Source organism: Peromyscus leucopus, chromosome 5 (assembly GCF_004664715.2).
Source record: "Peromyscus leucopus breed LL Stock chromosome 5, UCI_PerLeu_2.1, whole genome shotgun sequence".
Taxonomy (NCBI): Eukaryota; Metazoa; Chordata; class Mammalia; order Rodentia; family Cricetidae; genus Peromyscus; species Peromyscus leucopus.
Genome location: NC_051067.1, coordinates 22913365 through 23057543, shown reverse-complemented (window position 1 = coordinate 23057543; position 144179 = coordinate 22913365). Strand labels below are relative to the sequence as shown.

Sequence of the window (144179 nt, the reverse complement as noted above, 5' to 3'; positions counted from 1 at the left end):
AAAGACTTGGAAGGAAGTTCAAAGCCACGCTCACATCCCTTGCTCACCTCCTCTTCACCACGGCAAATGCAGGAACTACTGGATGACATAAGCACTAGGCAGAGCTACGAAATGATAACTAAGGAAAGATTATCTCTTCCATCCTGCAGACGGAGAAACTGGCTAAAACAACTAACTAAAAATAAAACAGTACAATGGGAACAAGGCAGCTACTAGAAGCCATGCGCTGGGCAGCTAAACAATGGTGTCTTATTACCAAGACTTTATTAGGAATAGACAGGCCTGGCAATCAATTCTTAAGTTCTTTTGGATTATTATGTAAGGTGTCTGTTTGCAGCAGCATTGGATGTTAGACTGGAGAGTTTTTAGGCTGGAAGCTAGTCATTGGCATTTGTTGTAGAAACCATGAATGTCACCCCCACCCCAAAATCCACCATTCTTTGCGGTGATTATGGATGTGTAAGAAAAGGAACACCAGAATTTGTTTTCAAAATCCTTGGAGTATTTAGTCACAAAACAAGAAATTCTTCTCTACCTTCAATAGAGTGATTTTTGTGATTTCTAGAAGTTGCCATAACTAATTTATGGCATAATTGGGAAGGCAGGCATGGAGCATTTTGATAGGGAGGAAGACACTCTGCACGGCTCGGAAAAAGCTGCTCTTCCCACCAGCCCTGACCTGACTGAAGCAGGTCACCTTGGCCTCCTGTGAGAGGAATGGGTCTGAGGCTGAGAACCGGTGATTCAAAGCAGTCAGCTCATCTACAGTGCCCAGAAGTTACCTTGTGGGTCCTCTAGCTCCTCAGCAGACTTTTCAGTGCATGACAGTTTTTCAATCGGTTTAATTATGCTTTCTTCTAAAAGAAGGTGGGTGAGAGAAAGAGCCGCAGGAGAGTGTTAAAGGAGAGCAGAGGGAAAATGGGTTAGATGGTTAGTGGAAAGATCCAGAAAGAGCTCTACAATGAGAAATGTCTCCACGTGCTGCGACAGCTTCCCTGTGCTGCTGCTGACTGTTAATTACAACATCAAAATCATGGCACCATCATTTGAACCGATCTCTATAACTCACAGCCTCTAGAAATATCCTCTGGAAATAGCTGAGATGAAATAATTGGATGACAGAGGTGTAGTCTGGTGCTCCAGCCTTGTTAAATGGACAAGCTGAGTTCTTAGAGGGTCTGAAGAACTTGTCAGAAGTCTGTAAACTAAAGTTCCTCCCAAACTGGAAACCCAAACCACACTTATGGCAAGGAGTCTACCATGCGGGTGGACTGACTAGAACTTCTAGATTGTGGAGAGTTAGAATGTTACAATCCAGAGCCAATGATCTTTGTCTTTTTTTAGTCCATTTAAAAGCCATTTATTGCTCACCCCCAGTGTCTGACCTAACATCCTTTGAACTTAACAAAACCTATAAAATGTATTCTTCCCAGATCACAGGTGTCTACCAACCCCAAAGCTAAGATGTCATCGATAGCATGTGAGACTTACTGCAGAGTTCTGTCCCCCGCCTCAACTGCCGCCACACAGACAGACAGACAGACTGACACAGACAGACAGACTGACACAGACAGACAGACAGACACACACACACACACACACACACACACACACACACACACACACACACGCTGTTCCCATCAATGTATTTGGCAAATGCCTTGACTTATGAATTTCTTCTATAACTGATAAAATCTCATGTAACACTTTTAGGTTGGAACATGTTACCCAAGGCAACCTGAATTTGTTTTCCAGCCATGGTTACTCCTATGTGGCTCAAGAATAAACTAACTCTTCCTTCATTTGAAGTGAGAGCAGAGTTTTATGTGAACAAGTCCAGGGTGTTGATGTGACATCAGAGTGTTACTAGACAGTTCATGTGCTGTAACCACCATCATCAAACTTTTCTGACCTGTTGTGGTAGTTTGAATGTAATTGGCCTCCATCATCACATAGGGAATTGCACTATCGGAGATGTGGCTTTGTTGAAATAGGCCTGGCCTTGTTGGAGGAAGTGTGTCACTGTGTGCGTGTAGGGGGACTTTGAGGTCTCCAATGGTCAAGCTACTCCCAGTGTCACAGTCTACTTCCTGTTGCCTGCATATCAAGATGTAACCAGCACCATGTCTGTCTGTACACCGCCATGCTCAGCACCTTGATGATAACGGACTGAACGTCTGAAGACGTAAGCCACCACAATGAAATGTTTTTGCTTTATAAGAGTTGCCATGGTCACGGTGTCTCTTCACAGCAATAGAAACCCTACTATTCACATTTTTAAGAACTCAATACTTCAACACTTTTCAGTTGATATCTAAAATTTTTCATCATCATCATGGACATTATAAAACCAATTTTATCTCTCTTTTAAATGAAATCTAAATGTCATAATGAGTAAAAGTCCATCAACACTGATGGAAAAGCCCATGAGCTAGCACCTTTTCATGGGTGAAAATTTCACATTCATCTCTTACCCCTAAATCATACTTTAGCTTCCAGATTTATCCAAATAGAACTTTCAGCTTAAAAGTATAAACCCATCACTCAAAAACTGTGTATGTTAGAAAAAAAATGTAGATATCTGTAACCATAGTAAATACATTTTCTATATTGTTAAATTATAATGGTTCATTGCATACAACTAATAAAAAAGATAAATATTATACATTTTGATTACTAGGCATGGGAGGTAAATATTGTTGGGAGCACAGTTTAATGAGTTGCGCTCTTTTAAGTTGTCTGTGTTCCAGGAAGTGAGTGAGTGTTAGAGGAGCAGGTGAAGCTCAACCCTAGCTCTTTTCTCTTGTCTTGATTTTCACTTTTACAGACAGAAGCCTGGGGAAACCTTGTTGATGGGAAGACTTTGCTGAGAATCATTTTGTTACTCTTCTCTGCACTGGAGATTTATAGACCATAATTTGTAGTGCTTTATGACAATGGTTTCTAATTCATCGTCAGCAAACAGTTCAATGATGTTCTCTTTTAATTTTCTAAATGCTAAAGACTAGAAACCCCTAGACTTTGGAGGAGAAGGTAATGTGTTCTCTGTGTAGCCCAGGATGGCCTCAAACTCTAGATCTTCCCAGCAGCCATCCAGCTTTCATAAGGATTAGCTCCCCATTCATGAGGGTTACCTCCTTTTTCAACATATCCAACTGTCCCTTTGACTGGGACCTTGAACAGTTTTATTCAACTTAGCCAAGGAGAAGTCTTTTCCATTTGTGAAGTGGGGGAACTAACATGTGGCTGCGGAGCCACTTAGGAAGGACCCTGGATGAGGGGCTGACAAACTGAAAACCATCGGTGCTCAAGAATGATTTGAATAATTTTGCGTACCCTGTTATCCCCTAGGGTCACACAATCTCCACTGGACAAAAATGCCTGTGGTATAGTTACAACCAAACATCGGACATTGATAGGTTGCATGTATCTGTTACCTGCATTATTCCTCTTGAAAGCAAGATCCGCCCCCATGGATCCCAATGACTTGGGAAACAGTTGATTGTTCCAAGCATGTGAGTTTATATCCTTGCCACTGGCTACCAAAGACACATTCTTGGGGTTCACACCTAAAAAGAACAAAGCAGTCATTTTCAAGGTTAGAATGTAAATGTGAACTCAAAGGAAGATATGTTTAAACACAGTCTAGACATCCTGGGGATGGGAGGCTAGGGATAAATGTAGGTTAAAGCATAGCCAATGTTTGCTTCTTTTAGTGAACTCTATCAGGGTCCTGAGCCCTGAGCACAAACCTAGAATACTGACAGCATATACTTCACCACCTGTAATATACATAGCAATAAACACTTGACACTCCTGTGAAATACCTCATAAATAACAAGGAGGAACATTTTCCTGCAAAACCATGATCTCTCTTACTTGCTTCAAATGCATATTGGGCCAGACCCTGGGGAAACAGTTGGCATAGCAGGGAAGAAATTTGTGCCCTGGGACTCAGGGAAGCCCAAGAAGTTCTTACTACAGGACATAGCAAAGACCTACAGCGCATCTCCTGGGGTTGAAAGGGTGTTGAAGATGCACTTGGGAAGAGGATGGTTTTTGTTTTTTGGCTTTTTGAGACAGGATTTCTCTGTGTAGCCCTGGCTGTCCTGAAACTCATTCTGTAGACCAGGCTGGCCTCAAACTCACAGAGATCCGCCTGCCTCTGCCTCCCGAGTGCTGGGATTAAAGGTGTGCGCCACTACCAACCAGCTGCAAAGGATGGGTTTTATTATGTTTTTCTGACGTGTGAAATGTCAGTTCCGTCTTGGGCTTTGTGCTATCGGTCAAAGGGAGTCTCTTCAACATGTTTCTAAAAGGTCTGAGCACATCCTAAGTCTGTTTGCTTTTGACTGATTATTACTCAGCTAAACTGGAATGTGGACACTTTACAGGGTCTAAGCCTGTGGGTTACAAGCCCTTTCTAGCTAATGCTGATGTCATCACTGATGGAGTTAGAACTGTTCCCTGGTAGGCGGAGCTTCCCCACTCACACCCTGACTTCCTATGGAAGACTTCCTGTGGATGAGACATAAATAGTGTTTCTTCTGAAACCAGAACTACGGAGCTTGAAGAGCACGTGATTGGTTCTCGGAGGAAGCACTAGTTGAGTAAATAGCTTCCCTTTCTTACAGGACTAACCCCTGTGGATTCAGCTTCTGACAGAACACTTACAAATGGAGCTTCCGTGGGCAGTTACCTGACGAAGAAGATGCAGTACGTGAAAGGGGAGGGACAGGGCTGACAGGAGGAGTCAGGAGCAAGGAAAGGTTAGGAAGGAGCAAGTCTGAGCAAGGCTAGCCGTGGACATGTATGAAGTGTCATATTTTTATACAAACTAAAAAAAAAATGAGATTAAAAAGGAAGGTGCAATAAAATACATTTTTTTTTTGTATTAAAAAGTTTACTCAGCCAGGCATGGTGGTGGCACACGCCTTTAATCCCAGCACTCAGGAGGCAGAAGCAGGCTGGTCTCTGTGAGTTTGAGGCCAGCCTGGTCTATAGAATGAGTTCCAAGACAGCCAGGACTACACAGAGAAACCCTGTCTCAAAAGAAAAAAAAAAAGTTTACTCAAAAGGAAGTGTGGTCCTGGGGAGGTGGCTTAGTGGGTAAACACTCTCTGTACAAGCTGGAGGACCTGGATTTGGGTCCCCAGCACCAAGGTAAAAAGCTGGTTGCGGTGGTGCACACTTGTAATCCTAGCACTAAAAGGTGGGCTTAGGAAGGTTCCAGAGCCTTGCTAGCTAGACAGTCTAGACAACCTGTGAGCTCAGGTTCAGTACCTCCAAAAGTAAGATAGTGAGAGAAGACACCCGATGTTGACCTCTGGCCTTCACATGCGCATACAGAGGTACATGCACCTGCACAAGCATGGACATATACCACACATCCTCACACAAGGAAATGTGAGTGGGGGAGATTAGAAATCTCTTTCAGTGAACATAGTGTTCATAAACATTGTTCAATGAAGAATGGCTTATGAATATTCAAATTCTTTTGTTAATGCAGCATGGCAATAATCTTAAATGGGTACATTTTTGCTCTGAAAACATTCTATTTATAAAAGTGAGCATAGTGGCACATGGCTTTAACCCAGAATTCGGGAGGCAGAGGCAGGTAGAACTCTTATGAGTTCGAGGCCAGCCTGGTCTACAGATCGAGTTCCAGGACAACCAGGGCTGTTACACTGAGAAACCCTGTCTTGAGAAACAAAAACAAAACAAAACAAAAACAAAAAACCCAAAACCAAAACAAAGAAAAACAACCTTTATATAAATTTCTGTGCATTCCAATAATTAAAATCATTTGAACAAAAAAAATGGCACTCTAATTAAACTGTATTTTACAGCCTGTAGGATGTCTTGAACCATGTAGAATTTTACTCTAGATTTCAGGGGGAAAAAAAAAACAAACAAAAACGTGGTTTTTTTTGTTTGTTTTTGTTTTTGTTTTACATTTCCTTTTATTTTTGTTACAACTACCTGTAACTCTACCTCCAGGAGTGATCAGTGGGAGAGAGACAGTTCTACAGAACAGGATTTCAAAGGTGCTATGGAATGAGTCGTTCCAGTGTCCAGCAGTGGTGACACAGGCTCCTGAAGCGAGTCTTAGCTTTAGGGTGACACCAGAGGGCACCACTGAGACTGAGAAAGCATTAGTGTTTTTACTACATACTTTATCTGTGGTCACCTTTCAGCAATTAGAGCCTAAGGCTTACAGGGTGAGAGGTCAGATGACTTCGGTCCCATTATGAGCAGGTACACACCGACCCTCAAGGCCTCACTCCAAGTGCACACGCTGGTCGGTAGCTGGTCACACCTACAACACTCACATCTCTCTCCTGAAGGCCAGTGCTACAGATCCATCACTCCTCCAATGAGGTCAGGCTTTCCGGCAACCATAGGGGACAACTGACTCCTATAATCCTGAGGGTTGATCTAAGGCAGCGGTTCTCAATCTTCCTAATGCTGTGACCCTTTAATACAGTTCCTCATGTTGTGGTGACCCCAACCATAAAATTATTTCCGCTCCTACTTCATAACTAATTTTGCTATTGTTATAAATCATAATGTAAAGATCTGATATATAACCCCAAAGGGGTCAAGACCCACATGTTTGAGAACCACTGATCTAAGACTTTTCATGTACTTGGCTTTAGAGTTAAAAAGTAGGCCCTCAATGTATTATTCTTTTTTAGTTATTAAGATATTCAATTATAAAAATAATTATGGAAGTTGGACAAAGTGGCGCATGCCTTTAATCTTAGCACTCAGGAGGCAGAGGCAGGTGGATCTCTGGGTTCGAGGCTGGCTTGGTGTACAGAGTGAGGTCCAGGACAGCCAGAGCTGTAACACAGAGAAACCCTGTCTCGAAAAACCAACCAAACAAAAACTATGAGTCAACATAGGCACCAACAATGGTCTTCTCTCCTGTCCCTTGTCTGTTAATTCAGAGTCACTGGTTCAGACCAGATAATCATAAATGGTTGTCCAAATGCCTGAACTTAACCCAGTCTCATCAAGCCTGAGGGGAGATCTCAGGACAGAGTCCAGCCTGTTCCAGGCTCAAGTTTAGTTATAAACAACCCTTCATCATTGAGTCCAATTCTCAGGTCTCGTTTACAGCTATACTTCCCATCTGAAGTAACTTGTGGCATCTGTTAGGTCTTTCATCACAAAAAGGAAGTGATAGGACATATTGGACGGCTTGACCTATATTCCTAAAAGCCATATTGGGAAGTGGAACATGAAAATGGGGGTGCTTTGAGCTCCTAATCCTTTGCCAGTGACTAACGGTAGGTCATTCCTACCATCAGAGACCACTAAACTTTAAATGTCCCTTATACTGTTTTTCTTCCTTTTGGTTTTTCAGGAGTTTCACTGTACTGTAGCCCTGGCTGTCCTGGAGCTCAGCCTGTAGACCAGGCACCCACCTGCCTCTGCCTCCCAAATGCTGGGGTTAAAGGCATGTGACAGCACCTCCTTACTTTGTATTTTTTTTTCAACAGGGAGTAGTCCCCCTAAATCTGTTCTGGGATGCCTGCTGCATCCATGCTTCTGCTGTTAGCTTGGAATGCTCACGGTTTCAGCACCGAGCTTTACAAGGTTGCTAGCACCCAAGGATTCTAGGAGGTGTGCTCCTCTCTAAGGCAAACCCCCTGAGTGCTTGCTCTTGATTCCTCTCACTTCCTGAAGGGCTGCATCCCCCCATTCATCCCCTCCTCTCCTGAATCATCAGCTTCTACCATCCGCAAGGGACCACTTCCTCCCACTTGTAAACCTGCTCTTCCCTGCTGTCCCTTATCTGCCCCCAGGCTTACCCATCAGCAAAGCCCATCGGTCACCACCACATCTGCATCGTACCCACTTCCACCTCTGCTGCCCCTCCTGTGGACACATGCGACGCCATCTTGACTGTCTCTTAATCTACTTGAGCCTCTAGCCTGTTCTTCCCAGCAGCCAGAAGCAGCTTGTAAACACACACAGCATGTTGTTTAGGACACAAGATTTTTTAAATTTATGTTTTGTAAAAACTTGCGATGAGGGTGTCTAATTACTTTAATAAAATTGAACACGTACTAAATAAATGGACAGCATTGGTCCGAGCAGCTTTGGGGAAGCAGGCGAATCGTTTGGTGTTCTGCATTTTCTTTTTCTTTTTTTCTTTGATGGTGCTGGGGATAGAAAGCGGGCCTGTGCGTGTTAGGTGAGCGTACTGCCACTGAGCTATTTCCCAGCGCTCGGCTCTGTATTTTTTGAACAGACTTACTTCCATTAGTCACAGAGACAAGAAGCTCATGGCAAGAGGCACAGCTGCTCAGGAGTCCCGGGACTCTGCTCTCTCCTCTGGCGCCCCCTTCCAGAGACACCAAGGCACTTTACCCTATCAAGACTGACTAACATTAAACATTTTTGTTGTTTTGAACCAGGGTATCAGATAGATCCGGTTGGCCTGGAATCCCTAATCCTCCTAATCCTCCAGCACCTCTGAGTGCTGGGATTAAGTGGTTAACTATTAAGTGGTAAATTTTCTCTACTTACCTGGAAGGTATCTTGATTGTTTCAAATAGTACTGCTTGGCTGTTGAAGCAGTTGACAAGTCTGTATCGGACTTTAAGGAAACAGCTGCATGTAAACTCCTGTTTTCCCCCTTGTTGTGGGTGGAGTCTGACGGTCCTGACTCTGGAAACCTTGAAAGTCAACACAAAGCACCAGTCAGAGTATGAAAATCAGTAGTTCTCTCCCCCATCTCCTTCAGTGACTCAAATGAGTTGATGCAAAGCACGAGGCCGTCTGCTGTCGGGATTGCTGAATGCCAACTCCCTCCATATCTCTGCCAGCACAGGGGCCATTTCCGACATTGAACAAGATGCGGTAGAACCTCTATAGCAGTTTATGGGTATGTAATCTAGTTGAACTCTTCTGGAATTGCTTCAGTCATAATGTTAGAAGACCACACGGCAGCCATGGCCATCTCTACCCGCCACTAAAGTCATGTCTATCTAGGAAGGTTGTTTTGGGTAGGACACTGGCCGCCCACTCTGGAGGAGCTCTAGACACAGTAGCATCTTTGACTGGGGATGGGTCACCACATCTGGCTTCTTTCCCTCTTATTCCCCTGTAGTTTTACTACCTACGGAAGTTCTCCCCATGCTTTATCCTCCACTCACCTCTCCCAGGGGACGGTACTAGGTTCTCATACATACAAGGCAAACACTCTACACTGAGCTGCACTCCCAACCCCTTTCTCATTTGGAGACCAGATGCCCCTGAGTTGCCCAGGTTAGCTCTGAATTTGTGGTTCTTATCCTCTATAGTAGCTGGAATTACAGTGTGTGCTACATGGAGGCTTGCCGTGTGTGTGTGTGTGTGTGTGTGTGTGTGTGTGTGTGTGTGTGTGTGTGTGCTGTTATTTTAAGATGTGGCTTTTTAAACTCACTATGTGGGTAAGTGGCCTTGAAGTTCTGATCCCAGATCCCCATGTCACTGGTCCCAAGTGCTGGAATAACAGGTATGTGTCATCAAGCCTGTTTTGGTTTGGTTTTATTGTTGTTGTTATTATTTTGACCTGTTTTTATGGGGTGGGCTTTTTGTTGTTGCTTCGTTTATTTTTTGAGACCAAGTATCAACTATATAATCCAGGCTGGCCTTGAACCTTTGTATCTTTCTTCCTCAGACTCCAGAGTAGCCGGGACTACAGGCGTCAGCCAGTGAAATTAGCCCTCCCTAATCAGAGCCGAGTAATGCAGGAAGGATGACCTAACTCCTGACGACAAGGACCTGCTGAACTTCCGGGAAAGGTTCAGAAATGATTTTCCAATGTTTTAACAGGAAGCGATCTAATAAATAACCCTTAACATCATCAGAGAAAATTGTGTATGTGGTGCTCTGCATTCTGTACACAGAAATGTGAACTTTAGGTGGGAATAAAGACATTCACAATTCCCTGGAGTAAGCTGGGTGTGGCTAGCTTGTACCTGTGGTCCGAGGTACTCAGGAGACAGGGTGGGGACCACTCCAGTCTACAAGTGTGAGACCTGGCCTGGGCAACATAGCTAGACTGTCTCAAAAACAAAACGAAACAAAAATAAAAAACTGTAGAGCAAAATAAAAGCTGAATAAGAACTTTGCCCTACACACACATGAACACACCGATAATTCATTACTGTGAAAAGTCAAGATTCTCACCTTTCTGGATGTATGAATTAAGATTTCTGGGGTTTGTAGAAGAAAGTATTAATCTTTGTTGTCATATTTAATGGGTGAAATAAAGGTGATGCGTGGTAAGGTACATTTCCCTGGAGAATGTGCAATCTTACCGAAATGGAGACTCTTTCTTCTTCTTTTCCTTGAAGGCACCCATGCTCGGCTTCTTGGAATGGGAAGCTCCCAAGTCGCAGTCCTCAAAGTCATCACAGCTGTCCCCGGACTTGAAGACAGTCTGGCCCCAGCGTCTCCGGGCTCCTTTATGGCTCAGTGTGTTGATCGGCTTCTGTGGTGAAAACAAGTCAGCCGTGAAGTCCTAGATTATCTAAGATTTGCACAAGCCAATAGACAGCAAGGTTCTCGATTCTCAACTCTTCTTCCCATTCACAATTAGGTGCCACTTAATGAAAGGACATGTCCTGAGAAATGCTTCCATGGGTGACTGTCATCATGTGGACGTCACAGAATGTACTTACAGAAACTTAGATGCTCCAGCCCCCCAGTGACGCTTTCTGTTATTGGCAACAAATGTGTTTCCCATGCTATTATACTGAATACAGCTGATAACTGTGGGGGACCGTTACTACTTGTGTATCCAAGCACATGAAAATGTAGACAAGGTACTGTAAAGAGGCGGTGGTAGAACACACTTGTAGCATGCCCAATGGCCCAGATCCAACCCAGCTACCTAGTACCACACCCCACCACCCCCCAAATAGAGAAAAAGGGCACCAGGCACCTGAAGCAGCTAGCTGCATCCAGTCAGGAGCAGAAAGAGAATAAATACATGTCCACCTACAGGCTGCTCGGCTTGCTTTCTCTGTTTCATTACAGTACAGGTACTGTGGAATGTTCTGTATGTCCTGTGGGAGCCCGTTCTCGGGTTCCTCGTGGCTTTACCCAGCAGGTCCGCATAGAGGATGATTAGGACCATGGGCCTGAGTGCAGGTGTCTGAGATGGTCTGCACTTGGCTGTGCTGGGGGATGGTCTGTATGTCAAGTTGCTCTGATTGGCCAATAAATAAAACCTGATTGGCCGTGGCTAGGCAGGAAGTATAGGCGGGACTAACAGAGAGGAGAAATAAAAGAACAGGGAGGCAGAAGGACACACTGCCAGCCACCATCCTGACAAGCAGCATGAAAAGATGCCGGTAAGCCACGAGCCATGTGGCAGGGTATAGATTTGTGGAAATGGATTAATTTAAGTTATAAGAACAGTTAGGCCGGGCAGTGGTGGCGCACGCCTTTAATCCCAGCACTTGGGAGGCAGAGGCAGGCGGATCTTTGTGAGTTCGAGGCTAGCCTGGTCTATCCAGGAAAGGCGCAAAGCTACACAGAGAAACCCTGTCTTGAAAAACCAAAAAAAAAAAAAAAAAAAAAAAAAAAAACAGCAAGAAGCCTGCCACGGCCATACAGTTTGTAAGCAAAATAAGTCTCTGTGTTTACTTGGTTGGGTCTGAGTGGCTGTGGGACTGGCAGGTGATAAAGATTTGTCCTGACTGTGGGCAAGGCAGGAAAACTCTAGCTACATACAGGACTCTAAGGAATAGTACCACCCAGTTTCAGGCTGGCTCTTCCCGCATTGATGGACATAATCAAGATAATTCCCCAGACATACTCGAAGGCCAACCTGATCGACCTGATCGAGGCAGTCCCTCAAAGGAGACCCTCACCCCAGGTGACTCTAGAATGTGTCACACTGACAATTCAGACCAACCATCACTGGGTACTAAAGTCTGAGGTTCTGGGTTGACCTCTTATAGACAGAATCTAAAAAACTGAGACGTGGCTGAGAGCCTTTCTGCCCTTCTCCTTAAGAGGAAATAGCCTTGTGGAGTAGACTGTGGTTGTCAAGTCCCTGTGTCTTTCAGCTGGGGTGGCCTGGAATGTAAAGTCACTTGTTGAAAACCCTGACAACCCGAGTTCCATTCCAGGGACTCCAGGATGGAAAGACAGAACAGATTCCTGCGGGTTACCCTGGAAACACGAGTGCCCCTCCCCAAGAAATAAGTACATGTATTAAAAATTTTAAATTTAAGTCTAACTGTCTTTGAATAGTGTTCCTGCTAACAGGAACAAGAACTGAGGAAGAAGTTGTGGCCCAGGACAGACAGTGAGCTGCTTCCCATAAACTGATCAAAAAGTGGTCTGCGGCATGTGATGGAAAAACACACACACAGTTCAAAATAAGGAGCGGAGCAGGGAAGGAAGGCTGGCTGTGCCGTGGGCAGGGGGAGCTGGAAGAAAGGCTCAGAAGTGCAGGAGCTGGTGACATCTGGATGGGATGGCAGGAAATGATGGCTGCCAACCTCTGCACCGTCATTTACTTAGCCAGAAAGAACACTTTCCAAAACAAACAGGGTTAAAAGATCCAAAGCTCTGGATGCACAGAATCAACACAGCTGAGCTTGGACTGTCCTCCGCTGGACTGCCTTTTAGTGTGAAGCGGAATGCCGATTCTGCCGAGCCATGTCGGGAAATACAGAGTGATCCTGCACATTTGGGAAGACCGGAAGGGGGCAGACATAAGTAATCTGCCCCCTTTAAAAGAGAAAGTAAAATTTGGCAATCCGTGTCAATACTTTGTTTTGGAATGAGGGCAACAATTCTAGGAAATCGGTGGGTCACACAAGCCACCATTTTTCATAGAGCTGTGACTCCATCCGATGTGGTGGGAAGTACATGTGAGCACTGGTCCAAATGGTGTCATGGGTTGTCACAATCCCCTCAACAATGGAACAATCAGAGGCCAGTGAATGTGGATCAGTACGTAGTTTAATAATTTAACCAGTGATCAGCAGATCGATGCCTACCTAGAAGGTTCTTGTTGCTGCCCAAGAGCATCCTGCTTTTCTGTTCATCATGTGGATACAGGAGAAGAAAGAGACAACTAAATAAACCCACAGATGTCAGGACTGTTAAACCCAGGAGAGACAATCAGCATGCAAGAATAGCAAGTTTGGGAGGTAACTGAGAATATGCAAGTTGAAGTACAGAATATGTGATCTGCAGAAACATTTAGTAACAAAACAGACGTGGAAATTCTCATGGATAGAACATTTCCTCCCAGGTCTGGAATATGTTAGCTATATAATGATGAAGGGCTAGTTATTAGGTTCTATAACTTGGTGAGTAAGCCAAGTAAGGGTCTGAACACAGTGTACAGTTCTTAGAAACTGCTTAGTAAATATGAGCTTCCTTTTCTTTGCTCTCAGTGTGCACCAGCATCCGATGGCCTTCTGAAGGGGGAAAGGAAACGCAGCCCTCCATGGCCTGAGTGACCCTTCCTTCGGTTTTGGAAGGTTGGAAGACACCCCTCCTGCTTTACCCCTCCTGGTACGTCTGTCTGCCTCCAGCTCAGGCAGCTTCCTTCTGAGTGGCCAGCAGAGTGAGGAGGGGCCTGGAGGCCTGTCAGAACAGGAGTCACGGGGGAGATGGGGATGTTTCACCCAGAGGACAGAGGATACAAGGGCTGTTTTCAAATACCTGCAAGACTGCCTCTCTGGAAGAACGATACCTTCTATTATATGGCATAGAGAACCACACTTTCCCTATTACACACCACAAAGAAGCACAGTCCCCCTTCTAGTACATGCCACATAGAACCACATTCTCTCTATTACATGCTACAGAGAACCACAGTCTCCACAGAGAACCACATTCTCTAATGTTCAGAGCTGGATGGAGAAGAGTCTGGACCCTGGAGGTTGTTCACTTATTCAGTAAATATTTATTAAAAATCCTCTCCATGGTAGGCACCTTCTAAATTCTGGAGTTATGTTGATAAACAAATCAGACATTTTTCTGATGTCACAGAGCTTACACTCCAGTAGAAGGGGAAATGCTATACAACAACACTAGAAACAGAAATTAGCAGTGTGTTAGGATGGGTTTGGTTAGTGGGAGATGGGAGAGTCCATATAAAGATGGTGAGAGTTAGGGGTGGACCAGGAATTAGATACAGTGTTTGAAAAGATCTGTGTGGGAAGAAGTCCAATGGCAATAGTCAGCCCTGAAAACAAACATATGGGTACAGACTGCACAGGCTGTATTTATATATTTGGGAATACACACACACACACACACACACACACACACACACACACGCCAATAATGAAAAAGAGGCCATGATTTTTTTTTTTTTTTTGGTTTTTCGAGACAGGGTTTCTCTGTGTAGCTTTGCGCCTTTCCTGGAACTCACTTGGTAGCCCAGGCTGGCCTCGAACTCACAGAGATCCGCCTGGCTCTGCCTCCCGAGTGCTGGGATTAAAGGCGTGCGCCACCACCGCCCGGCAAGAGGCCATGATTTTAAAAGATACTAAGAAGGGTACAAGAAGGTTTGGAGGGAGGGAAGGAAGGAGAAAATAATGTAATCATATTATAATCTCAAAAATTTAAAAATATATTAAAACTATATTTTTTAAAACCTTTCAGTCTGTTTGTGTTCATTATCAGTGAAAAACAGTATGAAGTCCTTGGGAAAATCCTTAATATTTAAGATCAGTGCCCTAGAGTGTCCAGTTCCTTCTAGGAATTCTTAAAAGATGCCCGCAACATGTGAATATTATTCCTTTATTCTGGAAACTTCTCATCGTCATCTTAAAATATTACCTTACCTCTTGCCAAACCTCAACCAAGAAAATCAAGGGCTTCGACCTGGAACAAGTGCCATACACACTCCACAGTTAGAATTGTGCCAACAGTCTAATGTGTGGTTCTTGGCCACTTCCTACTCAAACTGTAGGCCATGCCATCTAAGGCATCCTTCCTGGCTACTTACTCACCGTTTGCATGGTTTTGACAATACTTGGAAACATCACTGGTGGTGGTTTCTGGTGACCCTGCTGCTTTGGAGGTGGCTGGATGGCTGTGTTTTGTGGTGGCTGAATGGTCTGCAGTGGCTGGTGGCCCTGTTTTGGCTGGGGCTGCCCGGCAGGCTGATCAAGTATGTTTGGCAAAGGCTGAGGATCCCGTTCAGAGAAAGATGGCTTTCGTTCCAGTGGCTGTAACTGCTTGTTTAAAGTTTGCTTTGCATCCAGATGGTGTGCGGAAGGGCCCAATACCTGACCGACTTGAAAATATGGGTGCTTCAATGCCTGGAAAAGCATGATAATATCATGTGAAATGTCATATCTAATCAATGTTTCCAAGTTTAAATCATGTGTATCCTTAATGTAGGGCACACTGCTCATTATTAACAATTATTTTCTTGGTGGGAGTTCTGGGTATTGACCCTGTGGTCTTCTACATGCTAACCATGAACTCTGCACTAATGAGGCCCAAGTAAGTAGGATCTGTGTAGGAAATACAAGGTTGGGAAATGCTGAGAGCCCTGTAGCCAAAAGACAAACTTCCCAGGAGAAAGTGCCTTCCAGAACTGAAGCATACTGCTAAATCCACAGGTGCACATTCCTTGTATTTTATCTCATCTTTTTAAATAAACTATAGGCAAGGCGAACACATTGAGAACTTTTCTCTAGCCAAATTATAAACAACCGAATGCAGGTTCTCAGGATTGACCTCAGGACCTCAGGAAGTACCCGAACCTGCTGACCCATCTAGCTGGCCCCTCTTTCTTGCTTTCATAGCCACACTTTTCTCATCATGGTATCAAGTATTTACACATGTTTTCTGTTGGTTTTAATGACTTGGTTTTTAAGTAGATATGCACAATCTCTGGTGACTTCTTCCTATGCCAGGACCATTGCTGGGGTGATTATCTCACAGGGCTGTTGTTGGAGGTTTTTGCTCTTTTGGGGGCCTGCCACACAACTCCCAAATAAATTCACACACGGAGGCTTATTCTTAATTATGAATGCCCAGCCAGCTTTCCTTACCTTTAAATTATCCCGTCTACCTTTTGCCCCTGGGCTTTCCCCTTCTCTTACTTCTGTAAATCTTACTCTTACTCTGTGACTTGCTCTGTAGCTAGGTGGCTGGCCGGGCCCTGGAGTCCTCCTCTTTCTCTCCTCCCAATTTTCTCCTTCTAGCTATTCTCTCTGCCTGCCAGCCCCACCTATCCTTTCTCCTGCCTTGTTATTGGCTAGTTCTTTATCAGACCATAAGTGTTTTGCACAGGCACAGTAACACAGCTTCACAGAGTTAAACAAATGCAACATAAACAGAAGCACCACCCCTTAGAACAATATTCTACTACACAGGGCAACCGCACTCCAGCCACGATTCTCTAATTACCTGTCTGTGCTCAGCTATGCCTGGATTAATCTTGCTCTTTGGTTGTTGTAGCTAGTCTTTAGGAAACACATTAAGTTCATTTTTTAAAAAAATGAGGGAGGGGTAATTTTCACATGGAATTTATGCTAAATTTAAAGAATATAATAAAATTCATCATCTTTTTTTTTTTTGGTTGTTGTTAAGCCTTTGGCAAATAAAGGGATGGCATTTTAAAGATCAGGAGAATTGTGCCACAAAGTGCCACAATGCTACCCTCTTGTGGGAGTCAAAAGCTAAACCCCAATACTGCAGTCTGCAGTCTTTTTTTTTTTTTTTTTTCAAGACAGGGTTTCTCTGTGTAGCCTGTCCTGGAACTCACTTTGTAGACCAGGCTGGCCTTGAACTCACAGAGATTCACCTGCCTCTGCCTCCTGAGTGCTAGGATTAAAGGTACATGCCACCACCACTCGGCCACGTCTCATTTCTTGATACACACCGTGAACAAGAATCCTGCCCCTCAACCAAAGAAGTCTACTGTGTGCTGCTGAGAACAGGAATCTGCCTGACTCGAAGGTCACACCAGACTTATCATTAGTGCTGGCCTCCTTTCTGGCTCATTGGGACCACATGACACCATCATGCTGTGGCTCCATTTACAATACTCTCCAAACTTCCCATGGCTCACTATTGCTTTGTTGCATATAGTGGGTGTCTTGGGTTTCAGTGATTATTGATCTTGGTAAAACATGGGTCAAGAGTCGATGCCTCTGTAAAATTGCAAATGTGATTGCAAATGTAAAATTGTAAAACTCCACAAATTTAGAGGTTGGAGAGATGGCTTAGCAGCTAAGAGCACTTACTGCTTTTGTAGAAGACGTGGGTTTGGTTCCCAGCCCCCGTTGTGGAATATAATATCACTTTAACTATGTAAAGGTGTTTTATATTTGTTTATGTTTTTGGAATATCACTTTAACTATGTAAAGGTGTGTTGCATTTGTTTATGCTGCATTTGTTTAACTATGTAAAAGTGTGTTGCTGTTTTACATTGCCTGCCTAAGGCACTTTATTGGTCTAATAAAAAGCTGAATGACCAATAGGCAGTAGAGGGATAGGCGGGGCTGGCAGGCAGAGGGAATAAGTAGGAGGAGGAATCTAGGAGAGAGAGAGAGAGAGAGAGAGAGAGAGAGAGAGAGAGAGAGAGAGAAAGAAAGAAAGAAAGAAAGAAAGAAAGAAAGAAAGAAAGAAAGAAAGAAAGAAAGAAGGAAAGAAGGAAAACAAGGGAGAAAGAGAGGGAGACACCCAGGGCCAGACATGGAAGAAGCAGGAGAAGTAGGACATACAGAATGAAAGGTAAAAAGCCCTGAGGCAAAATGTAGATGAAGAGAAACAGGTTAAAATAAGTTATAAGAGCTAGTGAGACAAGCATAAGATAAGGCCAAGCATTCAGAACTAATAATAAGTTTCGTTTCCATGTCATGATTTGGGAGCTGGTTGGTGGCCCAAGGAAAAGCCTGCTACAAGCCCCTACATGGTGGCTCATAACCACTTATAGCCCCAGTTCCAGGGGATCCAGTGCTCTCTTCTGGCCTCTGTGGGCTCCTGTACATATGTGGTGCACATCCATATACTGAGGCACACACATATACACATACACATGAAACAAATACTTTTTAAAAACCCTCTCAAGTTTAAAAAGCTGTCCCCGGGAACTCCTCACCTGGCTTGCAGTTGGTCGTTTCTTTGGATCCCAGCTCAACATTTCTGTCATAAGCTGAATAGCCTCGGTACTGGCATTGGGAATGAGAGTTTTCAGGTTTATAGGAATGCACTGAGGAAAGCGGAAATTCATGGAGGAGGCAAGCTGGTATCCTTCTGGCCAATCACTCTGTTTAAGGATATATGCAAAGAGAAAATTGATTTTTGTAATTGATATAAAAACACAGGAGTGACATAGAAACCGCTCATGTGGGAAAACTTCAACTCTGAGTCAGATAAATAAATGTGCAAATAAAATACTAGACTCTACGCCTTATGAAAAGAACATGGAACTGAAAGGGGGTAAAAATGAAAGAGTACATCTACAGATTTCCAAATATCAAACAAACTCTTTCTGGTTTTTAGTCTCTGTGACAACTTAGTGACTGAATAAATAAGGACATAAGCGTTATAAAGAGGCTGCATCCTATGAAGATCCCTACACATCAGAGCAAGTCCACTATTAAAGCACTTGTAGCTGGAAAATGGTCATCAGCTTTATGCCTTAGCATCTACATTTATCTGTCAACTGAGAGGCCAGTGCTGGCTTCATTAGGCTATAATTCCATGTTATGTTTATTAATTCCATCTTAGAGAGTAAGGTCTACCCCAAAGGCAATAGCCATGGAGAGGTACTCAGAATTCAGTAGACCTAAAACCATAGCAGAAATAGAAATGGAAACCAGAAAAAAGGCTAAGAGAAAATAAGGTCTAGGGTCCCAAGGGTTAATGAATGAGTGATGGGCATTCACAGAACAGGCAGGACAGTCTCAGTGGCCTATCCTGGAGTCAGGATCATCAGTCCAAACTTAAGCTCTAGGCAGACTCTCCCCCTACATTTCTTAGGGAAAAGCAAACACCTTTTCTCCCTTCAAATCTGGTGGGATTCTGACTTCTTGCATTCCTTATTGCTCCCATTTAAAAAAATGTGTGTAAGACAGCCATTAACATATAAAGCTATTTGAAACTGAAAACATCGCACACCTCTGCTAAAGTGAAAAGTAGTCAGAAGTCATAAAATGAAAAAGCAAAGTGGCAAGGAGGGGTACTCAAAGGTCATGACAACTCAGAGACTAGAGTACTTACTTTCTTAGGAGTCCCTAACACTTGGCAAATTTTAAAGATTTCATCAACCTCACTTGTCCCTGGGAAAAGTGGTCTAAAGGTATAGAGCTCGGCCATTATACTTCCCACAGCCCACACATCAATGGGAGAGCTGTACACCGACGATCTTAGTAAAACTTCAGGAGCACGATACCTGTGGAAACAGAAAACAACATGGAAAAGGCTGTTTCCAGGGTAATGTCACAGGTAGATGGACAGCAGGAGTCAACTGTTTGCTCAGAGGTTCCATCAAGGCCCAAGGACAAAGTGCCTTCTGTCTACCAGGGACTTGGTGTGACACCTACTTCCTGACCACAGTTATTGGGGCTGGCTACAAATGTAGAGGAAATGTCCATGTGGCTTGACATTGTGCTTTTCATATCCATTGAACCACATCCATTGTGGTTTTCATATGGATAATCCGGAAGGTAAGTACTTTCTGAATTATTCATAAAGAACCATGAACAAAACCACATACAGGTGTTCATGTACTGACATGAAGGTTAGGAAAGTAAAGGTAGAAGAGTTGTCCTTGAATAGTGGATCTCTTTTCCTTTTTTAAAAAATATGATTGAAAATGCTCATACTATCATTTGCTTCCTTATGCAGATAACACTATTTTTAATTTACAAGAGCAAAGGCAAGTGGCAACGCCCTGCAACACCTCCTCAACCCTCGATGATCTCCTCCTACACAACAGCTGTCTTCCTGAGTCTGGCTTCTATCACTTAACGCGATGATCTCCAGCTCAATCCATTTTCCTAAATGTGACATAATTTCATTCTTTTTAATAGGTGCCTACAACTCCACGGTGTATATATAGTTTATTTCTCCATTCACTAACTTTTCAAATGTATCCTGACACTACCTGGGACACTGGTGTATTCTGGTCTGCCCTATATCAGCAATGATGACCCCTTGTGGTAGAAAGCAAATGCCAATGAGCATTTGCATTTGCGTCTCTTGATAGAAGAGTAGCAGTTTTTCACTAAAGATACACTTCATTTGTTTTTGGAGACTGTTGTTGATGGGAGAGTTCCTTCAAAATAATTTCTTCAGAAAGCATGTATTCCTCACTACAAGGTTACTGCCACAAAGTACCACAACATAAATGACTGAAAACACCAAGTTTATTCTCTTAACACCTCCAGAGCAACAATTCTAATGTCAAGATGTGGCATGGCTGTGACCTCAGAAGGGTCTAGGGCAAAGCCAATTCCAGGCTGTGATGAAGACATCTTACTCCTATCTGACTTTGGTTTAACTTAATTACGTCTACAAAGACTTAATTTCCAAGTGGGGTCATATACATGGGATTAGAGGTTCAAAATATCTTTTAGAGGAAACACAACTTAACCTATAACATCAAACAATGAAATTGCTGTAGGTTCATACGATGTAATAATCCTCGCAGACAGAACATTCAGGCACCACTTAGTGCTTAGTTCCTGTGTGCCATGATGTCACCAGCTGACATTCCAAAGACTTGTGGCATGGTGGCTGGCATTCCCTATGCCTGCTAGAGGGTAGCAGTATCAAGCACTTCTGCCCACACCCCAACCAGAGGAGCAAGCGGAGGACCACTTCTGTCTTATAAACTTTGTCACGTGATTTTGGGAAAATGTTGGATAAGGGGAGATGGGAAATTGCAGTCATCTTTTATGTTTAACCATGTGTCAAGGTGTAGGCTTGGTTCATGTCAGGCATGTCTCTAACATCACCAGGTTAGATCTTCAAGCTCTCTCTCCCTCTCTCTCTCTCTCTCTCTCTCTCTCTCTCTCTCTCTCTCTCTCTCTCTCACACACACACACACACACACACACACACACACACAGAGCAGAGGTCTACCAGGTCCACCCCAGCTTACTTCAGTGAAGCAGTTGCTAATGAAACTGGCTAAGACTGACCCTGGCAAACCAGGACACCCAGTTGCTCTCTCGATCTAGACTCAGTCCTCAGATCTCCTCTCTTCTCCGACTGTACCATTTCCTCAGCACTGAGGACTCATAAGCTATGTCTCCAGTCCAGCCCTTGCCCAAGCTCTCAGTTCTTAATCCAGAGGTCGACTTTCAGATCTTCATCCCAGATTTTAGCAGTGAGTCATCTTTTTAGATCCTTCAGACAAAAGCCTTTGAGTCTCTGATTCCTTTCTATCAGCACCCCCACGCCACCCCATCTGATACAGACTCAGAATCCCATACACTTCATCTCTTCCATGGCCAGGAGGTCCAACTCAATACCATTTGCTTCCTGATTGATAGTCTCCCTACTCCTGTCTTTGATTTCCTAAAATCTTTCACTGTGGCAGCCAGAGAAATGGCTGTAAATCCCAGCCAAGCACAGCACACTGCTCCACACAGCTGTTCCACGGTTCCCTGCTTTGTGTAGGTTCAAAGCCAGTCCTCGGGGCTGGAGAGATGGCTCAGCCATTAACAGCTCCAGCTGCTCTTCCAAAGGACCTGGGTTCAATGCCCAGCATCCATATGGCAGCTCCTAACTCTGTAACTCCAGTTCCAGGGGATCCAACACTCTTACACAAATGTACATGCAAGCAAAACACCAATAAAACAAACAAACAAACAATTTAAAAAAGCCAGTCCTCATATGGTCTACAAAAGGTCCCATGTGACCAGACCCCCTCAGCTACTCTGACCTCACTTCCCACAACTGCTTTTCTCACTGACTCTGCTCTCTGCAGAACTTGTTAAGACACACTCCTGCCCCAAGGCCTTTACTCAGCATCTGTTTTTAGTATCTCCTTCAGGGCTGTTGTCAGAGACTCCATTATAACAGCAGCATTCTTCCCTCCTCACTGACTCCACTTCCCACCCCCTCTCCATGTTATTTTGTTTATAATAATGTATTGCCATGTGATATACAGGCACACTTGCTCTTACAAATATATACAGGAAAACACACTTAAACTCACAAGTATAGCTTGATGAATTTTCCACAAATAGAACACACTCATGGGCCCAACAAACATATCAAGAAAGGCATGCTACCGGTATCCTCAAAGGCTCATGAAACCACTACTCTAACTGGCAGCTTTCCTTAGTCTTGTACATTGTACAAATGATGGTATTCATACAGAAGCTCTTTTTCTGTGTGGCTTCTGAGAAGCAGCCATGGTATGTCACTGTAGACTGTCCCTTTCTTCTGCTGAATAGCTTTCCATTGAGTAGAATGCGCTATGTTGCTAGGCAGTTGGGACCGTGACAGGGTTTTGGTAACTTATACTATTTAGCATATTTGTGCTTGGCTGTCACGTAAGCTGCACAGGGAAGAGACTTCTCTTCTGTTTTGTTCATGGCCTTGTATTCCCAGTGCTTACAGTAATGTGTAGCACACAGTAGGTGTTCATTGTTATTTGCTGAATGAATGGTTGAATGAAATCTTATTTCTTTCTCTTATTTCATTATTGGAATAGCCATGAGCCAATTCTTCCCTCTCTGTAAAGAACATAAAATCTCTACATTTCATTTTAAATACCAAATTTGGACCCTCTGGGAAGATTAACTATTTAACATAGGAAAATTTAGACATAAACGTTACCATCTGGTAGACACATAGTCAGTATATGGCGGCTGTGATCTTAATTCTCTTGCAAGTCCAAAATCAGCAATTTTCACCAGCTCTGGACCCATACAAAGCAAGTTTTCCGGTTTCATGTCCCTGTGAAAAAAGCCTGTGCAAGCAAGAGAGGAAAAAATGCAGTAAGTTCTCTTGTTTATTATCATCACCATATGACCTTTTGGTGTGTATAAATAGAACCAAGCCCCCCTATAGCAACATGGGGCAAGGAGAGGAAATGCCTTCTGTGGAAGAAGTAACAGGGAATGGGAACCTGCACACAACATATAAGGTCATTAAGAACAACTGCCTATTTGACAAGTACTTTTAATTTGTGACTTTAGTAGATATATATGAGAGAGAGATCCTGACACATTGGGACCGTCTCCTACCATTCCACAACCTTATGGACTTTGGACATATTGTTATCACCACAGTGTGACAAACGAGAAGGAAGAGGCACATGGAGAAGCTTGGCCATCTCTTCCTGACTCAGCTTGATTCGGTGTAGCTGGTCTCGTTCCTGCGGCTTAATACAGGACTCCCTGAGTTTAATCACATATTTGAAAAGTCCGCTGGACAAAAGAGACCCTGACATTTGAACTAATCTTCTCATTTATTTAACGGTTTACTTTTCCCTGATGGCTAAGTCTTTAAAAAACCCGGTAATGAAAATGCTCATTATTACTAACTCTGTATATGAAATAATGGTCAGTTACAGAGGCTAATGGGCAGCCCAAAGGAAATGGGCATGAAAAGGAAAACCATGAGGGCTCTCCTTGCAAGTAAGCTTTAAGGGGATTCTTCCCTAAGGCGGGCTCAGGCGTTCGATTCTGAAGACCCCACTAGGGAGAAGAACTGTGGTTAGGACCAAAGGCATTCCACAGAGGTTTGAGTCGGCTCTCTAAGCCTCAACATTTTAAACCACTGCCCACCTAGGTTCCAACTGCAGCGATACTATGACACAAACCTACAAATCTTGTCTAACTAAATATCTAAATGGCCAGTGATTCTAAACAGACTCTCATTAACAGCAAACATATTCGATTTCCGAGCCAATATTTATTTTGGTTCCATAGACAAACAAAATCACATAAACTAAAAGTAAATGAGTGAGAGATTCATAGAAAATAAATATCAGCTTCCATTAATAGATGTAACTGTACACTATAAAAAATGTAAACGCTCAGGACACCATGAAACATCACACACAGGCACAGCACATTGTTTACATCCCTGTGGGGAGCCATGCTTGATCAAAGGCGTCTAATCTTTTCCAAAGTAAGTTTGGATGAAAGATCGTCATTGAGAGAACAGAAAGGGTACAGGTCTCCCAAGGGCAAGTCCGCCCCAGAAAGCTTCCCCCACACGGAAGAAAAATAACAACAACAACAATCAAAACCAAAACCAACCAAACAAAAAATAAAACAAAAACCCCACAGCTCTACCCTTTCCAATCAGAAGGATGGAGAAAACAAAATCAGCCATAACCCCAAATCCCATTGCTGCCCTCTTTCCGCATCAGGAAACGGCCGGCACACCACCCAGGGGTTCTCCAAGATGGGTCCCCTGTAGCCTAGCGCCATACATGTGATCGCCACGCTTGCTGTTCTCTGTAGCCTGTCAAATAAAACCGTTTACTTTCTACTTCTGTCTAAAAAGAGAATTCCTTCACTAACCTGCCCCCACAAGAGAGAATTTGTTTTCTTTTTTCTTTTTTTTCAACTTTCTCTGATTGAGTTTTGGGGAAGGGGTATAAGGCAGGAGATTGATGATCAAACTTCTAAAAAGTCTGTTATAGGTAACAGATATCTGTACACAATTATAAAAATTATAATGTTTAGATGACAGCCTCAGTGTGTTTAGCATAACTTAGCGGGTGACAGCACTATTCCTATGTGTGGTCTTGATAATTCCCTACAACCACAGGGAAATGCGACTACAAAGCAACTTACCATGTTTATGGATAAAGGCCAGCCCCTGCAGTATTTGATACATAATATTTCTGATGACTGACTCAGGGAACAGTTTGTTTCTGGAAGAAATGAATATCTGTTAACCAACCAAAAATGAAGATGGCTGATACTCCTTTTGCCTTGCAGCTTCTGTTGGCTAACGGTATAATTAACAGAGTTGTGCTAAGTGCTGTAGGTTCAAAATGTGAAAATAACGATTTGTTTGTTTGTTTCGATGTTTCAGAAAACCCCAACTCCAACAGCAAATGTCTTATACAAATATTCAAGAGTTAAAATCTAAACTGTCTCAATAAGAGCAAACTACCCTGGAAAACTCTCAGTATCAAGAAACAAGTAAGTAGACTTTGAGAAGTAGGGTCTGCATGTTTTAGGTCCTCATTGTTTTGAGATAGGGTCTTGCTGTATGCCTGAGGCTGGCTTTGAACTTACCATCTTCTTGCCTCAACCTCCCCAGTGTTGGGATTACAAGCTTCTACTACTACATCCCACCATGCTTCAGTTTTATGCTGCATATCAGTACCATCCAATAAACAGTTAAGAGTTAAATATGAGTCCAGTTAATTTTTCTAGCAGCTACATTTAACAAAAAGGAAACATTAAACTTAATTAAAATTTTTTATTTTTAAGTTTATTTTGATTGATGCCTAAGTATTACAAATGCATATTTATATAAATATAAAACATATTAAAATATGCATATATGTGATATTTTCATGTATGTATACACTATATAATCACTATATAATGTTTAAATCAGGGAAAGTATTTATGTTTCTTTATGGTAAAAACTTCCAAATTCTCTCTGCTACCTTTTGAACTATGCAATTTGTAATTGTCACCTAAATTATTATACAACTATTATTATACCATGGAACCTCCAGAACCTTTTACTTCCTAGTGCCCACTTATTGGTCTTCCCCCATCTCTATCTTTACACTTAGTTTAAAAAGTGTGTTTATTTAAACATACAATCAATACGAAGTTGTTGTTGTTACTGCCCTTATTCTTAGACTTCTGAGACCTGGTCTTATGAAGCCCAGGCTACATAGCTCAAGATGACCCTGCATCTTCTGGTCCTCCTTCCTCCATCCTCTGAGTGCTGGGATTACAGGTGTGAAGCTACCATACCTGCCTGACATAAAATTATTAATAATTTTTATACTAAGTTTCCAAGTTTGGTGTATAATTTATTTTGCATTATAGCACAGTTCAATTTAATCATTTTAAGGGCTTGAAAGTCATACGAGGCCAGTGGCTACTACCTTAGATGTAGTACTTAGATAATATCCATGATAAGATCCCAATGAGAATTGAATTAAGAGTGCAAAACTTAGTCAGACTACCAACTAAAATTATCAACAACTGAAAATTAAAGTGAGAATCTCCTTTAGGCTATAACATTAAGTTTCTTTACCCTTGTATCTCTAATGAACGAGCTCATCAGATCCTCTGGGGCAGGGTGGACTATGAACGTGTGCACTTATCCTCTGGATGTATGAATGTGTACATTTATCCTCTGGACGTATAAATGTATGCATTTATCCTGGGGGGGTAGGGTGGACGTATGAATGTGTGCATTTATCCTCTGGATGTATGAATGTGTGCATTCATCCTGGGGGGGGGGCAGGGTGGATTATGAACGTGTGCACTTATCCTCTGGACGTATGAATGTGTACATTTATCCTCTGGATGTATGAATGTGTGCATTCATGGGGGGGGGCAGGGTGGATTACGAACGTGTGCATTTATCCTCTGGGTGGGTGGGGGGACAGGATAGACGTATGAATGTGTGCATTTACTTGGAGAGGCTAGAGGTCAGCGTTGGAGGCTTTCCTCCATTATCTCCTCCTTGCTTCTTTGAAACAGGCTCTTACTGAATCAGGAGCTCACTCATTGGCCAGACTGCCTAACAGATGAGGTCCAGGGCTCCACCTGTCCCCCTTCCCCCATGTTGGGGTTACAGCCATCCACCTGGCTTTTCTGTGTGGCTCCTGAGGATCAGAACTCAGTCCTCACGCTTGTCCAGCAGGGCCTTCACCGGCATTTCCCCAGCTCCTGTCTCATCGTTTCTGGAAGGCTACTTTACTCTTCACTTATTCTCAACTCTTTCATAAGATGCTTGAAAGGACAATGAAGACAATGTCCTCATTTTTGCCTAAAGCCAGCTTTACTTTTGAATGTAAGACTACTGATTCCCTTCGTTCAAAGGGGAGGGGTGGCTGGTAAGTTTACACTTTGTCTTTGTGTTAGCTGCTCAGGAGTTACAGGGCAAGAGTGGGCGTGACGTCATAGCTGAGGCTTCAGTGTCAAATGCTACCATTTGATGAAATAACTGTATCAGTTTATTTAAATCTGCCTCTTCGAGTTAGAAACCAGCATATCACCAAGTGTGATTCACTGACGGAATTCATGGGAAGAAACGACAGGGAAAATACAGTGTTCATAAAATAAAGACATACCTGTCTTTCATCAGCTGATAGAGGTTTTCTTTCATATATTCAAATATAAAATAAAGATGGTCATTTTCTCTGATAACTTCTTTTAGTTTAATCACATTAGCATGATTGAGTTTCTTCAGGGACTGTAAAACAGGAGAGCAGTTCTATTCTTAAAGCAAATTGATAGAAGTGCAGGACCTTATATGTGCTAGCTAGTTACCTCAGGTAACTGTTTATCTCCTTTAGATTCATTAATAAATTACATGTGACTATCTACATAATTCTAAAAGATCTTGAAGCATTAATTTAAAGCAAATATTAAATGATTTAAGCAATGCATATTAAGGGAAAAGAGGCAACCAACTGGACAGTAGCTGCCTGGAGTGTTAACCGGCCACTTTTCCTCTTCATATTCCAAAGCAGGTCTAACTGTTTCTTTCTGACTTACCCACGTCAGACTCCACACAAAGTATCTAAAAACTCACCCAAGCCACACAACACAAAACACAAGAGAACGGTACGTGGCGATTTAAAAAGCTGCCTTTTCCCTTGACATGTGAGTTCTAAGGTCATTGTTAACAGGAGGAGGCCTGGTTATTGTCTGTTCCCCACTAACATGGGGAAAAGGAGGAATGGGAAGGAAGGGGGTAGATGCAGTTATCTTTAGGAGGCATTTGGAAGAGTCTAGAACAAGGGTTTTCAACCTGTGGGCCACAACTCCTTTGGGGGTCACATATCAAAGATACTGCATATCAGATAATTTACATTATGATTCATAACAGCAGTGAAATTACAGTTATGCAGTGGAAATAATCTTATGGTTGGAGTCACAACGTGAGGAACTGTACTAAAGGGTCGCAGCACTAGGAAGGTTGAGCACCACGGTCTACAATAATCTCAGCTGTTGTCCTTGGATCCGGTGTACTGCTGGGGCCTTGACAACTTTACCTTAACTTCTCTCAAGTTCATACACTCATCCCAAGAATAGAACTTTCTCTTCATCCTGAAATAAATGAGGGAACATTTAGTGTTCAGGACTAAAGGCCCCCAAGAACCAAATTTCACCACCTCTGGTGTTCTTGATTATGGCTTCACTTTGGGGACCACCTTCCTCCCCAGAAGGGAATCGTCTCCTTTGTTGCTCATGCCTCATGCATGATGCCAAGTCTGGGCTCAGGTGTGCCGTGTCCAGCTGCCATTCTGCATCAACACAAGCATTGCTGCCCCCCTCCCCCCCAGCCCCCGAACTTCCCTCTTCAGTGAGTTCTTAACTGTTTTTATCACTTTAACTGTGACTTTCCTTTTAAAAGTCCCCCATGCATATTTCCTTTCTGTAGCTTAAATGATAAACACAAGCTGGGCGGTGGTGGAGCACGCCTTTAATCTCAGCACTTGGGAGGCAGAGGCAGATGATCTCTGAGTTCGAGGTCAGCCTGATCTACAGAGTGACTTCCAGGATAGCCAGGGCTACACAGAGAGACCCTGTCTCAAAAAAACAAAAAACAAAAACAGAAACAAAAACAAAAAGAAAGCAACACTCTGCTTCAGAAGTGGGGTAGGGTGACAGTTACAAAGTTTGGTAGGAAATTCAGCGAAAGACTTAATCTAATAACTTTTACATTACAACTTCATCTTTGGGTAAGAGGCCATAGAATAATTTAAATCAGGAAAAGAAAGAAAAACAAACAAACAAAACAAAACCCACGGGTGATCCAGACTTAGTCTTTTCTGTTTTCCTTGTTGGGCCAGGGAGGGTGGGTGGGGACTGACCGGAGTCTTTCTCCCATTCTGCACTGTACTCACCCTGCTCCCCATTAGACACAGCAGAACTCTGGTTAGCATAATAAAGTAATTGTCCTACTCATACAACAGATGCGTATATTTTTATGTAAATGGAGTTTTAGTGACCAAAAGTAACGAGATAAGAACAGCTATGTACCAGGCAAGGAGGTGTGTACCAGTGCTCAGGGGACAAAGGCACGTGGATCTCTGTGAATTTGAGGCCAATTGGTCTACATAGTGAGTTCCAGACAGCCAGGGATACATAGTGAGTTCTGGACAGTCAGGGCTACATAGTTAGACCTTGTCTCAAAACAAAACCCTCCCCCAAACCAAACCAAATCAAACCAAACCACCCAACTATGTCCATGACTGCATTTAGTCATGTGACCTCTGTGATAATTAATCGTCATTGTCAACTTGACTGGCCTTAGCATCACTAGGAAACACACCTCTGGGTGCGTGTATATGAGGATGTTTCCAGAAGAATTTAACTGAAGAAGAAAACGTATCTTGAATGTGGGTGGCCCCAACCTACAGGCTGGGATCCTGGGCTGAATCAAAAGGAAAAAAGGTGAGCTGAGCGTCAGAATTCATCTCACTCTACTTCATAATAGCTGAGGTAATATGAGCAGCCTTTTGGCACGCCTTCCCTGCTATGACGGATGGCATCCCTTCCCCAGTCATGAGGCACAAACAAGCCTCCCCTCCCTTAGTTGTCTTCCTCTAGCATTTTGTCACAGAAAAGAGGAAATGATACAATCTCCTGTTGATGATCTATAGGTCACCAGGAAGCTCGAAGTTCCTTGATTAAGTGGGCTAATTTCTATGATACCGGGCCTCATAAAGCTATAGTGCACACGTGAGGGATCGGGTAAGGAACTGACAGTTAGAGGGAGGTCAAGATGTTGGCCGTAGAACTGCGCAGCCTGGGTGCAAATCCTGGCTCAGCTGTTCATGGGTGGATGGCCTTGGTGGCCTCTCTGTGGCTCAAACACCTTTCCATCAAGTACACACTACTGTACTACAATGCATATTGGAAACCTAGTGGATATTCTTATTTTTATGAGTTATCTATGACCCAGCATGAGACATGAAGGGTGTCACGGCTATTATTTTAGAAGGACCCTTATGGAATCAGAATTTCACTAGTCATTCAGACTCTATAAGGAAGCTGATGACATAGCCTGATGAAGTTCAGGACTTACCCAAAGGTACTTTTCAGTACGATGGGTTTCTAGAAAGTTGTTACTTCCCAGAAGATAAATAACATGATGGCTTTAAGGCAAAAATCAATTCAAATAAAGCCATATAAGAAAACTAGTTTAATAAAATGATTATACTCATTCCCACATGTAAATATGAGATGCTGATTCTTTAACAATTGATTTCAGAATTTTGAAAATGTCTGCTCTTGAGAATGGCGACATGGCATAGCCTTTCAGGATTCAATTTGACATTGTAAGTCCAACCTTATCTTGAAGACAATTGTTTTTGAAGAAACAGTAGGTTCTAGTTTGCCCCCATGTTTAAACTAGAGAAACATCCACTGCTTCCAGATTTACCCCAAATGTATCAGCCATAAAAAGCAGAGCACTCAGACTTACGTGGTCTACTAATGTATCTGAATAAAGCAGAACTTAAAAGTAATACGGACTTTTCCTTCACGTAAGTATATTCCTTTTCGGTAATTTTCTGTTTCCTAGAATAGCGTTCCTCGTCAGGCAAACTACTTTGCTGTCTGAACTGAACCTCTCTCCCTGAGGCTGCAGGTGCTCAAGCAAAGGGAAATTAAACACCAAGACCGGGAATCTCACAGTGCCGCGCATGCGCACACACCTCTTGATCGCCACCAGCTCCCCAGACTCGTTGCTCTTCCCCATAAGCACACTCCCATACGTGCCGTCCCCCAACTGCCTCATGGTTGTGTATCGGTTCATCTTGGGAAAAGGTGACGTGGCAGGGCTGTTCACGGAGATCTCTTCCTCGTGGAATAGAAATCTAAATACTTCTTTATTTGTGGTCCTTTTCCTTCTTGTTGCTACACTGGCGACAGGCTTGTCATCATTAAATATGGCTCTTCCTTGAGATCAGGTAGACTCATGAGATACAGCGATAAGGAATCTGGCAAAGAGACACTGCTTCCATTCTTATGGACACCCTGTGAAAAACCACACCGAAAATGTTTTCATTAGAGAGGCCCTACACCACATTTACTGGCACCCCAGATACAGAAAAACTAGAGCGGATAAAAAGGCCATTGTCAGAGGCCATTTGTGCTGTGTGGAAGGAAGTCCACACATACAGACTCACAGTGCCTGCACTGGGCAGTCTGTCCATGGTTGATCAAGGTGGTCCTAATGCTCATGTGATTCTCTTTTTACTGGCTATAATCTATGTTGTTCCAAAGGAGCCTGGGAAAATCAGACATCTAAACTACATCCATTCTTTGAAGCAATTTTTGTATCATTTAATCTAGCCTGTTAAATCCAAATTATATTATTTACTTAAAAATTGCCAGTAGGCTACAACTGTCCAAATTAGGTAAGGTATATGAGACAAGTTAGTTTTATATGAAGAGAATGGTAATGTAAAGGAACTTCTTACTTTATTTAAATAATATGCCACTTTCTTTTACATTAAACCAAGAAAAAGATTCATACAAAGAAATAAGAGGGCTGGAGAGATGGCTCAGTGGTTAAGAGCACTGGCTGTTCTTCCAGTGGTCCTGAGTTCAATTCTCAACGGCCACATGGTGGCTCACAACCACCTGTAATGAGATCTGGCACCCTCTTCTGGCATGCAGGCAGAACACTGTATAATGAATAAATAAATAAATCTTAAAAAAAAAAAAAAAAAAAAGAAATAAGAGCCAGGTGGTGGTGGTACACCCTTCACCCAGGTGTTGCTTGAAATCCTAAATGGTCTTTCTAGGAAGAAACCCGAGGCCAGATATTGGGGTAAATGCTGAAATATCAGACAGACAAAAGAACAAGCCACATCTTACCTCTAGGACTCCTCAGCCTGAAAAAGCTTCAGTTCCTATCTCCTCATGCTTTATATACCTTTCTCCACCCCGCCATCACTTCCTGGGATGAATGGCATGTGTGCTTCCCAAGCAAAGGCATAAGATCTCAAGTGCTGGGATTAAAGGTGTGCACCACCACTGTCTGGCTCTGTTTCTCTCCTAGACTGAGTCAAACTCATGTGATCTAGGGTGGCTTTGAACTCTCAGAGATCAGACAGATCTCTGCCTCCCGAGTGCTAGGATTAAAGGTGTGTTCTACTACAGCCTGGCATCTATGTTTAATCTAGTCCCTTGTTCTGTCCTCTGATCTTCAGGCAAATTTTACTAGGGTGCACAATGTATCACCATGCTCAGGAGGCAGAGGCAGGTGCATCTTTATGAGTGTGAGGCCAGCCTGGTCTACAGAGTAAGATTCAGGATAGTCAAGGCAACACGGAGAAACCCTGTCTTGAACAACAAATAAGAGAGAGAGAGAGAGAGAGAGAGAGAAATGCAAACCCTATTTGCACATATATATGTAAGGCAGGCAAGCATAGACAGACTATGCTGTTTAGCCCGAGACTCTATTTGACTTTGGGTTACACACACTCAAATGTACTCTTTTAATAATGTACTCGGCACCCCAGTTCCTTCCTTCACCTGCATGTATTATGCACATACACCCTCTCCCAATAATGAATCTAAGCAGACTCAGAACCCCCTTGGTTTCCCACCTGTACCAGGCAGGCTACATGTATTTCCATTTCTGAACAACAGTATAGATTTCCCCACCCCTATTAAGGATCAAACTTAATAGTTTCCATTGAACTATATTCCCAATTTATATCGGGTATAAAGAATAGGAGGGTTAATGTAGCCTGAAGTGGTGTGCATGCACAGGGAGGCAAAACTGTGGCCTCAGGTGAACTTTTAAGGTAAACCCACTACTCACTATCTCATGCCTATGCCTAGTTAGACATGCATGTGTGCTAGTCTGAATGTAACTGGCCCCCATAATCTCATAGGGAGGGGCACTATTAGGCTCTGTTGGAGTGGGTATGACCTTGTTGGAGGAAGTGTGTCACTGTGGGGGGTGGGCTTTGAGGTTTCCTATGCTCAGGCTACCACCCAGTGTCTTAGTCAACTTCCTGTTGCCTGCAAGATGTATGACTCTCACACAACCCGCCGGCTCCACCCTGGCCTGAATCTGCAATGGACACAGATGCCGCCCCCCTCCCCAGGCTTTTGGGTCTGTGGGGGCCACAAGCAACCAGAAGCCAGAGGCACCAGCCAATCAGGTACCATCACACCAAGTACTATCTAAGGTCTCTAGGCCCAGGCACAAGAGAGAAGAAAGGCAACGGCTTCGTGCCATCCCTATGGCTGGGGCGGGCAGTACTGAACCAAGCGCCACCTGTGACCCAACCAAGAGCCCTGACGCTGGGCAGTTGGGCACCACTGTGGTAAGAGAGCACAGGGTGGGGAGGTGGACAAGAGGGACAGACGGAATGGTCTGTGGGCTGGGGAGAGAGGAGGATCCAGAGGGGAGAGGGTGGTGAGAAACTGGCTGACGAGAATGGCCAGCTGGCCACCTGAGTCCAGGGAGATGTCTGGGCCTGGACTATGACTAAGGGTCAGGTCTTGATCCAGGGCCCTAGAGTCGCTGAGGGGGCCTGAGTTGATGTCTGTAGCTCCCGTTGTTACTGGGGGCCGTGCAGGGGCCTGTGGTGGGGCCACATTGGTGTCTGAGTGCCACACTGCCACGGTTCAGGCTGCTGCCAGGGCTCACAGGGATGCCCTGGGTCTGGGCTACAACCCGTAACCATGTCGGTATCTGAGGGCTGTGCTGGTGCTTCGTTCCAGGTTGATTCGGGTGGCCAGGGCTGTCAACTGGGGTGGCCAGGGCTGCCAACTGGGGTGGCCAGGGCTGTCAACTGGGGTGGCCAGGGCTGTCAACTGGGGTGGCCAGGGCTGTCAACTGGGGTGGCCAGGGCTGCCAATTGGGGTGGCCAGGGCTGTCAACTGGGGCCTTGGTATCGTCTGGACCAGGGCTGTGGCTGAGCGCCATGTCGGATCCAGGGTCTGTGTTGAGGTCTGTGGCTCCTGAGGCCACTGAAGACTGACATGCCGGGGGTCTAGGCTGCTACCTGGGGCCATGTTGGTATCCGAGGGCCATGTGGGTCTGGATGGCCACCTGTAGTGCCACCTGGGACCATGGTAACGACATGACTGGGTCCATGGTCCTACCACAGCCAGGCTCTGTACTGATGTCCGTGGCCCACGTAGCCACCAAAAGCCACATAGATGCCTGGGGTCTGGGCCACACCCTGTGGCCATGACGGCGTCTGATGGCCATGCTGCCACCAGAGACATCCTGATCTGTCTGGTCTAGCCAGACACCCGGGACCATGATGTCATCTGGGCTGGGCCAGGGCTGCTTCAGAGGGCCATGGGTCTGGGTCTGTGGTCCTACAGCAGCCAGGGTCTGAGCTGATGTCTGTCTGAGGCTCCTCTTGTCACTGAGGGCCATGCAGAGGACCAGAGTCTGGTTGGCCACCTTGGACCATGTCAGTGTCTGAAGACTACGCTGTGCCAGGGGCCATGCTGATCTGGATGGCCAGTGATGCCACCTGAAGCCATGGAGACGTCCAGGCATGGGTCACTGCCAAGGGCCATGGCTGGGGTCTGGGTGTGGTCCATGGCTCCAGTTGCCACCAAGGGCTCTGTGGATACCCGGGGTCTAGCCAGCCACCTGGGACCATGTTGATGCCTGGGGGCCATGCTGCTGCTGAGGCTGTGCTAATCCGAGGTGCCTGTGCTGCCACGGGGGCTGTGGTGGCATCTGGGCCCCCAAGCTGCTGCTGAGGGCCATGTCTGGGTCCATGGTCCTGCGCAGCTGGGGTCTGTGGTGATGTCCATGGCCAGTGTTAGCATGGGGATCACTGGAGCCATGCAGTGCTGAGCCACCCTGCCCTTCCCTGACCCTGGGATAGTTGGTCCTGCCCCTCACTGGATATTGCAGCAGGCGAGCTCGCCCTCTCCCTCAAGGAAGACCTTGCCCTACACTCGGGAAAGATGGTCCCACCCTTCACCATAGGCATGAATTTCACCTGGGAAGCACACTAGAGCTGACCCTGTGGTCGGGGACATAGGTAAGCTGACCCTGAGGGCATGAGAGCTGGAGAGCTGACCCTGCCCAGCCTCATCTGCCATGTGGTGGCATGGGTGAGGGGAAGATGCCCTTCTACACCCATTACCACCTGCAGCAGGTTAGAGAGATGGCCCTGGGGTCACAAGGGCAGGAGAGCTAGCCTTGACCCTCACAGGCTCCATCGCATGAGAAAGCAGCCTCTGCTTCCCGTCTGGGCAGCACACTGGAGCCGACCCTGTTGTCAGGGATGCAGGTGAGCCAGGCCTGAGGGCGTGAGAGCAGGAGAGCCAATCCTGTGCCCCCTCGTGTGTTCCCCACAGCAATTAGGAGAGAAGTCCTTGCACCTTGCCTGGGCAAAACAGCAGAGCTGGCTTTGGTGATGTGAGTGAGGGGAACTCAGATCTGAGGGCCTGAGAGCAGAACTGGCCCTGCTCCTTGCTGCAGGCTGCAATAGGCGAGCTAGCTGAGGCAGTGTTGGAGAGCTCATGGGGTGGGAAAGGGGAGGGACAGCCAGCGAGCTGACCTACCCAGCTACCACCCAGGCCCAGAACCAGGGCTATGAGCTGGCCCACCCCAACACCCAGAGAATCTATCAACTGTTGGAGTATGTGAAGGGGACGAACCTACAGATCCAAAACAGCAGGATCTCCAAGACACAGGACAACAACAGGATATCCAAGAGGAGCCCAGTGAGAGCCCGTTATTGGTGGTGTAGCACAAGTCAGAGGCCTCAAGCCAGACCAATGACTCGCTGTGGTAATGAACACTTTCGAGCAAAGATGAATGGACTTAAGGGTAAACTGTGCAACTCAATGGGCCACACTACAGCTTCCACGATAAGAGTCTTCTTTTTTCTTAATTTTTGGCTTTGTTTCTTGGTTTTTCTCTTAAATTTGGTTTTGTTTTGGTGGAGAGGTTGCAAGGACAGAGGGTGGATGCAAGGAAATAAGTGGGATCAGAATGCAGGATGTAAAATCCACAGAGGATCTAAAAAAATAAAGTGAGATGTAAGACTCTCAGCTACTTCTCCAGCACCATGTCTGCCTGCACACCACCATGCTCCCCACCATGACAATGACTCAACCTCTGAAACTGTTAGCGAGTCACCCCAATTAAATGTCTCCTTTATAAGAGTTTCTGTGGTCATGGTGTCTCTTCACAGCAATAGAAACCCTAACTAAGAGATAAGCTGGTACCAGGGACTGGGATATTGCTGTAATAGGCCTGACCATGTTTTTGTTTGGAGGAATTTGGACTTGGGGACTTTGGGTTTGGAAAATAGTAGAATGTTTTGAGTGTTGCTTTATGAGCCATACTAGCAGGAAACTTTCTGGAAAGGAAGGGAACTCAATTATTTGAGATTTCCCATCTTCCAGGTATCCAAGTCATAGAAACAAAGGTATGAGGTCCCTCAAAGTCATTATGTCCTTCATCAATGGCAAGCGCTTTCCTCTAAATGATTGCTAATCTGCACTGAAACTAGTATAGTCTGTACCTTAGCCAAACAATAGGATTAGCACTGGGTGGGAAAGCCCAGTTCTACACTTTCTGCACAGAATCTGACAGCCCTCCCTTGACTGGCCACAGCCCATATGGTAGAAGAATGTGCATACTCCAGGCCCCACTTGGTCATGTGACTTGTTCTGGCTAATAAACTGTGAACAGAAGCAGTGTGGTCAGGAATGTGCAGACCGCTGGGTCCTGGCATGAAGAAGATAGGCAGAATGCGGACAGCGCCAGGCCAAGTGCAGCTTGTGAGGGATGGAGGGAGAAACAGAGCTTCACAGTTGCATCATGTGTCACTAAAGCAAACGGTGACCAACTAATAATCCAGGGTCACTACTGTCTTTTCCTCCTTTGACTAAAACGGTCATGAATTAATAGATAGGCTAACACATGAGTATCGAAGCACTCTCCTTCCAGGGGAGATAACATAATTGGTGTTAAACACGAGATGACCATTCATATACCTCAAGAACAGAGTGACTATATATGCAAACCCTACGGAAGCAGATAAACCGAATATTACCAGCACCCAGTTATTTCTGCTTTTTATCTCTGAAACTTACTATGTAGATCAGGCTAGCCTCCAACTTATGGGCAATCCTCTTGCCTATGCCTCCTGAGTGCTAGGATTACAGGTGTGTACTGCCAAGCCCAGCTATTTTGACTTTTCTAGGAACAACAGTATACAGCACATGGCGAACTCCCAGAGCACTCTCATACGGGTCCCCCAACAGCTCTTTGATGCAGACGGGACAGTTGATAAGTCTAGAAAGCTTGAATACCTTGTCCTACATCACAGGAGAGGCTGACCCAAGAACCACACGTCCCCCCACTAACCATGCAGATACTCTGAATGATAGTGTCTGCACCAAACTCACAGAGAGCTAAGACCACAGAGTCACCTGTTCTGAGCTTTTAATCCCACCTTACTATCCAAGTGCTCTCTCCAAACACACATGCTGGGTGCACACACAGACCTCTCTTTCTGAAACACCTAAGGTTAACATAGATATATTCTAGCTCCATATCCACACTGAAGATGAACACCATACTTTGGCGAGTCCTATTCCAATGTTCTCTGCTGATTCAATCAGGACCTTTCACAGCACCTCACCTCCCAGTAGAGAATCCAGAGGATGGTCACTTACTGCGTTTAGTGGTTATGTGGCTATAGAGTGTTTCAAGTGACCAAATGGAAGTAGTTCAGAAAGGAACCATTCTCAGATGTGTGGTGACTGAACTTGAGCTTTTCATTACAACTTGAATAACTGAAATTTACTTTAAAACTGTTATTTGAAAAACAAATTCAGGCCATGTGGTGGTGGTACATGCCTTTGGTTCCAGCACTTGGGAGGCAGAGGCTTGCAGATCTCTGTGAGTTCAAGGCCACCCTAGTCTACAAGGCGAGTTCCAGAACACCCAGAGCTGTCACTCAGAGAAACCCTTTCTCAAACAAAAACCAATAAATAAATATGTTCAGAAACTGAATTGCTTTATATCACTTTTTTAAAAAAATTTCAAAAATAAAGAAATGTATTAAAACAATCCAAGGGGCAGAGTGTAGCCTCAGACCAGGTGTTCTCCTAACAAGGTGTAGGATCAGAAGTGATACAGGTTTTAAATGTTTCTGGACTTTGGAATATTTGCTTATATATACTGAAGTAGCTTCAGGATGGGACCCAATTCTAAACCTGAAATGCATGCATGTTTCACATACACCTTCTACACATACTTTGAAGGTAACTTTATATGGAGTTTTGGTGAGCTTGAGGTTTGAGTGTGGCCTGTCACATGAGGGTAAGGTGTGCAATTCTCTACTTTTGGGATTAGAGCACAATGCAAAAAAATGATGACTTCCTTTTTCTGGATTATTTGCTAATTTGTATTTATTAAGCAGTCAAATGAGAATAGTAGTGACATACATAAACCTAACAAAAGCTCACCAATACTTATGTGAAACTCTTGGGAGAGCATGGAATACCGACATTTTCATATTTTAAAAAAGTAGTATTGTGGTCATATCTATGTTACTGATGCCTTCAAGAAGCATCCTCATAAACCTGTCGATCGACAGATTCATGGAAAGAATAACAAAAAAACAGAGACTAGAACAGCCTCATGCCATGCAGCTCCTACTGTTACAACTGAGTTTACACAACTTCATTTTTAAAATTTCATTTTCCAGAGCTTTGCGGGCTTCAAAACCACAGATGTGAATATAGTAAGATGGTTCTGTCAGAGTCTTAGTAGGTCTTGATTTTATAACTGTAATAAGCACAAGGCACAACCTAACTGTACACTGTGTAGCAAGGATGCTCACTGGTTTCCTCCAGTGTTCTACCTTCAGCCTGCATTTCAAGGAACTGCTTTTCAACACGTGTCTCTACATCATTCTTGGCTGTTAGAGGGCTCTCACTGTGCTAGAGGCTTTGTGCTTTTAGTTCCCAAACAGCACCATCAGAAGACAGCTTGCTTTAAATATCCCTTCCAGTTTGGTCCTTCATTCCAGGATTGCTTCCCCCCTCCCCCCCACTATGGCACTTTGACTTTCATGAGGTAAAACTCAGAGATGCTTCTCTCTGACAGGCAGTAATGGAGGCCCAATGAGGACGCATCATAGCTGTCAAAGTCCCCAAGGCTTCCCAAATCACCCATGAATGTACACACGCACAGCAAAACCACACGCTTCTCTGTTTCCAGGGATGTATTAGCAATGCTACAAGGCTTTTCGATCACAGGAGTATCTGTGAATTTAACACTTCTTCCAATGAGAAACATTTCCTTCAAAGACACACGGAAACAGTTAGGCTGTGCAACTCCGTGGTAAGACCTTGCAATTGTAAGACGCCTGTGGTGGTTTGAACAGGAGTGGTCCCCATTGACTCATATGCTTGGCCCAGAGGGAGTGGCATTATTAGGAGGTGTGGCCTTGTTGGAGTAGGTGTGGCCTTGTTGGAGGAAGTGTGTCACTGTGGAGGTGGGCTTTTAGGTCTCATATATGCTCAAGCTAGGCCTTGTGAGCAGTCTTTCCTGCTGCCTGTGGATCAAGATGTAGGAATCTCAGCTCCTTCTCCAGCACCATGTCTGCCTGCATGCAGCCATGTTTCCTGCCATGATGATAATGAACTAAACCTCTGAAACTGTAAGCCAGCCCCAATGAAATGTCTTCCTTTATAAGAGTTGCCGTGGTCATTGTGTCTCTTCACAGCAATAGAAACCCTAACTAATACAATGCCATTTATATTTAGGGTTTCTTCGTCTTCCTCATCGTATGCTTAGTGAAATGTCTTAAGGAATGCCATCAAATGGCTTCTGGTTTGCCTGGGGGAAAAGTGAGTTTTCCTAAACAGTCTTTATGCCATATACACAGATACCAATCAAAACATCAAGGTATTAATGTAGAAAAACATTATTGTAGATGGTTCTTAATTGAAACATATTTTTCTTAATTTTTCCTTTTCCTGCATGAGCAAACACAACTCGGAAAGGTGTTTGGGGATGCTTGTTCTGTTTTGTGTGCTGTGCTGATTTGGCCATCCCACAATACACTTGTTTCCATTCAGGCTGCTTCTGCAGTTGATCAGAGAACAGCTGATCGCTGCCCTGTCTCCCAGCTACCCCTGCTCACAGGTGCATGCCCGTCTCCAGGAAATGAGCTCTCCAGAGAGGTTTACTGATCCTTTCTGGTTAAGTAACAACTAGAGAATTTACTTAGGCAGAAAGCTGTATCACAGCATTCCTCCGTTAGGAAGAATGTAAAACCAACCCACAGGGAAATAAATGAACTGTTTAGGACGGAGTCAGTCTGACCCTCAAGTCAGGCTTGACGCTCTGGTTTGAGTGTGATGTCCAACTTACAACCTCCATCTTTGGCTTTACAGTTGTTGCGCTTCACCGAGGAACCACCCCCTTTGTTCCAAAGCTACACAGCCACCATACCATAGCACAACCACAAGACTCGTAGCCCAGTTCCTCTCCTTGAAACATCTACATACAGCTGTCACAGGACAGGGGCCTGTGGCTATCAGTGGACAGGAGCCTGTGGTACCAGACACTGTCCACGCTGAAACCTGGAGCTGCACCTGGATCATCCTGACGCTTGGAGAGTACTAAAAAGGCCTTTGAAAGCAGCGAAGGGAAAAAAGTTTGAGACACTAGGACCTCAAAGGTTAAGGCAGAAAAAGTCTACACGAAGCATTGTCATAAAAATAATGTAATTCTGAGGCTGGAGAGGTGGCTCGGTGATTAAGAGCACCTGTTGTTCCTTCAAGGGACCCCAGTTTGATTCCCAGCACCCCACTTATCAGTTCACAACTCCAGTTACAGGATACACAGGACACAGGCGTACATGCAAGCTAATCACTCATACACATAAGATAAAAGAAGTAAATCTTAAAAATGCAAGTTGGAAAATATAATTCTGAAATACACTGGTGTGGGAACTGGAGACATGGCTCAGTGGGTAAGAGCAACTGCTGTGGAACCCTGAGGATCTGAGTGTGGATACCGAGCACCCACAGGAAGACCTGGGTGTGGTCACACATGCCTGTGAGCCCACAGCTTTGGGAAGCAGAGACAGGAGGATGCCTGGTGCGTGCTGGCGGCCAGCCTCACCCCGATTCAGTTGAGAAACCCTGTCTCATGTGGAAAGTGATAAAGCAGGACACCAGGCCTTCTTCTCAGGCCTCTGTACACACTCCACTCCCACAGATATACAGCGTGATAACTACATCCTTTAACTCAATCATTTTCCGGATAACAGCTAACGGAGCACAAAGCATTGAGAGCATGAGAGGAGAGAGTCATGGAGGTGGTCCGGAAAAGGGACATGCTGCTTTAGAAGGGAGGAGAAGAGGGAACACTCGTGAGCAAAGATGTAGGGGACAGGCTGGGCTCAGGGGTGGTGTCCAGGAAGTAGAAACAGAAGGTAGGAAGGTCCCTGGACAAGCAGCAAACCCACTTTGCATCCAATTTACAATCTGGAAGGTGACTGACTGCTCCTCACCCTTCCAGAACTGAGACCGTCAACCACCACCACCACCACCCTGAAGTGGAGGGCCGCCCTGCCTCCCTGTGCCCAGCACACAGCAAAGACCACTCGGTCAATGACGGCTCTCTGCATGGCTCTGGAAGCTGAGCCATTCTTGACAAGGCTATTTTAGAAACTTCATTTTTAAGCCAGATCAACTAACTTCTGAATAAACAATGGAAATGAAAATTCTATTTTGAGGACAGTGATAGAAGAGGCTGTAGTTACACTTAAGGAACAGTCACAGAGATCATAGCCATTTCCTGGTGGTATGTTTGAGAGAAAGTAGAGATTATGCGGATGCCACTAGATATCTAAAAGGTCAGATCTGTGAGAATCCATCAATTTCAAACCTCACCTGCTCTTCAGGTAGAACATGCTTGTGTCCTGGGCTTCCTAACAATGCTTTACAAAGGTTTCTCCCGAGCCATGTTCATTATAAAATAAATAGCTCGGGGGGGGGGGGGGCGGCACGGAAGCTGTTTCTCATTCTTCCCATCCTCTGAAGAAATAGGGACAATGACACAATAAAAGGCATCATAGATGGGAAGGTAGTGTGTGTGTAGGTTGGAGATCAGCCGCTGGTGTCCTGGATGCTGCTCACCTTGTCCTGAGACGGAGTCCCTCATTGGTCAGGGGCTTGCCAATTTGGCGAGGCTATATGACCAGTAAGATTCATCTGTCTTTGCCCTTGAAACTACAAGTGCGTGTGCCCCCATGTCTGTCTGGTTTTTTCACATGGATTCTGTAGATTGAACTCAGGACCTCATGCTTGTGTGGTGTGGGGCAAGCATATTCCCATTCCAGAAGGCAGAAATCAATATTCCCAGGCACCTCCTCACTGATTGCATATCAATCACTACTTTTCCCCTATGGAACACAGCAAAGCCCTGAACTGATCACTGCTCAAGAAGCAGTATATCTCACTTAAGGAAAAGCACAGCTCCCAGGCGTCAGGTCTTCATCTACATACAACAACTGCTGGAAATCTATGAATGTAGCACAAGTATTAAGGACTCAGCCGTTCAGCCATAACATGCATCGACCCTCCTGTAGGCTAAACAAATGTTCCATGCTGACCTTAAAAAGGACATTCATTTAGAGTTCCAACCATAAAACCCGAATAAATATTCATCCTCTCTTATTTACTTTTACCAAAGTGCACAATTACCACTTAAATGCACAGTTATTGCCAATTCTGTACTAGCTAATAGGGGATTTAAATAAGATTAAAAAGGATTAGTGTGGAGGGCAGATGGAGGGTAAAATGTGCCTGCCAATCACCCAACAGCTAAGGTTTAGATGTCTTAGGAGAACACGGTATCATAACACTCTAAGGCTGTCATTGACTTTTTAAACAAAACTATAGCATTTTAAGAATTGCTGTACCAGCTAAAAGCAAAATAGAGGGGAAAAAGAAAGAAAAGAAAAAGATTTCACACTAGTCAAGTGGCAGACATATTTACAGAAATCAAAAGAGGGATTGTTGTAATGGGAAAAGAAGAGATCCCCCACCCCTAGTCTGGACCCCATGTAGCCCAGGCTGGCCTTGAATTTGGCTAGCAGCTCACTGATAGATTTGAACTCTTGGTCTTCTTGCCTTCACCTTCTAAGTGTTGGGACAGATTGAGCCACCATCCCAGGCAGGAAAAGATTCTGCCTCAGATTGTAAAACCACAAAGATAGCTCCGTGCTAACATTCATATATTGTTCAAAAGTTAATGAATGAATAAATCCACAGCATGGAGAGAGACTCCACACTCTGCAGAGCAGGTGATGGCCTTCCTCAGGGAAGCCTCCCTAGTCCGTCACTGTTCACAGGTTGAAAGTAACTTCTGTTCCCACTATCATTTTTACCCCATTAGTTGTTTTTCTGATTAAAATAAGTGACCTCTATGAGACTCCTTTGCCATTACAACGAATGACAGTGACAACAAGCGACATTATGCAGTGACAGAAGTCCCTGTGCTCCACAGCTGTGTCTAAATTAAAGGCCCAGTTGCGGGAAAGAGCCAGGCTTTATCTGGCTCACTCTGATCCTTGTGACTTAGCTAGTCTCTAGGAGCAGATGTCATGGGATTGGGAGGAGGGGGTCTGACCCGGAAGGGTGGATCTCCTGGGCTTGGAGAGGACAGCTAGGCCGCCACAGAGGGGCTCAGCTTTCACCGACTTGCAACCTGGAATGCACCAAGGACGTCTGGAGTTGGACCTTCTCTTTCTCTTCCCTCCAATTCCACTTTGTGAGATATGGACTCAGTTCCTCTTCCCCCTCAGGTCCAGTCCGGAGCCTCACTCCTAAAAGTAGTTCCCACTCAGCCGGAACACCCTGAAGATAAGTAGGGGACCCAGGGCACCAGCTCAGCCTAGGGATCCCTCTGCAGACGTGTAAAGAGAGGACAGAGCCAAGTCCTGAAAGCTGGAGAACTCTAGGGAGAGTCCTGGGGAGCCTGAGGGACCCTGAGAAGCTTAGGGAGCCGGGCGAGCCAGGCCCCTGCCCGCGTCCTCCCGTCCCCTAGCCCGCCGCTCCGCCCTGGGACCCTCCTCCCTCCCGCCGGCCCGTACCGGCGTCCAGGTCCCGCCTCCCGGCGGAGAGTGGCCCTGGCTGGACAGGGCGCCGAGGCGACATGCCGGGCGACTTCGATGCTCAGGTCGGGCTGGGTCCCGCAGCCTGCTCGGGATTACCCGCCGGCGCCGGCAGCTTACCTCGTTCGCTCCCTTGTGAAGCTCCAGCGCAGTGTGTGTTTCGTATCCTAGGAAACGGCCAGGGCGCGCCTGCCCGCGCGGCTTGCCGCTCACGCCACGCCCACGGAGGGCGGGGTCTGGCGCGACATGCCCCGCCCACCACCGTAGGCCTCGCCTCCGCGAAGGGACCGCCGGGGCCAATCTATTCTACCCATTCACCTTTTTAAAATGACTAACAGCGTTTATTTATTCTTAAAACCATTTTTATTATACAATTGTCGCCTTGAAAACATGCATATTTATATAATTCGCCTCTATAATAGGGACTTTCTAGATGTTGTTGGCTTTCACAATGTAAGGTTTCAGATCTTGTGGGGAAGCATATTGAAACTGACAAGCCAGAGCATGGCATAGTGAACTTGGATGCATATGACGTAGCATGTTGGAAATGTCCCTGTATATGTTTCATTGGCACGAAGGAGGAATACTTCACCCACCATGCACAAACCCGACGTGGCTTCAGGTTAAGAACCAGACTTGATATTAATATGTAAATCAAAGAAGGAATTGACACACAAATGTTTGACACTTTAAAATGAACAGATTACTCATCAAATACTGCAGAATAAGCCAAGTCTATCTTTAAAGGGCAATGTTTAATCCTGTATCAAGTCACTGTGCATAGCTTATGCAAAGTAGTTTGCACAGCTTGCATGTCGTATGTCTTTAATAAATAAGGCACCGAGTTCTGTATATGAAGTGTTGACTATGAGCCAGAACAGGAACAGCTAAATGAATGCACTAAAAATGGGGAGAAGCAGTGGAGAGATCCCCGAATGTACAGCGTGTGGGCACGTTAGGCATCCAGATCTGAAGAAAAATAGACAATGTTCACAAAGAGAAAGTTGACTCTTGAAAATCAATTTCATTTTTCATTTTTCTTCTCTTTTTGAGATTATAATTACATCCTTTCTCCTTCCCTTTTCTCTTTCCAGACCCTCCCGAATAACCGTTCTTGCTCTTTCAAATTCATGGCCTCTTTTTTCATCAATTGTTGTGACATGCATAGGTGTGTACACATGAATACTTCTAGACATAACCTGCTCAGACTGTATAAAGTTACTTGTATGTATGTTTTCAGAGATGGCCATTTGGTATCGGTAACAACAGATGTGCTCTTCCCTGGGGAGGACTATTTCAACAGATGTGCTCTTCCCTGGGGAGGACTGTTTCAACAGATGTGCTCTTCCCTGGGGAGGACTATTTCTCCCACTCTCAGTGTTCCTTGGTTGCCTGTAGTTCTTGTGTAGTGTTGAGACCTTGTGGTTCCCCCCATCCTCCCCCAAGCCAACCCCCAGCCCCATGCATTTTGCCAAGTCTATTCTTGTCCTTGTTCTGCTCATATTTAAGCAGTCATTGAAGGGACCTGGGTACTGTGGGGTGCTCCCCTCTGGACTCCAGATTAGGCACAGACCACACTCTAACACCAATTTCCAAACACAAAGGGATCATTATTAAGCAAGGTGGAGAGACAAGGTGGTTGAATCTGAATGGGGCAGAAATGGCAGCAAATAGCTTTGCAAGTGTCAGTTTTAACAGGGGAAAAGAGGAGGTCTGTGTGAGAACGAGCTAGGACTCGTTGGTAAGTTCTGACTGGGTATTTTAATTAGGTTTGTCAAAATAATGAATTTTGATGACTGAACCTTGATGTTTTGATGGTTGGACCTTGGTGACCAGTCTCAGAAATGAGTCAATGGACAAATAAGGGAATAGACGTTGGTGGCCAGCTTTAGGAGTGTGACCTAACAGTTTAGAGAGGGAGAGAGAAGGGTGAAGGGAAAACCTGTTGGCACCATGTTTGCCGTGCTCAGGCCTGTTAGAGAGCCCTTCAGGCACGTTAGGGAGACTTTGTGGGTGCAGCTTTCATTATTGGAGACACAGTCTCAGCACATTCCCCAATCCTCCGGCTCTCAGGATCGGTCCATCCCTGCTTCTGCAGTGTTCCTTGAGCCTTAGGGAACTGGAGTTGTTTTGTGAATGGATCCATTGGGACTGCGCTCCGTTACTCTGCCTTTGATTGGTTATGCTTTTCTGTAGTGGTCTCTGTGTTGAAAAGAGAAGTTTCCTTGATCAGAGGCGAGGACTTGCCTGGAACTCACCATGTATCCCAGGCTGGCCTAGGAAGGAGAGTCTTGATTACCTTTTCCAGTCACATCATCAGAATTCAGTTGGCTTGCTTTTTATTTTGGTTTTCCTTAGATTCATTCTGTAAAGTCTTGATTCATTAAATCTGGTCCTCAGGCTGCGAAACTTGGGAGAAGCCTTGTGCTTTCTGGGTGCTTGTTTCTATAGATGCTCTTGCATCTCAGGTCCTTATATTGCTCAACTCTATGGGTCTATTTTCCTCCCATGTGGCTCCTAAGTCTGTTTTCATTTATTCATTAAGAGAATGTTGCTGGGCAGTGCCTTTGATCCCAGCACTCGGAAGGCAGAGTCAGGCAGATCTCTTGTGAGTTTAAGACCAGCCTGGTCTATAAATTGAGTTCCAGGACAGCCAGGACTGTTACACTAAATAAAAAAAAAAAACTGAGAGAGAGAGAGGACACATAGAGTAGTACAGGATTAGACAGTGGGTATGGTAAGATCAACTGTGACAAAATGAGCAAATAGCAATTAGTACAGAATGAGAGAAAGGGACACTGGTGTCACTGCAAAAGGCCTGACCAAAGGGTGCGTGAGTCAGAAGTGGGGTAGAAGAGGCAGTGATGGGCTCACTTAGAGATACCTGGTTAGGCACTAGACTGTGTCCTTGCCACCGGAAATGGTGTCGAGGCAGAGAGCACAGACTCTGTCACGGCTTACAGTGAGGCAGGCAGTTGAAATAAAAAGCATGTTGGGCAGGAGTGATGGCACATACGTGCAATTCCAGCACGCAGGAGATCGAGAAGATTGAGAGCTCTAGGCTAGCCTGGGCTACACAGTGTCTTGAGCCAAACATGATGTTGTATTGCTACAACACCAGCATCGGGGACGTGAAGGTGGGAGGGTCAAGAGTTCAAGAGCAGCCTCAGCTACATAATGAACTTCAAGGCCAGCCTGGGGTTCATAAGACCATCAATAACATAAAACAAATACCCCCTCAATCCAAAAAACAAAACAAGAAAAAGCCTATGTTAGATCAGAGAGGTCTTGCTCTCTAGGGATCCTAATCCTTAGCACTGCATCATGAGGAAAGCAGGAAGTCCTGCAAAGTGATCTGCATTCAGATTTGCATTTCATCAAAGTGCAATATGCTGATGCAGGACTGAGTAGTCCGTCTGAAGGTCAGAAGAGGAGAAGGAGCCCATTGAAACGGATTGGAAAGGAATGATGGGAGCCAACGACAGCTGAGAGGTTGGAAACAGGACACAGCACTCAGGGACACCCGGGAGCTGAAACGGACAGGACCATCTGCCCTAGATGACTGGTGGCCTGTGGTGCATGCAGCCAAGATGAGCAACATCGGAAGATAGGGAATCCGAGGATGAAGAGTGTAAGCAACAAGTCTGGTTTGAGGGCTATTCAATCCAAGATTACAAGACAGGATTGGCTGTAGCTCAGGCTGGACTTGCCTGCTGATCTTCCTGCCCCCGAACAATCAGTTTGGAAAGGGGAAAGGCTGATTTTCGCTAACTCTTTCGGGGGTGCACTCTAGGATCACATGTCCCACTGCCTTTTGGCCTGTGCTGGAGTCGTGAGAGTACATGATGGAGGAGCTGTTAGGCAATGGCAGAGAGAGGGGGAGAGAGACAGACAGACAGACAGACAGATAGACGCCACTAACTCTTCCTCCCAGTAGTGAACCTCTCCTTCTAAATCTTTCACTCTTTCTCACTAGTGGTGTCACATACTGGGCCCTAAATGTCTCTCTCTCTCTCTCTCTCTCTCTCTCTCTCTCTCTCTCTCTCTCTCTCTCTCTCTCTCTCTCTGTGTGTGTGTACACGTATGTACAGGTACACACTCTCATACACACTCAGAGGCTAACGGAGAGTGCCAGCTACCACAGTCTGTAACTCTCTGACTTATCCCCTTTAGCCAAGGTCTGTCTCTGAACCCTGAGCTAGGCAGGTGGCCAGCAATCCTCCTGTCTCCGCTCCCTGAAGCACTGGGGTTATCGGCACATGATCTGGCATTTTATGTAGGTTCTAAGGTTTCGAACTAGGTTCCTGGAGCTTTCACAGCAAACACTCTCCTCTGAGCCATCTCTTCAGCACCCTGAGGGGTCCAAACCCTTAACAGAGCCTTTGAGGGACACTGAACACCAAAACTGTAGTATATGGTCCCAGTCTTTCAAATGGGCCACTCACTCCACTCATGCGTCATCCTACCTGAGGAAGGATGTTCATCCTCACTACAATTACATAGAGTACCAGTGTTATGGATGTTTCTCTTAAATTTTGTTCAAGCTAAATGTACTTGTCACAATTATTATTTAGGAGATGTTGGTTTTAAGAAAACTGGGCAGTCTTACTTACATGCTATATCACATATGGCCACAAGGTGGCACTCTTCTATGGCATTTTTTTCCTCTCGACCTTATTTAAGGAGAGGTTTTGCTTTTCTTCGTTTTTTTATTTATTGGAAGATTTCATATATGAGTACATTATATTTACATATTTTCACTCATCCCTCTTCCTCCTCAAATTATTCCCTTGTTCCCCCAAAACTCGCTCAAGAATTCATGACCTCTTTTTCTATAACTATATTTTATTATATGTATTTTGATATAGTGTCTCACTCTGTAATGCAGACTGGCCTGGAACTCACTAGCCAATAGCCTAAGATGGTCTCAAATCATAGCAATATGTCTGCTTCAGCTTCCAGAGTGCTGAGATTACAGGTGTGAGCTGTCGTTCCTGTCTGGATATTTGATTTTTTTCCCCCTTTAATTGAAAATGGATTTTTTTTCCCACATAATATATCCTGACTATAGTTTCCCCTTCCTCCTCTCTTCCTGGTTCCTCCCCACCACATCTCCCACCCAGATTCACTCCCTTTCTGTCTCTCATTGGAAAACAAACAGGAGTCTAAGGGATAATAATAAAAGAAAATAAGATAAAGTATAATAAGATAAAACAAAACTAACACATAGGAATTGGACAAAACAAACAGAGGGAAAAGAGCCCAAGAAGGCACAAGAATCAGAGACCTACTCATTTGCACACTCAGGAATTCCATAAACACTAAACTGGAAGCCACACTATATCCACAGAGGACCTGGTGCAGACCTGTGTGGGCCCTGTGCTTAGTGTTTCAGATCTCTCACTCTTTGCATATTGTCTAATTGTAGATCTCTGAATTTGTTCCCATCTGCTGCAGGAGGAAACTTCTCTGATGATGGCTGAGCAAGGCACTGATCTATGAGTATATATATTTTAGATCAGTCAGTCGTATTTGGTTTTACCCTAGATTCCTAGACTAGTCTAGGTTCTTGGTCACCGAAGCTGTGTCCAGTATGGAATCCATATAGTGGAGTGGCCCTTAAGTCAAATTGGATATGGGTTGGATACTTGCACAAACTTTGTGCCACCATTACAGTACACCAGTATACTTGAAGGCAGGACACCAGTTTAGATCACAGGTTGGGCTGGAGTTTACATTTCTCCGTTGGTAGCATGCAGAGTACTTCCTGTACCAAAGATGCCAGCACACAGGGATGAAGGTTCTATGTAGGCACCAGCTCGACCTCATCCTACCACAGAGACTCTTTCTCAACCATGTTCATTACCGCTCTATTCATATAATTTGGATAAGAGTCTTTCAATCTCATAGATTTTCTCAAGAACAAAGAACAAACCAATTGTTTTTGTTTGTTTCTGTTTTATTGAGTTCAGCCCTGATTATTTCCTGCCATCTACTCCTTTTGGGAATCCTTGTTGTTATTGTAGAGCTTTCGATGTGGTGTTAAGTTACTAGTATGAGATCTCTCCAATTTTTATGTATGTACTTAGTGCTATAAACTTGTCTTAAGGAACTGCTTTCATTATGTCCTATAAATTTGGCTACGTTGTGTACTTACTTTCATTCAATTCTAGAAAGTCTTTCATTTCTTTCTTAATTTCTGTCTTGACCTATTTTGCATTTAGTAGTGAGTTTTTCAATTTGCATAAGTCTGTGATCTTTCTGTTGTTGTTGATACCCAGTTTTAATCTGTGTTGGTCAGACAAGATGCAAGGCGTATTTCAGTTTTCTTGTATCTGTTGAGATTTGCTTTGTGTCTAATTATGTGGTCAATTTTGGAGAATGTTTTATGAGGTGCTGAGAAGAAGGTATATTCTTTTGTGTTTGGGTAATATATTCTGTAAATATCTGTTCAGTCCATTTGGTTTATGATAGTAGTTCTCAACCTGTGGGTCATGACCCCTTTGAAGTCACATATCAGATATTTACATTATAATTCATAACAGTAGCAAAATTATAGTTATGAAGTAGCAAAAAATAATTTTATGGTTGGGGGTCACCACAATATGAGGAACTGTGTTAAAGGGTCACAGCATTAGGAAGGCTGAGAAGTGTTGGTTTATGATATCAGTTAGCTCCGGCATTCCTCTGCTTAGTTTTTGTCTGAATGACCTGTCTATTGGCAAGAGTGGGGTACTAAAGTCTCCCACTACCAGTGTGTGAGCGTCAATATGTGATTTAAGCTGTAATAGTGTTTCTTTTAGGAATTTGGATGCCCTTGTGTTTGGTCATAGATATTAAGAACTGCAATGTCTTCTTTGTGAATTTTTTTCTTTGATGACTATATAATATCCTTCCTTATCTCTTCTGATTAGTTGAAGTCTATTTTGACAGATATTAAAATGCCCACACCAGCTTTATTGGAATATCCTATTCCTTCCTTTTTTGTTTTGTTTTGTTTTTGTTTTTTTCAAGACAAGATTTCTCTGTGTAGCTTTGCGCCTTTCCTGGAACTCGCCTTGTAAACCAGGCTGGCCTCGAACTCACAGACATCCGCCTGCCTCTGCCTCCTGAGTGCTGGGATTAAAGGCGTGCGCCACCACTGCCTGGCCTATTCCTTCCTTTTACCCTGAGGTGAGGTCTGTCCTTGAAGTTAAGGTGTGTTTCTAGAATACGACAGAAGGATGGATTCTGTTTTCATGTCCATGATGTTTTTTGTTTGTTTTTATTGTGGAACTGATACCATTAATATTGAGGCCTGCTATGGTAGGGTGCTGGGTTCTAGTGGAGACATATTATTCTGGTTGTTATTGGTTGTGTTTTTATGCTGGAGTCTAGGCACCTGGGTTGGGTAATCTAGGTGCTAATATCTGGTATTGTCTTTGTTGGGTGGGTGTTTTGTTCCTTGGTTTCTGTTGCCCACTCTGTTCTTAGGAGAGTGTGGTAGCTGTGTGTTGCCTGTATAGGAAATCTTGGGATCCTGTTGGATGTGACCAATGGAGTTTTCAGGTAAAATGTGTTTCTAGTATTGGGAGCTGACACTTAGGAATGGGGATGGATTTGGAGGGGGGATGTTTAGGGGATCCACAGGAGGGAGGAAAGCAGGGTCTTCCACCAGGATCTGCTTAGTCTCTTGAGTATGGGGGTAGAGAGTGAGGAGAGGCCACACAGGTGGCTGCTATAGAGATGGGAATGAGAGTGGGGGATTGGATTTGGAGGAGAAGAGGGAGAAGTTAATATCTGTAGTTAGAAACTGGGTGGTGGTGGCGCACATCTTTAATCCCAGCACTTAGGAGGCAGAGGCAGGCAGATCTCTGTGAGTTCAAGGCCAGCCTGGTCTACAAATTGAGTTCCAGGATAGCCAGGACTATTACACAGAGAAAACCTGTTTTGAAAAACAAACAAACAAACACACAAAAAAAATCTGCAGTTAGTGTACTTGCTTCCCTGGCTGGAGTGATGATATTTTTTTTTCTGAAAATCATTTTCAATAGTCACCTGACTTATTAAGAAAATTAGTGATTCCAACCCTTTATGATTTCCCTGATCATAAATGAGTTTCCCTTGAATTCTTATTGATAATTAACCAATTATGAGTAGTTAAGTAGATAATGAAAATATGAAAGCCCAGTTGGTGACTTTTTATTTATCTGTTTTACTTTACTTGCCAATATATAACAACAGAATACAAGAAAGCAAACTATGTATCTCCCTATTGCTGATTTTGTATGTGTCAGTCGTTTTCTTTTTTATTAACATTTTAAAAAATTAAAATATAGTTATGACACTTTCCCCCTTTCTGTTTTCTCCTTCCAATCCTTTCCATGCCTCTTTTCCTTTGATTATTAGTTGGGTGAGCGTGTGCGTCTGTGCGTGTGTATGTAGACACATACATATATACAGATAACCTGCTGAGTCTGTTTAGCGTATCTTATGTGTATATCATTTCAGCGATGACCATTGTGTTGGATAACCAGTCGGGTGGTTCATCCTGAGGAGAGGCGAATTCTCCCTCCCTCAGCAGTCATTCGCTGCCTGCAGTTCTTGTTTAGGAGTGGAAACCCACGACATTCCCCTTTCCTTATTAACATGCCTATTGGAATTGTCGTCTTTCAGGTCTTGTTTAGGCAGCCATATTGCTGAGGTGTCCTGAGTGTGGCTTCCCTGTCATTTCTAGGAGGTACAATATCACACCAGGCTTCCTGGTCTTCTGGCTCTCACAGTCTTTCCACCCCATTTCTGGGATGCTCTCTGAGCCTTGGATGTAGGAGTTGCATTGTAGGTATATCCATTGGGGCTGGGCTCCCCGCAATCCACTAATCTCCACGTTATAACCAGTTGTGGTTTTCTGTTACGGTCTCTGCTTTCTTTGATGAAGGGTGAGAGCTATACTTGAAAGGATGTATGTTAGAATGCAGTTAGAAATTATGGCAATTTAATATAGAGATGGTAGTAGGCTCCCTTCTAAGATCCATGACCTCACTAGCCCCAGCCAGGTTCTTGGTTATGTTTCTAGTCATGATTTCCTTCCTGATAAGTTGGCCTTAAGTCCAACTACGCAGCTATTGGTTACTGCCAAGATATGAGTGCACTATTACACCTCACAGATATCTTACCATGCTGGCCACTGTTATAGTTCGTAGACACCACAGCAGGGTAGGACCTTCTGACATTATGGAAGCTGGACCACAGTAAGGAAGCTTTCAGGTTCGACCCAGCTCAAATCATGTGAGTCACGTGTTCTAACAAACATCCTTGGTGTTATTCATCCCTCCTCCTTTATAGTCTGTTCTTTATTCATTAAAACACTTTTTCCAGTGCTGGGAATTGAACCCAAGGCCTTTGCAGGCTGGTCAAACTATACTTCCTGACTCTAATACTTTAAATGAACAATAATGATTACACATATTTATTTATATGTTACAGTGTGATGTTTCTTTTTGTTTTATAACTTATTTTGTTGAGTATGTCACTACGTAACCTGAGCTGGCCTGGGCTAGTTATGTAGCCCAGGTTGTCTTCAAACCCATGATCCTCTCACTTCCACCTCCCAAGAGCTAGGATTGTAGGTGGACACCACCACACACACTCACAGTGTGCTACACAAATTGTGATGAACAGCTAAGGGGAATCGACACTGATGTCACCTCACACATTCGCCATGTACTTATGCTTGTGGCATTTAAAAGCTTCTGTGCTCATTTAAAACTTACAAGTAAACCTTAACTCTCAGGAGAAGTTTTAGATTTACAGAAGGTCACCAAGTGTGCTGTTGTGAATATCTTAACATATTTTTGTGGCACACTTAACATGACTAATTAATAATGATACATCAATGTGGGAGCCCGTTCTCGGGTTCCTCGTGGCTTTACCCAGCAGGTCCGAATAGAGGATGATCAGGACCACGGGCCTGAGTGCAGGTGTCTGAGATAGTCTGTACTTGGCTGTGCTGGGGGAGGAGGTCTTTTGCTCTACTCCTTGGCGTCTCTATAAAAAACCCTGGGCCAGAGACAGTCGGGGCCCGTTGGAATAGGTTCCAGGCCCTCTCGAGGCTATCCTTTATTTTCTATCTGTTTATCTCCATGATATTCTCTGAAATAAATCCTTCTATCTAATATTTCCTGCTGATTACACTCAAAAAAACTCTGGGAAGCTGTGGGGGTGGTGGGTAAACGCCCCACATATCAACATCAAATAAAGACCATATTTTCTTTTGTTTCTCTTTTCTCATTTTTTTTTTTTACATTTGTCTTTTTGTCTGTGTGTGTTCCATGTATGTATGTGGATGTCAAAGGACAATTTTCAGGAGTTAGTGTTCTCTTTCCACTATTTGGGTCTTAAGGAACATCAGGCTTGTGGCAAGCACCTTTATTGCTGAACTATCTGTTTTGTTTAAAACAAACAAAAAATCTTTTATGTGCTTATTGTCCAGGGGTGGAGGAGTGTGTGTGTGCTTACGCCCAGGGGTGGAGGAGTGCATGTGTGTGTGTAGGGGTGTGCCTGTGAAGGTTAGAGGGCAGCATTTGAAAGTCAGTTTTCTCCGTCCACCACGTGAGCCCCAGCATCAAATTCTGTCCTTCATCAGGCTTGGTGGCAGATTCCTTTCCTTGCTGGCCCAGACTAAAGCCCACGGTGTTTATCTTACGTTCTTTTTCTCATCTGGGATCTCATCTAGTTGCATGTGCAAATTATTCAGCATATTTAAAATAGAGATAGCATTTGCTCTAGTAACTCAAAAATTTGCATACATTTAAGACAGTTGATCATGATTCCACACAGCTTCGCAAGGACGTTCATTGCCGTATTCTTCACAGCAGCCTAATTATCGGATGATCTACAAGGAAATGTCGGCACAGACAGACAGCAAAGTGCTTTTCAGCCTTACAAAAGAAGAAATCCAGCTACCTGCTACACATGGGGGACTCCCTCTAATGAAGTAAGCCAGTCACAGGAGAACCAATACTGTGACATTCCGTGGTGATGGAGTATCTAAAATACCGTAGAAAGCAGAAAGGATGAGATTGCCAAGCTGGAGGGACATGAGGGATTTGGAGTTCTTGTTCAATGGTTAGAAAGTTTAAAAAAAAATGCAAACCTTTCTCAAAGGACTTTTAAACAAGTCACTTCAGTTCCCCCTTTGGGTAGGGTTTTCCCTGTAGCGACAGTACATTGATTTTTAAGGGTGTAAAAATGCTCGCTGTCTTTCACAAGAGCAAGAATGATGGTCAACAGCATCCAGCTGAATGGCATTGTGGGCCGGGGACCCTCCATACCTGTCTCACGCTCTTCCCAGGGCCTGTAGAGTCAGGGCAGGTCCATATTTAGAAGATCAAAAGACAGCAAAATCAAAACACCTGGTAAAAGAGACAAAACCATCTCTAAGGGACACTCCTGGAATCTCCATGGGCCCCAGGGGAGGGCTGGGAACCTGGACCTGGTCTGTCAGCAGCAGGCATCGCGGTCCGGCTCACTTCATTGCATCTAGGGATCAGTCCTGAGGTGGGCCTGCTTGGGAGGAAGTAATCAATTATATCACCTCAAGTGTGTTGCTTCTGTCAAAACGACGCTGTGGAACTGATCGCTATCAACATGTTTCTAGGGCCACTGACTTTGTTTATAGTTTTGTTCATTGACTTAGAAAATTTTACGGTAACATGATATCCAGTCACTGCTCCAGGTGAAGTTCAAGGGCTCTGACATACGATTTAAAATCTACTCAAGGGCCATGATGAAGCCCGTCGATGGATGAATTTCTAGTTCTCACCTCTAGCCTTTTTGATTTTTTTAGATGAACAGTCCTTGAGCTGTGTTATGATGGGATTTGTGGGAGATACGTTTTGAATGAAACATCCCTAGAAAACTATGCAGCTCTTTTTCAGTGTGGAGACTAACTCTGACTTTCACATGAAAAGATATCATTGCACAAGCCTTTCTGGCATGGCTTTTATAGGACACCATTCTGAGGCTTTAGAGGTCTTTAATATCTAAATACATTTATAGTCCTTTATGGAAGAAAGTTTATGGTGCTAACTTTCCCAGTTATATACATTAAAACTTAATTCTTCAGCTATATAGGAATTCTCATGAACACATGCAGAACAGAATTGAAGGACCTGAGACTCTCCACCTCTCTAGACTGGTTTAATTGGCAATGACTGTTCATACGGAGGTTCTTGTTTTATTCTGGGAAACCCAAAGAATTCATGTTTAAAAAACTTGAAATAAAAAGTACAATGAGACTCCAGATCTTGGCTACAGACCTTGTTGTGTCTTTATAATTGTGTGTTCAAGTCACCACAACCTTGGTCAGCATGCACTCTCCACAGTCCCCTGAAGTTCTTGGGGCCTGTGAACATTAATGTACCTCTTACTTTCTACCCGTGGTAACTCATTGTACAATCTCAGACCGTCTTATGATGCCTGCACTCTCTTATGTCTTGTGACTTTTCCTCAACTCACGGTTTTTGAAGTTCACCTGCATAGCAGCAGTGAGCCATGGCTCACTCTTGAGATCACTGGCACTTAGGACTTCATGTTCCAAATTGCCAGCCTTTGTTTAGTCAGCCTCTTGTTGGTCCGTGTTTGGTTAGTACAAAGCCGCCATGGTAACTCCTTATGTACTTTGTGGAAATATATTTTTAATTGTTTGGGGTGTCTGTGGGATTTCTGGGTCATAATGGGCCTGGGTTGAATGGTTTAGGATATCTGCATTGGGGGGAGACTCTGCCAGCTGTCTGTGCTCAGGAGTTCAAGTCCTTCATTTTGCCAATATTAATCATTGTTCATTACAACAAATTGGCCATTCCATTGGCTACAAGAATCTCTGCTTTAATTTACATTTTCCTAGTGATCAATAACATTTGTCCCACACATGGACAAACTAACATATTTATTGTTGCTAGATGTCTATAAAGCAATTTTCAAGCAGGTAATGTCTATAAAAGAATTTTCACATTCGAGGACACTCCTTCCAATCTGTTGTTTACCTGTCCTGTGGTGGGGTTTGTTTCCATTTCAGATGTTTAATTGTTAGTTCTAGCCTTCTTTGTTTGGGTTTTCTGGTTGTATATATTTAGGGGGTGCAGCGTGATGGTTGGTTTCATGTACACACTGTGCAATAGCGGAGTCAGGGTAACTGGCACACCCAACCTCTTAAACATTGTCCATTTCCTCATGCTGGGAGTTCTTGGATGTTTCCTTGTTAGTCATTTGCAAAGCACACGTTAAATCCTTGCTAATTGCACTTGCCCTTCTGTGCTGTATACCACTAGAGCCATTTCCTCCAGAGAACCGACTTAAGTACTATAACCAGATGCTGTTTTATCTTGGGCACAGTGGCTGCGCCTTAATCCACTGCTGTTTCAGCCAGAAACTGCAACACAGCAGCTACCAGCCTGCTTCGTGGTGGCCCAGCAGCTCAGGCTGCAGCCTGGCGGGAATTCTGTTCCTGCAGGCACCATCTCTGTCGCTGCAGCTAAAGGGAGCTTTAACAAAATCTCTCTCGTTCTATTTATAAATAAGCCTTGAGATTCAAAGGCTGGGGTGAAAACCTGTGAGCTCAGCGAGGTTGACAAGCAACTAGCTGACCTTCTCTCCTTGCTGGCGGCTCCCAAAAGCCTGTCCTCCCGCTCTGCCCAAACAAACAAATCCCCGTGCCACTCAAAATCTCTCCCTACTACTCCCAGTGCATCTCTCTATCTCTTCCCGATGCCCTCGGATGCTCTATGATTACTTTTTGTCAACTAGTTGCTAACTCAGCCTCCTGACCCAAGGTTAATTTTATCTAATTAACACAAATGCTAACGCAGGCTTCACAGTGGGAACAAATACCCCCCAACAACCAGAGCCCTTTGGTTTTCCCTCTTTCACCCCTCCTTAGTTAGCAGTGGCCATAACGTCAACTTCTATGAAATCAATGTTTTAAACTTCTACCTGTGAGATCATGGTGTTTTTTTGTCTTCCCATGTTCTATTTCCCTTAATATATAATACCACCTCATTCAATCCACTTTGCCACAAATGACAGAATTTTATCCTTTTGAGGTTGAGTAATACTCCAAATGTATGCTATCACATTTTCAAGACCTATTTTTCTAACAGTGGACACCTAGTTTGGTCCTGCGTTTTAGCTATCATGAGCATCACTGCAGCAAAGAACAGTATACAGGTCTACCTAGCTGACATTAATTTTATTTACTGTGGGAAGACACTGGCTAGAACGGGTGGGTGGGATAGGCATTTTGTTACAATGGTAATTTTATTATACTAAGCTTTTTAAGGATCCCCTACACTGTTTTTATCAGGGCCCTAAGTTACCTTTATATGTACATGACATATACAGTAATAGCATAATGCATATAATAAGCAGCAATATTATATAATATATAATATGATAAAACAGTAACATTATGGTTTATAATATAATTATATAATCATTATTTTATATATAATTATGTATCATTATATATAATTACATAGACATATATTATATATATAAACAATAATATAATAAGTGTATATATACACACATTTTATATATGTATATATATTATATATATGCATATGACTTCTTTCTTTGCACCTGGTCCACATTTCTTTTTGTTGTTGCTGCTGCTGTTTTGCTTATAATCATTCAACCCAGGGTGGGAGGAAGTCTCCTGAACAGTTTTTTATTTACACATTGGCCACTTTTATATCTGCTTTTGAGAAATGTTTATTCATGTCATTGGTTTATCTTTAAGCAAATTGGCTCATATCCTCCACCCCTGTCGAGTTGTTAGAATGCTTAGGCTACTCAGGACATCACTCCCTTGTCCAAGAGATACATCGCAGAGCTACTCCTCCGACTGCTTCTTGCCTCCACTGACGCACATCTGCCCTGCCGGAGTCTTCTACTTTGGTTTAAATCCCTCTCTCTGCTTCAGCTCTTGACAATTGTGCATTTATAAAACTCATTGCCTGTGGTGACTTCTTGTTTAATTTGGAACTTTGAAGGAACTTCCTTTTTAAATGGCTTCCCACTGAAAGCCCTGTATCTTTAGTTGCTATGACAATTGACTTTCTCCACCAGTGTTTACGTATTTCTAACAGTGAAAGGACCAAGTAGATGCCATAACAGGCTGCTCAGTCTTCTCTGAGATCAGGCCTCAATTTCATTTTCCTGAGACTTGGGCAAGCAATTTCTGGGAGGGCCATGAACAAAAGACACAGTCCTTGCAGTAGCTCCCTTTCTGCACGTACTCTGATTGATCAAGGTTCAGACAGTTGTTTACTGTCTGGGACCCCTCACCAACTTAGAGCTACTTGCACGGGTCAAAGTGAACGTGTGAGGCCAGCCAGCCCCCATAGCAGCTCAAGGACAGAGCCTGGGACTTGTCCAGGCCTGCTCCAAAATGATAACTGTAACCCCCAACCAGTAAATTCAAAGGTTACATACACTCACCCAATCATATGATGTCAAGACTTGTACCACCCTGCTTGCGGTTTTTCCCTTTAAAAGCCCCTCACCCCGAGAGCTCAGGGCCGTCCTCCTCCACCTGTTGTGTGGAGTGTTGGACACGGACCAAGCCCAGGCTTGCTTGTTATCAATAAACCCCTGTGTGCTTTGCATCGGATATCGGCTCTGTGGTGGTCTTGCTCGGGGGTCTCGCAATGCAGCCATGACAACAGCTGTTCCAAAGTTCTTGTTGTTACTCCTAACATCTGTGACCTCTTGGATGATTTTCTATTGGCACTTTTCCTTGTAATCTTGAGCAACTTTCCTTCTTATATACATGCCTAGAAATGTTTTATGTGTATGCCGTTTATTATGGATAACTTGTTTTACCCCAACCCCATCTATATTGGTATTGACTTCAGGGCCTCACACAACCTGGGTAAGTAGGTGCTCTGTGGCTGAGCTACATCCTAAGCCCAGGTTCTCTTTCTTAAGGGAAAGCTGATTTTTGTTGTAAGCAGTCATTTTCACTCCCAGTGACTCATTTTAAACTTGTGAATATTTATTATTATCATTTTGTTCTGAGGTAAGATCTCACCATATAATGCAGACTAGGTTCAAACCTGTGATTCAAGAACTCACATCCTCAGCAGGAGCTCAAGCTTGGCAGCCATTTCCTGTAATTACCACTTTTCAGATGCCCCTCTCTATATCTCTCTCTGTTTTCACAAGCTCTTTAATTTAAAAGGTCCAAATCAAATCAGACATTGTAACGGGCCATGCCTTTTTTTTTAAGACCCCCAAAAGCACAAGCAAAAGAAAAAAAATAGACAAATGGGTTTATGTCGTCCTCAAATAATCACATTTTCAGTCATTAAATCTGTTCTGTTTAAAGACAGGTCTTGCTACATAGCTATGGCTAGCCTGACCCTGTCTACATAGACCAGGCTGGCCTCAAACTTTCGGGGATTCCCCCTACCTCTGCCTCCATGTGCTAAGATCACAGCCTGAGCCACCACACCTGGTACAGTCAGTGGTTAAATCGTCATAGAGATTTTTTTTTTCAGTTCCCCTCACAGGCAAAGTATTCAACAGTCTGCTTTGAAACTACCAGCACCTTTGATGGGCAGCACATCCTTCAGGACATGATGACTACCCAGACAGGACCTGGCCTTACTGCTTCATGCTTCCTTGAGATGGCACCTTTTAAATCTCTACAAAGATAAGCAATCCCAAAGAAGATGCTGATGCCATCACATGACCTTCTAGAACTTCTGAGCGATAATATTTGCAAGCATATTGTGAATTCAGAATCTTCCAGCTTCCTGCTCCTGGTGCCATGCATTCCCTGTCATTATGGACATCTAATTCTCTGGAACTGTAAGCCAAATAAAAACTCTTCCTTAAGTGGGTTTTGATCACGGTATTCATCTCAGCACCAGGAAAGTGATTACAACATCCACTACTCCCTGCCATTGTTTATCTAGAGCAGAGTCCCAGCCTGCACACACTTGCTGTTCCCTCTGCCTGGGGTGATCTAACCCTGTATATCCATATGGGCAGATCCCACATGTTCTGCACATGGTACCAAATCTCTGTGCTTCCTCCTCCCTGCCCATACTTCTAATTCCCTTTCTCCATCTGTTTGTTTGTTTTTAAAGACAGGATCTCCCTGCAAAGCTGTGGCTAGCCTAAAATTCACTATGTAACCAGGCTGACCTTGAACTTGCTGGGAGATGCTTCTCCCTCTGCCCCTGAAGTACTGAAAGTGTGCCACCAGGTCTGACTTGTTAGACTGTGTTGCTACAACAGAATACTTCAGGCTGGATAATATCCAAGAAGAAAATGATTCCTCGTGGTTTTGGTGCTTAGAAAGTATTGTATCAAGAAGCCGGCCCCTGCCTGGCAAAGACCTTCTTGCTATGGCAGGAAGCTAGAGGATGATGGAGAGCAAGACAGGGCTGTCCTCACTTCTAAAACAAATCTACTGTTGTGATAAGGACACTAACCGGAGGCCCAGACCTCAGTACCTGGTCTGCTCTTTGATGTCTCACCTCTCAGCAGCATCACACTAGAGGACGTACTCCAGCCACGACACCTTTTCTGCTTCCCTTTCTTCCCTAGCGCTCGTCACCGTGTGCCAGCTGTGGACTTTCTTGTTGACAATGGTTTGCTGCATGGTCAGTCTTCACAAATAGTTCCCAAGGGCAGGGACTGGATCTGCTCCTGGGCTGCTATAGTTCTGGTACCCAAGACATGTCTAGGGGGAAGTGGAGGCTCCAGAAAGACTGTTGAATTAATGGAGCAAAACACTTTCAAGCTGGACTTGGTATTCCAAGCCTGTAATCCCAGTTGCTAAGGATGCTGAGGTAGGGAGATTATAAGATTTAAGGTCTGCCTGGGTTATATAGGGAGTTAAAGGTCTGTCTAGGCAATTTAGTGAGTGAGGCCTGTATCAAAAGTATAATAAGATAGGCATGGTGTCACAGGCCTTTAATTCCAGTACTTGAGAGGCAGAGGCAGGAGGATTTCTGTGAGTTCAATGGCCAGCCTGGTCCACAGAGTTGGTTTCAGACCAGCCAGGTCTACATAGTGAGACCCCACTGATAGGTAGCAGACAGACAGACAGACAGATAGAAAAAGGGTTGTAGATGTAGCTTAGTCGGCACCAGAAAGGGGGTGGTGTACCAGGCTTTTTCTTTAGGGACACCAACCAGCTCCCAAATCATAACATGGAGATTTCTTATTAGTTATGAAATCTCAGTCTAGCTTAGGCTCCTTTCTGGCTAGCTCTTTTAACTTAAATTAACCTGTTTCTCTTTATCTACCTTTTGCCTCTGGGCTTTTTACCTTTCTTTCCTTCTCCTTGAACCTAGATTTCTCCTCCAATTAATCTCCCTGCCTTCTAGCCCCACCTATCATTTCTCTGCCTAGCTATTGGCAACTCAGCTCTTTATTAGACCAATCAGCTGCTTCAGGCAGGCAAGGTGAAACAGATGCAACACATCTTCAAATAATTAAACACACATTCTTACATCATCAAACAAATGCAGCATAAACAAATATAACACACCTTTACACAGTTAAAGTCATATTCTGCAGCATAAACAAATATCACACATCTTTGCGTAGTTAATATAATAGTCCACAACATGGCACAGAACTTGGATGAACATTTCCGTATTTGACCTATAACAGTTCTGTGGGTGGGGAGCTCACTGTCATCATTCTACTAGTGGGAAACCACACTCAGGGTGATTACAGGACAATCTAAGTCACCTAGTCAACCTCAAGGACAGCAATCAAACCCCAAACCCACAATTCTGGTTCTAGGGATCTCTGTGGCACTACATTTCAGTGCCCTAAAGCTGAGTGTGGATTCCAGTCGTCAGCATCTCCAGTCCAGAAGACAAACACAGACACCAACAAGAGGAGAGTGTTCGGATGGATTCATTCTTGTGTACTTCAAACTGAGCTGAGTCACCAATACAACATTAGCCCTTTTCTATTTTGTTCTTAACAATTCTTGTTATTTTGTCTCTGTCGTGTGTGTGTGTGTGTGTGTGTGTGTGTGTGTGTGTGTGTATCCTGTACATATGTGTTCATGTCTGAGCTTGTACATGTGGAAATCAGAGGTGGATGTCATGTGTTTTCCTCAACCACTCTCCACCTTCACTTTGAGACAGGGTCTATCACTAAACCTGAAATTCATCGATGAGCTACACCTGGCCCCCAGTGCACATTACAGATGCATACTGCCATGTCTGACTTTTATGTGGGTGTTGGGGATCAAACTCAGCTCCTCATGCTGTGTGGCAAGCACTTTCCTGACTGGACCAGCTCCCTAGCTCTACACTATTTGTTGTTGTTGGTTTGTTTGTTTTTGAGACAGGGCCTCACTATGTAGCCCTGGCTGGCCTGCCGCTCACAGAGTTCCTCTGCCTCGGCCTCCGCAGTGCTGGGGTTAAAGTTGTTCTCCACTACACCAGCAGTCTTTAAACATCTTAATGACTTCTTGTCAGATACTTAGTTGCCACAAAAGAGAAAAGAAAAGGAATGAGGAGGAGGAGGTGGAGGAAGAGACTACGACAGTATGACAGACATGTGCAATTGAGTTGGATTTATGTAAATTGACCTTGATAATGTGTATGACCTTGATAATGTGTATCAATCATTTTAGGAACTTACGGGAAAATACTGATGTTCCCCAGAGAAGAGAGCCTGTCCCCAAACTCCACCATCAGTTCCTGAGTGTTTCTTGTCTGCCAACTTGCCCTGTCGATTTCAGCCTTTCTAGCCTCACAGTCATGTGAGCCAAGGACTTAAAAAACAAAACAAACAAAACAAAAAAGGATCTGAACTAGAAAAAACAAAAACAAAAACATCCTTCTCTGTACCTTTGTATTGTTCACACATAAACATGACACACACGTGTGCACATATATGCGTGCAAAGGTGGCTTTATACCCCAATAGCCCCATTTTATGTTGTAAATGTGTTGACAACACCTTTACCTGAGCACCCTAGGTTAGCAACACACTAGAAGACAGCAAGCCACCCTTGGGTGGCTTTACTGGGAGCTCAGGTCACTGTCCAGTATCATAAAAACTAGTCCCTGGGTATTTGAGTGCAAGAAAAGGACAAATTCAAAATCAAAACCATGGCTCCTACTGAATGCTACTGTTTTCACAGCATTGTAGAGTCAAAAAGCTGTAAGTTGGAGTGTGCATGTGTGCATACATACAAATGTCTCCCACTGGTTCTGTTTCTCCAGGGAACACCCACTAATATGGACCCTTTCTGCATGGTGCTGTTTCTGGCCTGAACTGTCCAGAATTCCACAGTTCATTAAGTGGTCCAGGGATTAGGCTCTGGTGGGTCTGATGCTAGAATTATTCAGATAAAACCTCAGCCTGTCTGGCTGAGGTTTGATAAAGTATTGCTCCAGCCATTTGGTCACAGGGTCTTGATTGACAGTTGAATTGTCCTCCACAGTGGGATAGCCCACCATGGCAAATGTCCAATCAAAACTGGAGAATTTGCCATTTGTAACAGTGGGCAGCTACAGAATGAGTTTCTTACTTAATTTAGACTTTCCCTTAGGAAACATTAAGAAAGTTATTGGTCACTGGGAATTCAAGTTCTATGTGTCTGGACTTTGTTGGATTATTTACCTTTTTGGACATATTTACCTTGTTTACTTTTGTTGGATATACTTACCTTTTTGAGAACAACTTGGAATTTATGTTCCCAGCCCAAGAAATCCTCAAATCCGACTGTGAGGTGTTACCAGCTAGCAGCCAGCTTTGACCTACAATCTATGACAAATTCCTGAGAATCACCTTGAATTTATTTCCCTGGCATTTGCACAAACTGACACAGGTCACTGGGGACACGGATTATTCTGTCATCGCTTGCTACTCCCTTGGTTCAGTGACCGCCTGGTGTAGCATTTCACAGACTCAAGGCACCTTGTCCTCATCAGAGAACTGGATTGCCAGGGTGTCCCAGCCATACCAGACAGTCATAGACATTTACATGAGGAACTGGAATGCTGGTAGCCACTGAATAACTAGCATCAGAGTAAGGACTACTGAACCCACCAGATGGGTTAGTGAACACACACTCTTCCATAGATTAACTTTGTATGTTATCAATACTCTTTTATTCAAACAGATTCAGCTTTGTCAGCACAGAAAGCATAAGGCTTCACTAGTTGAAATGTGTCTAAAAGAGGTGATGATTTCAATGTGTTCACTGTACAGTGAGTTGTGTCTTATCCGCAAGTTACAGGTCCGAACTTCTGTCCTGAGTGGCTCATGAAACACAGAAACTGTCTGCTGTTTGAAACGCCACCTACAGTAAGGGTGACAGTGTGTCCTCCTGCCTCTGCCTCCAGAGTGCTGGGATTACAGGGGTGTGTTGACACAAAGCCACAGCTCTTACCTCAAAGGAAATGAGAGATAATTTATTATGGAGCTAAATATAAGTGAGCATGGGCTCAGGTTGCCCCCAGTAGCATGTTCCAACCTGACAGTAGCAGTTTCCTGAAGTCTCTATAGTAACAGAATAAAGGAACTCACAAATCAAAGTGTTTGAAAAATATATTTGCAGAAACACAGGTAGGCAGGTTGTCCAGTAAGGTAGAAAAATATTTTTATGGGTCTAAGGGGCTACTTGATGACATTCTTGGCCTTTGGGGCAGTGGAAACTCGGGGTCTGTTTGTACATTCCCAAAGGATTTCCTTAATAATAAGTAATAAATGGCTGCTAAGGGGATAAGGTCTCAGATCCAGCTTCAGACCTGCCACATTCCAGCTCTCAACATCACAGAAGTTCTCACCAGTCAATCAACGCTGTGGAGTCTTTAACGCAGGTGAGGCTTTGCCTTTTCTTCCTGGGAGCTTCAGTTCACAGGTGTCAGAGCATCCCAGGTGGTGGAGGAGTCCTCTTGATTTACAGATTCACCAGCTGATTTATGAGAAAGCCCACAGGGTAACAGAACACTCGCTAAGTTTCAGACATTTCTCTCCAGGTTTCCATTCTGAAAATACTTAAACAGCCTCTCGATGCAGTCCACGGCTGTGTGAAATTCCCTAACAGTCTAAAAGGAAAAGGTTATGATGAATAAGAATAGGAGCCTTGGCTGGTAAGCTAAGGGAAGTCAAGTCTGTGCAGTACAGGCCTCCATCTCGTTTATTTGTTCATTTGGGAGACTCACACTCCCAATAGTCTATGTGGTGTGACAGGTTTCAAAACGCTGGGCAAACTTCCAGCATCCTGTCTATCATGTCCCACTGATATCCTCAGCTCACCCTTATGCTAACTCTGATATATATATGTATATATATATATGTATGTATATATATATGTATATATATATACATATATATATAGTGAAACAGACAAAACAAAACATACAAAATGAATCATCTCAACAATTGCCCCTTTGCATGTATTTTCTCGCATGTACTCCATTATCATGGTGCCTGTACCCTGAAATCCTTCTAAAACTCCTCACTGTCAAAGTTGAAAGGCTGTCCTGCTCTATCCAAGTAACCCATCACTGAGCCCATCCCAGACAGACACACATCCCAGGCGTCTGCTCCATCTGTCCTGGGGGGATCTGTCTCTTGAGGAAAAGCCAGGGTGGGTCTGTTGACCTGACAATCTCCCGGAAGTTTCCCAGGGGCTCTCTCTGAAGGAGAGGCTGCCTGGATGACTGCATCCGGAGGGTCTAAGGCTTGTGGATAGATGGGCATCGGCAGGTTTTCAGAACCACAGGTGCAGCTGGAACGGCTGCTGACCTCCTGCATGCTGTCACTGTGTTTCAGAGCAGGGTGCTGGTAAGCCTGGTAGGCCACTGTGGTGGTGATCACGGTCTGCAGGGCCTGGGTACCTGCTGGTGGCACTGGCAGGTACCTGCAGGGCAGCTCTGGGTTGTAATAAGGGCACGTGGTCACAGCCTGGCATTGCCCATAATCAACCCTCTCTTCAAGGCCAGGTTTCCCATGTGCAGGTTTCCAGCCATGATATTTAGCTGTGAAATCCAAGCTTCTCTCATAGCTGCCGTATGAACTGACATTATATTGTAGTGAGTTTAGATGAACCCAGTCTGTGTCATCAGGGATACTGGAAGAATCTTTATACAGGGTGGGATATGGACTTGAACCTGTACCCACAAGACCTGCCAATTCATAGTTCCAAGGTGGCCTGGGCAAATAGATGCTTGGGTTTGAGTATTTCTGAAAGGGTAGTGTTACATCTCCCTGAAAGGTGGTCAGGTCACAGGTGACTCTGTGAACATCAGAGTTTGGGAAGGAAGGGCAGGGCTGCCCTGTAATAGGGAAGCTGGCATCAGCAGTCACGTCAAACAGTTCTGGGGGTTCCGGGACAGGCATGTTGTTGAGGTTTCCACTGCAATCCTGACTGCTTCCTACCTAAAAAAGGCACAAATACAGACACAGAACACACGACACATCCCATGACATATAATACGTAAATGATGTGAACATCGTTATCTAAGGCAACAGCCAGCCACATAAATAAAATACACCTGCAGCTGGACTCTGTGTAATGAACCATGTCCTACTAAGGTTTACAATTTGGGCCTGGGGTCCAGAGGTTGCCAATGGATGTACTGAACAAGGAAGGTCTCTAATAGCCGGGCAGTGTGGGGTTGTGCAATGGATGTACCTGTTTTCATCCGTGTGCTCCTAAGAGTGGAGGCCCAGGAGACATGCAAACCTGCCTTCGAATCCTGTCCCTGTCCCTCCTAACCAAACTGGTGTTTTCTCTGGATCTGGATCAGCATTTTAAATACAGGGCTTAGATGTAGCCAGCTCTTCCAATGGGTTCTGTAACCCTGGAATGCATGAACTCTCAGATCAGCGCTTGGTATGTGGGAGGGCTTGAACAATGTCAGGGGCTGCTCTGCTCATGCTCACTGCCTGCTTGGCTTGTTTTGGTGGAAATGCAAATTTGGTCAAGTTGACTAGGGAAAACTTATCTGTTCCTTCATAAACACTGCTACTAGTGCTTGGATCTTGAGTGCCCCCAACGATCCATGTGTTTTAGGCTTGGTCCCCAGGGTGACACCATCAGGAGATGGTGGACTCTTAAAGTGGTGAGGTCTAGTAGGAGATTATCGGTCACTGGGGGTGTGTCCTCAGCAGAGGTATTGGGAATTGGCTCCTTCTTTTTTCTCTTTTGTTTCAGGTGATGAGGTAAAAAGTGTCTCCCATCATGCACTCCTCACTCCAAAGTGGGGCTCACTGGAACCCAACTTAAACTTCTAAAACCATGAACCTCAACAAACCTATCCTCTCTGCAAGTACATTGTCTCAAGTATTTTGTTACAGTAACAGAAAACTAACACAAAATGCGAAAAGCCCTCTCAAGGATGCCCTATTAATTCAGTGTTGATAAGCACATATAATAGTCTCTCCTGGAGGTAGACGGGCCCAGCAGTGGCAGCCGACAGGGATACTCAGACCCGGCGGCAGCCAGCAGAGACATTCAGGCCCAGCGGCAGCCCACAGAGGTAGACGGGCCCAGCGGCAGCCTGCTGAGGCAAACGAACCCGGTGGCAGCAGCCGACAGGGACATTCAGGCCCGGCGGCAGCCGGCAGAGACATTCAGGCCCAGCGGCGGCCCACAGAGGTAGACAGGCTCGGCGGCAGAGACAAGCAGACGCAGGTAGGCCTGCAGCAGCCCGTGGAGGTAGACGGGCCCAGCAGCAGCCCTCTGAGGTAAACGGGCCCGGCGGCAGCGGCCGACAGGGATATTCAGGCCCGGCGGCAGCCGGCAGAGACATTCAGGCCCAGCGGCGGCCCACAGAGGTAGACAGGCCCGGCGGCAGAGACAAGCAGACGCAGGTAGGCCTGCGGCGGGGCCCGTGGAGGTAGACGGGCCCAGCGGTGGCAGCCGACAGGGATACTCAGACCCGGCGACAGCCGGCAGAGACATTCAGGCCCAGCGGCAGCCCACAGAGGTAGACGGGCCCAGCGGCGGCCTGCTGAGGTAAACGGACCCGGCGGCAGCGGCCGACAGGGACATTCAGGCCCGGCGGCGGCCCACAGGGGTAGACAGGCCCAGCGGCAGAGACAAGCAGACGCAGGTAGGCCTGTGGCGGCGGCCTGTGGAGGTAGACGGGCCCAGCAGCGGCCCGCTGAGGTAAACGGGCCCGGCGGCAGCGGCCGACAGGGACATTCAGTCCCGGCGGCAGCGGCCGACAGGGACATTCAGTCCCGGCGGCAGCGGCCGACAGGGACATTCAGTCCCGGCTGCAGCCTGCAGAGACATTCAGGCCCGGTGGCGGCCTCCAGAGGCAGACAGGCCCAGCAGCAGCTGACAGGGAAATACAGGCCCGGTGGCAGACTGCAGAGGTAAACAGGCACAGGGACGGAGACAAGCAGACGCAGCTTGGAACAGGGACGCCCCTAACCCCAACATCTGGGGAAGAAGCTATCTCGGTGGGTCAGAACCAGAACGAATCTGAACACTCCGTCTGAGAACAACCCAGGGCCCAGCTGCTGATCCTGTGAAACCCAACAATTTGGAGGTGTTGGTGAGACTACCCTGCTCAGCTGAAACCCATCTGGGAGAGGATTCAGATGCCTACAGTTTAAAGTCTGAGGAATCAAGATCAGCTGAGGAGTTGACAAATGAACAAAACGTGACCTGGGAACACAGAAGAAGGCACTACCCAGACACCAAACCAGATCACCAGAATCATAAGTATATAATTCACCGATCGAAATCAGCTGCCCCTGAAGAAATAGCCCAATAGCACCAATTTAACCAAGAACCACTACTAAACCAAGACTAAAAATTAGAACAAGAGAGGCACTCTCAGACACAGACACCACCTGCACCTCACAGAGGAAGAGATGAGTAGACGCCAGTGCAAAAATACAAGCAACAACATAAAGACCTATATGGCAACATCAGAACCTAGTGATTCTACACCTGCAAGACCTAAACATACCATGACAGAAGAAACAGAAGAAATCAACCCTAAAAATGACATTAAGAAGATGATAGAGGCCCTTAAAGAAGAAATAAAACATTCCCTCAATGAGGAAATAAAAACTTTCCTTAAAGAGGAAATAAAAAACTCCCTTAAAGAGGAAATAAAAAACTCCCTTAAAGAGGAAATAAAAACTTCCCTTAAAGAGGAAATGAAAAACTCCATTAAAGAGGAAATAAAAAACTCCCTTAAAGAAATGGAAGAAAAAACGAACAAAAAATGGGAAGAAATCAAATCAAGCCAAGAAAAAGCAATTAAACAGATGAAAGAAACATTCCAAGATCTGAAAAATGAATTTGAGACAATAAAGAAAACACATGCTGAGGGAATGCTGGAAATAGAAACCCTGACAAAACGAACAGGAACTACAGAAACAAGCATAACCAACCGATTGCAAGAAATGGAACAGAGAATCTCTGACGCTGAAGACATGATAGAGAAAATAGATTCGTCAGTCAAAGAAAACAATAAAGACAAAAAAGTCCTAACACAAAACGTCAAGGAAATTTGGGACACCATGAAAAGACCAAACCTAAGAATAATAGGGATAGAAGAAGGAGAAGAATACCAACTCAAAGGCACAGAAAATATATTCAACAAAATCATAGAAGAAAACTTTCCTAACCTAAAGAAAGAAATACCTATGAAGATACAAGAAGCTTACAGAACACCGAATAGGCTGGATCCAAAAAAAAAGTCCCCTCGCCACATAATAATCAAAACACTAAACACACAGAATAAAGAAAAAATATTAAGAGCTGCAAAGGAAAAGGACCAAGTAACATATAAAGGCAAACCCATCAGAATAACACCAGACTACTCAATAGAGACTATGAAAGCTAGAAGATCATGGACAAACCTCATGCAGACACTAAGAGACCACGGATGCCAACCCAGACTATTATACCCAGCAAAACTCTCAATCACCATAGGCGGAGTAAACAAAATATTCCAGGATAAAACCAGATTTAATCAATACCTGTCCACAAACCCAGCCCTACAGAAAGCACTAGAAGGGAAAATTCAACCCAAAGAAGCTAAACACATCCATGAAAAATCAAGCAATAGATAATCCTACACCAACATACACCACAGAAGGACAACACAACACAACCAAAAAAATAACAGGAATTAACAATCACTGGTCATTAATATCCATCAATATCAATGGTCTCAACTCACCTATAAAAAGACACAGGCTAACAGAATGGATAAGAAAACAGGACCCATCCATATGCTGCATACAAGAAACACACCTTAACTCCAAAGACAGACACTACCTCCGAGTAAAGGGCTGGGAAAAGGTTTTCCAAGCAAATGGACCTAAGAAACAAGCTGGTGTAGCTATCCTAATATCTAATAAAATAGACTTCAAACTAAAATCAATCAAAAGAGACCAGGATGGACATTACATATTCATCACGGGAAAAATCCACCAAGATGAAGTCTCGATTCTAAACATTTATGCTCCAAATACAAAAGCACCCACATTCATAAAAGAAACACTACTAAAGTTTAAAACGCACATCAAACCCCACACATTAGTAGTGGGAGATTTTAACACACCACTCTCACCAAAAGATAGATCTACCAGACTGAAACTTAACAAAGAAATAAAGGACCTAACAGATGTTATGACTCAAATGGACCTAATAGATATCTATAGAATATTCCATCCTAACACAGAAGAATATACCTTCTTCTCAGCACCCCATGGAACCTTCTCAAAAATTGACCACATGCTTGGACACAAAACAAATCTCAACAGATACAAAAAAATTGGAATAACCTCCTGTATCTTATCAGACCACCATGCCTTAAAATTAGAACTCAATAACAACAAAAATTATAGAAAACCCACAAACTCATGGAAACTGAATAATGCCCACCTGAAACATCAATGGGTCAAGGAAGAAATAAAGACAGAAATTAAAGAGTTCCTAGAATTCAATGAAAATGAAAGTACAACATACCCAAACTTATGGGACACTATGAAAGCAGTGCTAAGAGGAAAATTCATAGCTCTAAATGCACACATAAAGAAGATGGAGCAATCCCATACCAAGGAATTAACAGCACAACTGAAAGCTCTAGAACAAAAAGAAACAAACTCACCCAGGAGAAATAGACGCCAGGAAATAATCAAATTGAGGGCTGAAATCAACGAAATAGAAAACAAGAGAACAATACAAAAAATCAATGAAACAAAGAGTTGGTTCTTTGAAAAAATCAACAAGATAGACAAACCACTAGCCAAATTAACCAAAAGGCAAAGAGAGAGCACCCAAATTCACAAAATCAGAAATGAAAAGGGAGACATAACAACAGACAATGAGGAAATCCAGAGAATCATCAGATCATACTTCAAAAACCTGTACTCCACAAAAATGGAAAACCAGGAAGAAATGGACAATTTTCTGGATAAATACCAAATACCAAAATTAAATCAAGACCAGATAAACCATTTAAATAGACCAATAACCCCTAAAGAAATAGAAACAGTCATCAAAAGTCTCCCAACTAAAAAAAGCCCAGGACCAGATGGTTTCAGTGCAGAATTCTACCAGACTTTCAAAGTAGAACTAATACCAATCCTCTTCAAAGTGTTCCACACAATAGAAACAGAAGGAACACTACCAAACTCTTTTTATGAGGCTACAATTACCCTGATACCCAAACCACACAAAGATGCAACAAAGAAAGAGAACTACAGACCAATCTCCCTCATGAACATTGATGCAAAAATACTCAACAAAATATTGGCAAACCGAATCCAAGAATACATCAAAACAATCATCCATCACGACCAAGTAGGATTCATCCCAGGGATGCAAGGATGGTTCAACATACGGAAATCAGTCAATGTAATACACCATATAAACAAACTGAAAGAAAAAAACCACATGATCATCTCCCTAGATGCTGAAAAAGCCTTTGACAAAATCCAACACCCCTTCATGATAAAGGTCTTAGAAAGAATAGGAATACAAGGAACATTTCTAAACATAATAAAAGCAATTTATAGCAAGCCAACAGCAAACATCAAATTAAATGGAGAGAAACTCAAAGCGATACCACTAAATTCAGGAACAAGACAAGGCTGTCCACTCTCCCCATATTTATTCAATATAGTACTAGAAGTTCTAGCTAGAGCAATAAGACAACAAAAGGAGATCAAAGGGATACAAATTGGCAAGGAAGAAGTCAAACTTTCACTATTTGCAGATGATATGATAGTATACATAAGTGACCCCAAAAACTCTACCAGGGAACTTCTACAGCTGATAAACTCCTTCAGTAAAGTGGCAGGATACAAGATCAACTCAAAAAAATCAGTAGCCCTCCTATACACAAATGATAAAAGGGCTGAGAAAGAAGTCAGAGAAACATCACCCTTTACAATAGCCACAAATAATATAAAATACCTTGGGATAACACTAACTAAACAAGTGAAAGACCTTTTTGATAAGAACTTTAAATCTCTAAAGAAAGAAATTGAAGAAGATATCGAAAAATGGAAGGATCTCCCATGCTCATGGGTAGGTAGGATTAACATAGTAAAAATGGCAATCTTACCAAAAGCAATCTACAGATTCAATGCAATCCCCATCAAAATCCCAACACAATTCTTCACAGACTTGGAAAGAAAAATACTCAACTTTATATGGAAAAACAAAAGACCCAGGATAGCTAAAAGAATCCTATATGATAAAGCAACCCTTGGAGGCATCACCATCCCGGACCTCAAACTCTACTATAGAGCCATAGTAATAAAAACAGCTTGGTACTGGTATAAAAACAGACATACGGACCAATGGAATCGAATTGAAGACCCTGACATTAATCCATGCACATATGAACACCTGGTTTTTGACAAAGGAGCCAAAACTATACAATGGAACAAAGAAAGTATCTTCAACAAATGGTGCTGGCATAACTGGATGTCAATATGTAAAAGATTACAAGTAGATCCATATCTGTCACCATGCACAAAACTCAAGTCCAAGTGGATCAAAGACCTAAACATAAATCCAGTTACACTAAACTTAATAGAAAAGAAAATAGGAAGCACTCTTGAACGCATTGGCACTGGAGACCATTTCCTAAATAAAACACCGACAGCACAGACCCTGAGCACAACCATTAATAAATGGGACCTCTCAAAACTGAGAAGCTTTTGCAGGGCAAAAGACACAGTCAATAAGACAAAAAGACAGCCAACAGATTGGGAAAAGATCTTCACCAATCCCACATCTGACAGAGGACTGATCTCCACAATATATAAAGAACTCAAGAAACTAGACATCAAAGCACTGAACAGTCCAATTAAAAAATGGGCTAAAGAGCTAAACAGAGAATTCACAAAACAAGAACTACAAATGGCTGAAAGACATTTAAAGAAATGCTCAACATCCTTAATCATCAGAGAAATGCAAATCAAAACGACTCTGAGATACCACCTTACACCTGTTAGAATGGCTAAGATCAAAAACACCAATGACAACCAATGTTGGAGAGGATGTGGAGCAAAGGGAACACTCCTCCACTGTTGGTGGGAATGTAAACTTGTACAACCACTGTGGAAATCAGTATGGCGGTTTCTCAGAAAATTAGGAATCGAACTACCTCAAGACCCAGCCATACCACTCTTGGGCATATACCCAAAGAATGCTGATACATACCATAAAGATACATGCTCATCTATGTTCATAGCAGCACTATTTGTAATAGCCAGAACCTGGAAACAGCCTAGATGCCCATCAACGGAAGAATGGATGAAAAAAATGTGGTACATATACACAATGGAGTACTACTCAGCAGAGAAAAACAATGAAAGCATGAAATTTGCAGGCAAATGGATGGAACTAGAAAAAATCATCCTGAGTGAGGTAACCCAAACCCAGAAAGACAGTTATGGTATGTACTCACTCATTGGTGGATTCTAGATATAAAATGAACAATCAGACCACAACCCATAGAACCATAAACGCTATATATATATATAGCATGGAGGTCCCTAGGACGACTGTGGCTTATAATAAATTTCAGTTTTACTCAATTATTGAAAAAAAATAGCCAAATGAATAGAAACACATGAACTATGAACCAAAGGCTGAGGGGCTCCCAGCTGGATCAGGCCCTCTGAATAGGTGAGACAGTTGATTGGCTTGATCAGTTTGGGAGGCATCTAGGCAGTGGGACCAAGTCCTGTGCTCAATGCATGAATTGGCTGTTTGAAACCAGGAACTTATGCAGGGACACTTGGCTTAATCTGGGAGGAAGGGACTGGACCTCCCTGGACTGAGTCTACCAAGTTGATCACAGTCCTCGGGGGAGGACTTGTCCTGGAGGAGGTGGGAATGGAGGGTGGGCTGGGGGTAAGGGGAGGGCGTGGGAGGGGGGAGAATAGGGGAACCCATGGCTGATATGTAGAATTGAATGGTATTGTAAAATAAAAAATATATATCACAAATAAAAAAAAAATAAAATAAAAAAAAAATAGTCTCTCCTAAGCATAATTTTGCTTTTTTGAGGTTTCAGTTTTGGGTTAATAACCCCCCTCCCACCTAGTGGAACATTTTGAAAATAAATAGCTCATATAAGTTTAAAATAACTTGAATTATAACGAATTGCTACAATTGTTCTTTTGTTTTAATTATTAATCCACTGGCATACTAGTTTACAAATTAAACTTTATCTTGGTGTGCCTGTGTAGGGAAAGCTACAGGATGTTCAGGGCAGATTCAGGAACTCACTGAGAGATAATTGTGCTCTATATTTATCACTGTGGGACAACTGCCTTCTCACAACTCAGCAAGCATCCTGACGTCATCGCCTGGAGGACCACTTACCTATTTTAAAGGAGGGATTGGAGCCCTGAGCCAAGTGTTGATTTAATGACATTTGTTAGAGACATGCAATTTTCATACGAAATTAAACCTTTGCAATTGATACATGGCATTCATCTTTCAGTTAGTGATCAGTTATCCTGGAAGTAAACACAGACCCTGGGGGGAGGGGTCAGTGGCCATTACCTGAGGCTCTCTGGAGCTCCTTTTCTGGGGTTGGTGGAAAGAGACCATCTGCCTCTTGAAGGCACTTCTTCTAGCTTCTGTCTCTGACTTACTCTCTGGTCTGGGGTGATCGTGGACCCCTTTGGCCTGTGTTAAGGAAGACATTGAATTGTCTATCTGTTTCTCTAGGAGGAAGGCAGCTATGCTGGGACGATGCCTTTCCAGGATTGCAAGTTGTTTGTTTGTTTGTTTGTTTTTAATGTTTCTTCAAAACTGCAAAGCATTATTCAAAATCAAACAGCATCAATACTAGACATCTTAGCTGGCTGTGGTAGTTCATGCCTGTTATCCCAGTATTTGGTAGGCTGAGGTAGGATGTTCACAGTATGTATGAGGCCATCCTGGGCTACATAGTGAGTTCTAGGCCTTCCTGGGCCACTTATCAGGACCCCGTTTCTCAAAGAAAAAAAAAAAAGCCAACAAGGACAATAGTTATCTTAAAAGGCAGCCAGCAACCCACTTATTCTCTCTAATCAATGTGACTGGGTTCATACATCTGGCCCTTAAGAGCACACCAAGCCATGCAAGGCAGCATACTGCTGTGATTCCAGCACTCAGATGGCTACGGCAGAAAGATCATGAGTTCAATGCCAGCTTGGGTTACCTAGCAAGTGCCAGGTCAGACTGAGTTGTGCAGCCCGACCCTGTCTGGGAAACAACAAAATCTAGTCAATAGCCTATCACTTGATTTCTAGGAAACTAGTGAGCTTACCGGGTATCTGTGGTTTAATCTCCAGGCCAGATAGCTGGCAGTTTGCTCCATGTTGTATGACAGAAATACTTAGTACAAATGGTGTTTTGACCTCACTTACCTGAAAAAAGATTGCATTGCCATCAAGTCGCCAGAAGTTGGTGACAGGGTATCCACTGTGCCCTCGGCAAGGAACCAGCTCCAAAGCTGAGTGACAGTTGGGACAAGCTTTCTCTGCAAATCCCAGAAGGAGAAATGTTAAGCTCAACCCGCAGCCCGGAACCTTCTGAAGGAAGCAAGGGGACATCAGCTGGGAACGGAGAACCCAGGGTTCCAAAACCACCCTTCCCGAGCTGCTGTCCTGGCCTCACTCTGCTGCTTCAGCCTGGCCTTGTCGCAGATGGCTGGCCGCAGCTGCAGGTGTGAGCCATCCTGCAGGGCACAGGCCTGTGCGCACACCACCACGCCCAGGCAGGACTTCTTGAGGATGTGGCCATTGTGGTTGTTGGTGTTGCGCATGGCCCAGCCACTCAGGTGGCGCTGAGCCTTCTTCTCCTGGCTGCTGTAGATGAAGCGCACATAGCCATCAGGCCACTCCCGGAAGTGGTCAAAGTGGGCTGGTTCCTGGGGAAAGATGGTCCATAGAAGAGGGCTTAGGGAGCCAGAATCACAGGCACCCTGCCTTTAACTTCCTCCAAGCAGTGGAAGATAAATCATAACTCCAGAAATCTTCATAACCCCAAATTATTCTAGTATACAATTCCAGTCACCAGCCACATGCCTGACGGATCCAAAATAATGCATGTAATAAATGTCCTTTTCTATATAATTTCAACATTAATTTTTTTTGAAGCAAGCTATTGTCTAGCCCAGGCTGACCTCACTATATAGCTGAGGGTGATCTTGAACTCTTAATACTCTACATTTTGAGTTATGTTAGGTTATGGGTTGGGTGTGTGTTGCCACCTCTTGGCTTTCTTCATGCACTGAAAGATGAGAGTGCATTTTAATTCCTGAACTTCACAGCTCAGCATTAAGGTCACCACAATGTATATAAATGGTATTAAAATATAAAATAAACATTCTGGTTTTGGAAAAGCTGTTCTTTGTATCTATAGACAGCTCACCCTTTCTAGACAACAGTCCATATTTAAATTGATGGCCCAAATCCCCAAGATAGAGGACATGCTTCAAGTTAATCTCTTCCAGGAAAAATGGACACAGAGCATATCACAAAGGTAAGCTAACGACAAGGCTCAAATGACTAATTTCACATATTTTCTCCCAATGCATTGAATTGAATGCAATTTTGGGACATTTTCTTATTTGCATAATATCAGATGATATAAATCAAGACAAAATTAAACTATTTACAGCTGACTGGCTGCTCTAAAAATAAAAGCTTTCAACTATTTGCCACCATTCTTTAATTGAAGATTTATTTTATGTTTGTTTCTAACGGTGTGTGTGTATGTCAGTGTGGGGTATGTGTACCTGAAATTAGGTTTCGTTGCCTCTAATATGCTGGCAGCATACACACACACACACACACACACACACACACCCTATACAGGGTGACAGTAGATCTGAGGGAAATTTGAGGTTGTTATCTGGTTTCATCACTTGATGACAGGACAGTAGCCTGAGACTAACAAAAATTCAAGGTCTCTCTCAAGGTCATATAACCAGTTTGGCTCACTCACCCAGTTAGTCAGAAGGGTTAGAATGATAAGCTTCTCGTGTGTGTGTGTGTGTGTGTGTGTGTGTGTGTGTGTGTGTGTGTGTGGTCAGGGAGGGAGAGAGAGAGATTGTTTTGTTATTGCTGTTTATGCCTCAGTGTGCCTGTCCATTCTCACATGTTTGATAAACTCCTGGTTAAGAATCAGACTCCCTAGGCCAGTGACATGAGGTAGCAGGTAAAGGTACTTGCCATGCAAACCTGACCATCAAGTTAAAACTTGAATCCCATGGAAGAAAGAGAGAACTGACTCATGACCTCCACACAGACATCATGGCATGCACATGTCTGCATGTACATGTACACACAAGACATCCACAAAAAAAAGCAGATTCCCAAAGAAAGTAAAAATAATTGCTGTTCACTCAGAAGTCTACACATTTTTGAGGTCATGTTCTTATTGCATCGTTGGGTTTGATTCATTTCAAAACACAAGATTAGATTGTTTCCTATGGAGACTCACAGCGACAGAAGACAGCAACAATGGGACATGCGTACTGTGGTCTATTTTCAGAACAGTTGCACCGTGAGATGCTAAAGGAGGCAAGCTGAACACAAGCAAGTCAAACTCTCTACACATAGGTGCATAAAAATAATGCTGAACTCTACCAGAGGCTACACACCTTGCTCACACAACTCCGGTTTCTGAGTATTATCTGGCACAGCCTAGAGGCCACATAAATGCCAAGTCTCAAAGCCTGAACCAGGACTCTACTGGAAGGCCACCTTCACAAATGCTAGGGAAGCAAATCTTCTCCAGCCCCTTAGGGTACATGTGCACACATGAATACTACACTATATACACACACCACACACACACACTTGCAGGGATGACTTGAAAGTCACTAGTTTTGATCCAAACACGAATTGCTGTGTTCATTGCCTGTACTTGGCTCTGATAATGAAGAACAAATTTACCCTGAGAGGATGATCGCGTCACTGTTAGGGAAGTGAGTGTGGGACAAGAATGGCTTCACAGTTGGTGGAGGACTTTCAGTAAGTCACTCCAGTCTGGACATTGGTTTGAGATTCCAGTCGCCTCCTAGTGCTTGACTCGGCCATGAGAATCAGTAGTACTTACATTTGCTGAGTTTTTTCCAAAACTTTCTTTTGAACTTTGAATAAGTGAGTAAGGAGTAAGACTTTTTGTTGTTTTGTTTTGAAATGAGGTTTTGTTAAAGAGTTCAGATTGGCCTTGGATTTGTGGCAATCCTCCTGCCTCAGCCTCGAAGAAAAAGAGACTGTTTCTGCATTGGTTCAGAGAAGGAGAGAGAATACATAGCTTGGCCTGACAACTTAGGAACATAGGTCTGTATTTTTGTAGATTTTAATGTGTTTCAGAGAGGTACAAGTAAATCACTCTAAGTAGAAACATCTCTAAACTGACCTCTGCTTTCTGTAGCGTCCAACTTCCCTCCATATCTGAAGAGCCTCAGAAGTGTGTGTGTGTGTGTGTGTGTGTGTGAGAGAGAGAGAGAGAGAGAGAGAGAGAACACTAAGGACCCTCAGAAGTGTGTGTGTGTGTGTGTGTGTGTGTGTGAGAGAGAGAGAGAGAGAGAGAGAGAGAGAGAGAGAGATATCTAAGGACCCTCAGAAGTGTGTGTGTGTGTGTGTGTGGTCTCAGCATGAATTAACTTGCAGCTTCCCCTTTGGCTGGACAGTGTCACATTTTACCCAAAGCACAGTATCTTCCTCACCTGAGGCATCTGCGGATCATTGATGTCCCACGTGAGTTTCATCCCATAGGAAAGCACAGAGTCTGCGTCCTGTGTGGTGTCTGCCGGCATCTGCAAGGGCCTCCAGGACTCTCTAACCAGGATCCTGAAAGAGAAAAACAAGGTGACTCCTTCCCCAAAATGAGAAGTAGGCTGAGAGAGGTGAGTGAAATGAGGAGGAGGAAAAGGAGGAGGAGGGAGGAGAAAGGTGGAGGAGGGGCAGAGAAAGACACACACAGAGAGGGAGGGAGGGAGAGAGAGGAGAGGCCGCGGTGCTGAAATGTCTCCCTCTGAACGCTAGCATCTTTAAGCAGGTTAAACCGGACCCACTCCGCGGCTCTGCCTCTCTACTGGGCCACCTCTCCAGCACCTGCAGCCACAGCAGTCAGCAGCAGGCTTCTCTACCTAGGCAAAGCCAAGAACGCAGGGGCGAGTCAACGTGAACTGCTGAGCGAAGGAAAACTGAAGCCGAGAAGCTGGCGACCGGGAGCAAGTGGAGCAGTTTAATTTATGCTGAAAACCAAAACCGACTGTGTGTCATCTTCTCTGCGGGTTCTGGAGAGGGCTTGGATTGAGGCTCTGGAAGCAAAGGTTTCCATCAAGTCTCTCCAGAGCTTTGCGCGGTGGGGAAAGTGAGAGAGACTGGAGAGCCAGCAGCCCAGGGGCCCCTGCAGCCTAGGGGCCAGCCTCCTTGGAGCTCTGGGTTCTTGGAGCAGTTGCGTTCTCAAGTCTGTGTTCTGTGGTTCGGTCTGAGAGTAAGTTTAGCATCCCAGTACGTTCTCAAGCCTAGGCTCACTTCAGGCTGGGGCAGTCCTGACCACCGGGAAAAGTCCTGGGAAGTGAATCTGGAGGTTGGGGTCAGATGACCCTGGGATAGACGGACAGGGAGGGAGGAGAGTAAACTCTGCCGCTGGAGCTCCCAGCCCAAAGAATTTCCTCCCTCTCTGCACCCGCTCATGCCTTTACCGCTCTCTCCCTCTCCGCTCTCCCTCAGCACCCATAGTTAAAGAGAGAGACCAGGGGTTTGTGAGTTCTCAGTTGCCACCCATAAGAACACCCTTGTTAAAACAGACTGTACGGCCACTGTCGCTACTACTCCTAGGAGATCACCTTTATCCTCAGCGGCTTTGGAGGACCCGAGAACGTTGTCTAGAAGGCTGAAAGCCCACCCACCCCCCCCCCAACCTGAGGCGACTTCTCTCTTTCGTCTTCTCTCTCTCTCTCTCTCTCTCTCTCTCTCTCTCTCTCTCTCTCTCTCTCTCTCTCTCTCTCTCTCTCTCTCTCCTCTCTCTCTCCTCCTCCTCTCATCTCCTCCCTTCCCCTCCCCTCCTCGCTTGCTCGCTCGCCACTGCAGAGCGGGATCCCAGATCGCGAGCAAAGGTGGGCTTCCGAATCTCTTCCCCGTGCTTGCTTTGCAGCTGGCACTCTTCCACTGTCGGTCTTAGCCGAAACAAACGAATACATAAGTAAGTAAATAAATAGATACGCGAGTAAATAAAATAAATAAACGAACAAAACCCACTGTACGGGTCGCTGTTAGCGGAGGTGTTGCCGGTTCAGGTCCGTTCTGGGGTGCTCACTGGAATCTCAGACCCAGCAGGGCAGCATGGGTCTCCCTCTGCTTGATCAGAGCCAGGCCGGCGCCTTCTGCAGGAGCAATGCCCGCTTCTGTGCAAACTTCGAAAGAGCTGGTGCTTTTTACCGCCAGGGTTTCTGTGTAGAAACCTCAGGAAACAGGGATCTTGCACGCTCCTGGGCCTCTACCTCCCAGTGAAGAGCTTGCTTGCTAGAGAGGGTCAACTCAACAGAAAGCCTGCGGGCCAGTTCGGACCACCGGGAGGAAAGAGATGGGGGTTAGGGGTTGGGCACCCGCTGAGAGCTCTTCCTGGGCTTGCTTCCTCTAGTTCCAAGCTGGATTCTTGTTTTAAATACGGAAAGTCCTAGCAGATGAAAGATTTGTTAACTTCAGAACGTTTCACCGAAGTTCTTTTCTAAAAATCGCCCTCACCTTACTGAGGTGTGGTTGGGGACAACGAAGTGTCCCCGCTTTCCACTGCGCCCTCCTGTTACTGCCTGTGAGGGCCCAGGCAGCTTCTGCCATTCAGTTGCTTTTTTTTGTTCGCTCGGCTTTCAAATTTTAGTGTAAACCATTGGCTGTGTGAAAACAAGTTTAAACCTCACTAAAAGTGACAGCTTGAGACAATTTATGTTTTTGAACATATTAAAATAACTTCAAAAACAGCCATTTAACACGACCTCGGAAAAGGTATAAAGATCAATTTCTGGCCATACTGCAAATATTGTTAGAATGTTTTTCGTCTCTATTCTTTCGAAAGATTCCTAGAGCTAATCCTTCAAAAACATAAATGATGGGCCCATGAGTCAGTTTAATGGGTACAAGCACTCACTAAACAGGCCTAAAAGTCTGAGTTAGACCCTGCAGAGGGCAGAGGGAACAGACTCCCGGGACTGGTGCTCTGACCACCACACAAACAGGAAATGTAATTTATACGTTAAAAGACGATTAATTTGTTTGGGAGGAGGGAGGAAACAACACCCCCCCCCAACATACTCAGCCCAGGGTGACGGTACAATCCTGTAACCTCAGCAGCTGAGAGAAAGATCCAAGAGAATCAAATGTTTGGGGCCATAACAGGCTACAGGAGACCCAGTCTCAGAAAACAAAACAAGAAGGTTTTTAGTTTGTGAAGAATTAAAACACATGGTTCAGGTTGCCCTATAATGGTGTATGGGTAAAATACATTAGTAAAAGAAGCTAATCAAAGTGAAAATATAAATAAACTACGGTGTATTGATGCCTGTCGTGTTGCTTTTAATAACTTCTCAAGATTGAGATGGATTGCCACTGTAGGGTTTGGAAGTATATAATCTCTCCCAAATTCTGAAAATGATGTTTCCTGTCTAATATTTCAAAATGAATTTTCATCTCTGAAGCACATTTAGGTTGGGTTTGGTTACCCCTTTTTCGAGACTGGGCTTTCTTTCCTGCTACAGTGTTTGCATTGACCTAAGATACTCTGCGTTGGTTCCTGCCCGTCACATTCTTGATCACTATTTAATCCGAAAGCACCTGTGAATTTCAGGAAGGAGCAAGTCTCTCAATTTGCAAAGTTTAGGTTAAAATAGGCAAATTAACTACATCGTCTTGGCATCATATTTTCTAGGAGCCGATATGTTCAGTACTGGGTAGATAAATGGCCAGGCTTGCAAGTTTGGGCTTATTAACAGGGATTGTAGATACATGCGCGCAATATGCTTTTTGTTCATGTAGGCAAATGTTTTCTGTAAGCATCACAGCATAAAATTGTGTCTGGTTGTAATAAAAGTCAGGCTTTACACAAGGAATGTTTAGAATGTAGGAGGCATTTATTTATTTATTTATTTATTTATGTGTGTGTGTATGTGTGTGTGTGTGTGTGTGTGTGTGTGTGTGTGTGTGTGTGTACATGCCACAGTGCTATTTGGAAGTCAGAGGACAAGTTACAGGAGTCACTCCTCTCTCTACCATCTGGATCTTGGGGATCAAAGTCAGGTCCCCAGGCTTTGTGGCAGGCTGAGCCACCTCTCCAGCACTGTGTCCTTAAGAAGAAAACCATAATACAACTTATTTTTGTCGTGGGGCTAACATATTTGGTCTCTCTTCAAAAAGCAGCCTGTCCTTAGAACACACACTTAGGTTAAAGAAAGTGGTTGAAAACTAAGCTATTAAAAATCTGTCTCTCGGGTGGGTCAAGTCTGTAATCACAGCACTGTTGAAGACTGAGTTAAGAGGTCAGCCTGGACTACATAGTGAGCCTAAAAAAATAGATATGATCTTTCTTCCTTTGACTAAGGTGCCATATAACACTTTATTTTGTGGTATCAGGGTTGTATTCCTAATGTTGGGTCCAAGTCTGGTTCAGAGGGGCCACACCACTTTTTGAAGGAGAATCCCTTCCCAGGGTGCTTTTCTTTGGTCAAGATGAAGCAGGGAGCCTATCCTGGTGGCTCACACTTTAATCCAGCCTTCTGAGAGTTCGAGGCTAGCTTGGGGTACAGAGTGAGTTCCAGGTCAGTCGATTGTGCAGAATGAGACTCTGAAATCAAACCAAGCTCAACCCCCGACCCTCATAGTGACTCAGTCTAGCAACTTGGTCAGATTCTAGAGGGCAGTAAACTTCACTGGCTTCAGACACAACGGTGCCAGTTCAAAACCTCCGACCGACTCCTGCAGGTGCACACTTTCCCTGCTTTACCCGCATTCCCTGCACCTGTGTGCCCAGGCGGCAGGGCAGCCCGACCTTGCTGTTACTTGCGTGCTTTCTAGAATCACAAAGCCCGGGAGGGAGTCTAGTAGAGATCCGTAGCAGGTTCTTTCAATTGGAGTTCCTGGAGAAGAGTGAACTCCAAGAATCACCTGCTACCGATTCTCCCTTTGATCTCAGCGGGGATCTTGGGCTAGCTGGGGAGCGAGCTGCGCTGCGCAGTTGGGCGCAGCAGACACTGGGGCAGCAGTGTCGTTTGAAGCCTCCAGATGCCAGCGGTGAGTGACATCGGGGAGAGGAGGTCGGGAGGCCGAGGGAGCACTATCATCGCCGCGCTCCTGCTAGGCAGGCCCCACTGGCACAGAGGCCCAGCACCGTTCGTTCGGCGGTCCAGACAAATCCTTGGGGATACCGGGGTACCTTGGGGTGCAACAACCTCTTGGGTTTGCTTGGCGCTGGCTGTCAGCATTCAGGAAGATGGGGAAACAACAGGGATCCTGATCCCCCTCTCAAAAAGCCACTGGGGAGGGAAAATGGAGAACTGGAACTCCGCAGCTCTTTTGAGAGCACTATTCAGCGCTTTTCCTGACGTGCGCTTCTACAGACCTCTTTCTTTCCCAGTCCTGGTCACCCAGCCACCGGCAAGGAAAGAACAATCCTGGCGACAGATAGGGTCTTAATACCCCTCGAGCTCCCACTTTTACCTGTCATTGGTTAGCACGCTGGTGAAAAACAAGTCTAGATGGACATGGGTCTTTGACGTCTTCTGTTTATACGTAATGATGGTAAAAATATTGCAAAAATACACTTGACATTAGGGATTTTGATTAAATTCCTACAAATAGGACTGTTAACCTAAAGTAGATTTTCTTTAGTTTTGCCGTGTGTGAGACAGGGTCTCATTTGTCCAGACTGCTGTAGGTTCTCCACGTAGCTGAGGATAATTTTGAACCCTTGGTCGACCCCCCAAGTAGTGGGATTACAGGAAGTACCACCGCAGCTGGCTCCAGCATGACTTAAAAAGAGCCATTTAGCAGAGATTTACTTTGTGTACCCCTGTACTTGTCCATGAAATTGTAAGAGACTGGGGGCTATGTGTAAAAGCAGAACCATCAACCAGGCACCGCCCCTTGATGAAAATGTACCAGCCCACTACAGGTTTGGAAACTTTCCTGTGCTGTGGCTATTTAAACCTTGACATTTCACTATATAAGCCCGAACTTTGTCACAAATAAAAGGAGCTTATGTTTATCCTGTAGGGACATTTATTCAGGTCCCCACGCCCGGCTCCCCCCCCCCCCCCGTTTGTGAGATGGTGCTTTGTTTCCTCAGACCACGTCCAAGGAGATAACATTAAAAAATAACCCACTCTCTTATCTAAACCTATGATTAGTGATATGTACAGACAACAAAACCTGTTCAAAAAAGCTGCGTAAACTTTTATTTTTAGAACTTGAAATGAGTTTTTTATTCCTCTTTTCTTTTTTTGGTTTTTTGAGACAGGATATCTTATTTCCTTTTTTAAAGAACATCTTTTTATTGTACACAGAAAAACAAAAATCCTCTGCAGTCTGTTAAGGAGGATACTGGAACAGGCAAGACCCAAGGTGCTTTCTGGGTAATGATAAAGTTTATTTTCTATTCTATATGTGTTATAGTTGGGAGTTCTGGGTGGCTCCTCAGCCCCGTTGTTCTTAAGCCTGGAGCAGAGAAATCCTGGCTTACTCTACTGTGGTATCACATGCTAATCATACCTGGGGGACTTTCCAGAACCCTACCGTAAATTATCCTGTGTCTAGCATTTATTCCGAGTAGAAGTAGCCAGCACTGAAGACAACAAATTCAATGCCTATCCTCAAGGAACTTAGGCCCCGCAGAGAGCCAAGCACCAGCTGCCCAAACCTGATAGAGCAGGGCTGTAGGGCAGGAAAGCACCTGGCCTGCTCGGTTTAAGGCGGTCCTGGAAGCCCTTCCTTTCAATTGGTACTGAAGAGAAGGTGAGGCTCAGGAATCCTGACATAACTGTGTGCAAAAGCCTGAGGCAAGCAAGGCCTCACCTTATTCTAGATGTTAGCTTTCTTTTTCTCTCCTCTTTTGTTTACTGACCCTTAACCGGTGAGCCTAGGCTTGAAGATTTGGTTTAGACTTGGGTGCTTTCACCTGTTTACCCATAAGTGAAGAGTGGTTTTCCTTAAGTCCATCATTGTCGAACCACAGGGAGTCTGAACTCTAAGAAACCCCAAGGAGACACAGCTGCTGCAGGGGCCCCACTGACCCCACATCTAGAACTTTTGTCTGGTGCTAATGAATGCTCTGATGTTTTGATAAGTGATTATCAATAGACACTACTATTTTCTAGTTCCCATGTCTAGACCTTTTGTCTAAAGCTAATGAAAACCAATATTTTGAGTGATTGTCAACAGACATTTTGCTATTTTGTAGTTCAAGACTGATGTCTTTATTGTATTTTTGCTTTATATTATCTCACTCTGAGTTATAATTATTATTTGCAGTAAGGATGTTGGCACAGAAGGTCTTTCTCATGCTAGACAAGTGCTCTACCACTGGACTATATCCCCAGCCACAAAATTACATTTATTCATTTCTTTAGTGGTGCTGGGCCTTGAACCCAGGACCCTGGCTGTGGTAGGTGGAAGCTCTATCATTTAGCTACATCCCCAGCTCTCACAGAATTTTTGTTGAGTATACCATTATTTTAAAATATTGATATAAAATGAATGTGCTTTGGAAAATTAATAATCCACACACCATCTCCTTTCCAGCTTCAGTCTCTTGTCAATGATGCATTCCATGGCAAAGGATTTCACATAATAGAAGAATATCTGCAGCAGAAAGAGAGTCACATGCCTCAAAAATACAACCATCTCCTCCTACACCATATTGACAGACTGATAAATGAGGCGAGTGGTTTGATTTGTTTTGAGGCCTGAAAAGCCAATGTGTGCACAATGGGAAGCATTCTGAAGTCAGTGTGTTTTGATGCCTAGGAACTGGATAAAAATGAGTTCTGGAATTGTTCCCTGCTGCTGAAATGTATCCAGAGATTCTTCAAAGATGACCCAGACCAAGAGGAGCCCTTGCTAATTCAGCAGGGACTGATCCCAAAGATAAGTGCACTTTACATTTAGGAGGCTTGGGGCCCTTTAGAAAATCAGGGTGAGGGGTTGAGGGTGCTGTCCAAGAGTGAAGCATGTGCCTAAGGCGTGTGAGGCCCTGGGTGGGGGTGGAATCAAATAATAACTAGTATGCTGGCATTGTGGGGTTGCATGATTTTAATCCCAGCACTTGGAGGCAGAGGGAGGAGGATCTTTGAGTTAGAGGCCAGCCTGGTCTACAGAGTGAGTTCAGGACAGCCAGGGCTACACAGAGAAACCCTTTGTCAAACAAACAAACAAAACAAAACAAACTCCAAACAAAAAGCTACCATGAATTTAATTAGATAGTTTGATGTTTTTTCTTCTTTTGAAATCAAATTTGAAAAAAAAATGGAGTCCAACCTTGTTGCTTCTGTCCCATAATTCATGTTGGACGTTTCAGTTGTCATTATATCTGAAGTTCTGGGGGATTGAACTCAGACTCTGCATGTGCTCGGTAAATGCTCCACTATTGAGCCAAGTCTTCACCCCTCATGCAGAGCATTTTGAGGAAATATGGAATCACATAGTTGTGTAATGAACAACCACTGTTCTTGACAGGCCTATGTGTGGTGATGGCATTTTGCTGGCAGAGAGGGAACAGGGTCGGCTGTAGACCAAGCTGGTCTCAAACTTGCTAACAGGGTGGCCTTGAACTTCTGCTCTCCCAGCCTACAGCTCTTGAGTTCTGGGCATAAAATGTAAGGCTTTCTGCATGATACAACTAAGTTACTTCCCAAGACCATCTTTATTTTTAAAATTGTGTGTGCGTGCGTGCCTGTGGTACCCAGAGGTACCAGATTCTTTGGAGCTAGAGTTTATAGGTGGTTATGAGCTGCCAGACATGGGTGATGGAAACTAACTCAGGTCCTCTGCAAGAGCAATTGTTCTTCCAACTGCTGAGCCATTTCTATAGCCCTCTATATATCAATATCTAGATTTTTTTTTTCTGAGACAGACTTTTGCTATATAACCCCAGGCTAGCCTCAAACTTATAGCAGGCTTCCTGCCTCAGCCTCCTAAGTGCTGGGCTTGCACACAGATGTATGCTGCTAAGCTCAGCTAGTAATAGCATGCTAGTTTCAGAGACTTTGGGGAAGATGAGGTGACCAGGGATCTGGCTCTCTGAGTAGACTTCCTGAACATGATCAAACATAGAAAGATCATAAAAAACTTCCCATTGATCTTGACACACCTCTCTCTTCATTCTTCTAAATCCTCAGTCTAAAAAAAAAAAAAAAAAAAAAGAGCCAAGATATTTTTTGCTTATCCAAGTTTCATGAGTGACAACATTTTACTGCTTTTTAAGATTAGCCAGGTAGTAACAGTGAGTACGTATACCAACGGCAGCTGGAAGCATCGCAGTGTACAAACCTCACTGCTGCTCTCACTCTAGGGAGCGGAGTGAACCAGGTTTCTGCTGCCCTGTTTATGGGAAGGAAGGGGCAGGGAAGGAATGCAGTGGCCAAAGGCAACCAGGAGACGGAGAAGTCTCTGCCCTTCCGCCTGGGCTGTCTCGCTCTTAGAGTTTACCTTTCTTGGCGATTGAGCCAAGAAAGGACCATTTTAAAATACACTGCCACTCATTCTGGGGCTGCCCCTTCCCGGGAGAGAGTAGACTGTAGGTCTGCCCAAACTCTTTTCTGGTTTTTTGTTTTATTTAATGTCATTGAGCATATGTTGTGTGTCTAGTGCATGTGAGTGTGGTTGTGTGTATGTGTGCCACAGTGTGTGTGTGTGTGTGTGAGAGAGAGAGAGAGAGAGAGAGAGAGAGAGAGAGAGAGAGAGAGAGAGAAGGTAAAGGACAACTTTTGGATGTCAGTTGTCTCCTTCCTCCATGGATTCTGATAAGGAAACTCAGGTCATCAGTTTTGATGGCACGCACTTTTACCCACTGAGCTTTTAAAATGCTACAGAGGGCATTAAAGACTGCTTTAGCTGGGTCTGGCGGCTCAGGTCTGGAATCCCAGCTATTTGGGATTCTAATGCAGGAAGATTGTAAGTTCGAAGGAAATCTGGCCTGCGGAGTGAGTTCAAGAGCCGTACGGGCAGCTTGTACATTGTCTCAAAATAAAAGGTAAAGGATGTTCCTTTACAGTAAAGTCTCCTATGGGGCTTCTCCTGCTTTGGGGAGTTCTTTATAATGTTTCCCTAATAAATCTATGTTTGCTTTTTTTTTTCCAACAGTAAAAGAAAAGAACAGGTAAAAAGAAAACTAGGGATGTAGTTCAGTGATAGAGCACTTGCCTAGCATGGATGAGACCTAATATCCAGTACCATTGAAAACAAAAGGCATGATTGAATTTTGTATTTGATGTTCCTTAACTCCCTGGTGCCCTAACTTGTACAGACAATAGAGGGCAAAGAAGAGGAGATAAACCTCAAAGGAAACAGCAGGGACGCCCCACAGGCACTTTGGAAACTAAGCTGGTTGCTAAGGAGTTGTGAATTGGAGTATGCCCCAACCTGGTTTTCTTCTTTAGGTCTTAAAGGCTACATCAGCCGCTTCACTCATTTCTATGACATAATGCCTTAAGCAAATTCAGGAAGTGTTTGTTTTGGCTCACAGTTTGAGGGTAAAGTCCATCATGATGAGAGTCACAGCTGGAGGAGCACGAGGTAGCTGGTCACCTTGCAGCCACAGTCGGGAAGCCCATGGAACTGAATGCTAGTGCTCAGTTCTTGTTTTTGTTGAGTCTAGGACCGCAGCTTGTAAGACAGTGCCATCCACATTCATGATGGATCTTCCCTCCCTGGTTAATTCTTCTGGAAACAACCTTGCAGACATACCCAGAGGTGTGTTTCCATGGTGATTCTACATCCAGTCAAGTTGGCAATGAAGGTTAATGATCACAAATGCTCTCCCAATGCGTAAAAAAATGGGTCCCATCAAATCCCTACTGGATTTTGAAATGGAAGCTTCCATGTTCTATCCAAACTCTATTTGCTGATGAGATTGTCACAACTATCTCAGGCACCTTCCGAAGGGTATATTACTTCATGTACATTTTGACCAATGAGAGCAGATAGACATTGTCGAGGAGAAAGGGATACTTGATTCTGTACTGTAAAACTAACTGTAGACTCAGCACACTTGGAAATTAATTCTACTTCATAGAGCAAGAATTCCCTGCAGAAAGCCAATATCTAGCTCTGTCCCTAAGACCCAGGAGGACTCAGCATCATACCCTTAAGCCATTACTATTGTCCAGTGAGGAAGTTGGGCATCTAGTAAATGATGTACCATTGGGATAGACAAGAGGGCTTTGAGAATGCTTCTTATTCTTTTTTTCTATTATTTGTAACAATTTTTAGTTTTGTTTTATTTTATAATTAATTTAATTTTACATATCAGCCACGGATTCCCGTCTTCCCTCCTCCCCCCCCAGCTTTCCCTCCCCAATCCACCCCCAATTCCCACCTCCTCCAAGGCAAGGTCTCCCCTGAGGAGTCAGCCCAGCCTGGTAGATTCAGTTGAGGCAGGTCCTTCTTATTCTTAAGCATCAAGATCAACTACACAGAACCACCCCCCCCTTTCCAACTTGTATTTTCCATCAATGGTTCATGCCCCTCATGCTATGTTCAACTGATGATTTATGACTTTATATGCATGTATTTTCTTACCCTCCTTTGTGTATGTGTGTTACTAGAGATTGAACCCAGGACTTTGCATGCTAGGAGGGTTCCCTAAGCTATATCTCTAGACCCGTTTTTCTGTTTTTATGAGTGGCAAGTTTCAGCAAAAATGGTCCAAAGATGGCCCACACTTTACTGAGTACATCTATTTCAAGATGTCAGGGAAGTTATTTTCAAGTATTCTAAGCATAGCATGAAATTGAACTGATATTCTTATGGGGGGGGGAAATCCAACGAGTCAAAAGCTCTTAGAAGAAGAAAGATAACAAGGCCTGAGGTATAGTTTCTATAGTTGTGAAGACTTCTGCAGCAATGCCCAAGCTGTTCATCTTTTTGTTTAATTTGGTTTTGTGAGAGGATCTCACTGTGTAGTTTAGGCTGCCCTTGAATGCACAGAAGTCCTCCTGCCTCCTCTTCCCAAGTCCTGGGCTTCTAGGCATGCTCTACCACACCTAGCTCATTCATCTTTTTTGATTGTTTGCTTTCTATAGCTTCTTAGAGCCATACTATTGCTCTGTGCTGCACAGGCCCACCTAACCCTGAACTCTCCGGCAGCCTCTTCTGTGGGTGTTTTGGCACCAATCCTCATCAAGTGTCCCATTTTACTGATGTGTGTGACTTATCCTAATTCTAGACTTTCTGACTTGCTCTTGGTGGATGGGAAGCCTGTATCATGTGAGGGAACAGGTGTTCTGGCTGCTTTCTCTAGTGGGATATTGTCTTATATATCTTGTGAGGTAGGTGGTACTCATTCAGGCCATGCGGTTCTATCAGCATCTCTTCTGTGCACATGGTTTCCTGGTTTGAGACAGTCACAGGATTTCTGATGACAAACGTCATGGCCTCAGATGCTCTGCTGACTACTGCCCTGGGAGACTTCCTGGACACCGCACTGGTAAGGATGGGAAGGCTTCAAGGGACGATGCCAACAGTGATGGGCAGGAATCTAAGTGATCTGCAAAACTTCCTTCTGTTTTAAATTCAGATTTAAAAAGAAATCTTTTATGAAGTTGGACTTTTATAAGATGTGAATTTTAAAAGACTTTTATGATTAAGTCATTGTGCAAAAGAGTAACAGACATTAATATATTCAACCAATGATATAGGAAACTGAGAGTTCATTTATTTTATATATTCTAACATGTTATTTGTGTGACTGTAGGGAATGTGTTCATTTTAATGAGGCAACTGTAATTCTAACAGTCTTCTAGTGGGTTTTTTCTTCAGTTTCTGTCTGTTAGTATTCATGTGTTAGTGTTGGAATGTATGATGCTTTGAAGTAACAAGCTGCACTTTTCCTTCCTGTTCATCAGGTCATTTCCAGGCACAGCAGGAAAGGTACGCATATGAGCAATTACTAATTGGCTACTTTTTATCAAGAGAATATCTTGGCACCAATGGTTTCAATGCCAGGCAAGGGTGAAATTTAAACACATCTAGATTTATCAACCACTTTACACAGTCCTGCTCTGATGCAGGAAGGCATTTTTTTGTGAAGCATGTCTCAGTTTTCTGCAATGTACTGGTGGCTCTGGACACTGCTGTGTGGCAATCCTCTGTTCAGATAGTGGAGAGCCATTCTGTCTCCAAAGCAGCAGGAGTTTTAGCTGGGTTTGGACCTGGTTTCTGCCTAGGTTCACTCGCTAGAGGCCTGGTCCAGCGGGGCCTAGTGTGAAGCAGTTAGATCACCATGGCACAGCTCTGTGAAGGGATTAATCAGGTGTGAGACTGAACTAGAACTCATGAGAACAGGAACTAACTGCTGGAATTACTTATTAGAAAGAGTTGGGCTGTTGCCTTTTGCTTTCACGCTGCCCATGTGACCTCTTCCACACCGTGTTCCTGCCACTGTGACTCCATCTACCAAGGATTCCTCCCCAGAAGTCACAGACTATGCCGCCATGCTTTAGAGCCTCCAGACCTGTGAGCTAAATCATCCTCTTTTCTTTGTTAAGTGGACTCAGTTTCAGGTATCTGGTTATAGCAGCAGACAGTTGCCCAAGACACAAACCAGCAAGGTTTAGCTACTATTGACTTAACTTGGAGCTGATATTGGTTTACTTTGGAGCCAATGAAAATAGCTTTGCCTTTCCAGGGTGTACAAGGTAAAATACCCAAAAGGCAAAGATTTGTTCCATTCAGTTCCAGTTAAAGGGTAGTTGGCATTTTGAAATATGATCGCCTGGAAGCAAAGATGCACTTGGGATGTTTGAGAATCCCAGAACATGTGGCCATCACAATATGAAATGTCATTTTTCCCGGGGTGCCACTCGGTTTTAAGAAGCTGTAAATGAGCTGATGTTATGTTCCACAAGAGATGGTGATTGAGGAAACTTAGCACCAGGAGCTTAGGTGCATACTGCACCTCTGAGTACTTGGGAACAATTGCCAACTGCATGGTGGTAAGAAGCTATGAGCAGCAGAAGCATGGGCAGCTGTTTGCTCACATCTCAGTAGATCAGGGAACAGAGATGAATACTGGAGATCTGGCTTTCTTCCTTTTCTTTTTCTTTTCTTTTCTTTTTCTTTTTTCTTTTCTTTTCTTTTCTTTTCTTTCTTTCTTTCTTTCTTTCTTTTTTTTTTTTTCTTTCTTTCTTTTTTTTTTTTTTTGAGACAGGGTTTCCCTGGCTGTCTTGGGTCTTGCTCTGTAGACTGAGCTGGCCTGGAACTGACAGAGATCTGCCTGCTTCTGCCTCCTGAGTGCTGGAATTAAAGGTGTGTACCACCACTTCCCAGCTCTAGATCTGGCTTTCTTTATTCATGCTAGCCCCAGCCCATGGAATGGTGCTACCCACTGAAAATAATATTCCAGCTAATTGTTTCTAGAAACAGTATAACAGACACAGAAGAGAGATGTGACCTAAGTGATTTTTAAATGCGGTGAGGCCAGCAATGAAGACTAGCCATCCCAGTCTCTGGCTGCCGTACTATAATTTTGAAGAGCATCATTAGAGTGTGGGTGGGCATGGTCAGAACTTTTGAACATTTTGTATGTCTGACTTTAGTTCAGTAGAATTCTTGCCCTGCCTTCTGTTCCCCATCATAGCCCTGCTTCATTCTCTTGTGTTGTTGAAGCTGTAGGCAGGAACCTGTGGGTATATGCCTCTGCTCTCAGGTCTGCCCTCCACTCTTCACTTGGTATTGCAAAGGGCTGCACTTCACAGGCCCTCTTGCCAACTGATAGACTGCTCGATTTAGTGCAGGAAAACTAATGTGGGGGAACAAATAGGACATTTCCTCCCCTCCTTCTGTTGGGGTAGCACCTTCTTAAGTATCTTCATTGTCCTTGTGGTTCTGGCCCAGCTGTGGATGTAACTTTTGTAAGATGGCTGTGAGTTTTTTTTTTCTTCCTTCCTTCCTTCCTTCCTTCCTTCCTTCCTTCCTTCCTTCCTTCCTTCCTTCCTCCTTCTTCTCCTCCTTCTTTCTCCTTTTTCTTCCTCTCTCCCTCTCTCCCTGCCCCCCCCCCATAGCTATCACAAAACACCTGAGAGAAATCAATGTAAAGGAGGGAGAACAGTTGATTCTGGATCACAGTTTCAGAAGTTCTGTGGTCAGCTGACCCCACTGTTTGGGCCTGAGATGAGACAGGATATTAGAGGCATGTGACTGAGAGGCCATTTCACAGTGGCCAGGAAAGAGAACAAAGGGCTGGGGACAGTGTAACCCTTGAAGGAACACCCATCAGTGGCCTGTTTCCTCCAACCAGATCTCCCCTGCTGCCCTTAAGTAGCCCATTGAGCTGTGAACCCACCAATGAGGTTAATGTAGCCATGGAGTTATCACCCTCAAGATCACTCACATAGCACCACCACTACCAGTTGGGAACCTTCGGCATGCAAGACTTTGAGAACATGTTATGTCCAAACAGTAGTGCTGGCCTTGACTGCTTTCCTCTTAGGACCCTCAGTGCTGGGTCATTAGGGAATGGTGGGCAGTGGCTTCCTGCTGGTGTAAATCTGGGGGCTGCTTCACTGTTCCAAGCTTGCCTTCTCAGCTTTCCCTATCTTTCCAGTGATTCTCATGTATTACACCCCTCGGACTTAAGTATCTACAAAGGCTGGAAGTTTTATTTACACTTTTATTCTTGCTTGTGTCTATTTAGCCTGGCGCTTTCTCATGCAAGTTTTCTGCAAATTTATTTCCTAGTTTGTGTTGTCAGCTCCAGGACAATCAGGCAAATGCTTCCCACTTTTTAACAAGGTTTCTTGAAATACTTCTCAGAAGTTACTTTTCTGCTACCTCTTTGTTATCTAAGCTCTCCTGCATCACAGGGCCACATCCTCTCACTTTCTCTAGCTTGTCTCAAAATGAAACCACGACACCTGCCTTGTCTGTATGTGGGACACATGCAGACACCTCCAAGAGTCTTGCTGGCCAGCTGGACTTTTAGTAGAACCTTTGAGTCTAACCTCGTGGACAGTTTTTTTTATGCTTCCCAGTTTGGTCTCCTACAATTGTGTGAGTTATACTGGGGTAAAAGGTATATACTTTGTGACAAATAACTTCCATATTGAGATGATACATCTGAACCCACCCAAATTATACTCTGACCCGTCATTAATTCTTTGTGGTGTTCACTATTATTTCCACTTACTACCTTAATATAAGTCCACAAACAAAACTGTAAAAGGTAGCTCTCATTTAGTTATGTGTAAAATAGTACCTCTCAGTCTATTTTTTTCTGATCTATAACTGGCTGTGGAAATTTCTGTGTTCTATTAATGGAGACCAACTTATTTAAAAGTTCCTGCTTCAATGCTATAGACTTATAGCAAATTTAATTTGTATATTATGTATAATATTTGTATTATTATGTAGTGTCAATTCATATAAACCATGTAAACAGTACAGCCCACAAGCCTGCACTCAGAACGTTGCCCACTCTAGACAGGAAGTGGCTTTGTTCAGGTTACAGCATTGACAGTGTGGCTACCCACACTTGGCTCAGGCTGCTGTTACAGGCTTTTGTGGGTATTTACAAAAACAAGTGCCTGGCAGCCTGGGGGCTGCTGTGACCCAAAGCTGGCTGTAACCTGCCCCTTGCCTGGACTGTCATCCCTGCACTGTGCACTGCTTCCAGCTTGTACGCCTGCCTGCTCGTAGGAGTCAGCTCTGACTCTTTCTGGCATCCATTTGATGCTTTGACAACTGCACTTTCAGGGGCAATCCAGATGTTGGATTCTTTCATACGTAATTTAGGATTCCTGGTAGCAGAAGGCACCGTGAAGCCCTCCATTCAGCAGGAGGTGAGTTGTATCAAAACCGTAAGTTAACGGTTGCTCTGGAAAACTCAGAGAAAGCATGCATGCGGTTTCATTTTGTTTCTCTTCCCTGAATCCTCACTCCAATTCTGAGCAGGCTCTGAGCACTTTGAACTGCATCTTGGACGCCGTGCCCCGGGAAGAGAGAAGGAAGCTCTCCTCGGCAGAAGGCACGCGCAGTCTTATGTAAGTGAACTCACACTCAGGTGACGGTGTAAGCCCCAAATCTCTGTACCTTTCTTTGTCCTCTGTCCACCCACCTACTTCATTCCTTCCTCCAGCACGTACCTTGTAAGTTTACCAAGTATCAGGCTGAGAAGGAGTAAGACCCAAGGACAGACTTTGCCAGACTCTGCTTATAACATTCAGGGTTTTCTTCTGTTTGTTTTTGTTGTTTTGTCTTTTGAAACACTTTTGTGGGCCAAAATGCTTTCTCAGCTGGCTATGTGATTGTGAACTCCATTGTTGACTTATGGAAGGATGTCAAAGAGTGTGTGTGTGCATTCATATTCTCTCTCTCTCTCTCTCTCTCTCTCTCTCTCTCTCTCTCTCTCACTCACTCTCTCTCTCTTAATTTTAGTGGCCCAGTTGTGGCTACATAGATCTTAGAATGTGATATTTGAAGATATGAAGATGAGATTTTTTTCACAGACCTTAGAATGTGACATTTGAAGATACAGTTTTAAAATAAGGTGAAGTGAATTGCAAACACACACCTGTTTTGAAATTTGGACTTAAACACACATCTATGAGGATGGCTAACCAGCAAGGAGGACATCTTGGTGACAGTGACCATTCCTGTGACATGCCATGGACAGAGTGCCATCCACAGAATGAAGTACCTTTTCTGAACAGGGGCTTTCTGTTGTCAATTGTGCTAGTCCATGCCTGCTGTGACTTGGGCTGAGTTAGTTATTTAAAAAAGTCTTGACTGGTAAGAATCACCACTCTTTATTTTTTGTTGTTTATTTTTTTTTGAGACAGAGTTTCTCTGTGTATCCCTGACTGTCCTGGAATTAGCTCTGTAGACCAGGCTGGCCTTGAACTCAGAGATCCACCTGCCTCTGCCTCCTGAGTGCTGGGATTAAAGGTGTGCGCCACTGTCACCCAGCCCCAAGAATCGCCACTCTTAAGACACTGTGATCCTTCAGTTGCTGTGATTGAAGGAACAGTTATGTATCCTGGAGATGCCTAGCTGCTTCTGCTATGTTCTTCTTGCCTGTTTGTTGATCTAACAAATATTGTGATCATAGTTACTGTTTTCAGAAAGTCTGGATTGTCTGGACTTAAGTCAGAGGCAAAACCTACAAATATAACACTGAGCAGAACTCTCAGGGGTGCTCGTTTAGGGCTTTATTTAATTGTAACAAATTCATTTGTTGTGAGAAATAGAGCAAGGTTTCTTTGGGAGGTATTTGTGTGTGTGTGTGTGTGTGTGTGTGTGTGTGTGTGTGTGTGTATGTACATGTGTACCTGCATGCGTGTACATGTGTATGGAGCTCACTGACCCTGGTGCTCCTTAAATAAGCTAGGTTGGCTGGCTGAGCCCCAAAAACTCTCTTCCTCCTCAGACCTGAGATTACAAGATTTTAGGTAAATAGTTAATAGAATAATTCCTTGTGGCTTTTTCAGACATCCATATTGTTTATTTTATCCACCTCCTTCCTCCTCCGGTATTTCCCTGCCTCCCCTTCCCTAAGGAACCCCCTTTCCCCATTTCCCTCAGCAGACCACTTGTACTCTGCCATCCATCTCTATTGCTCCATGGCCCCTCCCCCCACCCTCGAATGGTTCCATGTTAGTTCCTGGCTTCTGTAGTTACTACAGGCTATCGGCTCACTTCTGAAGATTCTGAAGATTCACTTCTAGCAGCTTCCAAAAAGAGAGGTCATTCGATGTTTTTCTTTCTGGGTTACCTCATAGGAACTTTTATAATTCCATTTATTTACCTGCAAAGTTCATGATTTCATTTTTATTTACAGTTGAATAGTATTCCGTAGTGTGTAGAGGCCACATTTTTGTTACCCATTCTTTGGTTGTAGGGCATTTAAGTTGTTTCCATTTCCTAGCTCTATTGTGAATAGAGCAACCATGAACATGGCTGAGCCAGTATCTGCAGAGTAGGATGTTGAGTCCTTTGGGCCTATGCCGAGGAGTGGTATAGCTGGGTCACATGGTAGATTTGTTTTTAGCTTTTGGATTTTGCCACATTGATTTTTTTTAAAATTTTATTTATTTATTATGCATACAGTGTTCTGCCTGCATCCCTGCAGGCCAGAAGAGGACACCAGATTTCATTACAGATGGTTGTAAACCATCATGCGGCTGCTGGGAATTGAACTCAGGACCTCTGGAAGAACAGAGGTCTTAACCTCTGACCCATCTCTCCAGTCCCTTTTGCAAACATTTCTATAGGACTGGTGGGTGTTGGAGAGAAGACACTGGTTTGATTTTTCGTATTGCCGGTATTCCTATGATGAGATCTGGGCATGTGGCATTCCTTTGTTAGGTTTGAGCTTATTGTGGATAGGGCTGGTCAGAGGAGAAGAGGGGTGTGGGGGAGGGAGTGGAGGTGGGTCTAGAGGTTGGAAGTGGCTTGGGTGGGAAGAAGTCAGGTAGGCAGAGGGGACTGGGCTGCCATGCAGGTCATGCTTCCTGTTCCAAGCCCAGACTGGGGTGGGGTAGATGTCTGAGGGGAAAAGTTGCATATGACGTAGGAGAGCCCTGTGGTTTGATGGATTGGTAGCGAGGCTACTGGCCCAAGCCTAGCGCTCCTCTGTAAGGAAGGCAGGCAAGGCTTCTAGGCTGGTGGGTTGTGAGACCCAGGCTAACTCTGGTAGACTGTGGAAAAGGCATGAAGGAGGAGGTCAGGTGTGCTCACCAGGCTAGACCCCGGAAGAGGACATGGGAAGTCTGAGTAGAGAGTGGGGTGGTAGAGGCAGAGCAAAGGGCCCTGCATGGGTGGACACAGGTAAGGTGGGTCCTAGTGCGAGCCTAGAGTTGACTGCAGAGTAGAGGTAATGGGACTATACCCGGCTGGAAGTGTGGGACCCTGTGGAAGCCTAAGGCTGACTGCTCTTCAGGCTTGGAAGGGATGGACAGACCAGGCAGGGACACCAGCTGTGGGACCCTAGCTAGTTATGGTAAGTTTTAGGAAACGTATGGGGTGGTGAGGGCAACTTACCAGGCTGGACCCTGGAGGAGGGTGTGGATGTCTGGCTTTTTATTGTGGCCTCTGTAGCTAGAATTCAGGCCCTTACGCTTGTAAGGTATGCTCTTCACTGTTTAAGCTTTCTCCCCGACCCCACAAGACATCTTTATTCTTTAAAATGAGAGATTTTTGCTAAGTATGGTATACCCCTGACCTCCCAGTCACCCAGGAGGCTGAGACAGGATCATCAAGTTAAAGCCGGCTTGGGATTAAATAGTGAAATGGTCTTGAAACACCAAGGGCTATGGATGTAGCTGAGTGAAGCCGTACATGTACAAAGCCGTAGGTTGGAACACGGTGCCACCCTCCCCCATGCCAGCCATGCACGAAGATTTTCAGACATTAAGGAAAAAGGAAGAGTGTGTTTTAGTATTTAGTGGACACACTAGAGCGGATGGATACACACTACCACACTAGAAGAGAATCTAAGATTACGATGTATCAGTAACGTAAAATGTAACAGCTTACTTCCATTATGTTTCAAAATTAAGTTGGTCAGTTGAAAACTGCATTGATTTTTGTCATGGGAGAGGCTCAGGACCAAAGGTCTCAGCTCTATCATGTTCAAGCTGTATGTAATATGTATACTCCCATGGGCTGCTGACTAGGGAAAAGAGAACAGCTAGAGGTGGCCCATGCCTGTAGAGGCTGAGGCAGGAGGATTGCCATGAGTTCAAGGTTAGCCTAAGCTACAGTAAGACCCTGTGGTAAAAACAAAAAAACAAAAAACCAAAAAACCTCCCTACCCAAACTCCAAGAAACCTTAAGGAACCTCAAACTTCAGAAGCAGATCATTCAACGGACTCTCAAATTTTAGGAAGCTAAATTCACTTTGTGAAAGAGAAAAATGAAACCTCAAAAATACAGTAACTTCTAGCTTCTTTGAAAATGCCTGTCAGGGGACTGGAGAGATGGCTCAGTGGTTAAGAGCTCTGGCTCTTCAGAGGACCTGGATTCAATTCCCAGCACCCACACGGTGGCTCACAACGGTCTGTAACTCCAGTTCAAAGGTGTCCAACACAATCCCATAGACATGCCACAGGGAATACAGCAACACATCTAAAATAAAATTAATTATTTTAAAAGAAGAAAACTTTAAAAATGCATATTGTTCAGTAATATGTGACCTTGAAAATTTCCATTGAAAGGTATTTATATGCACATTGTGGAAAGTCTGATACTGATTTCAAAAACATTTATCTTGGTTTTAAACTTAATAATTTAATAAGGCTTTACCTCTTGATGTTCATCTCAGTAAAATGTAGTTTATGTAAATGTTTCAGGAAAGAATTGGCAAGGACAATCTTGACTGTGGGAGGTAAGTGTTAAGAGTTTTAAATGCTTAGAATATTGGACACTGGGAGATGTATGAGGATTAAATTATGTTCCATCTGAAGATAGGAAATTAAGATTTTGTTTTTGCTTCTGAGAGACTCTGGCCTGCTGAAAATCATAATAGTTAACAGACACTTACTGGCCAGTTTTGTCACATTTTAATATTGTACTATATATGCTTCAGTTAAAATCCTTGCAAGTAAAAGCCATCAGAGCGGCAGATAAAGCCTTCTATGTTCATGTTCCCACTTCCTGTCTTTGACTCAGAGTTCTTTTCATTCTCAAACATAATTTTTATCTGCATAATAATTACATGACTGTTTTATAGATTTAAAACCATTATGTGACCACTGCCTTGTCGGTCTATCTGATTACATCCCTCTTTTCGCCTTTACAATTATTCGAGTTTTGGGTTATGGATATAGCTCAGCTTGCCTAACATGCACAAAGCTCTGGGTTTGAGCCCTAGCTTCCCATAAACCAGCTGTGGTGACATATGTCTAAACTCCCAGCACTGGGGAGGTGGTGGGAGAAGATTCAGGAGTTCATGGTTACCCTTGGCTGTGTAGTGAATACGAGTCCATGCTGAGCTACAATAGGACAAAAAGAGTTATTTAACATTTGAGCAGGTAGTGTAACTGCAGTAAAAATACTGTAACTTCAATGAGATTTTTTTGTTGTAGAACTATTTTAAGGCTATTTGATCTGAGTTGATATTTTAATATGCTTTAAATATAAAACGTAAAACTATATGTAAACACACACATATGTTTTTTTCACATTACTAGGGATTGAGCTCAGCACCTTGTTGTACATACTAGGCAAATATTGTACCATTGACCAATATTCCCAACACTCAGAAATAGCCTATTCTTATTTCCCCCTAGCAATCCTTCAGTATACTTTGGATGGTCATAATGACTCTAAATGCATCTTGTTGCATTTCCCCGAGTGCCTTAGCACTGGACCAAATGGTGACTTTAAAATGTCTTATTTTCTGTCACTTTGTGCCCGGAACTGACTATGTCTGCTGTGTTTTGAATCTCTAGATTACAGCCAGCAGGTTGCTCTAGCTGAGGCGTTGTGTAGACTGACCACTGGCACACTGAGGAATGAACTTGCTCTTCAGTGGTTTGATGATGCCGCCCTGGCTGAAGCTTTCCAAGAAATTAAGAACCGGGAGTTTGAGACGGTGAGAATTCTGGTCCTAAGAGACTCTGCTCAGTCAGTATGTGGTGAGGGTCCTCTCAGAACTTTCCTGGAGTTTAGGTTTAGGGAAAGACGTAATTTTCTTAAGGTTGAAAACCATTTCATTATGTGTGTATATGTGTGAAGGAATGTGTGTGTTGAGTCGCAAGTGCTGTTGGAAGCCAGAAGACGGGTCTGGAGTTCAGGCAGCTGTGAGCTGCCTGACAGAGGACCTGGGGACCACCGTAGGATGATCTGCAAAAGCAGTACATGTTCTTAACTGCTGAGCCATTTCCCCAGCCCCTCACTGCTTAAAGTATGATTGGATTGCAAACCTTAACTTTCTGTTCCCCCATGTCAGAGAAACAGTTTGAAGGTGGCATAAACAAAATATCCGGGCACCACGTGAGAAGACGCTTATAGAGCTTCCTTAGAGGGAACTGGTCAAGGAGACACTGGGAATTTGATGGGTCCATCCAGGCAATGGAAACATTTGGGAGCAGGTAGAGACTTTGAACGGCCCTTGAAGAGTAGGGATCCACTGAAGAAGGAAGAGCAGAGAATTGGAGCCTTGAAGAGAGAAGCTGTGACCATGGCAGGTGGCTGGCGTTGGCATTTGTGCTCTCGTGGTGAGGACCAAAGCGTGGTTCGGCTGTGTGCCATCCAACAACTGCAGTTCGGAAACAGAGATTCGTGGTGGTTTTGTGTGTGTGTGTGTGTGTGTGTGTGTGTGTGTGTGTGTGTGTGTTGAAGTCTTAGCTTACTATGATTGTTCCTAAGGGGCACAAAGAAGGCTTTCAGCTTTATTGTGTACCTGCCTTCTCCTACAGTTGCTAATGTATTTTCTTTATTCCTTTCAAAATATCTTTAAATCAGGGTTAGAGACTCAGGAAAGAGTACAATTCATCTTAAATGTTCATTTAAAGGAGGCCTTCTAATCAATATCTCTGTGTAGTCAGGATTATTAATGATTCACATTGTACTACATTTGAATCTCTATATTGTGTATCTTAGACTCTAAGGCTGCCATATTCATAGAAAAGGTGTAGTCAGGATGACGTATGTTCTAAATGAAAAGATCATGACTCTAGGCTCTTTTGGCCAACTTGAGTTTGAGTTTTATCTCAAATTAGAGTCCCACTTGCCTGATTTAGGTGATGTTTGCATAAATGTAGACAAGGTCATGGACTAGGGAAGTCTTAGCATTTCAACTACAAAGTGGGAATAAGTTCCACCTTAAAATGATGAATTTCTTAGGGTTACTATTGCTGTGATGAAACACCATGACCCAAAGTAACTTGGGCAGGAAAAGAAGGGTTTATTTGGCTTACATATCCTGAATTCACAGCCCATTGTGAGGAGCCAAGGCAGGACCTCACACTAGGCAGGAACCTGGAGGCAGAAGCTAATGCAGAGACCATGGAGGGGTACTGCTTACTGACTTGCTCCTCAAGGTTTACTCAGCCTACCTTCTTCTAGCACCTAGTACCACTAGTCCAGGGGTGGCACCACCCACACTGGGCTGGGTCCTCCCACATCAATCATTTGTTAAGAAAATGCCCCACAGGTTTGCCTGCAAACATATCTGGGTGATATGTGGGAAGATAAATACAGGGTGTCTTTAGAGGAACCTGAGCCAGTAGACAAACTGAAATTTTGATGGGTCTTATGGAGGCAATTTCTTAATGGAGGGCCCCTTGTCTAAGATGACTTCAGATGACTTTAGCTTATGTCAACTTGACATAAACTAGCCAGCACAAGAAGAATTTATGGAGAGAAATTGAGAATGCCTGGGATGATGTGGGCAACCAGACGCTCCCTTATCTGCTTTTACAGATAATGAAAATAGAATAATTATCTTGTTTCCAAAGTCATCTGTCCAACTGCCTCCCAGTCCATCATTTCCTCTGTAGAATTGATTTTAGAGGAAAGCCTTATGCTGCTCATGTCTATTTAGGGCCAAATATAGATTTGAAATGTGAGAAACATTTGACTACAACAGCCAGTCCTTGGAAACAAGAATGAAGATAAATCTGGACCCAAGTCTCTTTGTCCTTAGAAAGTCAGAGCAGTATATTCAGTGCCTCGGTGACTGTTGCTTAGGAGAATTTTAGAGGAAGTTCTTGCTCTTGGAGTATATGGCATAGATGCCCTACAAAGGAGAGGCATGGGAAGTATGTCCACATGAATCCACCCAAAGTTAATAGGTTGTATAGCTGGGCTAGGCAGGTATTAGGGAAATATGTGCTCTATTGGTTAGTCAAATACTGGACCCTAACTATTAGGGAGATCTATTTTTCTTGCTCTTTTGCCCAAATGAATCTATCACATATTTGCCTTGTGAGCCCTGAGTACATCTCAGCTGAGAAGGCGATGCTGAGGGAATGAGGCGGCACACCTTCAGATAGAGTGCTTTGAAATTTAAGACTTGTATCACTTATTTTAGGACTGTCGGCAGTTTCTCAATTTCCTGAATAACAGACTCGGTGACAGGAGAAGGTAACATGTGTCTTTGGGATTATCTTATTGACTAGCTATAATGTGATATTGACTGATATTTTAAAAGAATATCTAGGATCTTTTTAATTCTAAGAGAATATAGGATCAAGATTTTACTGATAGAACTAGACAGACTAGAAATTTAGGAAGAGCCTGGTGTAATGGCTCACACTTGTAATCTTAGTACTCAAGAGGCTGACGTGGGTATGTGGTTTTTTTTTTTCAAATTTATTTATTTTATGTGCATGAGTGTTTTACCTCTGTATGTATAGCAGATGTGTGCCTGGAGGGTGTCAGATCTGGAACTGGAGTTCTAAACAGTTGTGAGCCATGACGTGGGTGTTGGGAACTGAACCCAGGTCCCCTGCAAGAGCAGCAAGTGCTCTCAACCATTGATCCATCTCTCTAATCCTAAGAGTTTCTGGATTTCTTGAAGAATCATTTTGAAAAGACTAAAGGTGCCCAAGGATAGGCATATCACAGACAGGGACGTCTTTGATGAGACAGTCTTTGCTAAATTAACTCTGTTCTTTGGGATTTGGACCAAGTAATTTTTCTGAAATGAGTACTAACCACCTTGACTTATAAACTGCCTGCTGGAGAGTTGAAATCTACCCACAGTGGATCTCTATTTGCAGAGCTGTAGCCCTCTCATAGCCGGTGTATAGGGAACTTTCCAGCATGCCATGGTTGTGGAAACTCATTATAAGACATTTGCAGCTCATTTTGATTTTTAATTGTGAGGTGTTTTGCAGGGTCTACTCATTCCCGTGCTTAGCTGCTTTTGCTGATGCTCAGGAGGTAGGTCTGTCTGTCTGTCTGTCTCTCTCTCTCTAAAGAGTCTTAAGGGTGGTATGAATGAAACACTATTAGGTTTATACAGTTAGAGCAGACCTACTGCCAGTACTCTATGGGCCATTTACTCATTTGTGTGTGTGCACACACACACACTCACTCGAATGTGTATGTATGTTCATGTGTACATGTGCATACATGTAGAGGCCAGAATAATCCTGGGTGTCACTCCTCAGGCACTGGGCAAATAGGAGCCTTGTCAAAAGGATGATAATTTCTCTTAGTAACCTTACCTTCAAACTCATCTGATCATGTCATAAGCAGGATGAATTTTCAGAAAGATTAAGGGGTCTGTGGTTATACTGGGAGAAAGGATGTCGGAGTCCAGACTGTGAGTATGAGACCCTTGTTTCATTTTACCTGTTCACAGGGAACACTATTCACGACTGAACTGGAAAGCAAAGAGTCAAAGTTCTCTTGTTTTCCCTTCTAGTTTGCTTTCTCTCTCTCTCTAGCAACTGGGCCGTTTTCCTGCCTCTGCACCTCGTGCTCTACAGCACAAGGCACATCGGCACAAGCGACCTTTCTGCAGCTCAAACACGGTGGTGGCACCCTGTGGGCTTCCATTCTACCTTATACACTGGAGTCTGAGGCTAACTAGTTTCTTTTCCCATCTCCTGTGGTTTCTAGAAGGAAGTACAATGGCTACAACAAGTAGCATCACAACTTCCAGGTGAAGTACACGAATTTACCTAGAACCATGACTCACTTGAGATTTCTTGAATGTCTTCAATCATTTCATTGTCGTGGGTTCAGAGACCCCTTCACGGCTTCTGGGGCTGAGCTTTTCAACTTACAATACATACGCTCAAAGTTCCTTCTGTCCACAGCTGAATTTGATGGCTAGATGCTTCCCTGTCATGTCCTCCTCCTCCTCCTCTGCCTGCCTGAGGATTTCATCACTTGCTTGCCAGGGCTTGGCAGCTTTCAGCTGCTTAAATCTCAGCTCTTATACTTGAGCCATGCACTGGCTTTTAGTGTCAGTGTTGAGGGGAAAACCTCTGTTCAGCTCTGTAGCTGCTGTGGTAGGCTGGAATGACGGAAAGGAAAAATGTCCAAAGAACCCCATTCACTAGAAAAGTGGGTTATAGCATAGTAGGTCTGGTGTTTGAGCCACTGTTGAGGGAATAAAGGCATTATGCATAAGGTTGAGTACCCTGATGCCAAAAGTCTAAAATGCTCCAAAGTCCCTGACCTACTGAGTGTTCCATGGTATCAAACTTGAAAAGTTACATGCGTGAAGATTTAATCATTAGCAATAATCTTTTTTTTTTTAAGCTAGGAGTGGCAGTACCCCCACTTGTAATTCCAGGCCTGGGGAGGAGGAGACAGGAGGCTCTCTGGACTCACTGGCCAGCCAGATAAAACTTAGAGAAATCTGGGCCAGGATCCTGTCTGAAAAATAGAAAGGTGGAGGGTACTCGAGGCTCAACACCCATGGTTGCCATCTGGCTTCTGCACACATGCATACCTGCACACATGCATACCTGCACACATGCATACCTGCACACATGCATACCTGCACACATGCATACCTGCACACATGCATACCTGCACATATGCATACCTGCACACATGCACACCTGCACACATGCACATCCACACCCCCAAACACATATGTACACAAAGGGAGAAATCCAATGGCCCATGACAATGGCTTATAGGATAAAGGAACTTGTGCCAAGCCCAATGACCCAAGTTCAGTCCCCAAGTCATGCATGGTAGGAGCAAACTGGCTCCTGCAAGTTGTCCTCTGACCTCCACATATATGCCATGACATGCACTCATGCACATGAAAACACACACTATGATGTGAAACAAACTTAAAACATCCCACATCTGTCTTCATGCAAGACATGGGTAAAGTACAAGTATACTTGGGCTATCATATAAAACTCCCTTCAGGAGTTGAGAGTCGGTTTGTTTATGGTCTGAATGAGTCCACTCCCCAAGGTGACTTATATACATGCAGCCATTCAAAAGCAGACTCACTCTGGTCTAAGTATTTCAGATGAGTGGTGCTCAGCCTGGACTCCCTGACATTTGTCTGGAAAGCCTCTGGGGAGGATTAAAGGCATTGTTAATGGAGCCTCTGGATAGATGCATGTGGGGAGTTGGGCAGAGAAGGCATTTACTCTTTCTAGAACACTACATTGTTTGAATCCTCAGTTTACCCTCTAAGTATGTATTATGTAATGATAAAAACAAAAAGAATTTGAGCTCCAGTATTAGCTGTTTCCTAACTGATGATAAGCTGGACACCAAAGTCCCACATGTTTGCTCATGGTATCTCTTTTGCTAGAAGTTTCTATCTCTATTCAGTGTGGTTTACTACTCTTTCAGCACAAAACAGGTTCCCCCTACCCCCATGATTTTCACCAAGAAAAAAAAATAGTGTGGGTAGAGTCATGTGACACATTTAAGTATCTATTAAATATGCTGCTGCTGCTGGGATCTTCCCAGGAATGGAGCGTGAGACCGAGACCCACTTTCTGATTTGCACAGGATTCTGTAATAAGAGCTGCTGGTAGTTCTGTTCCAGGATGTTAGCCATTTAAATTGCACCCTTTGACATGAGATTCCTTATAACTTCTGCTGAAATTCTCCCACAGATGAGAAAGCCAGCTGACGAAAAATTAGAGGAATTTTGGATTGATTTCAACCTAGGAAGCCAAAGCGTGACTTTTTACATAGATAATAGAGAGGTAACTAAGATTCACTCATCCCAGCAGCCCTAAGCATTTAGGAATTCTTTGTATAAATACTATTGCCCATTTGTGACTTCCACCCTGTCTCTTTTTAAGAGTGCTCTGTGGGAGTCCGTACAACTTGTGAAGGAGGCAGTGGCCAAGTTCAGCATAAAGGGTAAGACTGTGATATAAACACCGTCCCTCGGGGCTTCCGGTGTTGCTTTTGTTGATGTTACAGTATTCAGTTAATTCTAGAGCAGATTTTGATCATGTTCTTATTTGGCATCCTCTTTTCTAATTTTTTTCTTTATTTAAAAATTTATTATTTTTATTGATACGTTCATGTCTGTCTGTGTCCAGGAATACATGCGTGTATATGGGTGCCCACAGAGGCCAAAAGAGTATCAGATCTCCTGGAGCTGGAGTTATAGGTGTTTGTGATGTGGGTGCTGGGAACCGAACTGGGGTCCTTTGGAAGAATAGAATGAGCTCTTGACCTTTGAGCTATCGTTCAAGAATCAAAACAGTGGCTTCCCTGACTGGGAACTGAACACAGTCTGAGGTGGTCAGAGTGCCAAATCCTAACCCCTAGACCACCAGGGGGCGGGGTTTGAAATTTTCTACTAGCTGAATTAAGTCATGATTAGTTTCAATTTGCAATTGAACGGACTCTGAAAGATATTAACACATAATTGATATAAAAATGGTTGTGCTGTGTATTTATTTTATGTTGTATCTTCTTCTGTTCTGTGTTAAATCTTTACAGTCTGATGTGGGTGCTGTACTAGCAGGTCATGGTAGTTTGGGTTAGCCAATGGTTTCAAGTGGGCTGCCATCTTGACCACCCAGGTGGAGTTGGTCAACCAATTGGTTGACCAACAACCAGTTGGTCCCTCTTTCTCCTCTTTCTTTTGACTTTGGTAGGTACTTGGCTCTCAGGTTTACCTGCTCCTTCATGACCTTGCTGTTCTCTCTAGCTTCTACCTAGTTTGTGCTTGTCATGGTTTTTTTTCCTGGAGACTGAATTTTAATTTTGGTCTAAGTTATTTTCAGTTTTAAAAATCGACTGTTCATTTGCTGGTAGCATATTGAAAATACCTATTGTATAACAAAAGTTCTCTCATAAAAACATGGAGTAGTATGACATTTATTTCCTTACCAGTAAAACAAGATCCTTCATGTTTTCAAATAATCGGCCTCTAAGTCACATGTTTCTGTAAATGTGAATAAAAATTCTGAAGTCATTTCTATTTAGTATGACCTTATCTTCTCATTGCAGAAAATTCTGAACAGTTGACAAGAGTTTTCATTACACTGATATAACACTTTTTTTTTTGTTAGAAAATGATAGGATGAAGATGTTCGTTGTTTACCTGAAAGAGTCAATTATTATCAGTAAGAAAGAAGCCAAGACAATAGAAATCCATTTTGATAGGCAACTCGGCATATCGGAAGCTTCCGTTCGAGCTTTGGGAGAAGACAAACAGGTGGCAGGTCTCTCTGTCTCTGTCTCTCTCTGTGTGTGTGTGTGTGAGTGTGTGTGTGTATTTGGTTTTTTTGAGAAAGGGTTTCTCTATGTTGCCTTGGCTGTCCTAGAACTCATCCTGTAGGCCAGGCTGGCCTTGAACTCATGGAGATCCACTTGCCTCTCTGCCTCCCAAGTGCTGGGATTAAAGGCCTGTGCTAACATGCCTAGCTTCATTCCCTTTGATTATTTGAAAATGTGTTTTCACACCTCTTCAGCCTCCATGTTAGGCTTTGATGTATCCCTTGGTTAACCTGAGAGTTCCAAGTTCTAATCCCAACTCTCCCTCGTGCACCATGGTCTTAAACATGTAGGACACAGAAGTTCTTCCTGCCTTGAAATGCGTTGTTGCACCTAGTGTGGATGATGTTCAGCTTGTCTGGGCTATGATCACATCCTTCCTGAACTCCTGAGGAGAGCTGCCAGGCTTCTTGACCCTTCCTCCTGGCCCTGGGGGGTTCAGCGGAGGTTTTCCCACTCTGTACTGGTCTTTTCTGATAGAAATGCCCTGCACCTGCCCTGGGATTCTACAGTCCCCCTCCTGACCCACTTTTTCCTGCATACACATAAGGGTGTTTTTTCATCACAGAAGTCAGGGAGGCGGCGACATTTGTAACAAAAGGACATACAGTAACAGACAAAAAGGGTGAATGGAGAGGTCAGGGAGGGAAGAAACAAGATGAGGCAGAGTCTTGGCCGGTTTCCTTTTATTTTGAGCTATATATTAGAGCATCTTAGAGTGATAAAGTGCTCTGCGAGAGAGTTCCCAAGGTCCTGCACAAGGTGTGGGGGGGTGAGGGTCCCCAAGGTCCTGCACGGGGGTGGGGTGGGGGGGTGAGGGTTCCCAAGGTCCTGCACAAGAGGGGGGGGTGAGGTGAGGGTTCCCCAGGTCCTGCCGGGGGCGGGGGGGGGGGCGCGGGTGAGCGACAAGGAGTGCTAACCACTTAGGGAAAAGCCTCCTCTATGTTCCACGACAAATTGGCCCAGCATGCTGTTTGCCTTTACTTGGGAGGACCATCGAAATCGCGCACATCTCCACATTTCCCAGTGTGGATAAGATGGTTTTGCTGTAGAGAACTGAAGTCTGCATGGGACAGAGCCACAGTTCCTGAGTAGGAAGCCCCTGTGAGGAAAGGGGGAACGGGAAGATCAGATGATTGGGTGTGCTCACTGCAGACTCATGCTGAGAGAGAGAGCCACATCCCTGCGGGAAGCATGGATTAAAAGTCACCCCAAAGTGAACCCAGAACAGAGGGAGGTCTCACAGCCGCCTCCGCCCCATGCAGAGGCCTTGAAGCCCCGCCTACAGGCCCAGCCCTAGCTCCTAAAGGTCGAACTCTCAGGACTACTGTACTGGGGAGACAGTTTCTAACCTGAAAAATTTGAAGAGTGCATTCAAGCCATGAGAGATGACTGATGTGTAAGTCCATGAGAGTGTGACTAAGAACAAAGCAAAATGAGAGCCAGAGATGATCCTGGAAGGCGGTGGTTGAGGGAAGGGGTGGGTACAGGGGATTGTAAGCCAGAAAGAGCAACGGGTAAAAGAAGATGGCAGGTTCTAATTACTGAAAACGTGCAAAAGAAGATTTATTCACATGCCTGGGAGCCTATCTTTAAAACTTGTTTTGTTTGTTTGTTTTAAGGTTATTGCTTTGAAAAGTTATGTGGCCTTGGCTTTCATTTCAGACTCCTGTTTTGATAAAAGTCTCCCCTGGCCTTGAAAAAGAAGATGGTGATATTCCTAGTAGCCACGAAAGAGAAACAGGTATGCTGGGAGGTGGCAGAATTCTGATTTGAAATTCCCTGTGGAAGCATGAGGGTACCTTGGAAGAGGTCCACACACCCTGAGCATGACCATAGCATCCTATGAAGAGACGATCATAGCCTTGAAGCTTCTACTCCATCTGCTAATGTCCTCTTTGGGGACACATCTGGAAATGACCAAGAAGAACAGATGCTGGGGTAGAGGCAGGTGGGACTCTGCCTGGCCCTCCCTGCTGGCACAAAGCCTCTTCTCTTGAATTTCAATTTCAAGCTTTGGATTTGAGAGTTGAGGCATAAATTCACTACCAGATCTCACCACAAGGTGGCGATATACCAGAGCCATGCTTGCCTGGAGAGTAAGGATCGAGTGCCAGCTTGGCCCATGGAGGTTATTGTTTAAATGTTCTTTTTCTTACTGAATATAGAGCATACAGAAGAATCTACAATCCTGCCAGAGTCCGTGGATGTTGAAGATGACCGTTGCCTAATAACCCGCAGCTTTAATGTTCAGTCAGAGCCTGCTGTGAGTAAAGGGAGCTGGGAAAAGAAGGCTGGGAATCTGTGGCCCACAGGATCGACAAGCACTTCCTCTCTTGAGTGCTAGCCTGTTTTCTCTTCAACAGCTGTCTGCCATTAATTTATCTGTCTCCCTCTTCAGATTGCATTCATCCCTGAGCTTATGTATTTAGTATTATATTTGTTTGTTGATCATGGCTCTCCCATGAAATGCCTGCCTTGTACCCTTATTTAGGATCTGGAGAAAAATTGCCTCAACTTAATGTAGGGAAGGAGCCTCATGTTGAGGGTCGAGGTGGTTTCCCTCTCTAGCTGGGGGCATATGGATGTGCTGACTCATACTGCTGTGCTTGGGGCTTGGTATCCACCAATCAAGGTGTCCTAGTTAGGGTTTCTATTGCTGTGATGAAACACCATGACCAAAGCAAATTGGGGAGGAAAGGGTTTATTTGACTTACACTTCCACATCAGTGCTCATCATTGAAGGAAGTCAGAGCAGGAACTCACACAGGACAGGAACCCGGAAGTAGGAGCTGATACAAAGGCCATGGAGGGATGCTCCATATCTGTTTGCTCATCGTGGCTTGCTCAGCCTGCTTTCTTATAGAATCCAGGACCACCAGCACAGGATGGTACCACCCTCAATGGGTTGGACACTTCCCTATCAATCGCTAATTAAGAAAATACCGGGCTGGAGAGATGGCTCAGAGGTTAAGAACACTGATTGCTCTTCCAGAGGTCCTGAGTTCAATTCTCAGCACCCACATAGTGCCTCATAACCATCTATAATGAGATCTGGTGCCCTCTTCTGGTGTGCAGACATACATGCAGGAAGAACACTGTATACATAATAAATAAATAAATCTTTAAAAAAAAAAAAAAAAAAAAGAAAGAAAGAAAATACCCTACAGGCTTGCCTGTAGCCTGATCTTATGGAGGCATTTTCCCCATCAGGTTCCCCCCTCTCAGATGATTCTAGCTTGTGTCAAGTTGACATAAAACTAGCCAGCACAGGAGGTGACATCTAGCTCTTAGGTCTAGCCTTCTTAGGATTTAAAAATAGGCACTAAGTTATAGATCGGCTGGGGCAAGAAGGGCTGGTGTGCTGTTTCGTAGCAGGCTGAATGGGTAATAATGATGCCAGAAGAAAGAATTTGGCGTAGTTTCACTATAAAGAAATGATAAATGTTTGAGGACATATATATGCTTAGCTTGACTTGTCAAGCTTTTCACAATGCAGACAATGGAACAAAATCTTACATAATACATCACACATGTGCAGTTTCATGTGTGAGTTTAAAAATTAATATTACAGAGCACCCTCTTGGCTTACTTAAGCATTTATTCCTCGTTTCCTTATGTGAACACATGGCACGGAGGTGTGTGACCGATAATGTCAGGATTTTCATGTTTAACTGCTAGAGATTAGTCTTCCAGGTAAACTGTCACCTCTTCATGTTACTGCTCTGGTGTCTTGGGAAGCTGAACCCTCGCCCCTAGCTCTGAAACTCCTGGAGACATCCTTGCAGTGCATCCTCTGGACCCGTAACGCACCATGATCATCTTTGATAGGGGCAAGTCCTTGTGATTTGGAAGTGATAGCTGTGGAACAACAGAGTCGTTGGGAGCCAAGTTGTGTTCAGCTGTTCTTCAGAGGTGGAGCAGGTCCCAAAGGCTGAAGACTGAGGCTTCCCTGATACCATAGTGACTTTTTTTTTCTTGTAGCAAACACATACAGAAGACTGTTCACCTGAAAAACCAAAATCACCTAACCCCAAACAAGGTACAGAGAGTCTTCTCCACCATCACTGAGTGATCTGTTTAAGTGTTTGCCCAAGATGCTTACCATCATTTTGTTTTTAACTTTCGGTCCTTAGAAGTTACCTCAAAACACGAGTATCCTTCAGATATGCAAGAACCATCAATTCAAACTCGGGCTTCTAAAGTAAATGATACAAAGTAAGTGGTTTTCATTTTTGACATATTTATCTTGTTTTTTAATTGTCATAGTAATTGTAAACATTGATGCTTCCAAGCCTGTCTGTATCTGTAGTAAGTTGCATGTTTATGGAGACATTGTGATACATTCGTATATGTATAAGCATAGTAATTGCTATGTTTATGGGAGATAGGATATTTTTTTTTCCATACAAGTACCAGTTGTGTAATGATCAGTGAACAGAACACATCCATCTTAAACATTCATCATCTCTGTGTAGTGAGAGCATTCGGGAGCCTCTTGTCATTTTTGAAATGGAATCTACAGTGTTGTTGACATAGTCACCTCAATGTGAGGCCAACACCAGGGTCATTCCTCATGTCTAGCTGTAATTATGGACCAATTGCACCCCATCACACCCTCTCACTTAGATCCTGGTGACCACCATTTTATCTTCCCTCTATAGGTTGGCGTGTGTGGATCCCACGTGACAGTGAGGTCATGCAATTCTTGTCTTTGTCCCCCTGGTTTATTTCACTTAGCGGAATGTCCTCCAGTGTCACCCATGTTGAGAACTTCAGGATTTTATTCTTGGTGGCTGAGCAGTATTCTCGTGTGTATATGTACCATATTTTCTTTATCTGTTCATCTCTTGGTGAACATTTAGGTTGATTCCCCATCTTGGCTATTGTGAAACTACAGAGTCACACAGATGATTGCTCAGATGAGCACTACATGGGGGCACTTTAGAGTTTTCCCTTTTTCCTGGACTTTCCCATCTAAACTCCACGTGAAGTTTTCTGAGGAATAATTGAAGTTGTGCTGGCAAACTCTCCTGCCCTGCGGGCCCCTGCTTGCATACCTTCAGAGTTGTCTTCAGCTACATATTTTTTTCTGCTGAATTTTTAGATTAAACACAAGATCAGCACACAAAACACGGGCTTTTTTTCTGATTGAAACACAAAGCAGAACCATTTGCAGCAGCATTAGGACATGATACACGTAGGGATTAATTTTCAGGGTACTTAAGACACAACCGTAAAAGGACTCCTCCAGAACACAGTGAGAGAAAAGAGAAAGATTTAAGTAGATGGAGGGATACTGTGCTCATCAGAGGGATAATTGAATACCAAGATGTCAGTTCTGCTCAAGTCAATCTAAGTATTTATTATAAACCCAGTTTGAATATCCACAGGCTTAAAAAGAAACTGGTGAGCCATTTGTCACATCCTTGTGGAAACTTAAAGATCCTGGGGTATTGAAACAGGTTTTCAAAAAGGAGCAAAGAGAGAGGGCTTTCATACTATCTGCTCTCCAAACTTACTAGAAACTTCCTTAACTAAGACAGGGTTATATTGCCATACAGATATGGAAATATACTAGCTGGGAGTCAAAGGGTTTCAGGTATGTGGATTGTTGGGATGTGATGGAAATGCAGAGGTGGTTCAGTGGAGAAAGACAGGGTTTTCTATAAACAATGTGAAAATAACAATCTATTTATGCAAGAAAAACAAATGACCTCCCAATCTTTTCACTGTATAAAAATTAACTAAAAGTGGGTCATAGGCATATATATATATATATATATATATATATATATATATATATATATATATATTGCTGGAGGGCTTCTCTCCAGATTCCCCAAGCCCCACAGTCCCACAATCTACGTATAAAATAATCACTCAGACACTTATATCACTTATAAACTGTATGGCCGTGGCAGGCTTCTTGCTAACTGTTCTTTTATCTTAAATTAACCCATTTTTATAAATCTATACCTTGCCACGTGGCTGGTGGCTTACCAGAGTCTCTACATGCTGCTTGTCCTGGTGGTGGCTGCAGTGTCTCCCCACTTCTTCCTGTTTCCCCAATTCTCCTCTCTCCTTGCTCCTTGTCCCGCCTATACTTCCTGTCTGGTCACTGGCCATCAGTGTTTTATTTATATAGAGTAATATCCACAGCATATATATATATATATATATATATATATATATATATATATATATATATAAAACTTATGTGGAACAAATACGTGACTTTGCATGGGACAGTTTTGAAGATATCAAACCAAAAACAGCCTGTAAAAAACTGAACTGATAAACTAGACTTTGTCATGATAAAGCAAGCCTTTGTCCTTGTTGAAAATCATTGATAGAAAAGACAAGACTAGCCACGGCCTTATTGAAAATATTTGTAAATATTTGCTTCTGGCCTTGTTAAAATTTTTAGTGGTAAATATACAAACCAATGCAAATACAGGCCAAAGATTTAAACAAGCTCTGTCCCAAAGAAAAACCTGCAAGGCAGCCAAAGAGCATGAGAGCTGCTTCGTGCCACTGGTTCTTAGAGGACATCAGGTGACAGCAAGATGCGTTGTGCATCATCAGGATGGCCGCTGCCTTAGAAATGCTGTTTGTACTTGATGACGGAATGGAGAGGGCAGGACTCTCATGCCTGGTGGTAGTTTCAAAGCGTCGAATATAAACCTATCCTCTGGTCCATTTGTTCCAATCTTGTGTATTTCCCAAGATGTCTGTCAGCCTGTGTCCACAAAGGGAATGTGTGCAGATGTTCACGGCAACTTGAACATCAAATAGGAACAATTCAAATGTTCATCAGTGGATGAGTGGATGAACATATTCTGGTAAAGATGAGTGTCCCTGATCCAAATACCTGGGGCAAGAAGTTTTTGGGGTTTAGACTTTGGAATATTTGTTTGTATATATAATGAGATATCTTGGGAGTGAGACCCAAATCTAAACATAAACAGCATTTGTCCTTTACATGCCTGATGCTGTGGGACAATGTTGACTTTATCTGGTGTTTCAGCACACCTGCAGCTCCCCTGACCCATCACACAAGGGCAAAGGTGGAGTTGTGTACTTGCACCATCTTGTTCGAACTCAGGATGTTTTGGGCTTTGGCATTTGGGGTTTTCAGATTTGGAATAGCGAACTTGCATATCAGTGTCAGATTTCTCAATTCCTTTGGATATAAACCTAAAAGCGAGATTGCAAAATCATATTGTAGTTCTATCTTTAATTTTTTTCTGTTGCATCATATTATTTCCCATAGGAGCTGCCCACCAACAGTCCACACAAGTCCCAGGCCCTCTGCAGCTACTTATGCTAATAGCCTGGATATTTGACAAGAGGTTACTTACTCACTGTTAAGCATAGACAAGGAACTTATAAAACTCAAAAAAAAAAAAAAAAACCAGATTAAAGAACAGGTAACATCTCTCCACAGAAGACGCGCAAGTGACCAATTGATACTGATACTCAGCATTACCAAACGCCAGGGACAGCTTTTGTTTAAAAGTCTTGGGTGGAACCAGGCTTGGGTTATCCCATTTTTGAGTATCACCTGTGCTGGCAGGCTACCTGCCGATCCCACCCTGCCCTCTCCTCTTATATCTGAGAGATGAAGCTCTCCACAAAGGTTCATTCTCTTTGGAATAGCAGTAGCCCCCTTCCAGACAGTCTATGGAAGAGGTTGTAAGGTACATTTTATCTGCAGAACTGATTATATCTCATGGACAACATCCATGATCAAGAAGCCAAACCTTTGCAGTGAGGAGGAGGGTGAAGGAGGTGGTATCTGCCTGTTAATGTGATATATTTTATTTTAGGGATGATTCTGCCTTTGAGAGGGATGGAGAACAAGACAGAAGGATGCCGGTAATGTGGGAGTTTCTATTGTTTTAAGGCAGGACTTCCCAAATGTCTGCCATGTGCACATCGTCTTCAAAATTGCCATAACCCTGCTTCTTGTTGTCTCAATTTGTTTTCTCAAATTCACTGGACAAGAAATGATTGCAATTTCAAATGTAAAATCAGTGTTATTTCAAATAGTAGGTAGACTCTCAGACAAAGAATGATAGAAAATAGCAATACAAATCTACTGGTATGTACAGTTACTTATTTTTCTGGTTTTTTTTTTTTGTTGTTGTTCATTATATGCTGTAGTTCTTAACTGTGGCCAGGTAAATCTGCAGCCACCTGCCTCATCCAGTTAGATAAATGAATGAGATCAATGAACAAAACTAGAACTTCATGGTAAATCCTGTTTGCTGGTAACTAGATCATGGAAGTTTTAAAACCAAATCCTTTCAGCCAGTCTTTTGTACAGTAGTGCATGTCCACAAACCTTCTCGTTGTCTCATGGTAGATGAGAGATGATAGGTTCTTTCTCTGACTGTGGCCCCAAGGGCACATTGGGTATAAATGGGCATTTCTAGGGTGATGAACATGGAAAGCCAAAGAAATCTATCAAAAGGACACATGGGTGGTCCTATTTCAACCCCCTAAACCCTGTTAAGTTAAATTGGACCCAGAGCCTAAAATTCGTTCTTGCTTTAAAAAAGAAAAAAAAAAAAAGACTAGTAAATAGATATACTGTACACCGAGACTTACCTTTAGTGGAATTTGACCTGTTAAAGAACTGAAATGGACCAGATGAAGTGGCTCACACCTGTGATCCCAGCATATGAGAGGCTGAGGCAGGAGGATTTCTATGAGTTCAAGGCCAGCTTGGGCTACAGAGTGAGACTGTGTCTCAAAACTATCGAAGAACAAAGACAAAATGAAATGTTTCTGACTCGGTGTTTACAGACATGGTTTTCTGTCTTCAGAAGATGAATGGCCATCACCCAGTGAGTCTCGGCTAGTGGCCTCTCACCTGGGAAGGCACAGTACCCCAAGCCTGAAGTCTCAGTGTATTTTTAAAAATCCCAGAAATGAACACTGAAAAAAAAGGCCTTTCTAAACTGAGATCATGAGCTGCCAACACGAGCTGTCAACAAATGTGTCCTGGCTTTTCCTGGCTTTCTCCCACAGCCATTCTTACCCTCGGCCCCTGAGACTCAGAGGGTTCCTACCTGGGGTCTATAGACAACAAGGAAGTCCAGGACCCTGCTTGGGAAATATTGAAACAGAACACAGCCAAGCATTGGGGATTTAAAAAAAACAAACAAACCCAGTATTGAGTTTTTGTTTTTGTGACAGACTGCGAAAATCAGCTGTGAGGAGGGAAGTTCTATCTGGTTCATGGAATTTCTGTCTGTTTCATGGTCGCTGCTCTAGGGTGCGACCTGGGAAAATGGAGCCAATAAATGAGGCAGACTAAAGTCTCATGCAATAGTTAACTTTATTCAAAGCCTGAGACCATTTCTCCTCTGAGGGATAAGAAAGGTTATGCAAGTAAAGTTCTCATGAGTTCAAGCTGTATACAATCACAAGGACAAGCCACACATGGCAAAAACCAAAAACAAACAAACGAAAACACCCCCAAAGAACGTTTTTCCATAGAGGCATAGAAAGGACCGTCTAAACATTTAATTAATACAACAGCAAACAGTAATGAGTAATATGAAGTAAACTCTTATCTGCTACACCTGGGGAAGCTTGGTAACACTTTCCAAGAACAACTCCATGCTTTAAAGAAACCGAGGTCACAAGACTCTTGTTTTCTTGGAGTGTTCTCACAAGCAGTGAGAATTGTCCTCACACAACTCCATCCTGGTCCGCGTTCCAACAGTTCATGGTGTCAGAAACTTTGGTCTGTCACTCCTTGGCCTGTTGACTTGGCCTGTGGTGGCGTGGTAAGTCCTGGCAAGGGTGCCTGTGGGAGGAGATGGTCTCACCTCCTCCCAAACGGGCACCAGGAAGGGGGAATAGCAAGGGTGCCACTGTCCCCTTCAAAGGCACCTGCAGGGAAGTCACTTCCTTAACCAGACTCTGCGGCCCAAAAGCTGCATCACTTCCAGCAGCGCCCAGAGGGGGCAGCAAACCTCCAGGGCAGAAGCCCTTGGGGGAATGTTTGGGACCCAAACTGTAGTAATCGCCAACCCCCAATGATTTCTTGTGTGTAGTCAAACGTAAGAACCATTTTTGTAAGTCATTTCCACGTTTTTGTAAATAATTTCCAATACCCTTTGTTGTAAAATCCAAGCTAGGTCAGCCTTGCTGAGTGGCTTTTTAAATTGGATGCTTTAGATGAAGGGTTGCTTGTTCTTTGTGAGCTACTAGGTTGAAAAGCTCTTGATCAAAGCTGGAGGGTGTGTGTGTGTGTGTGTGTGTGTGTGTACACTTGCGTGCATGTGTAGGGGAGATTGTTTTCCAACTGTCGTTTTTCCCTAAGTAAAGAGTAATGTGTAAATAAGGCTGGCTGCCAGTTTCTTCCAGGAATTACCTTCTCTGTACGTTGTGTCTAGAGGGAGCTGACTTGTACAAGGAGGTATAGTTTATATGCACAGTCGAGACTCTTCAGCATTTCAAAAGAGGAAAATCAGGTCATTTTTGAGAACATGGGTAAATACAGAGGACAGTTGAAATGAGCCAGGCACAAAAAGAATTTCACTGCATGTGAATCTGAAATAGTTGAATACGTAGAAGCAGAGAGGAAAATGATGATTACTAGGGGTTGGGAGGGTGGAGGAGGTGGGGGTCTGAGGACACAAAATTTTAGTTAGACAGGAGGTTCAAGAGATACATGGTATATGCAGTGACTATAGGCAATAGTGTTTTACACACGACAGTACTATGAAAATAGTGTTAAGGTGTTCTCGCTATTAAAATTATGCAGGTGAAGTAACGCATGGACTCATTAGATTGATTTGACTATTTCATAAGGTACAGGTATATAAAAATGTTTGTATACAACAAATATGTGCAATATTTGTCAATTTAAAAGGAAGTGAGAAGTGCTTTTAATGCAAAATGCTGACCTGATGAACATTTTAAAGAAGGATGAATTTGGTTTGTAAAACATGAATTCAAGCTGACCATAACCTTACATGTTATGGTCATGGCATTACAACCGGGATTGAGATTGGTCCGATCCTAAGTTAGCGACAGCTGTGGAGCTGATTCTCGTTTCAGACGGGTCTGTGTCTAGCAGCTTGTTGAATCTCTTGTTCACCCTCTAGAACTCTGGTACCTGCTCTTACATTTCTAACTGATGATAGCCTAGGCTTAATTTCAAGATGCTTTAAGCTTAAACAAATGCTGTTTTTGTTTGCTTTCAGCACTTATAAAATAAAACAAAAATGTTTGTTTTGCAAAGACATCCATCCCCCTGCCTCCTTTTGCCTCATTGTGGGTAAAACTTGGGGCTATATATGTGAGAAAGGCACTCGGCCATGGAGCTCCATCCCAGTCATGGAGAAGAGGGTTTTCACTTGGTTTTTGTTATGTCGATCTGTGCTTGAAGTTGTGATATTGATGTAATATTGGCATGCCGCTGCTTTGGGACAGTTACCAATTCCTTTCCAGTTCCAAATACTCTACTAGAGAGAATTGTCATCCTTTTACACAGCACTTCTCATGGTAATTGACTCCTGGATGAGCTCCTTTTCTTCCTGCTTAATTCTGTACCTTATTATTGTGGAAGAGACCCTAATCTTCTAGCAAGAGGTGTTTATTCCAAGACAAATCATAGTGTGTGTGTGTGTGTGTGTGTGTGTGTGTGTGTGTGTGTGTGAGAGAGAGAGAGGGGGGGAGGGACGGACGTGTTTTAATTGTAGGTAGATGGTGCGTGTGGTGACGTGTTTAATTGTATGCCAGGTGGTGCTAATGCCCACTTTTGGTGTTCTCAATTGTCATCTGTTTTTGAAAAGTTTAATTATAGGAAACATCACTTCTCTGAGAGTAATGAAGATTCAAGTTCAAGCACCAGTGAACGATCTTGGACCCAGAATTACAAACGGAAATCCCTACGAACATATTCCCACGGGAGGAAGCCGAGAGTCAGGTCTCTAAGGAGTAAGCTAGTTTTCTTATGTTCTTGTGGGCTACTTCTCAGTTAAGTCAGTGGGTACTTATGCTTCAGTATGTGATGGGGAAGAGGGGGGGGGGAAGGTACCAGGGACATATGTGACCTTGGGGACATCCTTTCCTGTAACACCTGTAAAGGTAGACTGTTTGCTCATGAAATACAGTGTGGGGTCAGCCTACAGTTGAAATATGAGGTATGGAAAAACAGTGGGCAACCAGGCAGGAGGAATCTGGCATAAGCTGGAACCATCTTCTGTAAGAAGTGGGTGGGTCTTGAGCCAACTCTTGGGAAACAGGATTTGAAGAGCTGAGAAGTAGAGTCATTTGTTCAGTGAAACCAAAGTATGAGGGTGATGGCCAGGGCAGGGGTCAAGGTGAATGAGGCTGACTGACCAGAAAAGGCTCCAGATTGCCTCCATTAGCTGAAACTCATAGTGTACTCACGTATGACTGGGGGTGGGTGTGTCTACGTCTTATAAGGAGACATGCCCACCGTGTGCTCACTTTCACTTTTCAGTCCTACCACTTTCCCCCGTCAGTGGTGGCAGAGGTGGGGAGAAAGATCAGGTAAGAGCACCTCATTGGTTGCCTTGTGGGTCTAACTGTATCACTTTCTTTAGAACTGTGAGAATAACAACCCAGGGGTCTCCTGGTATGTAGTCTAACATAAAGATCATGGATGTCTAAATATTTGGTACGCTTCTCAGATAGATTTAGGGTCTTTTCTGGTCATCCCGAATGCGGCTAAAGGATCTTTACTTAAACACCTTTGTTGTCTTGATTTCCCACAAATGCATGCTCTTGAATTTTCACTTCAAAATGAACACGTCAATGTAATTCTTCTTTACTTTTCAGTTTTCTGAGATGATTTTAAAATCATGTTCAAAGATTTTTAACCATTTCAGCATTTGCACCTGAAGGTTGAAACACCTTCAGGTTCATATGATTTTTATCCATAAAGTTATAAAATTCCCAATTTCTCTTCCTTTATCCTTGTTTTATATCGAAGGACTTAGGAATATGAACACTAGTGCCCTGCAAAGGAAGTGGTTCACCTTATTAGCTGGATGACTTCCTTCCCTTAGTAGTTGTTTTTTGTTTCTTGTCAAATATCTCTCTCTCTCTCTCTCTCTCTCTCTCTCTCTCTCTCTCTCTCTCTCTCTCTCACACACACACACACACACACACACACACACACACACACAAACACTAACACTCTACAGATTACAGATTATGCCATCACTTCATCATAGTTTAATAAAGAGTAGCTGCTGGGATGCCGAGGACACCTCCCTGCGTTTGCAGAAATAGGACGCCATTAGTACTCCAGCCCAGCTCCACCTGTTTTATTCTTTAAACAAGAAAATAGACTAAACCTATGAGTCAGGGTAAGTACACTTGTCCCTTGGTGTCTGGGGCGGCTGGTTCTGGTACCCTGCTTGGATACCAAAGTCTGTAGATGATCATGTACTTCCTAAAGCAGTACAGTATTTACTTATGATGACCTGTACCTCCCTCCTGTAGACTTGAAATCACCATTCCCAATGCAATGTAATGCTTTGCACATAGTTGCTGTGCTGTATTATTTAAAGGGTAATAACCAGAAAATGGTCCATTTATATTTGGTATAGTCATATCATTTTCCTGAATATTTTTGATCTATGGTTTGTTGAATTTGTGGATGGGAAAAAAATCTGTGGATATGGACAGCTGTCTTTAATTTTTTGTTGAATAGTTCAGCCTAGAATGAGGAGTTATTAATTATAAAGGGGCCAAAAGAAGATAATTCAAGTAAAGGCAACTTTGGTTTTAATTAAGCTCAAAGAAGCACCACAGACTCACACCTGATAAATTTAAACTATGAAATGAGCAAGAGGTCTATGCTGGTTTTTCAGTGAGGATGTCAGGTCTATGCTGGTTTTTCAGTGAGGATGTTAGGTCTATGCTGGTTTTTCAGTGAGGATGTCAGGCTGGTATTCCACTCTCTGTGTCAGATTACAAGGAAGTACTCTGGGACAAGGGTTAGAAAATATTTTCTGTTAAGGGGAAGAGAAGATTGTGTTCTTTGAACCATGGATGCACACGATAGAGCTTACCATCTCTGCCTGCCTAGTCAGAAAACTGCCTTAGACTGGAAACGAATGGACCTACTGTGCACTTATTTATAGGAACTAGCAGCTTGTCAACCCCCACTTTAAACCAGCAGAGTGACCAGGATGGCTTGGGAGGTGCTGGGCCCTGCCCCAAGCTTCTGATGGAGCGACTTGTAGGTGAGAGTTGAAGATGTGCATTTTTGTTGAATTCCGCTGTCGCTGGTTGTCTGACCTGGACCACACCTTTAGGACCACTAGGCTGGAGTTGTCAGTTAAGATTTTACTTCAGTGTTCTTCCAGTTTGAGGATGTTAGAGTGTTAGTGTTTGTTATTGTTTGATGCTGCAAATCCAATACTCAGTCTTCTTAAAGGAGGTTGAAAATATCTTGGGAGGTTTTTATTGTTGTTTTTGAGTGTTACAAATATTAGCATTTAACAAGACTATTATATTTTAGGCTGAGCTAACACCAGTTTGGAAAGGCATCTCCAGGCAAAATGATACCATTCTTCCAAACTTTTCTGAAACCAAACTACAAAGCAGTTCTGTGATTTTAACTCCTGAGGCATCTACACAAAAAATAGGTACTTGATTTTCAGTTAGTTTATACTATAGAAATTGTATTTGGGGATAATTGTCTAAAAGAAAATGATTTTTACTCTGTAAAATTATGTGAGCGTTTGTGGTGTGTGTGTGTGTGTGTGTATGTGTGTATGACAGTATCCATGTGGCGCTCAGAGGACAACTTACAGGAATTGGTTTCCTCCTTCCACGTGGGTTGGGAGACTGAACTCAAGTCCTCGGTCAGACAGAAAGGGTCTTCATGCATTAAGCTCTGTCCCCGGCTCAATCTGAACAAGTGATGGTGTGACCATTTTTTTATTTACTGTTTCTATTAGCGGAGGGAGGAAGACGTTGTGTTTTGACTTTGCTTTGTTACTTGAGCTTGGCTTGTATGTGAGAATCTGGGGCTCCTCTTACAGGCAGGGGAACTCACATGGCGCCCAGCAGGAAGGGTCACTGCAGCCTTAAGGACTGGTAGTAAATGATTTTTCTTTTTGACCCTCCTGGTTTCTGTGTCAACTGTTCAACTCTACAGTCACAGAACAAAGGCAGCCACAGATAAGAAGCAGTAATCAATCAGGCTTCCCAATGAGGAGAGGCATGGGCCTCAATGGATTCATGAATGAATTGTACCTAATTTAAAGAATTTATTTAAAGAATTCACAACAGAATTTTGCAAACTCCAAAAACCAAAGAGGATATAACACTCTGAAATACGTCTCATTATAAGAGACGTATTTATAAGAGGCCATTAGCTCTTCAGTTATCCAAGCTAGACAGAGGAATGGGTAGGGGGAGGGAGGAGTTACACATGAATATCCCTAGAGAACAGAGATGCTATACTCCACTAGTGTGCTGGCTAGTTTTCCATGGCAACTTGACATAGGCTAGGGTCACGTGGGAAGAGGGACCTCAACTGAGAAAATGCCTCCATCAGATTGTCTGTAGGATCTTTTCTTGGTTAATGATTGGGAGAGGGTCCCAGTTCACTGGGGGCAGTATCAACCCTGGCAGGTGGTCCCGAATAGTGTGACAAAGTAGGGTCAACAAACCATGAGGAACAAAGCATGCGGTGTTCCTCCATTGCCCCTGCTTCAGTTCCTGTCTCCAGGTTCCTGCCTCGAGTTTCTGCCCTAATTTCCTTCCTGCCTTGACGTCCTTTGATAATGCACTGTGACGTGAAAATCCTGGTTAAGCCCCCTCCCCCCTCCAAGTTGCTTTTGGTCATGGTGTTGTGTTACAGCAGTAGAAACATGAAGACAGGTAGTAAAGTGACTCTGGCAGCACATTAAAAGCTTTGTGCACCATTATCAAGTGGGATTTTCCCCTGGAATGCAAGGATGGTTCAACTTATGAAAATTGATAATGACATTCATCACAAGAACAAAATGAGGAATAAAAGTTATAATTTCAATAGACTCGGAAGAATATTGGAGTAAGTCTACATTCTTTCATGATAAAAACACTCAAAAATTAAATATATATAGAACATACCTCAGCATATCAAAGGCTATGCATTAAAAGCTTACATCTCATGTCATATTAAAGGGTGAAAAGGTTTTATCAAAAATTCAGAAGAAGTTAGCAAGGTGTCCACTCCACCATTCAATTCAATACAGTCCTAGAAGCCCTTCCCGGAGCAATCACATAACAGAAATAAGGAATGATTGAAGATCTCATTTGATAAAAAGAGAAGTCCCAAATATGTTACCCTAAACTGTTAAAACTAATGAACCAGTTCATTAAAACTAGACAAATCCAAACCAATATATAAAAATTAATTGTGCCTTTCCCTGGTGACTTACTGATTCAAGCTGTCTGAACAAAGAAGCTCAGAGCAGAACCTAGCTCCTCCACAGAGAAGACAGGAAGTGACAGGTGCCTTGTACTATCGGAGGTGAGCGCCATGGCAGAGGGAAAAGACTGCCCCTGGCCTAGGAGATCTGGGCGTTCGCCCTCTAGGATAGAGGGTGTTACCAGATGTATATGGGCTTGTGCCAAGGCAGTAAAATGGTTCCTGTTCACTCTCCCTCAACCTGCGCTGAGTCCAGGCACCTGCTGCCGGCAGGGTATAGAGAAGACACCCAGGTTCTCCTGCTGCCATGTCTACAGTGACTTGAGGAGTCTTGAGTAACTCCTTGATTTCGCCTAAAAACCCTGTGCCTGGATGGCTATGCATAAAGGGCCATCCAAAGGAGCTTTGCCTAGCTCTGGCTGTGGTCTCACCGCTGGGCATGTAGTCTCAAGGAAGGAATAACGCCAATGTTTCTGCTACTTATTCCCATCAACACAGATTCTGCTGCCGGACCTAGTGTGAGCGCCAGAGGGAGAGCCCTGCATGCAGTTCATGCCATCACCTGTCTCCATTGCCACCTCGACCCACACCACTGACTGTGAATGATGCACCCCTCGTGGTTTTTATTTAATGGACCATCTTCATTTCAAGCATTTCTGTTTTTCAAAGTTTAAATCTCTGTGCTAAATTTTCTTCTATTTTGGATTTTGATCTATAACCCATTAACTGTTAGAATCACTTTGGAGACTGTCTTGCCAAGGTCTTGGATTGGATAGATTTCCTTCATCTGATTGACTCTTCTACATGATCATTCTTTTAAAAAAGTGTAAAGCTCTGAATTCTTTCTCAGACATGCAGCTGTTTCAGTAGTTTTGGACTCCCATATAGGTTTCTTGAGTGGGGATGGCTCATGGGGGGGAGGGGTTATGACATATTCTTAACAGACTTTTTGAAGGAACACTAACTCGTCAGTTAGGAGAAAAGATTTAAATGCATTGAAATAAATGAAAGTAGAAATACAAATATAGTGAAACTTGTAAAATGCAGCAAAAGTGTAGGGGCCGGAGAAATGGCTCGGCAGTTAAAAACACACTTGCTGTTCTTGCCTAGGACCCAGGTTTGTTTCCAGCACCACATGGTGGCTCACAGCCGTCCTTAATTTCTATTTCAGGGCATCTGGCGCCCTCTTCTGGCCTCTATGGGAATCAGGCATGCACACAGTACACACACATATATGCCCTCAGCATGCGCATACATACACACACACACACACACACACACACACACACACACACACACACATCTTTTTAAAAAAAGGAGTGAACCTATAGCAATTAGTGTCTGTTTTTTAAAAAAAAAATATTTAGGGGCTGGAGAGATGGCTCAGAGGTTAAGAGCACTGACTGCTCTTCCAGAGGTCCTGAGTTCAATTCCCAGCAACCACATGGTGGCTCACAACCATCTGTAATGAGATCTGGCGCCCTCTTCTGGCCTGCTGTCATATATGCTGTATACATAATTAAAAAAATATTTAAAATAGTCTAAATGTATCTCAAAGAATGTAAAAAACCAAACTCACAATGGATAGTGAAAAAATAATAAAAATTAGAGCAGAGATCATCAAAATAGGAATAAAAAAGTAAGTCAGTGAAAGTTATACTCTAAAAAGATAAAACAGTTGGCTACACTATCAACAGCAGAAGGTGACCCACATGTAATTGGTAATGATGAGGAAATTGTAACAATACTACAGAAATACAGATTATTACAGATAATTATAAAAAACTATACCAACAAATTAGAGGCTTAAAAGAAATGGAAAAAATCTCTGGACACACATTCTGCCAAAACTGATCCATGAGGACATAAAATACCTTAACAAGCAATGAGATGGAGCAATAATAAAGTTTCCCTTCAAATAAAAGCCCAGGAACTGGATACCTATATTGCTGAATTTTTACAAAAATTTTTAAAAATAATGAAAATCCTCAAACTATTCCATAAAGCTAAACATAGAAAACATTATTTCTAAGTCCTTAAAAATATGTGTGCCCACGTGCATGTGTGTGTGCGCGCACTGGAGATTGACATCAGGTGTCTTTCTCAATTGTTCTTTATCTTAATTTGTGTGCATGCATGCAGACCAGAGGAGAACTCTCTGGTGCCAGGCCTTATCACTCTTTTGACGTAGGGTTTCTTGACTGCTGCAGATATCGGGCTAGTTGGCCCCTGCGGTTCTGAGAATCTACTGCATATGTGTGTCTGCCTCCTATCTTCCTATGGGCACAATGAGGTTACAGATGTTTGTGCTACTGCATCTGCCTTTTATGTGGTGTCTAGGAATCCAGACTTGGGTCTCCAGGCTTGCGTGACAAGTACTTTACCTCACCGAGCCACCACCGTGACTTAACTGTCATTAATGACAGCATTGCCCTGTTACCAAAACGTGACAAGGACACAACCAACCCCAGCACGAATCCCTGATGATTATATATGAATCCGTGACAACACACTAGCAAGTCAATTCAATATATCAAGATTTTTCACCATTATAGAGTTAATTTCATGGCCAAACATTAGGCAGAACTTGGGGAATCCTGCAGAAGAGGGAGAGGAAGGACTGTGGGAGTCAGAGGGGTCAAGGACTGTGGGAGCCCATTTTCAAGTACCTCGTGGCTTTACCCAGCAGGTCCGCATAGAGAGGATGATTAGGACCACGGGCCTGAGTGCAGGTGTCTGAGATGGTCTGCACTTGGCTGTGCTGGGGGGAGGTCTTTGGCTCCACCCCTTGGCATCTCTATAAATACCCTGGGGCAGAGACAGTCGGGACTCATGGGAAATACAGGCCCTCTCGAAGCTATCCTTTATTTTCTATCTGTTTATCTCCACAATCTAATCTTTCTAATATTTCCTGCTGCTTGCACTCAAGAAAACTCTGGGGAACTGTGGGGGTGGTGGGTAAACACCCTGCAAAGGACATCACAAGAAAACCCACAGCATCAACTAACCTGGGCTCACAGGGGCTCCCAGAAACTGAACCGACAATCAGGGAGCCTGCATGGGTCTGACCTAGGTCCTCTGCAATACATTATGGTTGTGTACCTTGGTCTTCTTGTGGAACTCCTAACAGTGGGAGTGGAGGCTGTCTCTCTTTTGACTGTTTTGGGACCCTTTTCCTCCCACTGGGTTGCCTTATCCAGCCTTGATATGAGGGATGTGCCTAGTCTTATTGCAACTTGATATGTCATGTTTGGTTGATATCCTTGGGAGGCCTGCCCTTTCCTGGAGTGGATGGGAGTGGGGCGGGGGTTGGAGAGAGGGACTGAGAGAAGAGGAGGGAGGAGAAACTGCAGTCAGGATGTAATATATGAGAGAAGAATTAAAAACACCACTAAAAAAGTTGGTTTCATTCTAGGGATGCAAAATGTGAGAATGATTCAGTAAAAAAAAAAGTGTGTAATGGAATTAGCCACTAAGGAAATGAATATCAAGCCTTACTGAGTGGTGGGGACTATAGACCAGTGAGAGAGGATTGAATGGTGTATGCTGACTTGATCTTTAGCACAGACGAAACAAATCTATTACAAGGACTCAGCTTACCTAGTTATGACAACTTATTTTAAAATACTGTTGACAAGGATATAGACAATGGGAACTCTTATATACCAAATTAGTGTAGCTGTTACAGAGACCAATTTGAGGTTCCTTACAAAACAAAGAATAGACTTACCATATGGCAAACTGCCCACTTCTGTGGCTGTAATCAAAGGGGATGAAATCAACACGCCAAAGAGGGAAACCTTCAGGATGATGCTTAAATATGAACTTAAAAAAAAAGAGCTAAAACATGGGATCATCCCAGGTGCTCCTGCACAGAAATATGCACAGGTAGCAAAAACATAGCATTTATATAAAATGTATTATTAAGCCATAGAGAGGAACGGCATCTTGCCTTTTGCATCAAAATGGGTGGAATCTGGAGGATTTGTATGAGGTAAGTCAAACAGAGACCAGTACAGTGTGGCCTTTCTCATTAGTAGAAGCTAAATTCTTCTTGACCGTAGAAGCTAGACTTCTAGAAGTTGGGGAAGGTATGTGGGGTGGGGTGGGGAAGGTTGACAAAGGATGGTTGGCTTTAATCAATGCATACTATTTTGATGTATAGAAACATCACAAAACTCCATTAATATGTACAATTCATGTTAATTTTAAAACCTGTCCTGTCCTCTATGCTAGTAGAGAGTTATCTGAAACATGATGCAAGAAAATGATCCTATTTATAATGGGAATATAATAGGAACAAATGGAGCAAGAAAATGAATGTTCTATATACTGAAGAAGAAGAAAACACCGACAAAAGTATTTGAAGAAGGGAATAGTACATGAAAGGCTCTCTCATCTCCTGGACTGGAAGAATTGATATTTTAAGAACATCACACCATGCAAAGTAATTTGTCGTTTATGTCCAGTCTTTGTCAACATTCTAAATACATTCTTCACCAAAATAGAAAAATAAATCCTAAAAATTCTATGAAGCCTCAGAAAATCTAAAACAGCCACATCAATCTTGGGAAGGAACAGAGTTCAGATTCATATGTCAAAACCCCCTCATTTTATTTTATATCACAGAGCCATAAAAAGTAAAGTTGGTATAAAAAAGATAAAGCCCAGTTAGATCCAATACAGACACCACACATACAGTCAACTAATTTTTGCCATGGATGCAAAACTAAATGATAGGGAAAGAAAAGTGTTTAATGAGTGATATGAGCGAAACTGGATATCTACATGCAAAAGAATAGAGTAAGACCTTTGTTTTAAACCATGAAGACCTCAGAATGGATTAAATTTGCATTAGGAACTATTGCAGCATGAATTGCAATAGCCAAGTTACAGAACTAACTTAGGTGTCCATCAACAGAGGGATGGATAAAGAAAATGTGGTAGGGGCTGTAGAGATGGTTCACCAGTTAAAATCACTGCATGCTCTTGCAGAGATCCTGAGTCCAATTCTCATACCCACAATGTGGCTCACAACTATCTACAACTGTAGTTCCATGGGGTCTAATGCCCTCTTCTGGTGTGCAGACATACATGCAGACAAAACGCCCATATGCATAAAATCTTTTAAAAAAGAAAAGTGTGGTATATTCACAAAGGAATTTGATCATGAAGCATGACACCATGTCATTTTCAGGATAATGGCTGCAATGGGAGCTAATCTGATTAAACTATGAGTCTGTGACAAGACAAATGGTACTTTTATTTTTGTTTTATGTGTCTGGGTGTCTTACCTGCTTATATGTATGAGTACACTGTGTGGACCTGATCCCCATAGAGGCCAGAGGAGGGTGTTGGAATTCTTGGAACTGGAGTAAAAAATGGCTGTGAGCTGCCATATGGGTTCTGGGAATCAAACTGGGGGCCTCTGGAAGAGCAGCCAGTGCTCTTAACCATTGAATCATCTCTTCAGCCCCTAAATATATCTCCTTGTCTGTGGGTCCTAGACGTTATGGATATATAAAATCATACATACATATGACATGAAAGTAGAAGCAAGGTTGTATGTAAAGGAGACTAATAGGCAAGTGGGTATGGGGGCAATGTGCTCAAAGTATATGATAGATTTGCATGAAATGGCCTATGCAACTCTGCATTGTAAAACAAGGGAACTGTAACATTCTTGAAATAAAGCAGAGGGAAACTGCTCCTTGACATTGCTCTTGGCAATGACTTTTTAGATATGCAGAAGCAGGCAGGAGAAGTAAACAAGACTGCGTCAACGGAAAGCTTTTAACAGCTGACGGAAAGCCTGACCACTTTTGTGGTTGACAAAAAAAATGTGGTGTGCATATGATTCCATCCCATGTCTTGCCTTTTGTGGAAAAGATGTATCTAGAGGCTGTTTTACTACATGAAATGAGGCAAATGGGGAGATGCTGTTAGATGAGCTTTACCCATATGTGGAACCTAAAAATTTTCAAAATCATAGAAGCAGAAAATAAAGTAATGTTTACCATGTGGATGAGGAAACAGAGATGTGAATGCTTTCAACTCTTACATTTTTAGATGAACAATTTCTGAGGTGGTGAATGATGTGTTAAATTAACTGGGATGTAATAATTAGTAAATGATGTATGGTCATATCAAGTCATCACACACAGGAAAGTGTAACGAAATAAAGGAGGTAACTTAAGTCAGAGGAGAGAGAAGCCAGGCTGGACAGAGTCCTTGTCCATCTTTTAAGTCCAGATGGGTAGCTACTGAGGCAGCTGATCAAGCCCAGGTGACTGACTATTCTTTTTATCTGTCTATGGGCATACACACCCAACAAGTATACATGCCCTGAGAGACATACAAATTTTGTTTAGGATTGTTCCTCAATTTTTAATGAGATTTGATACAGAGTACAGTCAGAGAATGTTACTTGTCTTTATTTCTTGTTTTATTTACTCACTGGGATTGTTTTCTCTAATATTCAGAATTTCTAAGTCCTCATTCATCAGACAGTCTGTCTTCCTTAGAGCACCCAGAAGTTGAAGAAAACATACCTCAGGTACAGTTTGCTATTCATTCAATTTTCTAGAATTCAAATTATATTTGCATGAAACAATGGCTTATTCTGTTGACAAGATGCTACAGTACCACTTTCTTGTTTTATAATTATGTATACTTGCCTATTATATATATGTCTGTATTTTGTGTTTCAGATTGAGAACCGGGAATCATTCATGGAAAACAGTAGCTTCAAACACAAGCTAGAAAATTCAGAACACAGAGGTGGTTGAGTAATTCATTAAAAAAAAATAGATGAAAAGTTAAATTAATCTGCATCATTTTCAGATTGTACCAGATAAAAATCATTTTGTGCATGTTTCTTTCATATGTGTTTTAAAAAGTAATGATATTCTTTGATTTCACTATCTAATTCCTGTACATTATCTTCAGGTCCCAACATTTTCTCTTCTGCTTGATCCTTTTTACCCATTAGGATTTGCTCTGAGATTTCTGATTGGGTAACTGAATTTTTCAATTCCAGCTTCACGTCCACTTGACTTTTCTTCAGTATTTCTATCTTTTTATTTCATTCAGCATACATTTGTGTTTCCTTGGGTTTCAAGCCGGAGTTTTCTCCTTTGCTCTTGAAGTTCATTCACACTTTGTTTTCTTCTTATCCTCTTTAAACTCCTTGAATTCTTTGGTCTTTTTTTTTTTTTTAGATTCATGTCATTGGGTTCACCTAGGTAATTCTCCTTGGCAAAGATTTCTATAGTTCTTGGTTCTGGGGAGAGTCATGTCCTGGCCTCTCATAGTTTGTGTTTTGTCATGTGACCTGGGCATGTGCACCTATTTTACTGGTTGTACAACTGACCAGCATCTGTTGAGTGGAAGTTTTGGCTATTGTCCAATACTGGTTGACTTTAGATCTGGTCTGAAGAAGTTGTAGGTCATTACTTTGGGTGCTTGGCCTTGACTTTTGACAGAAGAGTGTGGGCGGGTTCCAATTCACTGGTAACTGAAAAGCAACTGACTGTGGCTCTCTGCTGGGTCTGAACATAGAAAGGTTCGATATGAGGCACCAGATCTGGGGCCCACTTACTGATAGAAAAAGTGATTTGCTCTTCCTGGTGAGTCAGGGTGTCATGCCTTCCTGTAGTCGGAAGTTTTCCTGTGTCCTACAGCTGCTCGGTCCCAAATAAATACACAGAAGCTTTTATTAATTACCAACTGTTTTGTCTAGGCTCAGGCTTATTGCTAACTAGCTGTTTTATCTTAAATTAACCCATTTCTATTAATCTATGTATTGTCACATGTCTCATGGCTTTACCTGTGTTCCATTATATCTTGCTCCCCTGGGGTTCCATGGCATCTCCCCCAACTCCACCTTTCTTCTACCTGTACCTTTGCTTGGATTTCCTGCCTGGCTATAACCTGTCTTGCCATAGGCCAAGGCAGCTTCTTTATTAATTAATGGTAGCAACACATATTCACAGCATACAGAAAGACCATCCCACAGCACCTGGCTGTTATAAAAGTGAGTGCTACTAATTCTCAGCCTGGGAGTCTTGGGGTGGTGTGAGTAAGCATCTGAGGGGTTCACCATATTGCTTCATTCCTGTGCACCTCCAAATGGTCCTGTGTGGGGGTCTAGGGAACTTGCCTGTCAAGCTTTCCTTCCTGCGAGACTCCCAAAGGGCTGGAGCATAGAGGAGAGGTGGACTGGCAGAGTCACCCAGCTGGTTTATACTCCTGCACAATTCTGGATGTGCTGGACAGAGTTGTGTGGGGTCTTCAATATTTTCTTTAGTTAATTCATCTGTTGATGAACATGTAGGCTCATTCTATAACTTGGTTATTTTGAATGGTGGCTTGAATGGATGGCCAGGTGTCTCTGTAGTATACAGACTTAGATTCCTTTGGATACAGGCCCAAGAATGGTATAGCTGTGTTGTATGGTAGATCTGTTCTTAGTGTCTTGAGGACTCTTACTTGTGTCCAGAGTGGTTGCACTAAATACATTCCCACCAACACTGGACAATAACACCACCCTATCCTTGCAGTATCTGTTGTTTGCTTGCTGTCTGAGATGAGATAGAATTTCAGTGTGCTTTTTTATTTGCATTTCTCTGATGACTAAAGCTGTCACATGTTTTTTTTCATGTTTACTGAACATTTATGCTTAATGTTTTGAAAACCATCTACCAAATTCCTTTGTTAATTTATTGACTGGATTATTAGTATATGTTTTGGAGTTCTTTGTTTTTTCTAAATACTGGTCCCCTGTTGGATATCTAGCTGGAAAAGATATTCTCTCATTCTGTAGGCCATCTCCTTGTTCTTTCAATTGTTCCCTCTGCTATGCATAAGCTTTCAGATTTTGTGAGATCCCATTCTTCAATTCTTACTATGATTTTGTAGGCAGCCGGAGTCCTTTTAGAAAGTTCTTGCCTATCCTTAGATCTCAAAGTGCTTCCCCTGTGTTTTTCTTCAGCAGTTTTGGAGTGTCAGATTTGATAGTGACATCTTTCATACATTTCAAGTTGACTTTTGTAGAGAGTGAGAATTAAGGGTCTGGTTTCACCCTTCTATATGTGTGTCCCTGTCCCCCCAGCACCATTTGTTGAAGAGGTATAAAAGTGACCTACAGATTCAATGCAGGCTCCATCACACTTTCAGTCTCCATGGAAGTGGGCAGGGGAAAACCCTAAAGTTCATGAGGATGCACAAAGGACCTACATCACCAAGGCATCCCAGAGAGAAGGAGCAAAGCTCAAGGTATCACAGTACCCGACTTCAAGTAATTCCACACAGTGACAAAAACAACATGGTATGACACAAACACAGAGGTCAATAGAAGGGAAGGGGACTCACAAATAAAGCCACAGCTACAGCCAGCTGGAAATATTGTTGCTGTCCACTGTTCTAGCTTTATTTGGAACACTATGTTTAGCAAGTCTGTCTGTACCTTGTGAAGCAGAGAATTCCTAAATGTGTCTAAACTCATCAAAGGAATGTCTGTAGCCAAGTCCTCCTTCAGGCATCAGTAGACATCAATGCTTTGATGTGTAGGTGGACCTTGGTCCATCCACCCAATAATAAGCTATCTAGTAGTGAGAAGGAAATGAGGGTCACTTGTGTTGCATCAAAGTTAGATATTAATTGGAAAAAAGAGGTCCAAAACCAGTGATAGTTCAATAAATAAATGACTGTGGGGGTACCTTCCCCCAAATGGGACATCCACAGCACAACTCTTACACCTAAGACTCAGGGAACATCACAGAAGTGCAGGTGTAAATGTTTTTAAGAGCCTGAAGACTGGGACTGATACTGTGTGACAGTTTCTTCTGGACCAGACAGGGATGTGCTCCCATGAACATGGCTGCCTGCACAAAGACCTGCAAAGACCGTACCAATTGCCACACCATCGTAGATGCAGGAAAACCTCACAAGGCCCACCCTCGAGGAGGAGCTTCTGGAAGTCAATGGCTGCTGAGGGAAAGAGAAATAATTTTTTTTCCTTCAGGGATGAGACCCTAATCCCAAGGAGTCAGCCCTAAATGCATGAAAATAAATGCAATACTAATTGGACTCAGTAGGATGTTCTTATGCATGTGTGTCTGTAGAGGTTATGAGTGCAAGAGGGAGCAGGTTGGGGATACAAGAAGAGCTGGTTGGAAAGAGGGATATAGAAAGACCCAAATCAACACAGAGCAGTGCAGATACAGCGGCATGCATGTGAGATCCTCCAGGAAAAGAGGACAAGATACATTTGAAACAAAAGAAACATGCACACAAGAGTTTCATCACAGTGCTGTTTATGTTTAGAGACACCAGATGGAAGTATTGCTGCCCCAAAGCAATCAAGATTAGAAGATGCTCCAGGATCCCCCATTGTGACAGGTAACTCCATGCATTCAGCCGGCAGCTGTGGGAGGGATGATTGCTATGTCTGTTCTTAATGTACCAATGTGAATTACAAGAGCTACATTCTAAGATCACCAGGGCTACTGCAGCCTACGCGCTAAGCATCCTGTTCTTTCTGAGATGAACAAATTGTTACACAAATTGTAGATAAAAGCAAGCACCCTCCCCTTCCAGCATTCTGATGTCTGCACTGTAGCTCTCCTTTAAGATCCGCAGGTTCTAAACAGACTTCTGCTTAGCCGACAGTTACTACATTTGTGTGCATACACAATTTATAGAGAGTGACCTGGCATGCATATGTGAGCTTGGCCAGCTTTCTGGATGGACAGAGCTATGTACTGGAATGAAGGGCTCTAAGAAGCTAAACTGGGAAGCCCAGAGGCATAAGGCTATGATCTGAGATAACCTGCATTCTATTCCTGGAGCCTCTGGTACGGACTTGCAGAAGTCACGTGGTGTCCATGTTTCACGTGAATTCTAGAAGTACCTACTATGGTTTTTGTAGGAAATGGATGAGTCAGCAAATGCAAATCCTTAACAGAGATCTCTAATATGCCTAGGCAGGGCTGGCACCCAGAAATTCTGTCAGGCCATCCCCGTTGATGTAACCTATTATACCCTCTGTTATTTATTTGTGTACACAAGCATGTATGTTGTAGTGCATATGTGAAGGTCGGAGAACAACGTTCTGGTATCAGTTTTCTCCTCATACCATATGGGCCCCACGGGTTGAACTCTGGTCATCAGGCATGGTGACAAACGCCATCAGCCACTGAGCCATTTCACTGTCTCCCCTGGTGTGTGTTCTTGACAACTTCCTGGTTGTGTGTTCTTGACAACTTCCTGGTTGTGTGTTCTTGACAACTTCCTGTAATACCCAAGCCTTGCTCTTAGATACAGTATCAACTGATCTGATTTAAGGTGCTGAGAAGGTTGGGATGGAATGAACACTTGAAAGAGGGTGGATTCGGTGGGAGGCAGTGTGAGGTGCTTGTCTGACTGATTCAGTATGCGCTAACTAGAGCAGTCATGGCCAGGGTCAGCCATGTTGCAGAATCAGATCCAAATAGCTAGTTGGGGGTGTGTATGGTTTATATGTGTGCTTCTGACCAATTGTTCCTCCCCTGGCCAGCAGATAGATCAAGCATGTCCACTTGAGGATTTTTTGTTATCTTTAATGTTTTATTTTTGTTTATCAGGTATTTCTACTTTATCCCAAGAAGATGTGCCAGAAAAAGCAACTCATTCTGCTTTAAAAGCAGCCCTTGAACACTTCACTAGAGACCTGAAAAGAAAATTTGAGGTATCAGTCCATGAAGGCAGGAAATGTGGAATGAGCCAGGAAAACACTGCATGACCTCACTGATATATGTAATATCTACAAAAGTCGAACAAGAAGGCAGAGCAGAGGGGTGGGTAGCAGGGGCCAGGGAGAAGAGGGGAATGGACAGGTACTGGTCAACAGGCACAAATGGACTAAGCGATCTCTCCAGTCCCATGTTTTCAGCTTGTCAACTGTAACTCTCAACAAAGTTGGGCAAGGAGGCCACTGAAAGAAAACTCAGCTCGTTCAGAATTTAAAGTACCAAGTTTCTTTCATTCTTCTGGATTACAGTACCCTTCGTGTATGAAGGTCTCCCGAGTGTGAGACGGGGCATTCATCTTGGCTGTGGTCACTGATTTTTATCGCCACTCTGAATTATAATTTGTATTGAAAAGACTACTCTCCAGTGAGACCAAATGTTCTTGGCTTGGTTTCACGGGTGGCATTCTCAGAAGGCACTGATTTGGCCACAGTAACAAGTGAAGGAGGGAACCATGTGTAGGAGAGCAGACTCTAAGACCCAGGGAGAGGGGACGGAGGGTATCTGTTTAGTAACAGCAGATCTTTGAGACACTGGCCATACAAGCCACCTCAGCCTTGTCTGTGAGATGCACATCACAGCAATTTCAGGCTCCTCTGACCTCGTCTTATTTGAAAGTCCTCAATGACTTCTGTATCAGCACATTTGTGAAAAATATTGTACCCAGCCAACATCTCTCTAATTAACTCAGGAGACCTCCAGAATCCTGCTTTCTGCAATAAGCCAATGTATAATGGACACATTATACACATTATATCAATAGTATGAATTTAATATTGTATCAATAGTATGAATACTATATATATGTATATATAGTATGAATACATTGTATCAATAGCATGAACATAGGTTTTCCCAGTTTCTCTTGTTCTTTATCATACCAAACCAGAGGCAAGCCTGAGATGGACACAGGATGATGCTTTACTGAGGTCTCTCAGCAGGAATGTTTCCTTTGAACATTGCTGTGTGCCAGTGGCATCTGTCTCACACAGTAAACACTCAGCTAACTTAGGTACCATGTTTACCCCAGATGCGATTATTTTGGTTTTTTGTGTTATGGCTTTAGCTCAAACAGAAGGAGATTCCACTTTCTTCGGAGAAGGCAAAGGAAGTGCCAGGCTGCCTAGTCAGACTTTGGAACCAGATCTACACGTTCAGGTAAATATGGATTGAAAAGCAGAGTCACGGGAGTGAAGCAACATTTATCTCATGACTATTATGTGTGTGTGTGGGGGGGCTAAGGAGATACAGTGTGAGTGAGGGGTGTGAGGCTTCCTGTGTATTTTAACCTTCATGGTGTCTTGTTTTCCATCTATAAGACAAGAGCTAGAGCTCAACATTCTCCTCCAGCCTCCAGTTCATGTCTACCAGTGAAGAGTCCTGAAACAGGCTTCTTTAGAAACGATAATCCACTTGTGAAGACAGGGCAGTCCCAGGGAGCTGTGTAAAAACAGACGAAAGTGTGATACGCCCACCCCTCTGACTGTCATCCAACCTTGGGAAGAAATTTATGCTTTTAGTTAAAATACACCACTTTCTCCTTTCCACCCTCGGGCCCCTCTCAATGCCAAGCCTCTCTCAAATGGATAGCCTCTTTTTCTCGGATTATTGTTGTTAAACACACACACACACACACACACACACACACACACACACACACACACACACACATGCACACACGTGCACACAGGCTAAACACGGATGAACCTTGTAAACATCATCCTAAGAGAAAGAAGCCAGGTCCTAGAGGGTAAATAGCATGGCTCCGCTTAAATGAGAGGCACCTGCTGGACTGAGTCAAAATTATGGAGACAGAAAACACCAGAGGGGACGAGGGAGAGGCTGTTATTGTTTAATTGGTGCAGATTGTTTTTCTCACGATAAGAAAACTTTGTACATGTGTAATGGTGAGGCCGTAGAACACCAAGAATGAACCTAGTGCCTCGAAGTGCCCTCTTAAACATGATTAGAAGGGTAAATGTTATGTTGTGCTGTAATAAGAAGATATAATACATCTTCTTATGTATCATCCTTATGACCGAGTCAGTAGCGAGTGCCAAGATGCCTACATTTCAGAGAAGTGGAGAAGGAAGGAGGCGTGAGTGGTGAATTTTTGTGTAATTCGTCCATTCAGAACAACTGCTATGGAGGCACTTTTTGAATGAGATCTTGGGAACAAAAATTTGAGTGGCATGGGGAAGAACTTAGAGATTGTTCCATAGTGGAGAGAATGGTATGAAGTGTGTGTGTGTGTGTGTGTGTGTGTGTGTGTGTGTGTACATACGTGTACATTTGCTTAGCTGAAATAGAAACGTTCTTGGGATTAAAATGCATTATTTGAATAAGAATAATTTTCACATATGCAATGCAATGTTCAGACAAAGCCACAGAGGGCTCTGGATTTTGGATCCTGCTGTATTTTAAGGGCCTTACCCTCAGCTGCATATCCACTCAGCTAACACACATGGAACAATAATGCCAGGTGCTCACTCCATGCTCAGTGTGGGAAAGCCAGCTGTGAGAGCCAACTGTGAGGGCCAGCTGTGAGGTAGCTTTCTGATTATTAACAGATACCTGAGGGATCCAGGCATGGCGGCCCATGCCTGTAATTCCAGCACTTCAGAGGCTGAGGCAGGAGAGTTGCCATGGTTTTGGGCCAGTCTGTGATGTGTAATGAGTTTCAGATCAGTCCGAGATTGTAGAGTGAGACCCTGTTGCCATAAAACTAGGTTCCATGTGTATGCACATATTTTGACTCATGGTTTCGGAGGATTTAGTCTGTGATCAGTTGGCCCTGTCACTCTAGGCTCTGTGGTAAGGGAAGGTATCATGACAAGAATGAGAAGCAGAGAAAACTTCAACTGACAGCGAGGAAATCAAAACAAGAGCCCCCTATCTCCGAGGCACCTTTGGGGCATGCTCATAATGGTCTAAGACCCCTCACCAGGCCCTACCTCCATCACTTTCTAATACTGCCCTGGGACAAAGATTTTTAACATTCTATGTCCAAATGAGCAGAAAGCCACAGGGGCTGTGTTTATATGGAGCATCAGGCCTAAACGAAAAGGGAGACATGCCAAAGGATGAGACATTTATAGGATGGTTAGACACAGAATGGTGACTCTGGAAAATGTGAAGCTAAAACACAGAGGTAGGAAAAGTATGTGAACCTACCCGAGCACAGCCCTCTCAGCAGCCCAAGGCCAGACGGGAAAGCAAGCAGAAGGCAGGGGAGGGGCCATCCAGTCTCCTTCCTGGGGCCATCTGTCCTGTATTATGAAGTTAATGATGACACTGTGGCTCCCTCTGGGCTGCTCTCAGGGGCTAAGTGAGAGTTTCTGAGACAGGGGTCACTGAACATGAAAAGGTGGGAAGAGAAGGAAGGTGCCAACGTGTTTTTAAGGCAAGACTGTGTGGTGAACAAGTTCTCTTGGGAACTTGAGAACACCTAATTGGTTCCAATGAAGTCTGTTGCATTTGTGTTTGGCAGGCTGAACAAGCTGGAGAGCTTTCACAGTTCTGTTCTTCAGGAGCTGAGCAACTTGGAGAAAGATCTTCAGGCTCTCAGATACCTCGAAGAGGATGCTGTGGCAAGTTCCTTTGTCCCGTCTCTGGAAAGAAAGACGACCTTTTCTAGGAAAAAAATAAAAATAAAAAAATAAAAAGGAAGCATGGAGCGTTTAGTCAAAATCTTTGTTCTATTTCAGGAGTTTTGGGAGAAACAGTCGGCCAACTTACAATCGTTCTGTGATCAGCAAGCACTGAGGTACCTTAAAAACTGTTCTTTCTAGAAGTATCTTTTTGTTGTTTGTTTGTTAGAGTCAGGGTTTTTGTATGGAGCCCTGGCTGTCCTGCAACTCACTATGTGTTCCAAGCTGGCCTCGAACTCACAGAGATCCACTGCCTTTGTCTCCCGTGTCCTGGGATTAAAAGGGCACGCACTACATCTGGCTCATTATGACATTTCAAAAACGTAACATTTTTATTTATGATATGTGTATCTTGATGAAGGACAAAGCTTGTGTGCCACCACACACATATAGAACTCACTTGGCTCATATTTCCTCCTGTCACATTTCTTGACCCCCGTCCTGTTCCTGCTGATCCCCGCCTCAGTTCCTAGTTTCCCTTCTACTTCCATGTCTCTGTACAGGAACATGGGTGAGGGGCTCACAGGGGCACAGACAGCTGGTCAGTGGCCATACCACTGTCTCTCCTCATCTTGTACCTGCTTCTGAGTCCTGGGGCAGCTAGGACAGACCACTTCATGGTGGCGCGGTTGCGGTAGTGGGAAAAGCAAATAACGCGTTAAGGTTACGTCCACTGTTATCAAAGTTTTGACCTCACAGGACTCCTGGCTCCTTATGGGCTCCTCACCCCACACTTTGAGAGCAGCTGATAGAAAGCAACTCTGCTCTAAGTCTCAGAGAAGTCTTCTAAAACATGAAAGGCTCATTCATTTCAGTTATCCCCCACTCGCAGTTTAAACCACTCTTCAGTTAGCATTGTTCGATGGTAATTACCGTTTACATTTATATCCCCTTGATTCAGGCCCTTGGGGAGTTTGGAATGCCTTAGGGAACAGTTCTCTCTTCCAAATGTATTTCTTAAGCTTTTGCTTTTATTCTCTTTTCTTTCTAAGGCAAAAAAAAAAAAAAAAAAAAACAAAAAAAAACAAAAAAAACCTGCCCCCTGGTTTGCAAATGGCAGACAAGGATGCTGGCTTTTAGCTCACACTGAGTGATGGCTGAGCTCACTGCTCTGGGCTGGGTGTTCAATGTTTAGTATCCCTTCAGGAGGTTAGGTAGTTCAGTCAAGATCACACAGGTATCCAGTGTCCGCTTCCTCCTTCAGGTGTTCATCTCAATAATAGCGTTCTCTCTTTTCCTGGGGATATACCAAGGACCCCTCAAACTAGATTGTTTTGACCTCTAGCCTACAGCTTCAAGGAGTTAAGGATTTGAGTGGTGACTGTAGAATGCCTCATATGTGTGGACTAGTGATACTGAGAGACAATTCCTAAAATAGACCCAAGGGGAAATACAAATGAACCTTTTATGTTGATAAGAGATAGTGACTGGGTTGTCACAGACCCTCCTCAGCCATTGTCCTGTAGCAATCCACTCTGTGATACATACACAGATACATGTTCTTGTTTCTAACATGCCTGATATGAATGTGATAAGTGATGGATCTATGTCTTCCAGGTTTAGCTCAACTCAGTCTTCATAAGGAAAGTCAAAGCCTGGCTTTATGACTGCACCCCTCAGGTAGGTACAGAAATGGACATTGTTCAGTCCTTGTGAATCAGGCACTGAAGAACCCTGATGCTTTCTACAACCTTTCTGCTCTGAGCTTCCTCCGACCCTACGATTAGGCCCTTGGGTCAGTCATTCAGCCTTTATAATCGAGTGCCTGCCTCAATCTATCAAACGCCGCACTAAACATGGAGATACAGCGGCAGATTAGTGTGCAGACACATTCCTACCATATCAAAAAAGTTCTAAGCCAGTGAGGTGGCTCAGTAGGTAAAGGCATTTGCCACTGAGCCCGAAAACCTGAGTTCAATCCCTGGAACCCACATGGTGGAATGAAAGACTCCTGAAAATGGTTCTCCAGCCTCTGTATATGTTACACACACACACACACACACACACACACACACACACACACACACATACACACACACATAAAATTTAAAACAATAACAACATGGAATTAGAGAGATGGCTCAATGGTTAAGAGCTCTAACTGCTTTCCAGAGAATCCAGGTTCAATCCCAGCACCCACATGGAGGCTCACAACCATTGGTGTCTCCA

General features: G+C 43.7%; 3 protein-coding genes across 7 annotated transcripts in view; 1 reads left to right on the top strand and 2 right to left on the bottom strand.

The window, feature by feature from the left end:
• The window catches only part of Mak (male germ cell associated kinase), a 50409-nt gene extending 5923 nt beyond the window's left edge, over positions 1-44486 (bottom strand). The window contains exons 1-13 of one of the 5 annotated variants that reach the window (XM_037205785.1): positions 44261-44449; positions 30845-31166; positions 28175-28229; positions 27248-27369; positions 24768-24847; positions 22795-22927; positions 19222-19393; positions 18098-18265; positions 14991-15302; positions 10320-10492; positions 8542-8690; positions 3438-3569; positions 783-857 (exon numbers count right to left, since the gene is read on the bottom strand). In XM_037205785.1, the coding sequence (XP_037061680.1) occupies positions 783-857; positions 3438-3569; positions 8542-8690; positions 10320-10492; positions 14991-15302; positions 18098-18265; positions 19222-19393; positions 22795-22927; positions 24768-24847; positions 27248-27369; positions 28175-28229; positions 30845-30945 (1672 nt within the window). In that variant the 5' untranslated portion in view covers positions 30946-31166; positions 44261-44449. Of the gene's footprint in view, positions 1-782; positions 858-3437; positions 3570-8541; positions 8691-10319; positions 10493-14990; positions 15303-18097; positions 18266-19221; positions 19394-22794; positions 22928-24767; positions 24848-27247; positions 27370-28174; positions 28230-30844; positions 31167-44260 lie in introns of all 5 variants that reach the window. The other 4 variants (XM_037205781.1, XM_037205783.1, XM_037205780.1 and 1 more) reach the window with 4 other exon arrangements.
• A 22194-nt stretch (positions 44487-66680) lies between these two features.
• Positions 66681-80601, bottom strand: Gcm2 (glial cells missing transcription factor 2). Its single transcript, XM_028867779.1, has 5 exons — positions 80487-80601; positions 77423-77675; positions 77173-77285; positions 76322-76447; positions 66681-67695 (listed from the first exon to the last, which is right to left on the bottom strand). Exons 1-5 carry the CDS (start codon positions 80574-80576, stop codon positions 66763-66765), a joined length of 1515 nt encoding a protein of 504 aa, XP_028723612.1. The 5' UTR covers positions 80577-80601; the 3' UTR covers positions 66681-66762.
• Positions 80602-85038: 4437 nt separating this feature from the next.
• Sycp2l (synaptonemal complex protein 2 like) lies at positions 85039-142022 on the top strand. Its single transcript, XM_037206445.1, has 29 exons — positions 85039-85185; positions 86319-86387; positions 87553-87690; positions 87778-87897; positions 92351-92455; positions 92874-92898; positions 96721-96806; positions 96919-97007; positions 101316-101350; positions 102417-102559; positions 105002-105054; positions 105810-105855; positions 108522-108614; positions 108714-108774; positions 109941-110101; positions 111811-111889; positions 112314-112438; positions 114130-114187; positions 114285-114363; positions 117978-118026; positions 121965-122109; positions 122639-122688; positions 124670-124796; positions 133054-133127; positions 133282-133351; positions 136898-136972; positions 138196-138305; positions 139427-139518; positions 141851-142022. The coding sequence occupies exons 1-29, from the start codon at positions 85039-85041 to the stop codon at positions 142020-142022; spliced, it is 2676 nt and encodes an 891-aa protein (XP_037062340.1).
• The last annotated feature ends 2157 nt before the right edge of the window (positions 142023-144179 follow it).

Excerpts from the sequence above, each read along its gene's own strand:
- Sycp2l (XM_037206445.1), top strand. The coding sequence starts at position 85,039 with ATGCCAGCGGTGAGTGACATCGGGGAGAGGAGGTCGGGAGGCCGAGGG. Across the intron at positions 87,691-87,777 it reads TTGACAGACTGATAAATGAG|GAACTGGATAAAAATGAGTT; the intron begins GCGAGTGGTTTG and ends TTTGATGCCTAG. Across the intron at positions 111,890-112,313 it reads TAGCCACGAAAGAGAAACAG|AGCATACAGAAGAATCTACA; the intron begins GTATGCTGGGAG and ends TACTGAATATAG.
- Gcm2 (XM_028867779.1), bottom strand. The coding sequence starts at position 80,576 with ATGCCGGCAGACACCACACAGGACGCAGACTCTGTGCTTTCCTATGGG. Across the intron at positions 77,676-80,486 it reads ATGATCCGCAGATGCCTCAG|GAACCAGCCCACTTTGACCA; the intron begins GTGAGGAAGATA and ends ATCTTTCCCCAG. Across the intron at positions 77,286-77,422 it reads GGCCAGGCTGAAGCAGCAGA|AGAAAGCTTGTCCCAACTGT; the intron begins GTGAGGCCAGGA and ends TGGGATTTGCAG.